The 144,179-nt window shown below is 41.8% G+C and overlaps 3 protein-coding genes across 11 annotated transcripts in view; 1 reads left to right on the forward strand and 2 right to left on the reverse strand.

Annotated features, from left to right (window-relative positions):
- Positions 1 to 664: 664 nt before the first annotated feature.
- Positions 665 to 25,195, reverse strand: RAB7B (RAB7B, member RAS oncogene family). Of its 5 annotated transcripts, XM_060178738.1 has the most exons (7): positions 25,024 to 25,195; positions 17,097 to 17,165; positions 16,525 to 16,646; positions 16,021 to 16,206; positions 15,591 to 15,806; positions 7,483 to 7,632; positions 665 to 3,009 (listed from the first exon to the last, which is right to left on the reverse strand). In XM_060178738.1, the coding sequence occupies exons 4-7, from the start codon at positions 16,105 to 16,107 to the stop codon at positions 2,929 to 2,931; spliced, it is 534 nt and encodes a 177-aa protein (XP_060034721.1). In that variant the 5' UTR covers positions 16,108 to 16,206; positions 16,525 to 16,646; positions 17,097 to 17,165; positions 25,024 to 25,195; the 3' UTR covers positions 665 to 2,928. The 5 variants fall into 5 exon arrangements, with proteins under 5 accessions (XP_060034721.1, XP_060034722.1, XP_060034720.1 ...); XM_060178739.1 differs by lacking the exon at positions 17,097 to 17,165 and having other exon boundaries at positions 16,525 to 16,651; XM_060178737.1 differs by lacking the exon at positions 16,021 to 16,206 and having other exon boundaries at positions 16,525 to 16,651; positions 17,097 to 17,194; positions 25,024 to 25,191.
- A 23,256-nt stretch (positions 25,196 to 48,451) lies between these two features.
- Positions 48,452 to 65,183, reverse strand: CTSE (cathepsin E). 2 transcript variants are annotated; one of them, XM_007523117.2, is made up of 9 exons: positions 65,058 to 65,183; positions 64,063 to 64,219; positions 63,476 to 63,593; positions 62,594 to 62,712; positions 57,815 to 58,014; positions 54,320 to 54,442; positions 52,027 to 52,168; positions 51,819 to 51,917; positions 48,452 to 49,950 (listed from the first exon to the last, which is right to left on the reverse strand). In XM_007523117.2, the coding sequence occupies exons 1-9, from the start codon at positions 65,123 to 65,125 to the stop codon at positions 49,786 to 49,788; spliced, it is 1,191 nt and encodes a 396-aa protein (XP_007523179.1). In that variant the 5' UTR covers positions 65,126 to 65,183; the 3' UTR covers positions 48,452 to 49,785. The 2 variants fall into 2 exon arrangements, with proteins under 2 accessions (XP_007523179.1, XP_007523180.1); XM_007523118.2 differs by lacking the exon at positions 52,027 to 52,168.
- A 62,777-nt stretch (positions 65,184 to 127,960) lies between these two features.
- Positions 127,961 to 144,179, forward strand: part of RHEX (regulator of hemoglobinization and erythroid cell expansion) — an 18,683-nt gene continuing 2,464 nt past the window's right edge. Inside the window, exons 1-6 of one of the 4 annotated variants that reach the window (XM_060178740.1) lie at positions 127,965 to 128,327; positions 130,686 to 130,776; positions 139,500 to 139,657; positions 141,857 to 142,108; positions 142,333 to 142,433; positions 143,529 to 143,669. In XM_060178740.1, coding sequence (XP_060034723.1) covers positions 142,098 to 142,108; positions 142,333 to 142,433; positions 143,529 to 143,669 — 253 coding nt within the window. In that variant the 5' untranslated portion in view covers positions 127,965 to 128,327; positions 130,686 to 130,776; positions 139,500 to 139,657; positions 141,857 to 142,097. Of the gene's footprint in view, positions 128,328 to 130,685; positions 130,777 to 139,499; positions 139,658 to 141,856; positions 142,109 to 142,332; positions 142,434 to 143,528; positions 143,670 to 144,179 lie in introns of all 4 variants that reach the window. The other 3 variants (XM_060178742.1, XM_060178741.1, XM_007523160.2) reach the window with 3 other exon arrangements.

Here is a 144,179-nt window from a genome sequence, read left to right on the forward strand (position 1 = left end):
AATTACAGAAGCCAGACCTTCCACCTTCTGCATCCCACAATGACCCTGGGTCCATACTCCTAGAGGGTTAAAGAATAGGAAAGTTATCAAGGGAGGGGATGAGATACAGAGATCTGGTGGTGGAAATTGTGTGGAGTTGTACCCCTCTTATGGTTGTGTCAGTATTTCCTTTTTATAAATAAAATAAAAAAATATAAAAATAAAGAAAATATGCAACACAAACCTACACTGTAGGTTACCAATGAAATGATTGTCCCCCAACCCCAAGTCAGAATAGAGGGGTGCTCCCATCACTGTTCAGGCACCCCCAGAAGGTGTATTTGATAAGATTTGATCTCCCCATCCCAACCCCCACCAAGTTCCAAGGGCATGTAACACCAGAACCCTGACATAAATGTTGGACCACAGTGACTCAGGGCCCCAGAACAGGCCAGGATAAAGGAAGGGGTCCCAGGAAGCACTGACCTTCTGGGCCCTGAGTCACAGTCTTCACAGCTGCCAATCCTGGTCCTTGTTGGGTGAATAGTGAGGGCTGGTCTCAGAAACTCTGCTCATTCAATGATGGCTTCACAGGTGTGTGGCATGAGCATGGGAGGATCTGCCCTTGGTTTAAGGATTTGCTGCCACCACCTTGGAAGTATGAAGAATACCTGAACCCAGGAACTCAATATTTTATTTATTTATTTATTTATTTGCCACCAGGGTTACCTCAGGGGCTCAGTGCCTACAGGACTCCACTGCTTCTGGCAGCCATTTTGTTTAATTTTATTTCTGATAGAGAGCTAGAGGCAGAGAGAGTTAGAGAGGGAGTGAGGCAGGGAGATACAGAAGGAAGGAAAAATAGCTACAGCACTGCTTCATTGCTTGTGAAGCTTCCCCCACTGCAGGTAGGGATTGAAGGCTTGAACCTGGGTCTGCATGCATGGCAATATGTGTGCTCTAGCAGTTAACCACTGCTGAGTCTGAGTTCAGCCTTTTCATTTTTCACTGGGCCCTGCCCATTATACAGCTTGTGTCTTTAGCTTTCTTTTGGTATGTTTTGAATTGTGAACTATGGAGATGTGCTTTGTTTTGTTTGTCTAATGACTAAGTACTGCAGGGGAAACAAAGGATATGCTTATTATTTCTTGTATGCATTTGGAAATGGTCCACCTGGCTGTCACAATGCATGAGCGGCTGTAGGCACAGCACATGTCCAAGCTGCAGTCCAGTGGATCCCCTAAAAGAGCTCCATGGCATGCCAGAGGCCACCCCATGGAGGCCACAGAGACAGAGGTGTGCCAGCTCCACAGCTGAGGGACAGGCAGAAGGGGCTCCCCAAACTCCCTGGCTGCCCTGCTTCCCCTCCCCAGGGCACATCTTCATAGTCAGGTGATCCTGGAAACCATGGGCTGGCACTCCCATTCTGCTTTGTGCTCAGGTTAGAGATTGCTATGGGCCAGGCTACAGCCAAGGAACATCCTGAGACGCCATGATGTGTGACTTCTTCTGACCAGGCTCTGTCTGCTGTGTATCACCAGCATACATGTGACTTTCCATACATGTGACTTTGCAGCATGTTGGGTCACGGTCCAGGCATGCTCAGGGAGCATTTTCGTGCTTGTCATTTATGTTGCGGTTTTTGCCCATTTGTTGCAAGATCTAAGAAATTCTCCCACCCCCGGGAATCTCAAATGGCTGAAGACATCCAGAGTCAGAACAAGCTCTGAACATCACACAAAGGAAATGGCAGCCCAGCAAGTGTGAATTCATCCAGCCTGCCGGGAAGGAGTACTGCTGCCCTCTGCCGGCCAGTCAGCAGAAGAGCCAGGCACCACCCCAGGGGCGGTCCCCTCTGTGCCCAGGTCAGCTGCTTTGAGTTCTCATTCAAGTAAGTGGATGTCCTTTCTCTGTTCCTGGAAACCAGCAAACTTGGTCTTGCCTCGGGACTTTGGCCCTTGCTGCTCCTTCTCTCTGGAATTCTCTTCTTCCAGACCTCACGTGGCCCTCAGGCCAAATGCCACCTCCTCAGGTAATTCCTCCTAGATCACTTTGTCTGAACCAGCATTCAACCTGTCCCCTGTCCCTTTCTAGTCTGTTGCCCTGCATTGCCTTTTCCAGGCATTACCTGCTATTGGAAACTATCTACGTGAATTCTATGCCCATTGTCTCCCTCTCTCACCAGGAGGTGGGGGCCAGCAGCATCTTTGTGTCATTTGTCATAAGACCTCCATGCATCATATGGAATGGATACTCAGAACACTAGCTGAAGGGCTGGTAGGTGTGTATCATCAAGAGCAACTGAACCATGAGCAGGGCTTCTGGGCATCAGGTCACACTGATGGGGTGGGACACACACACACACACACACACACACACACACACACACACACACCGCCAGCATCTGCCAGATGAGCCAGGGCTCAGAGAGGTTTATGGGAGTTTCCTAAGCACTCAGCAAGGAAGATTGAGCCCAGCTTTGCTGGATTTTCCTGGGATCCCTCGGTCCTCTGCTGGGGGGATGTGGTGCCCTAAGTCAGGTGTAGGCATCAGTGTGGGCCTTGGTTGCTAAGTGAGTCTGAACTCTGGCTTCAGGGCTGTGTGATGGGTGTTGAGAAGACCAGTCCCAGGAGAATGTGGGTCCCCCAATCAGACTGGGCTGTCTTCTGGGGAGATAAGCCTCTGGGGGCAGGAGTGAGCTTGGGGTGGTGGGAGACATGTGTGTGTGTGTGTGTGTGTGTGTGTGTGTGTGTGTGTATGTGTTTGGGTGGGCAGTCAGGACCTGTGACTCCCTAAGGCCCTGACCTGGATGTGACATTTTAGGTCCCAAGTGGCCCCCAAAGAAGGGCTATGAAGGGCCCACTGGTTTGCTTCTGGGCCCAGTTTCAGCACCGAATAGTCAGGGCCACACAAGAGGAATTTGAGGTTGCCGTGGGGGTTTCTGGACCATCAGCAGCATCTTCTCCGGGATTGCTCTTCTGGCGTGAGCTTGATGGAGTCTGTGAGGAAGTTCTCCAGGACGCTTTGGTACTGGTGGGGGAGAAGGGAGTCAGCATTGTTGTGGGAGGCAGATGGAACCTCCTGCCCAACTTCTGGGTGCCTATAGTGGGCCACGGGGTGGTTCTCCCCACCTTTCTCCTCTCCTGCCTTTTTCTCAGCCTCTTTCAGAGCAGCTCCCTAACCAGGACCCCTAACTCTATTCTCCAAAGGGGACAACTGAGTTGATGTCTGCCTACAGCAGCCTGGGCTCATTACTGTGGAGACCTCTCATCCATATGCCTGAGTGCCCCCCTCTGCCTTCACTGTACCCATCTACCACCACCCTGGTACCTGGAGAAGCCCTTTAGAAGGACTATTTTATTTTACAATTTTCCTGCTCCCTCTCTCACCATGGACATCAGAGAACCCACAGCCCAGATCAAGATCGTTCCTAACTGGTTTGGGACTTAGGAACTCAGCCTGTTGGCCTGGTGTATTGCACACATACATCTCACTGGCACTCCAGAGCCCCTGGGAACAGACTGGCACCATTTTGCATGACATGATCTTGAGGTTCTGGGAGCTGTATGAGCCCCTGAGCCATGCTCTAGGAATAGGTTGCCTCCTGAAAGGTATAAGAAACTACCTTAATGAAGGCATTGTTTGAACTGAGGCTTTCACACCAGCTCTCCTCATCTAACAGCCCTTCCCACTCCCCCAATCACCCCACCCCCATCCTCACACCAATGCTTCCTGTGTCTGACATTATTCCCAGTGATAAATGCCTGCTCACTTCCTCGTATTTCCTGTAAGATTTTCAAGTAACTTGAAGGTCGTAACGGTTTCCTCTATGATTCTTTTTCTAGATGTCTGGCCTCTTGGTAACGTGTGCATCTAACTGTGACACTGTGCTTTGCTCAGGGTAATGTTGCTTCAGAGGTTACCCCAGAGTCTTCTTTGCCTTTAGACCCTGCATCTATAGGACCTCACCAGCCCCCTATGGTCCCTCCAAACTTGCCTGCTAGCCAGCTTCCTCCCACTATCCTCTCAGATAAACCCCAAAGGAGCAGTGCTCCCATATTTCAACTTGTGTTTCTGGAGCTGGGCCTGGCCAACCCAGCCTGGATGGACTCTCCAACTTGTTAAGAGCAAAACTCCATCATCCCACCCCTCGAAAACAGGTCCCTTCCTTAATTATAAAGGCATTTTTTCTTCCCCCACCAGGTGTACTGCTGGGGCTGTAGAACAAATTTGCTGTTCACAGTGGCCCTTTCTTCCTTCCTCCCTCCCTCCCTCCTCTCTCTTTATCTTCCTTTCTATTTTTTTTTTTATTTGATAGGACAGAGAAATTGATGGGGATGTGTAGAGAGGGAGAAAGAGAGACACCTGCAGAACTGCTTCACTGCTTGTGAAACTTCCTCTTTACAGGTGGGAAGCAGGAGTTGGAACCCAAGTTTGTGCTCAAGCAGGTACACTACTGCCTGCTCCACACAAAGATGTTCTCATCCATGGTTTTTAATAACTCAAAACCGTAGTCCTTGATTGCAGGATGCTAGTAACTACCTATCTCCTTTCCTTTCAGCATACTGACTGAGTAGCTGCCCCAGTTCTCCCTGTTTCTCTGTCCAGTCCACTGCACACTATAGAAGAATCTCCAACACCAGTCACCCCTCTTCCAGCCATACTCCTTCCTTCCTCACTCTTCTATGTTTCAGTGCAGAGTACCACAGACCAAACACCTCTATTCACCAAGCTAGAACGTGGGCACCAGCCTCAGTGCCCCCTGCTTCCTTCTCTCCCACCATCTTCCACCCCCACTGGCACTACATCTGAAGCCTCTTCATTCCACCTACCATTGCTACCTCCAGCTTCTCACACCTTTCAGTGTCACCCTGTGACTGCCAGTGAGCTTAACCTACTGTGGTGAAATATTCCCTACACATGATTCAAAGCACCTACTTTTTAAAAATGCCTTCAACTGTGCTTCGGTATTATTTTGTTTAGCCCTTGCAACAAGCTCAAGAGGAAGGCACTATGTGTACTTTAGAAGGCTTGGAGGGGATACATGATTAGCCCGAGGACGCAGCAAGAAAGAGGCCAAGCCAGGACTTAAAATCCGGGTCTCTTCACTATCAGAGAGCCAGCCTCCTTTACCCCTAAGTGGTTTGGTGCTCCCCTCCATAGGACAAGGAACACATGGTCGCTGGGGGGAAGGAATGGAAAGGTCCTTCTAGGTCTTTGAAAACTTGTGTCTGTCTTTAAACTGTGGATCTATAAACTCTGAACATTAAAGATCTGCTTGGGTTTTACATTCTTCCAAACTCCCAAGTAAGCCAGATGTCAGTGATTAGTCAGATAGACATGGTTGCTGCTGCTGGGTTCTAACACCCAGATGGTGTGTGAGGTCTGGTGTGCATGGAAGGAGGTCTGGAACATACAAGTCCATGGCAGGAAGTTCTGGTGGGGCTCATGATACCTCCAAGGCCTGGCCTCATTAACCTGTAGGCAGCGCGACCTGTTGTGACACACACCCCTGCTCTCTGCATCCCTACTTCCTCCTCTACTGGCAGAACCTTCAGTGGCCGAGATCACAAATCTGGGGATCCATGATTGGGCCTCTGGCCATGCCGTCCTCTCTTCTTTTACCCAAAATACCTCCATATCCTCCACAAACTAGAAATCATCTTTCAACACCCAACTCACATGCTTCCTTTCTGGGTAGGCATTTCAACTCTGAGTCTCAACCTTCCCTCCTCACTCACCTCTCTAGAACAGTCTATGGTTATATATATTTGATAGGATAGAGAGATATTGACAGGGTAAGGGGACATAGAGAGGGAGAAAGAGAGACACCTACAGTACTGCTTCATTACTCTTAAAGCTTTCCTCCTGCAGGTGGACGCCTGGGGTTTCAACCTGGGTCCTTAGATGGGGACACATCATAACATGTGTGCTTAACCAGGTGCACCACTGCCTGACCTGGAATGTCCTACCCTTTTGCCTGACCATAGGGCCACCAAGATCCCCCACTGACCTTAGCCTGAAAACCCTAGGAACATTGAAGATCTAAACTGTACAGGTAGGGAAACAGAGGCTCAGAGGCCACAAGTCTTGCCCAAAAAACCACCTGAAAATACCAGGGCAGGATTCATAGCCAGGGGAGTGTGACTGTGGGTTCATACCTGGGACTTGCTAGTTTCCAATCACTATCCTTCTCTTACACTCTGAGGGGTTGACATGGGGCTGCCAAGCCACTATTTTGCTAACTGTGGATCTTAAAAAATTCAGAGTGAGCAAAAAAGCTGCTATATATAAATACCACCACATCATAAAAGTGACACAGCAAATGGAGGAAACTTTGAGAACAAAGGACACTTCCCCTCCACAAAGGGCAGGTGCTGACCACACAGATGTTGGCTGATGGAGTGTCTCTGTGGCTGTGTGTTTGGCAACCAAGAGCTGTGTGTGAAATTGTTGATCACTTATCAGTCTGCAAAGTCAAACAGGGCTCCTCAGCCTTTGGGGCACAGCTGTGTCAGGAGCCAGCTTGGCCCAGTGTAACAAGATCACAATTCTTGACCTTGAGCTAGAGAAGGACTCCCCCCTGCTTCCCTTTAATATGAGACAGTGAGGTTGGGGACTAAGAATAGCCCATGGGGGCAAGTTCAGATCAAGGCCCAGGTGAAGGGTTGTAAGCTGGGCCTGTCCCACTGGAGGTGGCTGTGCTTTTCTGTGGAGACAGTCCCAGGCTGGGCAGCTGGTAAAGTGGGCACCTCTACTTCTTCCATGGTCTTTCACTCATTTTCTCCATTCAAAGTCACTGTTGACTTCTCCTCTCCTGTAAGAAGCCCACCTTGATTGAATGTGGCAGAAGGATGAGACAAGCCTCACTGCGCCCCATGCTTATGTCTCCTGAGCCCTCCCTTGAGTTTCCAAACTCCATATCTGAACAGCATTTATACCTACTTCTACTCCCAGGTAGCTTTACCTGCTCTTTCTCTTATCTTCTTCCCCTGTCACACCCAAGGGGTTTCATACCCCTTCTCTGGAGCCCTCTCATCGCATAGCACAGTGCAGGCCCTGCAAGCTCCTCCATGCCTGACACTCTTCCAGCCCTGCAAGTCTGACACACTCACCAAGTGTGTCAGCAGTCACACCAAGGGTCCACATTGACTCATCCTTTTCCCTGGAGGATGCCAACCATTCCTGAAGGCTTGACGCTGCACTTGGAGAAATGCTGGACACTATGGGGCTTCACTGCCACCAGTGTGGTCTGAACGAGGAGATCATAGGGAGGAGAGAGAGGACTGTATTTTCCAGAAACTTCACAAATGCTAGTCAGCTGGATGGAGGAGCCACCAGTTCTATTCCCCTGAGTTTTGTGGTTCCAGAATTGGGGGAAGGTTGAGCCTACTCAGTAGCAGAGGCAGTGAATAATTCTGTCCCTACCTGTGCCCATGCTGCTCTATTCTGGAGACTCCTGGGGTCTCCCAGCCTTGAAGGGCAGTCCTGGAGGACACTCACCCTTGACAGAGCCCTACTGGCCAGTATCTCGAAGGCTTGTACCACGTTGATGTCATTCTTGGCACTGACTTCAAAGTAGGGGATATCTTTCTCTTTACACCAGCCTTGCGCCAGCTCCTGGGGCACCTGCAAGAGAGGGAGAAGTGACCACTGCCACCAAGTCAACATTCCACCTTCCAATCCCCTACATGACAACACCCCACACCCCTATATCATTCCATCCCCATCCCCATCCCCACCACCTCTACATGACAACACCACTTTTCCATTTACTGAGAACCTTCTATGTGTCTGTAGCTTTACAGATGTCTTTATCTCTCTTCTTTCCTCTTTCTCTTTCTTTCTCTTTGTTTCTTCCTTTCTTTCCTGAGATAAAAAGAGGAGGAAGGGCACCACTACACTGAAGCTTCCACCAATGTGGTGGGGGCCATGGGCAAACACATATTATTTCTTAACATAGATGGGGGGGGCACTCTTGTTATTTCTATTTTACAGATGAGGAAACCAAGGACTGGAGAAAGAAAAAACATGGATGTTCTCTTAAGCATGAATCCAAATATCATGAAAACACTAATTTGAAAGACCATATGCATCCCTATGTTCATATCTGCATTATTCACAACAGCCAAAGTACACAAGCAGTCTACATGCCCACTGACAAATGATTGGATGAAAAGTGTTCTTGGCTATATATTCAGTGGAATACTATTGTATTATTTGGCCACCCTCACAAGGCCTACACTTAGAGCTCTTTCTAGCCCTTGGTCACTCCTCTGGCCTCTTCAAAGGGGGATAGACCAGACAGACATAGCCTGGGAGGAATAGTCCCCCTCTTCCATGCCTGGGAGGCTCATTGTTGGGCTGACTCAGGTCTGCTAAATTGTCTTCCCCAGAGTCAATCCCTAGAGCAGTTGATGAGCTCCCAACACTTGCTTAGATGCCCCATTATCTATGAACCCACTTCACTATCACCCTGGGAGATGAGTTTGATTGCCTTTTCTTTATAGAATGAGAACACTGAGGTTCAGAGTGGTGCAGTAGTTTGCCTCATATCACACAGCTGAGCACGTAGAGCCTAGGGATAGCCCAGCTGGACATCTGAGCTGTCCTACCTTGGGCTCTACACAAGAACAATGCTTCCTTTCTGCCTCTCCTTCTGGGCTGCAATGTCCTTCAGTTCAGAGTCAGAAGCTTTATAGTTTATGACCTGTGCACACTGCATGGGCTGAAAGAAGGCTCCACTTCCCACACGCAAACATGAGTCCCGGTTAAAGGAGGTTTTGTTGGCAAATGTGCTGGCAGCCTGAGGGTTGCTCCCAAGGATAATTAGTATCACTGGGTTTAGTGTATAGACAGTTATTTGGGGGAGAATTAAATGTTCATGTTTAAAACTTTGTTATTGGGGGATTAATGGTTTAGTCAACAGCAAATACAATTGTTGGTACATATATAAAATTTCTCAGTTTTCTGCAAAATAGCCTAGGTCCTCCTCCACCATTGTGCACCAAGACTTGTGCATCCCCGCCCCCCAGGACTCCTTTACTTTGGTGCAATACCCAAACCCAGTCCAAGTTCTGCTTTGTGTTTCCCTTTCTGTTCTTATTTCTCAATTTCTGTCTATGAGTGAGATCATCCCATAGTCATCCTTCTCTTTCTGGTTGATCTCACTTAACATGACTTCTTCAAGTTCCATCCAAGAGAAGGTGAAGAAGGTGAATTAATCATTGAATAGCTGAGATATATATATATATATATATACATATATATATATATATATATATATATATATATATATATATATCACAACTTTCTCAGCCACTCATCTGTTGTTGGGCACCTAGGTTGCTTCCAGGTTTTGGCTATTACAAATTGTGCTGCTATGAACATGGGTATACACATTCAAAAATTTTTTATTATCTTTATTTATTGGATAGAGACAGTCAGAAATCGAGAGGGAAGGGGGTGATAGAGAGGGAGAGAAGCAGAGAGACACCTGCAGCCCTGCTTCAGCATTCACAAAGCTTTCCTCCTGCAGATGAGGACCAGTGTCTTGAATCTGGGTCCTTGTGCATTCTAACATGTGCACTTAACCAGGTGTGCCACCACCTGGCCCCAATATACACAGATCTTTTTGGACGGGTGTGTTAGTTGGGTTCCTTAGGATATACCCCCAGGAAAGGAATTGCAGGGTCATAGGGTAGATCTACTTCTAGCCTTCTGAGAGTTCTCCAGACTGCTCTCTACAGGGCTTGGACCAACTGACATTCCCACCAGCAGTGCAGGAGGGTTCTTTGCCCCCAAAACAACTCCAGCATTTGTTGTTAACTATCATTTCTGATGCATGGGAAATATCCATATGTTAACATTTGCTGTGCCTGCTACTATGTAAATGTTCTTTCTTTTTTATTTTTGGAATGAAATAAAATATTTTTTTCTACTTTAAAGGAGGATTAATTGTTGACACATAGGCAGAAACTCTCTTCTCCCCATAATAGGTGTCTGCAAGACACTCTCTCCTTCAAACCAGGTGCTTTTCTGCCACCCAGCACCAGTACCCCAGAGTCCCTCTATCTCATCCTTTTCTCTCCTTCCCTAGAGTCCTTTGCTTTGGTGCAATACAGCATACTCAGTCAGTGTTTCAACTTATGTTTTCCCTTATTGTTCTTGTTTCTTAGGGTTTACCTATGAGTGAGATAATTCAGTGTTTGTCCTTCTCTTTCTGGCTTATCTCACTCAACATGATACTTTAAGTTCTGTACAAGATATGGTAAAGGAGATGACTTCATCATTTTTAATATCCAAATAGTATTCCATTGTGTATATATAACAACTTTCTTAGCCACTCATCTGCTGTTGGGTGTCTGGGTTACTTCCAAGTTTGGGCTATTCCAAATTGTGCTGCTATGAACATAGATGTGAATAGGTCTCTTTAATGGGTGTCTTTGTTTCCTTTGGCTATATCTCCAGGAGAGTAATTGCTGGGTCATAGTGTAGGTCCATTGCTAGCTTTCTGATGAGTCTCCAGACTATTTTTCACAGGGGCTGGACCAATGTATATCCCCACTAGCAATGTAGTAACTACGATTTCATTTTGTTTAAGAGAGCCATGGCTTTTATTTCCTCTCTCTCAAGCACAGTGTCCTCACAAGAAGATCAGAGATTATCTTTATCATATTGTCCCTCTCACACCTGCAAGTTCTGAGAATATCTACTGTATTGTGGATAAAGACATTATCATTGTTCTGTCTCTGGTTCCAGTGTTTCTATTGATAATAGCGGCTGCAGGTGCTAGGAGCTCATGATTCTCTCCCACAGCACCTTTGTTGCCTGCCAGCTCTATTCTGGCATTGTGAGACCTATCACCTAAGACTAGAGGGCGGTGTTGAGGGTGGGAAGCCAAGTAGCTACCTTTTGGGAAGCTCAGATGACACCTCCACTTCCCAAGCCTGGGCCCTGTCTAGTCAATCTTCCAGGAGCCACTGAACTTGAGCAGAGTGAGGAGAAACCCCAAGACTTGACCTTGGTCCTTGATTAAATTTATTAATGAAAGAGAACCAAAGCATCACTCTGGCACATGTGATGCTGGGGATCAAACTCAAGACCTCAAGCCTGTGGGTCCAGTGCTTTATTTACTGCACCACCTCCCAAGCCACAGCCCATGATGTCTAAGACCCTCCTGTCCTTGGGAAGAAGGGCCCCCTGAATCAGCCAGGATTGTCCCAAGTCCTGTTGAGAAACCAACGACCCTCGTAGCTTCAGGAAAGTTCTGAGAGAACATTAATGAGAGAACATTAAAGCCAGCCAAACTTCTGGTCATCATCCTCATCATAAATCAGCACCCTATATCTTTATGGCATCTCAACAAAGAGCTTTGCTTGTTTTCTTTTTTTTTTTTTTTTTCTTGTCTCCCAAGTTATTGCTGGGGCTCGGTGCCTGCACTTTGAATCCACTGCTACTGGTGAACATCTTTTTTCCATTGTTGTTGCTGTTATTTTTGTCGTTGCTGCTGTTGTTGTTCCATAGGACAGAGAGAAATTAAGAGAGGGGGGAAGAAAGATAGACACCTGCAGACCTGCTTCACCACTTGTGAGGTGACACCCCTGTAGGTGGGGAGCTGGAGGCTCAAACCGAGATCCTTGCACTTTGCATTATGTGTACTTAACCAGGTGTGCTACTGTCCAGCACCAAGAGCTTTGTATTTTTATAAGTGCTTAGTGTGAAGGTGAAATGTTCTTCCCTTCTTTCTCTTCTGCCCCTGCCCAGTTCCCCACCTGGGCCAACTGCAAAGCATTTTACTGGGCAAAAGTAGCCGGAAAAATGGAAATGAAGTGAAGTGCTTCAGTTTCTCCAGCAGGGAGATTATTTATACTTCAAAATAGGCAAGCCTGGAGAGGTGCCCTGGCTCATCCAGAGACAGAGCTGAGGAGACAGGCTCACAACTGCAGCCTGTTTGTCTTTCCCCAGCAGTGACTGGCCCTGCTTGGTGCCTGGTTATAAAACTGTTCTATCTTGCTCTCCAGAACCCTTCTGTCTAGTTGACATCAGCCCACCCTTAATATAGGGGTGCATGCTCAGGCCTCAGAGGATACCTGAGATCATGGATAGTACTGAATCTGATCTATGTTATGCTTTCCCTTTTACACACATTTGTGATAAAGTCTACTTTCTCAGTTAGGCAAAGGATGAGATCAACAGCAATAACTAATATTAAAATTGAACCACAGTTATAACAACATGCTATAATGTAAAAAGCAGTGAATGTGAGCCTTCTCCCTCTCAGGCTTCTTGCTGTAAGTGCTACCCTCAGGCTGTAGTTGACACTGTGAAAAGTAAAGACCTCTCGTCAGGAGGAGATTGTGGAGTGCCTCAGTGCAGGCTTCAGAATACAGGCTGAGACTAGTTTTAGACTAAAAGGACAGTTAGTTATAACTTGAACTCAGACTGGAGAAATGAACTCAAGGTTTGGCACTACTTGGGAAAGAGAGACACATAATGGGAAGGTGCTTTGGTCTCTCTGTCTTCTTTCTTCTTTTCCTCCATATTTAAAAATAGAGAATAAAAAATTGGGTCAAGGAGGCAACTGAGCAGCATCATGAATGCTGAAGGCCCTGAGTTCATTCCTTAGCACTACACACACACCTCCACGCAAATAAAACAAAGACATTAAATTCCGTCCCCCGTTCCTTTTGTGTCAACTCTCTCATGCTCTCAGCCCTGTTCTGCTCTCATCCTCTAACTCCATAACCCCTGACCCTTCAACTCTCTCCTGTATTTTTCTTTCCTGTTTTCTCAGTGACCTTACAACTCAGCTTCTCTTATTTGGAAAAAAAATCAAAGTCTTTAGACCCTTTGTTCCTGGCTCTCACCACGCAGATACAACTATTAAGGAGAAACACAGTGGGAATTTCACTTCAGCTTCTACCTCCTTCAGCTGAGTTTTCAGTTCCTCTCATATGCCCTTATCTTAACCTTTAGCCATTTCTATCCAGAGCAACTGACAAGGCTTCACTATGATTCTGGAAACTCTTGCTTAGTTTTCTCTTTCCTCCTCTTAACAGAGATGGTGTTGCTCTACTGAGAAGTCTAACTCTTGTCATGAGCATTCTCAACTACCTTAGAACCTACAGATGAATGAAGTGCAATGTGAAAATGAAAATTTTGGCAGAGAAGATAAAATTTGTTGAATTCAGAGATAAAGGGTGTTGGGAGACCCCCAGGGAACTTCACATTTTGAGTTTCATGGATAAGAATCTGTTAGATAAAATGCATGGTCTGGATATAAAAGGATTGGAAAGGAGGACAAGAAAGTACTTCTTTAGAGACAATTGTGTTGTGGGCACCTCTGTACACACAACACACACACACAACACACACACACACACACACACACACACGAGAATGTTTCCAGGTCTTTTGGCAAGCCTATGTAACCTCTGGACTTGATGGTTTCAGTGAATTGGTGTCTGACATGCACCTGAGGGGTCTAAAGCAAAAGGCAACAGGGCAGAATGAGAACAGATAGTCTTGAGAACTGACTGGCATGTCTCCCCATTGGAGCTGGAATGCATCCTGTGCCCTGTGCAGGAGATGTGGGCTCAGAGAAGCAGCCAGCCTAGGACAATGGTAAATTCCATCAGGCATAGTGCCTGCAGGAGAAGGTGCCCTTAGAGGGTAGGGGGTGTCTGAAACACTGGGAATTGAGAAGAGAGAATAAAATAATCAACACCCTTGTCATCTGAGATACAGTTAACTGTCTCCAGAGGAAGCTTTTTAAGGACCCAAGGGCTTCACAGCTTGAAGCACCTACTTAGATTGAGTTCTATGAACTATCTGATGGCAAAACCAATCAAATACTAGTGTTCCTGCACTCCTGAACTTTGGCTCTTCTTCTGATTTCACTTCTTACAAAAGTGGAGCCAGAATTATTCAGAAATGGGAGGAAGTTTGGAAACTAGGTTGTTTGGTCCTGAGATTCAAGAGATCACACTCTCCTCCTTGGCCTCAGAGTTCTCAGCTGCAAGTGGTTCCAGAAGAGAAAGTCAAGGGATACATCTTGCCTTTGCATGAACTTAGGACTTTGATTGTTTTCTGAGAGTGGGTATTTGTAACTGGAGCATAAACACTGAATTCACTACCTGAAGTGACCACAGAATCAATGACTTCAGATTTCTGCTTTCAGCACAGACTTCTCCTTTGAATTTTCATTCTTACTCTTCTAAAGCCTATTGGCCATCTCCATTTAGGCTTTCTACAAACTCCTCAAATTCAGTTTGTCCAAACCAAGGTCTTCTTTAAATAGGTATTGGCCCAGGTGGGAGTACCATCATCCACCCACCCAACCCACCTATCCCAATTAATCATTCCATGTATCCATGCAGCCATCTCTTCATCCACCCATCATTCCAAAAGTATCTCAGTTCTCCTATCACTTGTTTCTATTTGAGCCATTATGAAAGTGTAGTACAAATATAATGGCTCACTTCCCTATTTCTTTTCTCTGAAGCACTTAGAAAATAGCATCCACACACCTCTTTCTTGTTTTCCCCTGGATCTGGAGCCTCATGAATGTACAATTTCACCAGATAAAATGACTTTTCCATGAATATAGAAAAACATAGTGAGAAAGATACACTGAGAGAAGAGATATTATGACACTGGAGCTTCCTCTGGTGCCATAGCACTTTCCATGTGGTTCCAGGACTTAAACTTGGGCTGCTTTCCCTGGTGAGCTATCTGTCTGGCTTTCAAACATCTCTTGGTATCATGTTGGCATGATTTAGCACAAAGGCACCATTTACAAGTTAAGTCTAACTTTATTTTATATGTTATTATGATAGATACAAAGAAATAGGGTATGAGAGGGAAGAGAGAAAGAGAGACACCTGCAGCCTGCTTCACTGCTTGTGAAGCTTCTTCCCATCCTCCAAAGGTGGGGACCAAAGACTCGAACCTGAGTTCTTGCATGGTAACATGTGTGCTTTACCAGTAGTGCCACTGCCTGCCCCCACTTTTTTTATTAGCTTATGATGATGAAAAGAACTCCACCTGGTGTCAGTGAAATGGTCAACACTCCCACAAGTACAGTCACTGTAACCATGGAGCAGAGTGGTTAGCAAGTGGTAAGCTAGGTGATTCAAAATAAGCTTAAGCTAATGAATAGAGGCACTCTATTCCTCACCCTGGGCAAATATACAGCTCTACAGGTTAATTCAAATGTTATCTGCCTACATCTGAGGATGTAACTCTTCTACTCTCCAATATGGACAAAACTGCTGTCAGTTCTCAGCTCATGTCTTGTCTTTGACTTTGGTGTTTCTTCAACCTGGAATCTACTTACTCTAGAAAGGTCTTTCTATATTCTGACTTGGAATGTAGATTCCCTTTCACTATGGTGCCCAAACCCAAGGCACATCTCTACCTACCACTGCATGCACCATATTGCCTCCTACTGATCTTGTAATGTGTCAGTACCCACTGCTAGACCTTTGACACTCATTTAATAAGAGCTTGTCTGATTCAGTTCATTGTATGTGGTCTCTGATACACTTCCTGGCATACAGTTGTTGTTTACATACATTTTGACAAATGAATGAATGAATAAGTGGTACCTGCCGGTCTGCCAAATCAATCTTGTTCCCCAGCACTACAATGGGGTAGGACTGCTCCATGGGGATGGTTTTGGCCAGAACATCACCTCGCCAAGTGTCCAGGGCTTCAAAGGACTCCAGGTCAGTAACATCAAAAGCCAGGATGCAGCCATCAGAGCCTTTATAGAATGTGGAGACCATGGAGCGGAATCGCTCCTGTCCACCTGTGTCCCAGATCTGGAGGAGAAGAGCAATCACCCCATGGGGCCATTATGAGTAACTGGAGGGAGGCTTCACTGGGTCATGTCATATCAAAGTCTCTTCTTCTGGGCAGGAAGCAGACCGTGTTGGCATGGTGCACATGGTTCACACATGGTCTCACTAACCTCCTCCACATGCATATTACAATATTTTTGCAATAACATGTAGTATCTCAAGAGTATTTTCATACCTGTGCTCCTATTTTCATTGTGGGCCACCAGGACAGGTTTGTAGCTGACAGGTTTAGAAACCTGAACTTTTGGGGTGACTTGCCCATGATGTTTTTCAGGAAATTATAGAGTATAGGAATGGGAGTCCCAACTCCAGGGTTAGTGTACTTTCTTCTAGATCAGGAATGAGCTAAACAACTTCTTTTCTATAAAGAATAAAATTGTAACTATCTTATGCATTTCAGGCAATTTTGTATCTATGTAACCACTCAATGCTGGTATCATAGTGGGAATATGCTCCCTGCCCCCTTAAATTGGCAAACAGGTGTGGCTGTGTTCTAATAAAACTTTGACACAACTGATGGTGGAGTGATCTGATACTTGAGTTTGATACTGATACTTGCTGATCTCTGTTCTAGATTATTCTACCCCTTGGTGCAAATTCCACTGTGAGTGGGAATCCAAGGGATGCAGAGTGATTTTCAACGGAGGCTTATTGACAAGGAAGGGGGAGGTCTGCTCACCTGTAGCTTCAAAGTTGTGTCATTCAGTATGATAACCTTGGAGAGGATGCTGGCCCCCAGAGTGGTCTGGTAGTCTTCGTAGAATGTCTTGTGCACATACTGGTGGAGGAGAGAGGTCTTTCCTACACTGAAGAAGAGCCCCAGACACATGTGAGTGCACACAAACCAACATTCATACCATCCTAAAGATTTTACTATGACCACCTCTTAATGTCTAACATTTGAGATTCGAGGACCACACTTTGAGTAGGCTAGGGACTGGTGAAAGGCTTCTAGAATAAGGACCAAAGTGAACAGAGGGGTTTACAGAGAGCTATGTACCTGAAGAAAGGCCAGAGCTTTCATGAGTAAGGCTGTGGGTAGGGGGTGGTGGGGAACAAAGGACCTCTGATGCCTAGGAAAGCTGAGGCCAGGAGACAGGAAGCCAGGCTCCCAGCCTCTTCCTCCCTATTTCAATCCCATGTTGATGCCCCCTGCATCAGAAAGAGCCTCATGGTGGTGGGGTTGCCTCTGGGAATGCTCTCTTCCTTAGCTAGGAGGCTGCTGCCCAGCTTAAGCTGATCTTGGCTTACCCCAGGGCTCCGATGATGATGAGCTTCAGATCCACCTTCTTCCGAGGACTCATGAAGTAGATTCAGGTCCTGGATGGGGGATAGAAGTCAGCCACATGCTGGCCAGGGGACCATGGTCACTGGAGATGGCCTTGACCTCTCCCTCTCACTGTGTAGTCACTGTCCTAAGCCCATAATAGATGGGCCTATTCCAGAAAAATATTGAGACTCAGCAACCCTTATACATTTTTTTTCACTTCTCCTAGGGGCTTCCCTGTGGCTAGATGTGTGTGGCGGTGGTGGTGGGGGTGTGGGCAATGATCCCAGAGGACAGACCTGGCTCTCTCCCCTTTGCTCTCTCTCCCCACCCTATTGGTGGAGGTAAGCCTGGAGCACCAAGAGTGCCAGGCAGGACTGAACAGAGGCCTCAGGGTGCAGACAGGCTAGCCTGGAGTCAGAGGTGCAGCTGGGGAAGAGGGGGTGAGGGCAGGACAAGGGGGGCATTGTCAGGGCTGCCTGCAGGCTCTGGATGGAAGAGGCTCCTCCTCCAGCCTGAGGTGTTGCTGCAATCTCATAATCAAAGGGCTCTTCTCTAATGCAGCTGCTGGGAGTATAATTGCTACATGTTTCTGGAAAGCTACTTGGGAGCAAGACCAGACCGCATTAACATGCTCCTGCTCCCCACTTCTTGGAATTTGTCCTAAGGAAGTAATTTGAAACATGGGTAAAAATTCTTGTCCAAGAAATGTCCTTCATAATATTATTTACAAACATCTAACTGCAAGGAAGTGGTTAAATAAATCATGCTACACAACAGTCATCAAGGAGTTTTTGAGCGTTGTATATTAATGTAGACAAATACTAATGCCACATACATGCAACATTCCCCTAAATATTGAAATGAATCTCTGCTTACATAGAAAAATCTCTGGAAATAAATAAATAAATAATTCAAAGGGCCAGGGAGATAGCATAATACTTATATAAATAACCTTCATGCCTGAGGCTCAGAGGTCCCAGGTTCAATACTGTACCACCTTAAGCCAGAGTTAAGCAGTACTCTGGTGAAAAAAATCAAGTTGCTAATTCTAAGTGGTAGCAAATTACATAATTTTAATTTTGTTCTGTATGCTTTATTTACTTATTCTTATAAATGTTAATCCTATATGAAAAATATTATAATCCTTATAAATATTAATCCTATATGAAAAATATGTGATCTTTATTTATATATAAAGATAATAATTTGAAATGTATTATATTTTAAACAAGTGAAGCAAGTGTAGGAGATTTCACTTAAATCTCCTGGGCTGGGTGGTGGCACACCTGATTAAGTGCACATAGTACTATGAAGAAGGACCCACACAACAACCCAGGTTTGAGCCCTAGCTCCTCACCTGCAGTGAAGATGCAGGTATACAGGTGTTTATCTATTTCTATCTCCTTCTCTACCTCATCCTACCCTCTCAATTTCTTTCCATCCTATTGCACAAGAAAAAACAAAAAGCTCCAGGAATCAGTGGATTCATAGTGCTGGCACTGAGCCCCAGTGATAATCCTGGAGGCAAAAAAGATAGCACTTAATAGCCCTTTGGTTCTCCTCTTACTCAACTAGAGAAGGAGCCAGCTGACACAAAGTAATCAAGGTCCTTTCTGGTGAAAAATGCTGTATCTACGGGAGCTGGATATCTCTGGGTATCATGTCTTGCCTGGAGGTGGCTAGTGAGTTATACAGAATCCCCTTCAAGGCCTAGTTAGTCTCCCTACCTTAATCACTGCCATGGTGCAAAGGGGTTTGAGGCTCTGCTCAGAGTTTTCTGTTCTGAGAGCTAAAGCAGGGATGTCAAACCTTCTTCTAGGTTGGCACAGTGGGCAACAGACTCTCTTGTCATTCAATAAATGTCTGCATGGGAATGCAGACCAGTTATTGGAGGCTTACAGGAGCATGTAGAGGGGGCAGGCCAGAAGCCATGGCAGGGGTTTCCAGGGGAGAACACTCAGGGGCTGGGAGTAAGTGCATATATCCAACAGGGTCACAAAGAAAGCACTGTGTGGTTGCAGAGTAGTTGGGGGAAGACACTGATGAATCCCCTGAGGGCATGGGACAAGTAGTCAGGGGGGTGACATTACAGAGGAAGAAAATGAAAGAAAGCCCTGGGAAGCATGAGAAGTGGATGAGTTGCTTCTGGGAAGCAAAGGTAAAGGGTGAAGAGGGAGGAAACTTGGAGAAGAAGCAAGAAGAAGAAGGATTGTGAATATAAGACCAAAGATGGTGTTATTCTTTCATCCATTCACTCATTTAAAAATTATTTATTATCTTTATTTATAGGATAGAGACAACCAGAAATTGAGAGGGTAGGGGGAGATAGAGAGGGAGAGACAGAGAGACACCTACAGCCCTGGTTCACCACTTGTGAAGCTTTTCCCCTGCAGGTAGGGACTTGGGGCTCAAGCCCAGGTCCTTGTGCATTGTAACATGTGCGCTCAACTAGCTGTGCAGCCACGTGGACCCTTCATTCACTCATTTACTCACTCACTTACTCACTCACTCACTCACTCACTCACTCACTCACTAAGTATCTCCAGACATGCAGTAGAAGAAAACTTGGGTTGTGAATGGAGCTGGTATTATGCAATCGATGTCACTGCCTACAAGGGAAGCCAGTTAAAGGGGAAATAACTCAGAAGCTCCTGAAAGGCTTGGGGCTCTAAGTATTTGCTATCATCCTGGCAAAGGTGTGGAGCATTGGTAAGTGCTTTCCAGAGGCTTTGATCTAATATGCTGACTTGGCTTTGGATGACACAGTGTTTTAGGAAAGGAATCAGAATGAAAGAGGGGCAAGGAGAAGTGGGAGAGGAACTAGCTTTGAGCACACCTGTGGGCCCTGCTTTGCTTCCTCCTCAGAGCTCAGAGTGTGCCCCCACGGGATTATGAGATGACTACAACCAAGGCTCAGAGAAGCCCAGGCACTCCTAACTCACTGAGTAAACTACAGACAAGTAAACCCCCCACCTCATGTTCCCCCTCCCATAAATAGTAAATGGTGGAGATAGTTTTGGACTTTGAACTCAAAGGTCAACCTGCCTCTTCATTTCCTGTATTTGAACTTAGAGAATTCATATGCACAGGAATTAGGACACTGTACCCAGTGGGCAGAATTGGAGGAGATCTGGAGAAAGGACCAAAGTGACAAAAGGCCTCACAGAAACAAACATGCACTCAAACACACATTTCTACAAATAGAAAACTGGAGTTGTGCTATGCTGAATGGAGGGGTCAGTGATATGTCCCATTGTGTGGCTTCATGTTAAGTAGACTCAGCTTACACTAGAAACCAACATTTTTTGGGGGTGGTGGTGGGGCTGGCTCCATTCCCAGGGCTTGACAGATATGTGAATAAACAGTATGCATACCATTATGAGGTTGGATGAATGAATGCATTATTATAATGCGTTTACTACATATAATCCATTATTACGACACATTCACAGGCACAAATTAAGGGCACAGGAAATGTTAGCAATTTTATGACTATTATTAGTACACAGAAATAGCCTGTAGGATTGACATGATTATTATTTCCATTTTACCACTGAAGAAACAGATGCTCAGAGAAGTTAAGTGGCTCCTTTAGAAGGGATATCCATGGATTCAAGCCTGAAAGAGCTGCCATTTGAATCCAGGCCTAGCTCCAGAGGTTAATCTCTTCTTTTTTCTCTTTCTTTCTTTCCTTCTTCTTTTTAATCAGAGCACTGTTAAACTCTGGTTTATGGTGGTGAGAGGGATTGAACCTGGGACTCTGGAGCCTCAGGCATGATGAGAGTCTTTTTTCATAACCATTATGCTATCTACTCCTGCCTGAGATTAATCTCTTTACTGCTATTTCCTTCTGCAAAAGTGGAATGAGAATCTTATACCTTGTAAGTTGGTGCCCCATCTGAGAGGCCCAGGGGCTAGATAGTGAGGGCTTGACATGGTGCAGCAGTGTTGGTGTGCCGGGGAAGCTAGGGTGGAGGGGAGATAGGGATGGGAGATGACTTTGTAACAGAGGACCAGCAACCACAGTGTGCAAAACACTCCACAGATAGACAAAGAAAACACACAACACAGATGTGGGCAAAGTATATGACATATAACCAGAAGAAGTCTAATAAATAATTAGTAAGCTTTAAAAAACTCTCAGCTCTGTTAATCATTAAGGACATGCAAAGCAAAATATTCCATTTTCAAAGAACTCATCAGAGTGGTAAAAAAAATCAGTTGGCTCAATGCTTATATTTAATTGGCAACTACATAGGAGAAACATTCTTACATATTGTTGGTAGAGCATGAATTAGAGGATAATTTCGCAAGTCAAAACTTACAGGCATATTCAAAGTTCTAATCCTAGAAACACACATACACTCAAACATACATTTGTCTAAAGATTGCTGGAGATCACTGGTGTAACCTCCATGTCTTCCAGCTAGAGACTACCCACCTGACCCATCCATTCTCTGAACTCCTGGGGAGGCTGGGAGTGAGGGAGATGGGGATGGGTGGTTTTATTTATTCATTTATTTGTTTATTTCTTTGGAAAATGATTATATTGATTACTTAACACTGATTTGCAAAATTATAAGCATTCAGAGGTATAGTTTCACACACACATACATTTGTGTGAGTGGCTGACCACACTCTTGCCAGGTAACTTTAAAGAGAGTGGACTAATGAAGAGGAAATTAAGAGGGGGGAAAAATGAACTTCACCTGGGTTGGCAACATAGTTCACTTGGGTAGTGCTCTGCTTTGCCATGTTCATGAAGCCTAGGTTAGATCCTAGCTCCCCTACCCCCTCACCAAGGAAGCTTTGGTGCTGTGGTCTCTCTCTGCATCTCTATCTCAATCTTTAAAAAAAGAAAGAACAGTATCAGTGGACATATGGTCCCAATTGTAGAAAAATAAGCAGCAATTTTGTGTGAATGACTATATGCTTAATAATATATATATATGCACATTTCTCCATTTCCTATGATATATACATAATGAGTGAGTAGTAGGAGGCAGAGAAAGATAGATTAGAGACTAGGAGTTATTTATTTGCTTATTTTTTTATATGGCTTGTGTTAAAATTTGTCCCAAAAGTTTAAGTTGTGATTTAAAAATGAAAAACTAGAGGGCTAGAAGGGATCTCATCTGGTAGAAATCCTCGATGCTTCACTATGAGCAAGGATCCAGGTTCAAGTATCTAGCCACAACATGAGAACACTTGCAGAGAAGCTGCAGGGTGTGCTGCACCATCTTCTTATGACTTAATAGGCACCCTCATGTTGGGGCAGACCCAGATAAATGGGGTAGGCACTCTTCTCCCTTACCACACGTGCTTGGTTTGGAGTGGGGGGGGTGAACTCTTACTCCCCCTGTGTCTGGTTGGCTTCAGACACAGCTGCCCCAGCACACTAAGGTCATTTAATCTTACCTCCACCAACTCTTGAGTGTCTCCCCTATAATTAAGGAGAGATGGAGCCAGATGCTTCCAGAAAGCCTCCCCACCCCGAGCTGGGTTTCCTCTGGAAGCCACTCAAAAACTGTTCACTTTCCATGCCACAGGCCAGTCCTTGAGGTACAATATTTCCTCTATGGGTTTCAGGAGTCTTTTCTTTTCTTGGTCCTCATCACCCTCCTTATGCTGACCCTGAGCTCCTCTCACTACCCTATATCCCTCCCCCAGACGTGCCCTCAAATTTGCAGGAGCAAAGCCCCTCTTATGCCCAGAAGGTGGTGCTGAGTCTACTTCTCCTCCGCCCAGCATTACTGGCACCAGCAGGAGTGTGACCAGGGATAGAGCAGGGGTCAGACACTGGTTGGCTCACCTTGAGGATGTGTGCAGATTGCAGGTGGAGCTGGCACCCATGACCTGAGCTCTGTGACCCATTCTTGGCAGGGTTTTGGCTATGGCTGACTTTAACACTCCTCTGCCCACTGGGTTGACTCAGAAACTGCAAACCAGGGCACCCTCCCAGCAGCCAGAATGAGTCACAGCTCTCCCTTTTTAAGTCACAATGAAAAGCAGGAAGGCAGGACTCTGCCTTGTGGGCCCAGGTCTGCAGAGAGCAGAAACTGCTGGCTCTCACTGCATTTGATTAACTCTTCTCCCTCCTGCCTGGCAGCATTTCTAAGCTCAAAGCCCTGCACACCCGCCAAAAGGACAGAAGAGCAAGTGGGGGTGGGGGGGTGGAAGGGATGAGAACATAGAGAAAGAGAGCACACTACTGCCAAGTCTTACAGTAACTTTGGGACCTCTTGTTTCCAGTTGCCCACTTTCCTTCTCTCCCTCCCCTAAGGATCCCTGCCAGGGCCCAGATGCACTCTTCTTTCTGTGCTGGGAGTGGTTTCATCTCTGCTGACAAGGGAACATGGGCAGCAGAATTCCTAAGCAGGCAGTCTCCACCCCTCCATGCTCTCCGCTTTCTTATCTGACTTCCTACTCTGCTCTTTTAGTGCCTGCACTTTCCTACCCCCATGCTTTGAAAAAAGACAAAATATATCCAAATCAAATACATAAATAAATAAGTAAATTAATTAAAGAGGTTTGTAGTCCTAGGAGTAAAATTTGTTTTTGAGTAAAGGTTCTCCAGGGAGCAGAAGGAAAGCTCTGAGTCTGTCTCAGTGCTAGTGGGTCTAGTCCTGTTGCTTCCATCATTGCACCCACAGCCCTGGTTTCAGAAGGCTCAGAACTAGTGTTCTTTTAGTTCTCTGGGGCATGGGGGCAGATCCTAATCTCCCCAAGTCAGTGCTTAGAGGACAGTGTAGTGTTTCACATTTCTGTATCCCTGCAAAGAGTCTCACCTGTGCAGGGAATAGTGAGTTTTCAATAAACAGTCATCCATCCATCTATCCATCCATCCACCTATCCCTCCCTCCCTCCTTCCCTCCCTCCCTCCCTCCCTCCGTCCCTCCCTCCCTCCCTCCATCCATCTATCCTATCTTTCACCCACTCATCTCTACATCTGTCTGTCCATCCACCTATTCCTCTACCCACCCATCTCCCTTTCACTTTCTTCTGCCCACAACATGGATTGTGTACCTGTTGTGTATCAGCACTGTATCAGTCTGAGGAATCAGACATATTACTATTTCCTGGGGGCTTAGGTGGTAGGGGATTGTTTGGCAAACCCAAAGAAATTTTTTTTATTAATGCACAACACCATGGGGCTGGGTGGTGGTGCACTGGGTTGAGTACACATGTAAGCAAGCCCCAGGCCCCCACCTGCAGGGGGGGAAGTTTCACGAGCAATGAAGCAATGCTGCAGGTATCGCTCTTTGTCTCTTCCTGTCTCTCTACTCCTTCTAAATTTCTCTCTGTTTCTACACAAATTTTGTTAAAAGAATTCACAACACCCACAATTACAGAGCACTTTTCAGTTTAAAGAAGGCTTTCTACAGCCTAGCTCAATGGATTCCTATGTTATAGGAACAATAGTCAGTGACAAACTGAGACTTAACCCCAGATTTCTGTCATGTTTGTGTGACATGGCAACACTGTGCCAAGAGACCTACTTATAAATTAGAATTAAAGGGGCACTTCCTACTGCCGGGGTTTCCTAGAGCATGTTGATACATGGTTCCATCCCAGAAGATTGCCATGGGGCAAGGGGGCTATGTATGTCAGAGGCTGATGCTTCTCTGACAGAGCAGCCCTGCTGTCCTGTGTGACAACCACTGGCAGTCCACAGAGATCCCCAAGCTGGGCCCCAGCTTCTGAGCTGGGCGGGAAAATCCTTGCTGCCTGGCTTACTGCCACAGCATGGGGGTGTCTTCCATGAGGGGGTCTTTGGGCTGAATCTAACCCCACAGAGGCCAGATTCTACGCCTCATCCTTGCACTTCTCTCCTCAAGTCCCAAGTAGCTTAGGGAAAGGTTTGGGTTGTTGAGACAGACAGAACAAGAGCAACTTTTAGGCACTTACAGTTGTGGCTGTGGAAGATTCAGCTTTGGAAGGTGTGCAGGCACTCTCCCTGAGTATGGGGGGTTTCTTCTTAGAGCAGCGATCTGGGCCCAGCCAGAGGAAACTGACTTTGGGAGCAGAAAGCGTTTGTGGAGCCCACACCACTTCCTCCTGTGTTTTCCTCCTCTCCCTCCTATGCACAGACTTGGGAAAGTTGCAAAAGAGACAGCCCAAGTGACTTCAGCTGTGTGGGTGGAGGAGGTGGGGTGGAGTAAAAGAGTGAGCCTTCAGAGCTGACTGGATTTTGCCCATGGATGCAGTTTCCAGGGACTCTGACTCCTGGGGGAAGAATGGAAGGCTAGAGGGTAAGAGCTTGGGGTTTAGAAGGCCTGCAAACTAACAGACCAGGTTTGTTTACTACAGAAAGCCCCTAGCTGGTTTTGGAGCTTCTGCTTCTGCTGCTGGGAGGTATTTTTGAAGTGTCAGGCTCATCTGTGGTGGATGTGGCCTCTTATGGCCTGGTGGGGAAAGGTTTGGTCTTTACACCTTGTCCTCATTCTTTTTTCTTTCATTGTCCTCATTCTAATGCTCCATGCACATCACACACCATTCCAATGCGTGCGCGCGCGCGCGCGCGCACACACACACACACACACACACACACACACACACACGAAGATCGGAGCAAGTTCTGACATATCCCTGGCTCCTTGGATGAGGACTAAGACTACAGCAATTTAAAGAGCTATTAACAAGAGGCTAATTTGGGTTTCTCTGAGCTGCCTGGCACCAGACATTAAGTAACTGTGGTTGGCAGATAAAAGAAGATCCGGTGAGTTTAGACATGCCCAAATTAAGTGGGCCACCAGAGCCCATGGGATTCCCTTAATGCTGGTCATGCATTTGAAACACCTCTCTGTTCCCACCATCCTTCTGAACTGAATCTTTCCTTCTTGGCAGGCTACTCTTATGTCCAGCAATCCCCACTGTCAGAAAGTTCCTTCGTGTCCAGCCTGAGTGTCTGCTACTGCCCTGCTGCTGCCCATGTCTGTCTGGTTCATTAGCTCACACATTCCTTTACAGCAGCTTTGCAACCTTGAACTCTTCACTCAGGACCCATAGTGCCTGGCACAGGTGTTGATAAGAAGTTTTGACAGAACAAAAACCTCCATTAGAAACCAACTTAAAAAAAAAATTTATTTATTTTCATGAGACAGGAACAGTTAGGGAGAGAGAGAGGGACTGAGGGGGAGGACACCAGCTCTGGCAAATGGTAGAACTGGGGACTGAACTTGGGATCTCTGGGATCTCAGACATGTAAGCCTGGTGCATTACTGCTGTACTGTCTCTCAGGCTCTAAAGCTGGTTTTCTTGCTTAAGTTAGCAAACATGGCTATAAGGAGGGTGCAGTGATTTCCATGAAATGTAATAATGAAGTTGGAAAAAGTCAAAGGCATGTTTACTCAAAACATTCTATTTTGTTTACTGGGAAAGTATGAGTCAGCCCACCCTCAGGGCAATCACTAATTTTTTCCTGTCATGGTTATCATTGGGCCTCAGTATTTGCATGATGACTCTACCATTCCCAGCAACCATTCCCTCTCTCTGTCTCTGTTTCTCTCTCTTCTGACAGAGATAGAAATGGAGGTGGTGGGAGAATTGCTTTACCACTTGTGAAGCCTATCCTCTGCAGGTATGGACTAGGGACTGAAGCCCAGGTCCTTGAACCTGATAACCTGTGTATTCAACCAAGTGTATTATCACCTAGCCTCCAGTTACTGATTTAATTATTGTCCCTTAGAATTTCTCCCACACTGTACTTTTCTGAGATGGGCCTTTATCATATATATATTTTTAAAGAAGTGGCTGTTTTATTTATTTTAAATTTTTAATCTTTATTTATTAGATAGAAACAGTGAGAAATAGAGAGGGAAGGGGGTGACAGAGCGGGAGAGAGACAGAGAGACACCTGCAGCCCTGTGAAGCTTTCCCCCTGAAGCTTTCCCCCAGCAGGTGGGGACCAGGAGCTTGAATCTGTGTCCTTGCGCACACCAGGTGCTCCACCACCCAGCCTATTTATTTATTTATTTATTTATTTATTGTGTGTATTTATTTTTGCCACCAGGATTATGACAGGAGCTCAGTGCCTTCATGGCTCCCCCACACTCACTGACCACTTATTCTTTTCTCTAGATAACCACTTTCAGAGCTTCTCCCTGCAGGTACTCCCATGTGGTGATCAGGACTCAAAGCCAGGTCTTTGTGCATGATAGTGTGTGTGCGCCACCAGCCAGCCCCAAGACAGGTTTAAATTAATTTGTATGGGGCCATGTGGTTGTACATCTGGTAGAGCACATATGTTACAAGGACCCATGTTTAAGTTCCTGGTCCTCACCTGCAAGGGTGTGTGTGGGGGGCAGTTTTATAAGAGGTGAAGCAGTGCTACAGGTGTCTTTCCTTCCCTCTCTACCTCTCCCTCCCCTTTCAATTCCTATATCTGTAATAAATAAATAAATATATTTTTTAAATACTATATTTTATTATGAGGGCAGTAGCAATGGAGACTCAGTGTTGCACTTGGTGAGTTTCCGGGGAGTCCTCTCCTCCCCTCAGCTGTCCCCTTGTTGGTGGAACAGACTGGAGGTGGTGTCTCAACTGATAAACCGCCAGACTGTTACCAGCCACTTAGTCTCTCCGTAGGCTCCTCTTTGTCACCAGCCACACGTGTTTGCACTCACCAGTGATTTGGTGGGTTGCTGTAGGTGTTCTAGTCCTGTCTTGTTTCAGTCCCAGGTGGTCTCCTTTGGTATTCCTAGTTGATCCGGGAGAGGAGAGGAGAGGATAGGAGAGAAACAGATCTGCTACTGCTTGTAGCCCCACCTCCGGAAGTCTCCAAATACTATATTTTATTTAATGAAAAAGAGAGAGATAGAACACAGAGAGATAGAAATACCAGAGCACTGCTCAGTTCTGGGTTATGGTGGTGCTAGAGATTGAATTTGGGAGCTTGGAGCCTTGGGAATGAAAGTCTTTTGCAGAACCATTATGCTGTTTTACCTGCCCTAGAGATTTATAAAAAAAATGTGTGAGTGTATGTGTGTGTTTCTATAAGAGAGAGAGAGAGGGATTGAGCACTGTGGATCTGCCACCGTAGGTAACTTTAGGTGGGTCCTTACAGCCCCTGAACAAGGGGCTGAAATCTAGGCTCTCAGGGAATATTTGCATGACTGCCCTTAAAACCATTAGCAGCCAAATCCCTGACTACCCTTTTCTAGGACTAGAGTCCCCACTTCCCTGTCCATAGCATCCTGAGTCAGCACTTCCCCTCCTACTCTGCCACGTGCTCCAGTGGAGTGACAGCAACCCTTGGTTTTTGGGGGAGGCCTGATGCTGTGTCCCACACATCTGCTTCCTCTCCCCCTCCTATATATCCACTCAACAATCCGAGCATGTCAGCTCTGTACAGGGGCACAGATGGATGCTTGCAGAAATTAGACAATGAACACTGTAAGAAAGGCAGCCACAGGCTGTGGGGATTTAGAAGAGGAAGAGATGGTCTAGAAACAGTGCATCAAAGAAGGCTTTCTGGAAAGGAGGGATTTGAATTGGAACACGAAGGATGGGGGAGGGAATCTGTTTTGAACCAAAGGGAAGGGAGAGGCAGGCTAGGTGGTATGTGTGTGTGCATGGGTGGGGAGTGGAGATGCTGAGTCTGTTTTGGCAGAAGAGAATGTGCCCACAGAAGGCTCTGAGTCAGTGCCCAGCATCCTAGCAGTGCCCAGACTGTGTTTTAACAGCACTGTACCTAACACCTCCTCACTGTGAACATAGCTACTGTTGGAGGCGTCCTTTGAGGAAGCTTGCTGCTCTAGTGAATGAGGTAGAGAGAACTCCAGTGGCAAAAGTATATAAGAGAGAAAGTGAGGGCTGGGTGGTGGCACACCTGGTTGAGTGCACATGTTACAATGCACAAGGACCCAAGTTCAAGCCTCTGGTCCCCACCTATAGGCAGAAAGCTTTGCAAATGGTGAAGCAGTGTTGCAGCTGTCTTTCTGTCTCTCTTACTCTCTATCTCCCAATTCTCTCTCAATTTCTGGCTGTCTCTATCAAATAAATAAATAAAGATAGTTAAAAATTAAAAAAGAGCAAGTGGAGACCTGGCTGAGTCCATATGTTGCAATGTGCAAGGACCTGGGTTCGAGCCCCTGGTCCCCACCTGCAGGGGGAAAGCTTTGCAAGTGGTGAGGCAGGGCTGCAGGTATCTCTCTGTCTCTCCCTCTCTGTAACCCCCTTCCCTTTCAATTTCTGGCTGTTTCTATCCAATAAATAAATAAAAATAACAAAAAAATAAATAAAAAAAGAGAGAAAATGGGGCTGAGGGTGGATCTGAACAGAGAACTGGGGGTCAGACTGAAGCAAGGCCTGACAGAGTCCCATATTAAATCATGGATGGCATGAATTTCCTGTGGAGCATAGTGGGGGTCACTCAGAAGTTTGAAGCAGGGCTAAGATGCCACTAAGGCCAGGCTTCAGAAAGGTGACCAGAAGGACCAGAATCAGAACATCAGAAAGTGCTTGAATGATCTCTGGTGAAAGGTAATGACTAGGGACTTGGGGACATGAGAACAAGTCATGGAAGCAATTTTGTGACAGCTGACAGGGAGGGCCACTGTGAAAATGAAGCTACTAATTTGTAAGATCAACCAGTAGAAGTTGTAGGGGACATACTGTATATCAGACACTGACCCTGAAGACATGTCAGGAGAGTGGAAGGAATGAAAGATCATCAGAGAGACACCAGCCTCTAGATGCTTCACTTTCACAGATGGAGCTGGAAAGATGGATGGGATAGTGAAATCACTAACCAAGAGGGGAACATGGTGCCATTAGAAGGAGAGATGAGTAGACATTGAAAAATACTACCATGATGCCAACCTGTTTTCCCTGGGCAGACGACCTCACCAATGTGTCCTGGAACCCCACCTCCCCAGAACCCTGGCCAACTAGGGAACAATACAAACAGGGAGTATGGATTGACCTGTCAATGCCCATGTCCAGTGGAGAAGCAATTACAAAATCCAGACCTTGCACCTTCTGCTCCCCATAAGGATCTCTGGTTCATACTCCCAGATGGATAAAGATTAGGGGACCTTCCAATGGAGGGGATGGGATATGGCACTCTGGTGGTGGGAATTGTATGGAATTGTACCTCTCTTATCCCACAACCTTGTTGATCATTATTAAATCGCTAATAAAAAAGCTGAACAGTAAGAAAACACAAAGCAGAATTTGGACTGGGCTTGGTTTATTGCACCAAAGTAAAAGACTCTGGGGTAGCGGGGAGTGTTAAGGTCTTGAACCATGATGACAGAGGAAGACCTAGAGGGGGCTGAATTGTTATGTGGGAAACAGAGAAATGTTACACATGTACAAAATATTTATCTCACTGTTGACTGTAAACCATTAAAGAAAAAAAAAGAAAAAAAGTGGGGGATATGGGGCTCTTGATCTGTACAATGTTGGATGTCAGTGGGACACTGCTGTGACATCACTGCCTAACTTGTTCAGGATTCTGTACCCTGAGTATGCCGGGTGCTGGGTCCAGGTTTCTTTCCCTTGCTTCCAGCCTGAGCAATCCCCACAATGGTTCCTAATGTCAGACCCATGAGCACTGTCATCACCACCCACCACAAGTCCAGAAGCCTGTAACAGAGTACAGGCTGAAAACAAGAGAAGGGTGCTGGGTCTGCACTACAGCTGCTGGGGTTGGGGTCACAGAGACCAAGGCTTTGCTGCAGCTTGTGGGGAGACCAGCAACACATCCCAGAACTTCAGGGGCTGAATGCCCACAGACAAAACTTCAGTCAACTGAGAAAATAGAACAACAAAACTGGTAGATGAGGTTCAGATTCACCTCAACCCTCTTTACCATCAGTTGGCACTGACCCTTCTGAGCTGTTCTTGAACCCACAGCATTGCTGGAGATGTCCTCTCAGCTGTGTTTGTCACAAACAGATAGTCAACTTGGAAACTCACCTCCATATTCCCTTTCTCAGTCCCTCACTTCCCTTTTCCATTCTCTTTCTCTTTTTGAATTGAAGAACATGTTTCTCTTTCTCCCTTTAAATTACCAACATCATGTTAAATATAAGCATCTGACTCAGGCATTAAAATAAGTTTCCCCTGGAGGGAGCTGGACCAAATATAGGGCTCCATAAATATTTGAACTGTAGGACCAGTGCTTGGATCAGATCATGCAAGAAGAGAAACAAAGGATGCACTCTGAAAACATCATGGGCTTATAAATCATCCATTTAGAAATGCCAGCATGGGGAGATTCCGGAAGATGGTGGAATGAGAAGCTGCTAGTGGCTTGAGATCCAAATACATCTACTGGAAACAGTAGGATTTTTTGCCTTTAGTAGGACAGTCAATAAGGGGTCCTAGCGGTGACACCAAGGATGTGACTATAACTCAGTTTGGGTTAGAAAATAGAGTAAAAAGAAAGGAAAAAAAATTTTTTTTAAATTATTATTCCTGAAGTGCACCCCCCCCATAACCAGTCCCTGGGGGCCAGAGATCTGCTCCTAGAAGGCTCCCCTGCTGAGCTTCTTTCTTTACCAAGATTCCTGTCCCACCAGGGGGTGTCATTCATTCTAATTCTATTCCTTTATGAAACCTTTGGCCTTTTCTCTTTCTAAGTAGCCAATTCCAGATACAGATATTCCACCAAGCAGAGTATTACTCAGACAGGGAAAGACCATCAGAGGTTTTTGTTTGTTTGTTTGTTTGTTTTTGTTTTTTTGCTTTATTTTCTCAATGATCAGCTGCCTCTGCTCAGGGGGCCTGAGGCAATCTGGAGCCATCCAAGCTGAAGACAGAACAGGATATTTAATCTGTTTTATTTTATTATCAATACAAGATAAAAGCGTATCCCTTTCCCCCTCTCCTTCAGGTTGACCAGAATTAACTCTTAGTGTATTCTCCATTGCTAGGGGACTAGGTGTCTTATTCACTGTTAAAGTAACTTGTATCACTCTGCCTACCACCCCTACCCATTCTCCCCCCCCCACATAGCTAATTAAATAATAAATAAATAAATAAATAAATAAAAACTCTTTCCTTTCACTGCTCTTTTATTACTGTTCTTTTTCTTATCTCTTTCTTTTCTCTCTCTCTTTTTTCTTCTTTTTCTCATTCTTGTCATCCTTTCTTCCTTCCTCCTTCAGCTTTCTGAATTCACTGATACACATTTGGGAATTATTTTGGGGAAGAAATCTGACCCAGAGTGGACTCTCTCTGAGTGTATCTCTGCTTTACTTCCCTTTCTCCTCTAGCTACCCCTAGAATATACAGTGGATAGTAGATTTGCATACCTGTATATTCCTGCTATTCTTGTCTAGTCCTGAGGGTTTTTTTTTTTGTTTTATTTATTTTTTATTTTTTTACTTTCTTAACAATCAGCTGCCTCTGCTCAGGAGGCTTGAGGCAATCTGGGACAGGTTTTTTACCCTGCTTTGTTTTATTATTAATATTATATAAAGGTGTATCCCTTTCCCCCCCTTCTTTAGGTTGACCAGAATTAACTATTAGGGTATCTTTCATTGCTAGGGGACTGGGCATCCTATCCATTGTAAGAGGAACTTGTTTTACTAATCCTACCTCCTCTACAGATTCTCCCCTTCTCCCTCCTCCTAGCTAATTAAAAAAATAAAATAAAAAATAAATTAATCAATTAAAAAACTTCCCTTTCACTGCTCTTTTATTACAGATCTTTTTCTTATTTTTTTTCTTTTCTCTCTCGTTTCTCTTTTTTTATCTTGTCTTCCTTTCTTCCGTCGTTCTTCTTCGGCTTTCTGAATTCACTGATATTCATTTGTGAATTATTTTGGGGAAGAAATCTGACTCAAAGTGGACTCTCTATGTGTGTATCTCTGCTCTACTTCCCGTTCTCCTCTTGCTACCCCTAGAATATACAGTGGATAGAAGATTTGCGTAATTGTCTATTCTTGCTATCCCTTCTTTCTTTTCTCTTTCTTATTCACTTGGACTTGGTTGCTATTTTTTCCAAGGACTGGAGACATTGTTTGGCTAGCTGGTAGTGATTAAACTGCTTCAATCCTTGCTTCAGTTGCTATTGTAATTTCTGAGGTTGATGATTGCATTTGTCATGAAGGTATTTAGTACAGTGTTGCTTGTACTCAAAACACAACAACTGAGGAACAACAGAACATAAAAATAAGAAACACATAAATCAAAAAAATGGGTAGATCAAAAACAAATAAAACTGCTACTACAATGAATGAAGACAAGAGCCCAGAAGAAACTACAAATCAGCCAGAAGTAACCATAGATAAGAAAAGTATGCAAGCAATAATAAACTTATTAATCACAGAAATGAAAACAACATTGGAGGAAAGGAATGGCAGTATTAGGGAAACCACAGTTGAGACCCCCCAAGGAAAATACTGATAATCTTGAGGCAATTAGAGAACTGAAAGCTGAAATAGCTGTAATGAAGAAAGAAGCTGAGGCAAGGGAAAGCAGACTAACAGAAGCAGAAAAAAGAATTAGTCAGACAGAGAATGAGTTAGAGAAAACTAAGAAAGAGGAGAAAGAGCTCAAAAAGAGATTGAGAGACACTGAAAACAACAACAGAGACATATGGGATGATCTCAAAAGAAGTAACATTCGTATAATTGGCCTGCCAGAGGAAGAAAGAGAGGAAGGGGAAGCAAACATTATAGAGGAAACTATAGAAGAAAACTTCCCAGACTTGAATAACAGAAAGGACATCAAGATTCAAGATGACCAGAGAGTACCAAACAGAATCAACCCAGACCTGAAGACACCAAGACACATCATAGTCACAATGAGAAGAAGTAAGGATAAAGAAAGGATCCTAAAGGCTGCAAGAGAGAAACAAAAAGTCACATACAGGGGAAAACCCATAAGACTATCAGCACACTTCTCCACTCAAACTCTAAAAGCCAGAAGAGAATGGCAAGAGATCTATCGAGCCCTGAATGAAAAAGGGTTTCAACCAAGCAGAAAGCTACTGGAAGTTATTAGGCAATATAGTAAGGTGTCAGGCTACAAAATCAATGTACAAAAATCAGTGGCATTTCTTTATGCAAACACTAAATCTGAAGAAGACGACATCTAGAAATCACTCCCATTTACTGTTTCAGCAAAATCAATCAAATACCTAGGAATAAAGTTGACCAAAGAAGTGAAAGACTTGTATACTGAAAACTATGAGTCGCTACTCAAGGAAATAGAAACTGATACCAAGAAATGGAAAGACATCCCAAGCTCATGGTTTGGAAGAATAAATATCATCAAAATGAATATTCTCCCCAGAGTCATATACAAATTTAATGCAATACCCATCATAGTTCCACCAAGCTTCTTTAAGAGAATAGAACAAACACTACAGTCATTTATCTGGAACCTGAAAACATCTAGAATTGTGAAAACCATCTTGAGGAAAAGAAACAGAAATGGAGGCATCACACTTCCAGATATCAAACTATATTATAAAGCCATCATCATCAAAACATCATGGTACTGGAACGAGAATAGGCACACAGACTAGTGGAACAGAATTGAAAGCCCAGAACTAAACCCCCACACCTGTGGACATCTAATCTTTGATAAGGGGGCCCAAAGCATTAAATGGAAGAAGGAGGCTGTCTTCAATGAATGGTGCTGGGAAAACTGGGTTGTAACATGCAGAAGAATGAAATTGAACCACTTTATCTCGTCAGAAACAAAAATCAACTCCAAATGGATCAAAGACCTGGATATTATACCATAAACAATCAAATACTTAGAGGAAAACATTGGTAAAACACTTTCCCACCTAAACCTCAAGGACATCTTTGATGAAATAAACCCGATTGCAAGAAAGACTAAAGCAGAAACAAACCAATGGGACTACGTCAAATTGAAAAGCTTCTGCACATCCAAATAAACTATTAAACAAACAAAGAGACCCCTCACAGAATGGGAGGAGATCTTCACATGCCATACATCAGACAAGAAACTAATCACCAAAATATATAAAGAGCTCAGCAAACTTAGCACCAAGAAAGCAAATGACCCCATCCAAAAATGGGCAGAGGATATGAACAAAACATTCATCTCAGAGGAGATCCAAAAGGCTAACCCACATATGAAAAACTGCTCTAGGTCACTGATTGTCAGAGAAATGCAAATTAAGACAACACTAAGATACCACCTCACTCCTTTAAGAATGGCATACATCAAAAAGGACAGCAGCAACAAATGCTGGAGAGGCTGTGGGGACAGAGGAACCCTTCTGCATTGCTGATGGGAATGTAAATTGGTCCAGCCTCTGTGGAGAGCAGTCTGGAAAACTCTCACAAGGCTAGACATGGACCTTTCATATGATCCAGTAATTCCTCTCCTGGGGTTATACCCCAAGGACTCCGTAACACCCAATCAAAAAGAGGTGTGTACTCCTATGGCAGCACAATTCATAATAATTAAAACCTGGAAGCAATCCAGGTGCCCAACAACAGATGAGTGGCTGAGAAAAGCTGTGGTACATATACACAACGGAATACTATACAGCTATCAAGAACAATGAACCCACCTTTTCTGACCCATCTTGGACAGAGCTAGAAGGAATTATGTTAAGTGAGCTAAGTCAGAAAGATAAAGATGAGTATGGGATGATCCCACTCATCAACAGAAGTTGAGAAAGAAGATCTGAAAGGGAAAGTAAAAGCAAGGTCTGACTAAATTGAAAGTAGGGCACCAAAGTAAAAACCCTGTGGTGAGGGGTAGACATGAGGCTTCCTAGGCCGGTAGGTGGTGGGGGTGGGTGGGTGGGAAGGGACACAGTCTTTTGGTGGTGGGAATGGTGTTTATGTACACTCCTAGTAAAGTGTAGTCATATAAATCACTAGTTAATTAATATGAGAGGGGGAAAAGTAATTGTATGTCTCAAAGTTTTTAAAACACAGACTGAGTCTTCTTAATATATAGGCTGTGTATTTGATATGGGGACTCTCTCAAAAGCCTAGACCAAGTAGATCAGAGGCAACCAGTGGCACAGCTATTTACAAGATACTGGATACTATACAGCAAACCCTAACAAAAGGACTTTTCAAAGTTAACCCAATTACCAAATAATGTGATGATAACATTAACTCCTTTTAACTTCAATGCTACCCATTTCAGTAGCATACTCTGCTACTCGAGTAACAGAGTATGTTGACCCAGCATCCCTTTGGAAAGTGGGTCTATTTCTACCACTGTTGCTCTACATTGAGGGCAAGTTCCTGTAGAGGTCCACAAGAGTGTTTGTGATGTTGTTTATGATCCGTGATGGTGGAGAGAGGGATCTGTTAGATATCTAGGCCCATCATATCTATATGGGAATCCCAGGATTCTCTGTCTAGGACCTCAGTTGATGGGGTGGCCTGGTAGTCACCAAAAAGACCACCATTAAAATATACCAATCTCTTGCCCTTACCCAGCTTTTGTAGTCCTTAAAAATAATGATTAGACTTAGAGTGAAACTGAAAATAGATGAGGAGTGTATCTAGGTCTAAGTAGAAAATATTTGATTAATTACTCTATGGTGTCCTTTTTTTTAGGTCTTTCTATTTGCTTGCTGCACTTATTGAGTCTTTGCAGACTATTGTGTACTTTTACTTTAAGGTATATCTTTTCCTAACTTATGGATACATGTGCACATGTGCCCTATCTCATGGGCCCTGATCTATACCTAGGTTCTGTGACTTTGTTAGATGTGCCACCCAAAATGGAACTAAGGAGTCCTATGAGCTAGGACAGGTTTCACCAGAGTATTGAAGTTGTAGGGTTGACATCCCACTCCTGGCATCTCTGGACACAGTCTGAAGTGAAACATGTTGAGGTGGCCCAGGTTGCATTGATTTATTGAGATCAGCAGATGCAGTATCAAATGGTATGGATCAAAAGAAGTATGAAAGAAAATGAGCAAAGACCCAGTGGTTCCAGGACTGGGAAAAATATAGTTTAAAAAAAAATTATAAAAAGGAAACACTGACAAAAACCATAGAATAAGAGGGGTACAACCCCACACAGTTCCCACCACCAGAACTCCATATCCCATTCCCTCCTCTGATAGCCCTCCTATTTTTTATCCCTCTGGGAATATGGATCCAGGGTCATTATGGGGTGCAGAAGGTGGAAGGTCTGGCTTCTGTAATTGCTTCCCTGCTGAATATGGTTGTTGGCAGGTTGATCCATACTCCCAGCCTCTCTCTCTCTCTTTTCCTAGTGGGGCAGGGATCTGGGGAGGGAAAGCTCCAGGACACATTGGTGAGGTTGTCTGCCCAGGGAAGTCCGGTTGGCATCACAGTAGCATCTGGAGCCTGGTGGCTGAAAAAGGAGTGAACATTTAGAGCCAAAAAATTGTTAACAAATCATGAACCTAAAGGCTGGAAAAGTTCATATGAAGAGTTTGGGGGTCTCCATTTTGTAGATTTTAAAATTTTAATTGTATTTTTTTGTATTTTAATTATATTTCAAAGAGCATGACTATACTAGTTCTTTTTCCCCCTGAGCCTGATATCTGATATGCAGGTGGAGACTGAGGAAAGTTCCTTGCTGTCTTAGAGTTTAAGAATGCAATAGATAATTATTATTATAAACAAGTTATTTGAGAATTTTATTTACTTTGATAATTATGTGTTTAGGATTTGCTATATCATACAAGACCTTACCATGATTTATGTTATTTAATACTATTTACAAATAATTATATCTTATATACTGACAAGACTGGTTGCTTTTGGTCTCCCTGATCTAAGACTATAGTTGATTAAATATTTCAGAAACAAAGTTATTATTAGAAATGCATTAACAATTTAAGCCCAGTATTAAAATTCAATCAGTTTACTACTTTGAAACCTTAAGTGCTTAGATTGAAGGAATGCATACTCAGCACTAAAATCTAAGTATTGAAAAGCTTGAGACATTCTATTTTCCATTTGTATTGATTAGATAGTGATTTATAAGACTATAAATCAATAAGAGCATATATTACACCATTCCCATCACCCAAGTCTATGTCCCTAAACACCCCCCAATAGTAGAGCTGAAAATCTACCTCCCCACCCAGAGGTTTTTTACTTTGGTGAAATTTACTCCAAACTCAGTCAAATTCTGAGTTGCATTTCCCTTTCTTTTCTTCTTTCTCAGCTTCTGTTTATGAGTGAGATCATCCTATACTCCTCTTTCTCTTTTTGGCTTATCTCATGTAACATAATTCCTTCTAGCTCTATCCAAGATGGGTCAAGGAAGGTCAATTTATCATTCTTCATAGCTGAGTAGTATTCCATTGTATATATATATACCACAACTTTCTTAACCACCCATATATTGTTGGACACCTGGGATGTTTCCTGGTTTTGGCTGTGCTGCTACAAACATAGGTGTGCACATATTCTTTGGATGGGTGTGTGTGAATCCTTAGGATATATTCCTAGGAGAGTAATTACTGGGTCATAAAGAAGGTTCATTTCTAGGCTTGTGAAGGTTCTCCAGACTGCTCTTTACAGGGGCTGGACCAATTTATATTCAACCCAATTTTCCCAGCATTGTTTATTGAAGAGACCCTCCTTTAAGATGGGAATTCTAATTTCACCTCTGTTCTTACTAATTGTCTTGCTATTTCATATCAGTTTTCCTTTCTAGAAAATAAAACCTATTCTGCCCAATTCCCATATTTGTAATGAAGGAGAAAAGAAAAAGGGAAGACAAAATACTAAATTTTCTTGAAAGGACTTTAAGATGTTAAGAAAATTGGGAGCTGAAAGATAGTTCGTCTAGTAGAACCCACACTTTCTTTTTATTTATGTATTTATTTATTTATAAAAAAGAAACATTGACAAAACCATAGGATAAAGGGGTACAACTCCACACAATTCCCACCACCAGAACTCAGTATCCCATTCCCTCTCCTGATAGCTTTCTATTCTTTAACCCTCTGGGAGTATGGACCCAGGGTCACTGTGGGTTGCAGAAGGTGGAAGGTCTGGCTTCTGTAATTTCTTCCCTGTTGAACATGGGCATTGACAGTTTGATCTATACTCCCAGCTTGTCTCTCTCTTTCCCTAGTAGGGTGGGACTCTGGGGAAGCGGAGCTCCAGGACACTTTCTATGGGGACCTAGGTTTGAGCCTCCAGCAGTATATGGAATTATAATGAATGCTACCAGGGTAAGTTCCAATGGAGAAATAGTGCTGTGATGTCTTTCATCCTCTCTGTCTCTATCCAGAATTGAAAGGGGGTAAAAATGAGTCAGCCAGGAGTGATGGAATCCTGCCTGTGTGGACACTCAGAGCTAAAAATAAAAAGCTAAAAAATAAAATATAGGGGCCCAGCAGCGGCACACTGAATTGAGTACATATGTTACCATGCACAAGAACTAGGATTCAAGTCCCTCAGTCCCCACTTGCATGCGGGATGGGGGAAACTTCATGATTGTTGGAGCAGTGTTGCAGATATTTGTGGGAAAATATCTAAATAGGGTATCTGGTAACCTCAGGCTTTATGTTTAATTGGTACCAAAAGAAGTCTGTGCTCAATACATTGTCTGCAACTCCTCAAACAATGATAGGGCCATGGGGCAAAATTCTGGGTTCTGATGTGGGAGAGAACATGACTTGCTGAATCTTAAATACTGAGATTAGATCTGGAGCGTATAGAGGTTCCGTCCCCCACCCCACAGTTGCATGTGGGAGTCCTAACCCCCAGCTTAATTAGGTATAATTAGTTGTGTTGAATGAAATCATACCAGCATAGGGTGGGCCATTAATCCACTGCAACTGGTATCTTTACATGAGAGAAGAGACACAGACATACAGGGAACATGTGGTAATGGTGACAGACAGTGGACCCAAGCAAGGGTCATAGCCACTAGTAGAATCTGAAGAGGCAAGGAGGGACACTTTCCTGCTAGTGTCAAAGAGCACATGGTCCTGATGCCACCTTGACTTTGGACTCCAGACTGTGGGACCATAAGTGCCTTCTATGTTAGTCCACTCAGTGTGTGGCAGTTGGCTACAGCTGGCCAGGCATACAGCACCCTCTCACAAGTCAGGGCACCATGAAGCTTGGCTCTGAGAGGCTGTGACCCAGAACCAGTTGTGGAATATGGATTTAAAGAGTGACTCCCCTTCAGTGAAGGTCACAAAGAACCAAGGCCATCATCTGAAACCCTGCATCAGATAGGAGGGACAGGCAGGTTTTCATAGCCCATGGAATTGAGTCCAGGTTAGATGAAAGCTTCACTTCTGTCTGAGGGACAATGTTCAGAGCAGAAGTGGGCTAGGGTGGCCAGCACTAAGCCTGTTCCCACTTCCTGCAGGTGCCAGTGAACACCTGTTCCAGAGTCCAGGCTCCTGCCACTGAGGTCCCTGGTCACCAACACCCGGCCACACACACAACAATACATCACAGTAGCCTGCCTGCACAGAAATGCCCCTGAAGGACACAACTTTCTGGGATGCTGTCCAACTCTGGACTTCCAGCTAGCTTACTGAGAGCTTTATTTTAGAGAAAAAAATAATAAAATTTGTTTATTTATTTATTTATTTTTGGACAAATCAGGAAATACATATGTGCAATTTCACTATTACTGGGCTGCTTTTTCCATTTGGAGAAATAGATGCTAGATAGATAGACAGACAGATAGGTAGATAGAGAATAGATAGACATAGATAGATAGATAGATAGACATAGATAGATAGATGGATAGATAGATAGATAGATAGATAGATGATACATAGACAGAAGAAACCATGGAACTATGGTTACCCTTGGTTCCAGTGACACACCCATGTAGAGTCAGGATTTGTACTGAGGCTTTGTGCATGGCAAAGCAAATGCCCTACCTAATGAGCTATTTCACTGACCCCTCACAAAGCCTTTCACTCTAAGGCCTTCTGCCTTTTATGAGGCCTAGAAGTGCCAAGAGAAGGTCTGTTCTCTTGGGGATTACGGGCAAGGAAACAAGTTAAGTGCTCCCCTGTGTGTGCTCTGTTCCTGACACCTGAGAAGAGCACTGTAAGATTGTCATGTCCATCTCGCAGATGAACAGGCTGAGCTACAGGGGCACCACACACAGCTGGTGCCAGGGGCCATCTCTGGGTTGGCCTCAATTCAGAGGGTCACAGGGGTGGGGCTGAGCTCAACCTGGAATGAGAACCCCTGGAAAGCTGGTGCATTTCCCACAACCCCTGCTGCTGAAAGAAATAGCCAGGGCCTGACCACAGCTCTGGGAGTGTGTTGCTTAGCACCTGGCACAAAACAAACATTTATTGAATTGGGTTGAATGAAACCTCAACAAACCTCTTAAGAGGACATTGATAAATTAATGAACACAGGTGTTGGAAGTAATGAGCTGTCTAAACTGATGTGAAATCTATCATTTGAAAAGAATGGTTTAGGGATCAGTCTAAGTAGAATATTCCAATTTTCTAGGAAGTCAAGTGTTGTTTTTGTTTTTGTTGTTGATGTTGTTTTTTTCATTCTTTCTGCCACCAGGGTTATTACTGAAGTTCAGTGCTGGCACTACAAATCCACCATTCCTAGTGACCTTTTTTTTTAAATTTTTTTCTTTCTATTTTTTTTTTTATGGGATAGGACAGAGATAAATTGAGAAAGGAGGGGAAGATAGAGAAGGAGAGAGGTGGTGAAGTGGTGGGGCTTCTGGCTGAGCACATGTGTTAAAATGTGCAAGGGCCAAGATGTATTTCTCTCCTCTCCTCTCCCAGATCAACTAGGAATACCAAAGGAGAATACCTAGGAATGAAACAGGACAGGACTAGAATGACTTCAGGAACCCACCAAATCACTGGTGAGTGCAAACACGTGTGGCTGGTGGACAGAGAGGAGCCTAGAGAGAGATTGGGTGACTGGTAAGAGTCCAGCAGTTTATCAGCTGTGGCACCACCTCCAGTCTGTTTCACAAACAAAGGGAAGGCTAAGGGGAGGAGAGAACTCCCCTGGGACTCACCAAGTGCAACGCTGAGTCTCCATTTCTACTGCCCTCAGAATCTGGAGCAGCAGCAGGGAGGCCCTGTGCTGACACCAGGGGACAGAGAACTAACCAGGAAACTCAGGAGAAGATCTATACCTCAGTGGCATAGTGGTGGGGCTGTGAAAGTCTCTTTGCATAACCATGGGATTATCTCTGCCACACCCTGCTTTATCTCTTGGTCAGGAGTCAGTGATTAAGCTAAGAAGCCACTTATACATTAAAAGCATTCAGGCACCCATAGCCTACAGGGAAGAAAAAGTACAAAAGAGGCTTTTAAGCCACTGAGCTCCAAATCAGGGATTAAAATAATATTGAAACAAATGTTAACTTCCACTACTGTGAACCCTTTAATTACCTTACTTAGACGCAAGTCAATCCAGGCAATAGTGATCAGTAATTGGAAAAGTACTGAGAGAGGGTCCTCATAGCATAATATATAAAATGGTTAAACCAACAAGAAGAAATACTGGAGAAATGAACCAGAACAAAAGTCCAGCTAAAAGCCCCCCAAAGAGTGAAACACAAAATAATGAGGTCAACACCCAAACACTAGTTAATGAAATAATCACAGGAGCGAGTAAAGAGTTTGAAAGAATTGTCATCAGAAATGCAGAAACAACAAATGAGACTCTGGAAGAAAACACTAATTATTTCAAGGTTATTAGAGAACTGAAAGCTGAAATAGCTGAGCTAAGAACACAACTAGCTGAACAAGCTAAAACAGTATCAGAACAGGGTAAAAAAATAGATGAACTCTAGAAAGCAGTAGAGGGGAGAGAGAATAGAATCAATGAGGCTGAAGACAGAATTAGCAAGATTGAGGATGAATTAGAGACAACTAAAAAAGAAGTAAGAGATCTCAAAAAGAGATTAATAGATGCTGAAAACAACAACAGAGACCTATGGGATAAATTCAAAAGAAACAATATATGCATTATTGTCATACCAGAGGAAGAAAGAGAAGGAGAGGAAGAAAGCATTTTTCAGGCATTAATAGCAGAAAACTCCTCTAGTCTAGACAACATCAAAGACATCAAGGTTCAAGAAGTCCAGAGGCTCCCAAACAGAATTAACCCAGACTTAAAGACACCAAGACACATCATATTTAGAATGGAAAGGAATAAGGATAAAGAAAGGATCCTGAAGGCTGGAGGAGAAAAAGCAAAGAGTCACTTACAAAGGAAAGCCCATAAGATTAGCAGCAGACTTCTCCACACAAACACTACAGGCCAGAAGAGATATCTATCAAGTACTCAATGAGAAAAGCTTTCAACCAAGAATACTGTATCCTGCTAGACTGTCATTCAGGCTAGATGGAGGCATAAAAACCTTCTCAGACAAGCAACAGTTGAAAGAATCAACTATCACCAAGCCTTCCCTCAAAGAAGTTCTGAAAGGTTTCCAATAAACAGTCAGACCACCACAAATAGGACATATATTAGAACTTTCTAAAACTCTGCAAGAATGTGGTTAAAATATCTTCAGTCCTTGATATCAGTATATGTCAATGACCTGAATTCACCTATTAAAAGACACAGAGTAGGAAGATGGATCAGAAAATACAACCCAACAATATGCTGTCTACAGGAAACCCACCTAACTCAACAAGACAAACACAGACTCAAAGTGCAAGGACAGAAAACTATCATACAGGGCCAATGGCCCACAAAAAAGGGCAAGAACAGCTATTCTCATATCTGACACGCTAGACTTTAAAATAGATAAAATTTAAAAAGATAGGAATGGACACTACTTAATGCTCAGAGGATCAGTCAATCAAGAGGCCTTAATAATTATTAACATCTATGCACCCAATGAGAAGTCATCTAAATACATCAAACATCTACTGAAAGAGCTACAGCAATATACAGCAATATACTGACAGCAACGCAGTTATAGTAGGGGACTTCAGCACCCCACTCTCTCAACTTGACAAATCATCCAGGCAGAAAATCAATAAAGACATAAGGGAGCTAAATGAGGAGACAGATAAACTACAACTATTGGACATTTTCAGAGTCATTCATCCCAAGAAACTGGAATACACATTTTATTCAAGTCCACATGGGTCATTCTCAAGGATAGACTGACTATATGTTAGGCCACAAAGACAGCACCAGCAAATTCAAGAGCATTGAAATCATCCCAAGCATCCTCTCAGACCACAGTGGAATTAAACTAACACTTCACAATCAACAAAAGATTAGTAATAGTCCCAAAATGTGGAAGCTCAACAGTACACTCCTTAACAACTACTGGGTCAAAGACGAAATAAAGGAAGAAATCAAAATGTTTCGAGAGTTCAATAAAAATGAAGACACAGCTATCAAAATAATTGGGACACAGGTAAGACAGTACTGAGAGGTAAGTTCAAGCCATACAACCACACATTAGGAAATAAGAAAAAGCACAAATAAACAACCTGATTACACATCTTAAAGACCTAGAAGAAGAAGAACAAAGAAACCCTAACGCAACCAGAAGGACAGAAATCACTAAAGTTAGGGCAGAAATCAATAACACTGAAAACAAGAAAACCATATAAAAGATCAACAAAAGTAAGTGTCGATTCTTTGAAAGAGTGAATAAAATTGACAAACCTTTAGCCAGACTCACAAAACAAAAAAGGGAGAAGACCCAAATAAATTGGATAGTAAATGAAAGAGGAGATATCACAACAGACACTGCAGAAAATCAACATATCGTGCGAGGCTTCTATGAACAACTATATGCCACCAAGCTAGAGAACCTGGAAGAAATGGATGATTTCCTAGATACCTACCAGCTTCCAAAACTAAGTAAAGAGGAAGTGGATAACATGAACAGGCCCATCACAGCTAATGAAATTAAACAGTTATCAAAAATCTCCCCAAAATTAAAAGTTCTGGACTAGATGGTTTTACAAATGAATTCTACAAAACCTTCAAAGAAGAACTAATACCTCTACTTTTAAAAGTCTTCCAGAAGATTGAAGACACTGGAATACTCCCTGCCAGCTTCTATGAAGCCAACATCACCCTGATACCAAAAGCAGACAGGGACACAACCAAAAAAGAAAACTACAGACCAATATCTCTGATGAACACAGATGCTCAAATATTGATCAAAATTATATCCAACCAGATACAGCAGTATATTAAAAGATTGTTCATCATGACCAAGTGGGGTTTATCCTAGGGATGCAAAGTTGGTTTAATATACATAAATCAATCAACTTGATCCACCACATCGGTAAAAGCAAGACCAAAACCACATGGTCATATCAATAGATGCAGAGAAAGCCTTTGACAAAATATAACATCCCTTTATGATCAAACCACTACAAAAATGGGAATAGATGGAAAATTCCTGAAGATAGTGGAGTCTATATATAGCAAACCTACAGCCAACATCATACTCAATGGTGAAAAACTGGAAGCATTTCCCCTCAGATCAGGTACTAGACACGGCTGCCCACTATCACCATTACTCTTCAGCATAGTGTTGGAATTTCTTGCCATAGCAATCAGGCAGGAGCAAGGAATTCAAGGCATACAGGTTGGAAGAGAAGAAGACAAACTCTCCCTATTTGCAGATGACATGATAGTATACATAGAAAAACCTAAGGAATCCAGAAAGAAGCTTTTGGATATCATCAGGTAATACAGTAAGGTGTTGGGCTATAAAATTAGCATTCAAAAGTCAGTGGCATTCCTCTATGCAAACAACAAGTTAGAAGAAATAGAAATCCACAAATAAATTCCTTTTACTATTGCAACAAAAACAATAAAATATCTAGGAATAAACCTAACCAAAGAAGTGAAAAGCTTGTACACTGAAAATTATGAGTCATTACTCAAGGAAACTGAAAAAGACACAAAGAAGTGGAAAGATATTCCATGTTCATGGGTTGGAAGAATTAACATCATCAAAATGAATATACTACCCAGAGTCATATACAAATTTAATGCTATCCCTAACAAGATCCCAACCACATTTTTAGGAGAATAGAACAAATGCTACAAATTTTTATCTGGAACCAGATAAGACCTTGAATTGCTAAAACAATCTTGAGATGAAAGAACAGAACTGGAGGCATCACACTCCCAGATCTCAAATTGTATTATAGGGCATTGTCTTCAAAACTGCTTGGTACTGGAACATGAATAGACACACTGACCAGTGGAATAGAATTGAGAGCCCAGAAGTAAGCCCCCACACCTATGGGGAAAAATGGGCTGAAACATGTAGAAGAATGAAACTGAACCACTGTATTTCACCAAATACAAAAGTAAATTCCAAGTGGATAAATGACTTGGATGTTAGACTACAAACTATCAGATACTTTGAGGAAACTCTTTTCTGCATCAATTTTTAAAGACATCTTCAATGAAACCAATCCAATTACAAAGAAGACTAAGGCAAGTATAAACCTATGGGACTACATCAAATTAAAAAGCTTCTGCACAGCAAAAAAAAATCCACTACCCAAACCAAGAGACCCCTCACAGAATGGGAGAAGATCTTTACAGGCCATACAACAGACAAGAGGCTAATAGCCAGACTATATAGAGAACTTGCAAATTTCAATAACAAGAAAATAAATAACCCCATCCTAAAATGGGAGGAGGATATGGACAGAATATTCACCACAGAGGAGATCCAAAAGGCCGAGAAAATGCTCCAAGTCTCTGATTGTCAGAGAAATGCAAATAAAGACAACAATGAGATACCACTTCACTCCTGTGAGAGTGTCATACATCAGGAAAGGTAACAGCAGCAAATGCTGGAGAGGTTGTGGGGTCAAAGGAACCCTCTTGCATTGCTGGTGGGAATGTAAATGGGTCCAACCTCTGTGGAGAACAGTCTAGAGAACTCTTGGAAGGCTAGAAATGGACCTACCTTATGATCCTGCAATTCCTCTCCTAGGGATATATCCTAAGGAACCCAACACATCCATCCAAAAAGATCTGTGTACACATATGTTCTTGGCAGCACAATTTGTAATAGCCGAAACCTGAAAGCAATCCTGGTGTCCAACAACAGATGAGTGGCTGAGCAAGTTGTGGTATATATACACAATGGAATACTACTCAGCTGTAAAAAAGGTGACTTCACTGTTTTCAGCTGATCTTAGATGTATCTTGAAAAATTCATGTTAAGTGAAATAAGTCAGAAGGATGAATATGGGATGATCTCACTCTCAGGAAGAATTTGAAAAACAAGATCAGAAAAGAAAACACAAGTAGAACCTGAACTGGAATTGGCGTATTGCATCAAAGTAAAAGACTCTGGGGTGGGTGGATGGGGAGGATACAGATCCAAGAAGGTTGACAGAGGACCTAGTGGGGGTTGTATTGTTATATGGAAAACTGGGAAATGTTATGCATGTTCAAACTATTGTATTTACTGTTGAATATAAAACATTAATTCCCCAATAAAGAAATTAAAAAAACAAACAAACAACAACAAAACAATGTGCAAGGGCTCAGGTTCAAGTCCCTGGTCCCCACCTGCAGGGGGAAAGCCTTTTGAGTGGTTGAGCAGGGCTGCAGATGTTTTTCTCCCTCTTTGTCTTCCCCTTCTATCTTGATTTCTGGCTCTCTATTCAATAAATAAATAAATAAAGATAATAAATTTTTTTTAATGGAGAGACACCTGCAGACCTACCTCACCACTTGTGAAGCATCCCCCCCCCCGCAGGTGGGGAGCAGGGCTCGAATTAGGTCATTGTACACTGAAATAAATGTGCATAACCAGACGTGCCAATGCCTAACCTTCAGTTAAGTGTTTCTTTACCAGTAGTTATCTTGGGTGTTTATGAGTGAAAAGACTACATCAAACAGCTTCAAATGGATAATAATGTTTTTCTTGACTCTAAAGATACTTCGTTTGAAAAAGAGCAAAAATGAAAAGGAGGAAAAGGAAAACAAGTTGTTTCTAGTGGTAAGAGTTGCCCCAGGATGAGGATGCTCTTTAGAGGAGGACTCCCCACATAAGTCCCTCAATATGAACCCAGGGGACCCAAATGTTTCCTTGGGAAAACAGGCTGGCATCTTTAATTAAAAAAAAAAAAGGAATTCACTCTAAATACTGAGCCACCCCTAGGGCCACTGAAAATGGGCGATTTGAGTTTTTAGAACTTTAGTAAGTGACCTGGATTGTGCACAGATTTTTCATGAACCAGAGGCCCTGGGTTCAACCCTTGGAACCACCATGAACACTACTCTGATATAATAATAAAAACAGTAGTAAGTCAAAATATAGTCATTAGTCTCAAAATAAAGTGGGGAAACTCCAGCCTTTGCTGTATGAGTGGTCCTTTATAATGAATGAGCAAATATTTGATAAGGAAAGATGATTTGAAAGGTCTTTAAAAGTAAGTTTTATTATTAGTGATACAACAGTAGCTTTCAAGATTTGAAGATTTTAGGGATATATTTTCACCTGCACATAAGTGTGTATGTAGTTGGCCATATCCACCACCAAAATCCTGTGCCCCCTCTTCCTTCAGACAATCAGTGTAGTTCTCATAAAGTCCAAGAGACTGTGTTTATTATTGATTTTGCAGGTTCATTTGCTTTAGTTGTCTGTATTCTACATATAAATAAAAACATCTGATAGTTGTCTTTCACCTGTACTTACTTCACTTAGCATAACCACCCCCAGTTCCATTATTTTTTTCCAAAATAATATAATATCATTATTTATTTGTCCTTTGAATATATATTCCAAGCTTTATCTAGTCATCTAAGTTTTGGCTATTGTGAATAGAGAAGCTATGAAAACAGTGGCTCACATAACCTTCTGAATGAGTATTCTTTTTATAACCTTTGGATATATGCCTGGGAGTGGCATTGCTAGATCACACTGTGTTTCTATTTTCATTTGTTTAAAGGATCTCAGAAGAATTCCAACTAACAAAGGCAGAAGGAAGAAAAGAAGTAGGAAAACCACTGCTTTACCCCAGTCATTACAGGCACCAAGTGTCACTTGCCTCCAGATGGCACCAAGCACCATCTAAGAAGTGCTTTACACTACTTCTTACTACAAAATCAGGCCTTATATCTAAAAAACTAGGCTCAGAGAATCTCATTACATGGTGTCTTTGTATTCAGAACATGGTGAACCAATCCTATAGATGAAAAGAAACATTATAAATAAATGCAATTGTGTACTTTGAAGCCTGGTATAAATAAGCCAACTGTAAAAAAGAACTATTAGAAAAGAACATTAGAGAGACTTACATGATGCAATAGGTGATGAGATACTAAGAGTTTGTATGAAACTAATCCAAGGCTGTAGGGCTGGAGAGAGGGCTGGAGTGAGGACCAGATAATGGTGTAGATTAAAATAGGTCTGCCTCAGTGTGGGTGGGTTAAGGTTTGAGTCTGGTGCACAGTGTCTGCCCAGAGTTTGAATCTGATTGAACTATAATCTTTGTATACCTATTTGAAGATTTTCATTCAAGAAGTTGTCAATAAGCAATAAAAACTATGAGCATACAACTTAATTCTTCCATTTTGATGGTGGTGGTGATATGCTGGTGGTGTGTGTCGTGTTTTTGTGTATCTTTGTTCTCAAGCTGTTTGATCCTAACTCAAGTTGCATCTCTAGCACAACTGCATTCTGTCTATTGGAAATGACTTTTTGACAAGTGTGAAGTATGGCCAGATCAAAGTGGCCCAGATGGATTCTCAAGGGGTGCTAGGCAGGCAGGTCCAGCCACAAAGCTCCTACTTAGGGGACTGCTGGGGCCAAGCCCACTTGATTATTTCCACGGTCAAAGACTGAGTAAAATTGTCTAATGAAGACATCGCCCAGAATCCAGAGGGGTCCAGCTGGAGGCTGGATGTCCAGACCTTGAAAGCCACTGCTGCAGAACTCCATTCCATCCACGAAGTCCTAGGATTGGGCAAGAGTGTGTAAGTGACATACTGGAGAAGAGGGAAGTTTTACTGCCTGAGTCTGTCTTGTGTGGTGTCAGAGGCTGCTCTGAATGGCGTAGGACAGCTGCTTGCTTCATAATTTTGGTGGCTGGTTCTCCTTTCTACTTTACAAATTTCTATCCCAGCTTAGTCAGTACAACATTTACAAACACATATATATGTGGGTCTGCTATTCCAACCTCTATAATTTTGAGAACTAGTCATCTACTGCATACCACTACATTTCACCATCATTTTATGACTGGGCAAACTTAAACCTGAATGTATGACTGGAGAGCGAAGACTTAGCACAAGCTTTTAGTCAAAATTCTGGGGTCTGGGGCTGGACACTGGGGCACTCCACTGAGTAGATTGTTATCAAGTGCAAGGACAGAGGTTTAAGCTACCAGTTCCTACCTGCAGAGGTAGGAACAAGCTTCACAAGCTTCAGCTCACAGTGCTGCAGCTCTCTCTCTCCCCCACCCTCTCTCTTTCTCTCCCCTTCCCAATTTCTTTCTGCCCTGCCCCCCAAAATTCTGGTATTTCTTGTTTTTAGTGAAGCACAGCTTCACTAAAAGAAAGAAAGAGAGAACTTTCGCTTTTAGTGGGTAGCCACTGCCATTTTCTAGTTGTTGTTCTGAGAATGCTTGGGGCTTCTTTGAGGTGTAAGGTGGTTGCATTGCTGTATGAGGAGAGAATAACCTCCTCCAACATTATCTCTTAGTTTCACGTTGGGCTCTAACACACTAGTGTTGTCTTTGCAATAACTGGTTAGAATGTGAGGTTTTTGTTGAAGGCATAAGGAAATTCACAGAGCCTAGAGAGCTTTCTTGAGAAGGAAGTAGAAGACATCAGTGTCATTACAGCATCCTCTGTCTGAGAGGGCTCTGATGGGTATCTGTTGGCCAAAAGGAACAATGACTTCATGTTGGGCAGAGGAAAGGGCAATGGGTGAGAAGGATCAATGGGGTGAAGGTGGGTAAATAGGGGAGTGTGAGCTTAGTTAAAGGGCTGACAACTGCACAGACTGATGGGACTTGGCATCTTCCAGATGCCTGGCTTGTCCTCAGTGTGGTGTTCACAGTGGCAGCTTCAGGATTCCTTTTGGTGGGGGAGCTTTGGTGACTTGACATGACATTGTGCTTTAAAGCTAAACATTTGTTTTCCTGGCTTCTATCTGGTGGTTTGGGGAAGGAGTTGATCAGCATGGAGATGTGGGGTGCAGGAAAGGTGCTTCATACCTTAATGGCTTCTTTCTGGCCCACCCACTCTGATGCCAAGGGGACTTTAAGTAAAGCCAGCCAGTGCATGAAGGATTTAGTATTGAAAATATAGGCCAACTGTGTTGTGAAAGTCACCAGAGGTGTTCAAAGCACCCAAGACTCCCCTTCCCTCCTCATTCTCCACAATGAGAAATACTTCTTCAGAAGTGATTGACTTGTTTGAGAGAGAATGTTAACTTGAATGGAACTTGTGTCTTGGCTCAGGCAGCCCCTGTGTTGAACTGATAACTCACGGAGTCTCAGGATCCTCAGAGGTAATAGCTATGTGCCCTGTCTGAGACTCAGTGGAGCAGGGTGACACTGCCTTCTTAATGGCCAGTCTGAATCTTTCTATTAATCCATGGGAGTGCAGGAAGCAAGGGAGAACTAGCCTAGTGATCTTTCCATCAGTGGAATCTGGCATCCCTCCCTGAGGGAATGCCACTGCTATGGAGAATGGGGTGGGTGTGAGGTTTTAGGGGGGGGGGTAAATGCAGCCTGAGAAGGCCCATACTGGGAAAGGAGAAGTGGCAGGCACATGGGGAAGGCCCTGTGATTTGTGGAATAGGGAAATACTAGTTACCAGCAGGATGTAGGCATTTGCTTGAAGGGAGTAGGGGACTCCATTGATGATGAAGGTGACATCTGGCATGACATTGCGATTGACACATTCCACAGCATACTGAAACATGAAAAAGAGGACTTATTTAGAGGTTCTCCAGCTCCTAAATGAAGGTCTAGTGCTCTAGTCCTGATGTATACCCCCAACCCCACACACAATAAGCACTCACTTCTCCATCCACAGGCTGGGCTCCTATGGCCTTTTGCAGCTGCTTGATCTTGTCTGAGGGGCCTGTGATGAGGGAGGTCCCTGTGTCCACAATGGCCTGGCAGCCCTCAGAACAGAACATGACTGTGCCTCCCACCTGGATTCTAAGGGCAAAGGAAGCATGATCAGTCTCCTGCCTTCCCCCACCACCCCCAGCCCTACTCCTTGTCCCAACATTTATCCTGGCTTCCCACAGTTCTCACTCTCTGCTGGCCTCTCCATATACTGAAGCAAATGGCTTTCTTGACTGATCTCCACACCAATGGTGTTCACCACATGTGTACATCCTCTGTCTCTCTCTCTCTCTCTCTCTCTCTCTCTCTCTCTGTGCTCCACTTTACGGTGGTACTGGGAAGTCTATTTCTTGACACAATATATAAACTTTCATGAATCTATGAAATAAGATCTCATGAAACATGTTTAACCTAAATATATGACAGACATTTTGATACTTTTATTTTTTTCTTGAAACATGTAAGTCATGATCCCCTGAAATTATGACATGACTCATCACTGGGTAAAGCCCTCAGTAGGCAGTTGCCAGTGAGAAGTTCTACTTCTGCATTCATACTGACCAACACATAACTGGCACTTTTCAGAAACTTGTTCTTGACTAAATTCAACTTAGATTTTATTCCTTTGGATTACTCCTTGGCCTAGGACAGTGTTAAGTATGTGGAAGTCACTTCAGCCAACTTCCCCATTGCCCCATGGCTGAAATATGTATATTCCACTGTATATATTCAGCCACCCCTTTCAGCCAAACCTTTCAGGAGGTGTCTTGCCCCATCTACTGGGTCTCTTGGACCATCTTCCACTCTCCACTTTACATGATAGCAATTTGTGTGTATGTCTTTTCCCTTTTCTTTTTTTCCTATTTTATTTGATAGGACAGAGAGAACTTGAGATGGGGTGGAGATAGGGAAGGAAAGAGACACCTGCAGCCCTGCTTTACTGCTTGTGAAGCTTCCACTCAGCAGATAGGGACAGGGGGCTTGAACTCAGATCCCTGTGCGTGGTAACCTGTGCACTCAACCCAGTGTGCCACTGCCACACTTCTTGTTTTATTGGGACATAACTGGAACACAACATGGCAGGCATTTAAAGTGTCAAACACAACGATTTTACATAACTACATATATTTTGAGATGATCACCACAAAGAGTTTTACTAACATTCATCTACTCATATAGTAATGAAAGGTCTTTCTTATGATGAAAACACTTGGGATTTACTCTTAGAAATTTTCTGTTATGGGAGTTGGGCAGTAGTGCAGTGGGTTAAGTGCATGTGGCACAAAGCACAAGGACCAACATAAGGATCCCAGTTCGAGCCCCCGGCTCCCCACCTGCAGGGAAGTTGCTTCACAGGTGGTGAAGCAGGTCTGCAGGTGTCTTTCTCTCCCCTTCTCTGTCTTCCCCTCTTCTCTCCATTTCTCTCTATCCTATCCAGCAACAACAACATTAATAACAACAATAATAACTACAACAACAATGAAAAACAACAAGGGCAACAAAAGGGAAAATAAATATAAAAAATTAAAAAAGAAGTTTTCTGTTATATGATACAGCAGTGTTGACTATAACCTTCATGTGATCCATTATACCTTAACACTTATTAATCTTACAACTTAAAGTCTGTACAGTTTGATCAGCTTTACCTAATTCCCCCACTCCTCACCCTCACTCTGTTCAGCCACAAATCTGATTGCTTTTTCTATGAGTTTTTGAGTTCTTTATTTTTTAAAAATATTTTTTTTATTTATTTAGGATAGAGATAGAACTTCAGAGGGAAGGGAGAGGGAGAGAGAGACACCTGCAGCATTGCTTGACCATTCATAAATTTCCCTCTCCTGTAAGTGGGGAGTGGGGGCTTGAACTCTGTCCTTGCACATGGTAGAATACATTCTACCAGGTGCACCACTGACCAGCCCCTTGAGTTCTTCCTGTAGATCCCACATGCAGATGAGATACAGAGTACTTGTATTTATCTGACATTTCAGTTAGCATAATGTGGTCCATCTATGTTGTCACAAATGGCAGAATTTCTTTGCTTTTTATGGCTGAGTAGTGTGTGTGTGTGTGTGTGTGTGTGTGTGTGTGTGTGTACCTCTGCTCAGCTTCTCAGCATCACCATACCTCTCATCTCACACACACATTCTCTGTGTCGTCCCATTGGTGCCATTCAGGCCAGGTCAATGCATTCAATTTTTATCATGTCACCCTCACCACATCTAATTCCCAGAGGGTACTCACGAGTCAAGTGCAATCTGCCAGTAGCCTTGCTTGGTGACTGGGACCCAATTCAGACTCCCAGAGAAATGGGAGTGGTCATAGCCTCCGAAAATCAGCTCACTCCCCAAGCCACCTTCTGGGTCACTACAGGGAGAAAAAAGCAGATTGTCCAGAAAGGCCTCTGGGAAATCCTAGGAGAGAACTTCATCTACTACTCTTCCTCCTGCTTCTTTTTTTTTTTTTTTTTTTTAATGATGTGTTTATTATGTGTGAAAGAGAATAGAAGAGGTAGGGAGAAAGCAGGGACCAGAACACTGTGTAGCTCTGGCATAAGGTGATGCTAGGGACTAAACCTTTGGCCTCTGGGGCCTCCATCCTGCAAGCTGGTGCTCTAACAGGCTGAGATATCTCCCTGGCCCAGGGGTCTTGCTTCTTGCCTGATTACTCACACCGAGTACCTAGTAGGCAGAAATGCCAACTATGGCTTTGAGCCAGGACTTCCATTTACAAGATGGTTAGTCTCAGTCTTTTGGGAACAGGAACAGAAACACCCTGCTCAGTGACTTGTGGATATGAGAAGGTAAGGGGATAACCAGACTGCTCAGGCAGAATCTATGCTGGAACCACCTGGGGGAATGCTCACATTTCCTTGGAGTTAGTAACACCCAAGACACCGTTCCCCCCAATACCCAATAAAGGTTGTAATGGTGCCTGAAATTTCCACATTACAAGGCAGAGAAGCTAACTTGAGCACAACACAACTCATTAGGTTTATTTTCACTGGGATTGATCTCTTAGATTATGTTCAGGTGGTAGAATTCTGGGGGAAATAGGACACAAAGCAGATTCATTTTCAGGGCAGAAAAGATAATAGAAATATAAAAATCAAGAGAGAGGAGGACAAAGCAAAGAGATTAAGACAGAGAAGCTAAGACCAGGCTCCTTCAGGAAAGGGAAGGCAGAAAGGGAAGACATTGCCCCCCCAGTGCAGGGAGGAAGATGAGCTGCCTGCCTCCAATGTGCCCAAAGGCACATAAGACCCTGACTTTTCCCAAACACAACATGAAAAAATTGGTGAAATATAACTAAGACTTAACTGCTTGTAATTATATTCATATAGTAAGTATATTCACACCTTTGTGCCATCTTTTCATCCTACAAAACCTAAATTCTAGACCCATCAAACAATGCCAACCATTTCCTGCTCTTTCTCCACCACCACGGCTCCTGGCATTCACCACTCCCATGTTTCTATGAACTTCATTAAGGAACTCACATAAATGACATCAGACAGAATTTTCTTTTCTGTAAATAGCTTCTTTTTTATTTTTATTTATTTTTGCTTCGAGGGTTATTGCTGGAGCTTGGTGCCTGCACTACAAATCCACTGTTCCTGGAGGCTATTTTTTTCCCTTTTGTTGCCCTTGTTGTTTATTGTTGTTGTTGCTGTCATTGTTGTTGGATAGGACAGTGAGAAATCGAGAGAGGACAGGAAGACAGAGAGGGGGAGAGAAAGATAGACAACTGCAGACCTGCTTCACCACCTGTGAAGAGAGAAACCCCTCCTCCCCCACAGGTGGGGAGCCGGGGCTTGAACTGGGATCCTTATGTTGGTCCTTGTGCTTTGTGCCACGTGTGCTTAACCCGCTGCGCTACCACCCGACCCCCTAGTTTTTAATTTTTTATAATTAGTGATTTAATAATGATAGATACGATTGTGAGTTAAGAGGGATACAATTCCATGCAATACCCACTAGCAGGGTTCCACATCCCACCCCTCCATTGGAAGCTTCCCTACTCTTTATGCCTCTAGGAGTATGAACCGAAGATCTCTATGGGGTGCAAAAGATGGGAGGTCTGTCTGGCTTCTGTAATTGCTTCTCTGCTGGACATGGGCATTGACAGGTTGCTCTTTCCCTAGTGGGGTAAGGCTCTGGAGAGATTGGGTTCCAGAATTCATCAGTGAAGTTGTCTGCCTACGGAACAGCTTCTATTATTAGATTCTCTGTATAATGTTTGCAAGATTTGTTGATTAACTTTGTAGTGTGTTAAAATATCTTTCCTTTTTCAAATGAGTAATATTCTATTGTGTTTATATACTATACTTTGCTATTCCATCCATTATTGTGCACTTCTATTATTGACATATTCTTTTCTTTTCTTTTTCCTTCCTTCCTTCCTTCCTTCCTTCCTTCCTTCCTTCCTTCCTTTCTCTTTCTCTCTCTCTCTCCCTCTCTCTCTCTCCCTTTCTTTCTTTCTTTCTTTCTTTCTTTCTTTCTTTCTTTCTTTCTTTCTTTCTTTCTTTCTTTCTATTGCTGTCAAGGTTGTTGCTAGGGCTTGGACCTGGCACTAAGAATCCACCATTCCTGGGACTATTTTTTCTTTTCTTTCTAATTTTATTAGGTAGGATAGAACGAAATTGAGAGAAGACAGAGAGATAGGGAGAGATAAGTAAAGACGACTTGTGAAGCAGGCCCTCTGCAGGTGGGGAGCGGGGGTTTGAACCTGGGTCCTTGCACTTGGCAATACGTGGGCTTAACTGCATGTGCCACTGCCCAGACCCTTGTCATCTTATTTTTGAATTAGTTTTTCCCCTGCCTTTACCTACTGGAATTAAGTGTATTAAGGGTAAGGTCAGGCCTTTTAGTTTCAGTGTCTTCCCAGTGCCTAACAATATGGCCAGTGCATGATAGCAATTTGAAAAATATCTAAACCCTACTAGGGAAAGATAGAAGCAGGCTGGGAGTATAGATTGACCTGTCAGTGCCCATGTCCAGCAGAAAAGCAATTAAAGAAGCCAGACCTCCCACCTTTTGCACCCCATAAAAATATTTGGTCCATAATCCCAGAGGGATAAAGAATAAGGAAGCTTTCAATGGAGAGATAGGATATGGGAATTATTCCCTGGTAGTGGGAATTATGTGGAATTGTACCCCTCTTATCCCACAGTCTTGTCAATCATTATTAAATCACTAATAAATATAAAAATAAAGAAAGAAAGGAAGAAAAAAAGGAAGGAAGGAAGGAAGGAAGGAAGGAAGAAAGAAAGAAAGAAAGAAAGAAAGAAAGAAAGAAAGAAAGAAAGAGAGAGAGAAAGAGAAATATATATTGGGCTGGTGACGTAGTTCATTGCTTTGCCATGTACAGGACTCTGGTTTGAGCCTAGCACCCACCACATTGAAGAAAGCTTGGATGCTGTGGTCTCTTTCATTCTCTCTCTCTCTGGCTTTATCTAAAAATAAGCAAAGGAAAATATTAATTCACTACATAATAATTATCTAGTCCCAGCGATTCCTTAAACTATTCCAGTGAAGTACAGTTTATAAAGTGACTTTATGAGCAAAACTATTTCTTCAATATTCAGAGAGGTTATGTGTTTTGCCCAACTGGTAATAGCCAAACAAGAAATTCACCCAAGAGTTGTGAGTACTGGCTTCTAGTGTTTTCTCAGCGACACCATGTTATCCCTTTTGTAGTCATAGTTAATGTTAACCTGATGTACACGGTGGACCGTACCTGCTCATGTACACAGAAAACATGGGTAGATCCACCAAGTTCTGGGACATCATGTTGTCAAACACTGGGGTGACCCCTCCAACAGCCAAGGAAGGGTACCCCAGGCCCAGAATTCCATCAAATTCTGCATTTACGAAGGTCTGGCCTGGTTCACTGACACTCTCTCCAAACTGCTGGCCAGCCACTGTCAGTCCTTCCACCTGATGGGAGAAAGGTCAAAGGAAAAATGATGCAGATGACCACTGACAGATTCCTTCATTCTCTCACTTTCTGCCCTGAAGCTAATTCTTCCTCTGATCAGTTTTCCTTGATTAAATGGACACAGAGATTTTTTTACTTTGTCCCACTCATATATTTTTAATGTAAACAGAAAAAACAGTGAATCATAACATGATACAGAATTTACAGTACATAATTCCGTGAATTTGTATCCACACCTACTCTACACACCTATGTATAAACAAGTTCCCAAACCAAGAAAAAGGACACCCCAAAAGCTCAGAAGCCCTTACCCCCTCTACCAAAAACTGCATTCCTCCATAAAACTAACCAGCTTTCTAAAAGCATGTGCTGATTTTTCTTATGGATTCTTTTACATCTGATTTCTACCACTCAACATTATGTTTACTGTATTCTCTTAGAAATTATCCATTTTCACTAGTATTTCCTGGTGTGATAATAACATCACTATTTATTCATCTTACAAGACAAACATTTTTTTTTATTTGTTGAGTAGAGACAGAGAGAAATTGACATGGAGGAGAGTGATAGAGAGGAAAGAGAAAGGGAAACATCTGCCCAGTTTTGCCATTTATGAAGCTTCCCTCCTGTAGGTGAGGACCAGGGGCTTGAACAGAGTCCTTGCACATTGTAATATGTGCACTCTACAGGTCAACACAAAATGGCCCCCTTGATGGGTATTTGAATTGATTCATACATGACTTTTTGTGAATAGTGTTTTATGTTTGATGCAAATTAGAGGTAAATTGTTTTTTGAATATTTTATTTATTTACTTTCAATGAGAGAGAGGTACAGAGGGAAAGAGTGAGAGATAGAGAGAAACAGAGAAACCAGAGTATTGCTCAGCTCTGGCTTTTGGTGGTGCTAGGGATTGAACCTGGGGCCTTGGAGTCTCAGGCATGAAAGTTGTTAACATAACCATTATGCTACCTCCCCAGCCCTTTTAAAAACATTTTATTTAACCTAGAAGTAAATACAGACAGAGTCTTAGTGCCAGGTTTTAAGAGTTTGAGCTGCTTCATGTCTTCACCAAGACTGGGTGTTATCTACCTTTTCAAATTTAGTCTTCTTGTGGACATGCAGAGGGGCATATTGTGTTTACCTGGTAACATTTGGTGGACTTCTTTGTAATTATTCTTTGTCAGATTAAGGCAGTTACTTTATATTTCTAGTTTTCTTTTAAGTGAGGAGTTGATGTTAAGTTTTTCAGTAGAGATGATTATATTATTTTTCTCTTTTTATTGTCTTAGATGATTAATTCCTGGGGAAAAATAACTCTTGTTTGGGGCATTCCCCCTTTTATATATCATTAGATTTTATTGCTAATATTATGTTTGGAACTTTTGCATCTACGTTCATGAAAATAAACTGGTCTATAATTTTCATCTATAAGTCTTGTTATTAAATCTATTAAACTTCATAAATTGAAATAGGAAGCACTAATTTTTAAAAGTCAATTATATAGTAGTTTTTGTAATATTGGTGCTATTTATTCCTTAAATATTTGAAAAAAAATCAGTTAATTTACCTGGGTCTGTAGAGTTCTTCCTTTTAAAATTTTATTTAAAAAATTTTATGCTACTTTTTTCTTTTTCTTTTTTATTAGTGATTCAGTATTGAGTTACAAAAGTATGAGGTAATGGTATAATTCCACACTGTTCCCACCACCGGAGTTCCCTCATTTGAAAACTGCAGTAGTTCTCGCAAGGTCATAGTTTAAATTTTATTTTAATGAGAAAAATACAGACAATGATACACACACAGAAAGATACCAGAGCATTGCTCAGCTGTGAAGTATGGTGGTGCTGGGGATTTAACCTGGGACCTCAGAACCTCAGACATGAAAACATTTTGCATAATCATTATGCTATCTCCCCAACCCCACAGATTTCTTTGTGAATTTTTTTTTCTTCTGCTACCAGGGTTATTGTTGGGGCTGGATGCTGGCACTATAGATCTACAGCTCCCTTTGGTACTTTCTTTCTTTCTTTTTTACTCTTTTATTCCTTTATTTCTTTCTTTTTTGATAGGATATAGAAAAATTGAGAGAGAGAAACATCTGCTGACCTACTTCATCCCTTGTGAAAAGTTTCCCCTTCAGTTGGGGGTCATGGAATAGAACCAGGTCCTCGCATATGGTGAAGTGTGCACTTAATCTGGTGTGCCACCATCTAGCCCCCCTCAAAAAAAGATTTTAAATAACAGATTCAACAGATATTGAAATATTTTTGCTTTCCAACTATTTTTCTTTTTTAAATATTTTATTTTTCTATATTGGTTTTGGCATGCATTTTTTTCTCAAGTCACTAGTCAGTTTTTAAAAATTGTCAAATTTATGAATATAAAATTCTTGGCATCTGTTAGTAGTTTGATGTCTGTTGGATCCTTAGTTATGTATTATTTTTTTGTTTGTTTGTTTTTGCTTCCAGTGTTATTGCTGGGACTTGGTGCCGGCACTACACACTATGAATCCACTGTTCCTGGAGGCCATTTTTCCCTTTTGTTGCCCATTGTTGTTATTGCTGTCATTGTTGTTGGATAGGACAGAGAGAAATGGAGAGAGGAGGGCAAGACAGAGAGGGGGGAGAGAAAGATAGACACTTGCAGACCTGCTTCACTGCTTGTGAAGCGACCCCCCTACAGGTGGGGAGCCAGGGGCTCGAACCGGGATTCTCATGCTGGTCCTTGTGCTTTGTGCCATGTGCCCTTAACCCACTGTGCTACCACCTGGCTGCCAATGCATTGTTTTTTTATTTCTAGTATTGTTAAATTATATTTTCTTTAAATCATTTTGTTAGAGTTTTTTTAAAAACCAATTTTATTAATCATTACAGTTTCTGACTTGTTGATTTTACTGGTGATGTACTGATCTACTCTTTATTATTTCCTTCCACATTTCTTGGTTTCATTTACTATTGTTTATTTGTGTTTTGCTAGTTTTTAAAATGGAAAGTCAGATTTTCAATTTTCAAATATGCGAACTTCAGGCTATAATTGTGCATTAATTATATTTACAAAATTTGCCATGCCATATCTCCATGATTTGAATGAGTCAGAGCTTGATAAGAGAAGCAGAGTACTGGGAGTCATCTCTAGAAGTACTGCATTCTAGAATTATCTATATGCAGTTGTAGGTGCTGCTGCTAGTGTTTCTGTCCTGGTGCTATAGCTTCACATCTACAGTGCTGGCCATCAGCAAACATAGCTGTCAAGTAGAAGAAAGTTGAATTGGGGCTTTAAGGGCGAGACTAGACTGGAACTCACATCCTTCTTTCAATACCTCTAAGTCTCAGTGTTGGGGGCATCATATAGCACAAGATGGTCCTATATGTCATAGATGTAAATATGCACCTGACATAGGAGCCAGGAAAAGGTTCTACCTGGTTGCTACCTGAAAGCTGATTGCTGCAGGCTTGGCCAGTGCCCCACACCAACTAGCCATTCAGCTGCAGAGCACCAGTTGATGGTTTAAATTCCCTTTTCATGCTAACCTCGTCTGTTTTCTGCTTCCCAGAGCAATTAGAGTAGTAAGTTTGGGATATAGTGTCTCAGTTATTTGTCCTTTTATGTATATATTTCAATAAAAATAGTATATCATTTTTATCAGTGTGTGATACTTTTTACAAAGACAGTGTGTCTTTTGCTCCTGATATTTTTGACTCAATTATACATTCTGCTCCTATCCACTTTAAAGGGATACTGATAAGGCTGGGTCGTCTCAGACTTGAGGTCCCCAGAGGTGAACAATATCAATCACCAAAGAGTCAGTCTCTATTTTCTCAAAACCCAGGGTATACACTGCTATAAACAAACACAGAAAAAAATCTCAGGCAGGTTCCTCCCAGATTAAATGGCACTGTCTATTCCTACAATTCTGGGGCCTGTAGGATTTTGAACAGATGAAGTTTTAAAAGCACGGAGCTTAGGCAGGAGAGAAAGCATAATGGCTATGCAAACAAACTTTCATGCCAGAGGCTCCAAGTTCCCAGGTTTAATCCCCTGCACCACCATATGCCAGAGCTGAGCAGTGCTCTCATAAAAACAGACAAATAAATACAGGGTTCTTTAAAGCACGTAGCTCATAATCTGGGTACTGAGATCAGTGTTGATCTTGTGCTTTTGTTCTGACAACTGGGGTTCTGTCTTATCTCTGTGACAGAACTCTCACCTCCTACTGTCACCTTATTCCAGAAACTGAATTCCTACTTTCACCACTAACTTGGACTTCTTTAAGTTGGGGGACTGGCTTTATCTTTTCTGGGATCATGGGGCTGAGGGGGTCAGCAATGAACCTTGCCTCCAGGCTTTCAGACCTGTGCACTGTTTCTCTGTGGGTAGGAGCCACCCTTCTTGCTGCTTCTCTAGAACCTAGCACGTTGAATAGAGTAAGCTACTGTCACCATCTCAGGATGGGTGTGTAACCCTGACACCTTTTCTGGAAGCTAGCTCCTATGTACATATATTCCCAAAACAGATTGAAATTGCTCCTCTAAATGCTCTGTCTACCAAGTAAGAAAAGATGAAGGAGTTTCACTTACAGAGACTTGGTCAGCTCCAATGATTCCAGACAAGCTTCCAGTCCCGTACTGAATGGAGAATTGATTCCCCAGGGCACTGTATGTGTTAGACTGGGAGGGGAAGAACCGGGCATGCGTCTCTGGAAGGCAAGGATACTGTGAGCTTGCTGAGCACTCCCTGCCCTCATACCCCAGAATTTCACTCCCAATATTGATGGGGTCTGAGGAGTTGACAGTGCTTTTATCCCTCTCAGCCACCTAAGTGGTTGCCTAATCAGGAACCAAATAGTTCTCATTGGGCAAGTGTGATTAATTACAGTAGCCCCATGGCACACTTCAAGATAAAGCAGACTGGCCTTCAAAAGGAGCTCAGGGGTAAGTTATCACTATTCTAGGAAATTAATCCCAACTCCTTGCCCAACCCTTGAACACAATTCTTGGGGTTTCTAGAACTTGTCTTGCATAGACAAACATTTTTCCTTAGCACTCCCTTTTCAGGTCTTCATAAAGACCCTTGAGTTACCTGTGATCAAATGTACCCACTCTTACATTTTGCCTGCACCCCCAGTTTCTGCTGTACTTGAACTTCTTTGAAGCAGGTACACAGTCTGCCTTAGAACCCTACCCCCTGCCTATTCAGAAACAGACCTGAGAATAAATCCCCCCCCCCCCAGTCTTTTGGGTATGAATTCCATATGTACTCAAAGACTTGTATTTTTTGGTGGTTGACTTTTCCTTACTAATTCTCTTATTAATCACAATTGCTAAGTTTAATAACCATCATATTTTAGCTTTCTCCCTGGGCTCAGTCAGCCCTGTTACACTGTAAGCATTCTCAGAGTAGACTCAGTGGAGAAAGGAAGCCCCTAATCATTCCCTGTTGGAGTTTCTGACACCACTTACTGCAGGCTGGACTGGTGCAGTACATAGAGGGGACCCAGAGGTTGGAGGAACCAGTATCGAAGATGACGGTGAAGTTCTGTTGGGGGGAGCCTATGGAGATGGTGCCAAAGTATTCCATCTATGGGATGAGAGGGAGCAGGCATTGTTTCTGGAGAAGGGCAAAGGTACTCACTAGGGGGTCCAGTGTGAGCTCCCTAAGGTAGATTCTGGGCTCAAGATTTGGCAAGAAAAGACAGAAGGAGGTGACAGACAGACCACAAAGCAGGAAATCCAATCAAGTACTCAATATTTCACTTACATTATCCCCACTCACAAAGTCTCAGAAGTTTGTGAGCAAGAAGAGGGAGTGACAAAACCTCTGTTCTGCAGTCAGGAATGAGGATGCCTGCCCTCCTAACCCTCTTTCCTCACAGAGCACATTGTATACAGAGACAGTTTTCTTGCTTAGCCAAGCCCAGAGAGACCCAGGGGATCAGTTCACATGGGTTATCTCAGAGGAGGTGTCTTTGCTTGCATGCCACTGGCTATGCCTTAAGCCAAGCCTCCCCCAGCCCCTGCCTGATGCTGGCCCCTCCCAGATGCCTCACGTCCAGGTAGTTGATGAGAGGCTCATTGGCACTCTGGTCCATTGTGCAGGACTCTGTGTATTGGATCATGTCCAGATTCTGGGACTTCCAGAATTCAGAGAGCTTGCCCTGTGCTCGCAGCTTCTTCCGCAAAGACTGATGCCTCTTGAGGGGCACTCTGAGGACAAAGCCATGTAAGGTTTAGGTAACAAAGGAAAAGGTTGAAGTGCAATGCAATGTACTTTGTCAGTGTCAATACCCTCTCTGCACCTAGCTCTTAGACTTATAGTAGTCTCCTGTTAGGAAATGGTCTCCTTGATATACACTTGGAAAATGGGACATGTGAGTGGGCTGCCAGGTTCCAGGAGTCTCCTGAACGAGAAAGGGCAACACTAGGGAAGGGATGGGAAAACATTTTTTTTTCCTGTCAAATGCCATTTGGACATTTCCAACATCATTTGAAGGTTATATCAAATAATCAACTTAAAAAATTAGGCCTTAACTTCTCATGATAAAACTGAATTTTGTGTCCCACCTATGGTTGTCTTGGCAGGACCAGGCCAAATAATTTCAAGGGCTAGATGCTCCCCACCTCTGCACTAGGAGGTGACAAGGGGTCAATATCTTGGTCAAGTACATGGGCCCTTGAACTGTCACAGCTGCCTGCTGTTGCTCTTTCCAACATTAGAAGCGCTGTCAGCTGTGCAAGTAGAAAAGTGAGGGATGACTTGCCTTGGAATAGAGAGTAGGACTATTAGATGATACCTTCATAGACCTTTCCAGACCCTCAGTCTCTCCTATCCTTTTCCCCATGAGCCTTGATGATACCTTCATGAACCTTTCCAGACCCTCAGTCTCTCCTATCCTTTTCCCCATGAGCCTTGATGATACCTTCATGAACCTTTCCAGACCCTCAGTCTCTCCTATCCTTTTCCCCATGAGCCTTTATTCCCCAGGCTGCTGCAGCTTGAGGGCACAGCCTGCCCCAACTGACAATGAGTAGGGCCCAGCCTCACCTGTGGAGTGATCCTTGGGCCTGTTCTAGGTACAGGAATACAAGCAGCAGAAGAAAGGACGTTTTCATTGTGAACCTGCTAGTGGTGTCTTCCTTGACTTCCCAGACTTTTCTTGTCCCCTTGTCTTTCTTCTGACCCATGTGGTAGTGGGAATGGAATTGCCCTAACTTTCAGGGCTGCCCTGCCCAGCCCAGTCTGAGGACTCAGTGATAAGGCCTCAGAGTCAATCAGTAGCCAGGCCTAGAGCAAACAGTGGGTGTTCCCCTTCCACCCAGGGTAGTGACCAAGACTCAGGATCCACAGTCAGTCTTTTGAGCCCCCGGCTCCCCACCTATGGGGGAGGGGGTCTCTCCCCCTGTCTTCTCCTCCTCTCTCAATTTCTCTCTGTCCTATCCAACAATAATGACAGCAATAAAAACAACAATAATAACAACAATGATAAACAACAAGGGCAACAAAACAGCAAAAATAGCCTCCAGGAGCAGTGAATTCATAGTGCAGGCACTGAGCCCCATTGATAACCCTGGAGGCAAAAAAAAAGAGAAGTGGAATTCAGGTCAGGGTTAGAATTTAGACATCCTAGCAAGTGAGACCCCCCATTTGTCCTTAATCCCACTTCCTACACTGAGGGTGGGATTTATTTCCTTATATGACTCTGACCTGAGCTGACAAAACCTGTTACTATGACAGAAAGAGTGAAGGAGACCACAGCACCAAAGCTTCCTTTAACGTGGTGGGGGCAGGACTTGAACCTGGATCTTGTAAATGGCAAAGTAGCTACTATCAAAGTGAGTTATTTCATTGGTGCTATGGAAACCCTTTAGGCCCAAACACTGAGGCCACCACCATAGTCACAGGTACCAACATTTCCTGGCTCCAGAACAGGAGGGAAGGGATCTGGGTTTAGGCTAACTGTGCTCTGACCAGCCAGCTGTCTGGAAAGTTAACGCTGCTGTGGCTTTGCTTTCCATGTCTGAAGTCCAAGAAGCAGATAAAGTTGGGGTTTGGAACTAAGTTGAGCTCTATTTGGGGTTCCTAACATGTTTAAAAGGACATTCAAAGGATTTGGGGGACAGCCTAGGCCCTTGACTCCTAGCCCCTAGGGAACAAAGCCCCTATAAGATTTGTCCACATTCCAGAGTGCCTTCCCTTCTACTTAGTTGGGGATAAAATTCTGCTTCCAGGAGGGCAGTGCAAGAGGAAGGGACTGGAACTGAGATACTTCCTTGTAGCAAGAAACTCAACTGGCTTGCCATAACTGTCCAGCTAATCAGTATCTTCGTGTTTTCTTTCTTTTTCTTCCTTTTTTCCTTTTTTTTACGTGATTAGAACTTTGTATCTGCCATTTCTTTTTTTTTTTTTTAATTTTTTATTTATCAAAAGGAAACACTGACAAAACCATAGGATAAGAGGGGTACAACTTCACACAATTCCCACCACCAGAACTCTGTATCCCATCCCCCCTGATAGCTTTCCTATTCTTTAACCCTCTGGGAGTATGGACACAAGGTCATTATGGGATGCAGAAGGTTGAAGGTCTGGCTTCCGTAATTGTTTCCCTGCTGAACATGGGCATTGACAGGTCAATCCATATTCCATGCCTGTCTCTCTCTGTGGTGGGGAAGGGCTCTGGGGAAGCAGAGCTCCAGGACACATTGTTGGGGTTGTCTGTCCAGGGAAGTCTGGTCTGCATCATGCTAGCATCTGGAACCCTATCCAGAGAATCCCCAGTCACAAGCTGCTGCTTGTTGGAGCTCACGCTAGCTGCTGCTTCCCACTTTAGTGTTTTCACCTACCAACTATTTTATCTGCTTCACTGAGTATTAAGGAAGAATTAGATACATAAAATAAAATAAGGTATGTGGTAGTACTTGAAAACCCATAATGTAGTCAGTCATTAGGACTGAAGGCTGTTGCAGCAGAAACCTGGCCCTGGAAGACTTCCCCAGACCATCAAATCAAGTCCACTTACATATAAGCTAGAGCTCAAAGGTACAGAGAGGCAAAATGACTCTCTGAGAACATGTAATTCAGTTAGACCAGGGCTGGGGAATGTCTAGTTATTATACCTGTGAAATTATTTGGTCTGGCCTTGCCAAGGCAACCTCAGGTGAAATTTGAAATTCAATAAATTTAGAAACTTTTTAAGTTGATAATTTTTTTGACCTATAAATAATGTTATCAATAACCAAACGGCCTTTGATAGAATAAAGGTTCCCTATGCCCAATTTAGAGTCAGAGTCAGCATTAGGACCCAGGCCTAACTTCCAGTCCAGTTATCTTCCTGCTGCTGAAGTGACATCATCTCACTAAGCTGTTGAATGAGCAAAACTGTTACCTCTCACTCTTCCCACCTTTGCTGCCCCTCTCCTTTGCATATGTTTACTTCAAATGGAGGGCTGAGTTTGCCTCAGGTTGAAAATCAGCTGCACACCACCTGTTCTTTGACTGCAGCAGAGAAAGCCTGGCCCCTCTGTTAAGAGCTCCAGGATTGGAATAGATATTGGACACTTTGACAGGCCAAGGGCAGGGGTTTGGGGACACATGTCAGAACTAAAGGACCTGTTCTCTTTGGAAGCACATGAAACTGCGCTGGCCTGGCTGTGAATTATTGGTTCTTCCACACTGGAATCAAATATTGCTGTGGACGATACTTGCCCTTGGGAACAAAACTCTGTGCGTGCGTGTGTGTGTGTGTGTGTGTGTGTGTGTGTGTGTGTGTGTGTGTCTTTTACACATAAGGAAAAAGAAAGGGAGGAGCATTTAGGGTGAGATGGCACCAGTTGAGGAAAGGGGGTGGGCCTAATCTAGGCAATGATTCATCAACCTCAGCTCTGGGAGAGATGTTTAGAAAATGAAAGACGCTGGAGGATGTGGGTTAGAGGTTGGCTGAAGGCAGAAGTTTTGTCTGTTTCCAGGACATCTGAAAGCTGGTGGTGAAACTACACAACTTCTTCTTCCTGGAGCTTTAGCTTCCAGAAGGTGAATTGCTAATAAGATTTCTCAGTGCTCTGTAGAATACTGAGACTTGACGGTTGGAGAGGCAGTGTGTCTACACAACATACAAGCACCAGCTTCTTCTAACTCAGTTGGCTCTGGCTCACATCACTAGTTCCCCATGAATATGGTCAAGTAGAAAATAACCCATTTCTTTTTGCTTGGAGTAGGTGATTGGAGGAAAGTCTGATGAAATATAGAAATAGCCTGGAACCTCATCTCTCAAGAGCCCTGTCCCACTAGGGAAAGATAGAAAAAGGCTTGGAGTATGGATGGACCTGCCAATGCCCATGTCCAGTAGAGAAGCAATTACAGAAGCCAGACCTTCCACCTTCTGTACCCCATAATGACCCTGGGTCCACACTCCCAGAGGGATAAAAAGTAGGAAAGCTTACAGTGGAGGGAATGGGATATGGTGGTGGGAAATATGTGGAATTTTATCCCTTATACTATGGTTTTGTTGATATTATCTATTTTTATTCTATACATAAATAAAGAAAAAATGGGCTGAGATGCCTGCATCTAGTCTTGACTCTGGAGCTAACTGGCTATATGAATGTAAATAAATCAATTTTCTCTGAACCAGGTTTCTTGTGTGTAAAATGGAGAGGCTGGAGTGGGTGCTAAGAACAAGGAACATCTTGGGGGCATATTCTATGTGGTAGTCACCAGTGAGGCGTTTTATAAACATGATAAGCATGAGCTCATTTACCCTTCACACCAGTCTTATCAAATTAATACTCATTTAAGGCCATTTTACAGAAGAAATAGCTGAGGTTTAAATAAGCAAAAGCATCATAACCAAGATTTTGCCACTGGCTTGTGTAAATTTAAAGCTGAAACTCTGAACTAAGAACTGGAAGGTCTTTAGGGTTTCGTATTAAGATTTTATTGTTGGAGGAGAAAGACAGTGTGAGAAGCTAAGATAGAGAGGGTGGGAGAGAAGAGAGACAAAAACATAATTCCTTGTAGTGGAAAACTTGGAGATCATTTTATTTTAAGAAGAGAGAAGGGTGTGGGGGGTGTAGTGTGGTGGTAAGAAATCACATGGTGAGAAATCTTGTTATTGTTTGTTTTTTGTAATTATTTTCTATTTTTCCTTCAAGGACCCTCTCAGCAAAGATGACTGTAACCACTTATAGGTGCAAAAACCACTCCAAGTAGCCCTCTGCAAGGTATCTTTTTCCTAGACACTGAACTATGAAAAATACAAGTTTAAGGAGGAATTGAACCATTTGTTTATTGCTAAAAGAGAGCACCTCAAATGCTTACATTCTTCTGTGGCTTGGTCTGATTTGGTTTGGCAAAGCCTCTTATTTTCATGCAACTAGAAATAAGAAGGATCCAATGTCTCTAGCAGTTTGCCATTTCAAATACTAAGTTTGAGTCAATTCCAAACCACTGTCAACTCTGTTCTGGGAAAGTGTCAGATCAGTAATTGTTATAGTATAAACATCAGACCCACAAGGATTAAGGGAGCTTCGTGTGTGTGTGTGTGTGTGTGTGTGTGTGTGTGTGTGTATACACACATGTCAATGCCTGTAAACAAGAACAGTTTATGCCTGGGCATGCAGGACAAACAGGACTGCATGCTAAAAACACACTAACAATGCCAGCTTCTGTACACGTTCTTGAACTCAGATTTGGAAAGCAGGTTAATCAAGATTTCTGTTACAATCATGCTACTTAGATGGTTGTGTGACTTGCTCCTCCATAGTATGAAGAAAGAATAGTTTCCTTTCTGGATGCTGTGAGACCTTCTTCAGGATAAATGCTTTCCATGTGTCACTTAGTTTAGTACTTGACAGAGAAAGCAGTCAGTTCTTGTACCCTGACTAAACCATGTGAGTCAGGACAGATATCAGATACTGAGTGATTGCTTTGCCATGCCCTATTCAAGAGTTTTTAACTGTCCTCAGACATGTACTTCTTTTAATAACTCCATCAGATAAATAGTCCCTGAGAGTAAAGGAATTTGCCCCAACGTCACACTGCTGGAATGGTGGAGCCAATCTGAACCCAGAAAGTGTCTTTATAGAGTCTGTGATGTTATAGAATGAGGTACTGTAGTCTTAGCTCATGTGTGTGATACTTAACCATATATATTCAGTGATTAAAATATATAAGGGAGACCATCTAATGTGAATTTTATGTGAATTTTAGTTGCTCAGGAATGTTACCAAGATTTTGACCTGCCCAGTTTTTGAGGTGTGATCACAGGCACAACTAGAAAAAAAAAGTTTATTTTGAGGTACTATTGCTTTATAAGATTATATATGTTTTGGGATCAACTAGGAATACCAAAGGAGACCACCCGGGACCAAAACAAGACAGGACTAGAATGATCACAGGAACCCAGTAAATCACCAGTGAGTACAAACACGTGTGGCTGGTGACAGAGAGGAGAGAGGAGCCTAAGGAGAGATTAAGTGACTGCTAACAGTTCAGCAGTTTATCAGTTGAGACACCACCTCCAGTCTGCTACGCCAACAAGGGGAAAGCTTAAGGGAGGAGAGGACTCCCCAGAGACTCACCAAGTGCAACTCTGAGTCTCCATTGCTACTACCCTCAGAATCTGGAGCAGCAACAGGGAGGGACAGCAAGGGACAGAGATCTAACCAGGAAACTCAGGAGAAGACCTATACCTCCATGGCATAGCTGAGGGGCTGTGAAAGTCTCTTTGCATAACCACTAGATTATCTCTGCCACACCCTGCTTTATCTCTTAGTCAGGAGTCAGTGATTAAGTTAAGAAGCCTACTGATAGTTTAAAATTCCTTGGGTTCCCATAGCCTACAGGGAAGAAAAAAAAAAAGAGGCTTTTAAACCACTGAGCTCCAACTCAGGGATTGAAACAACAGTTAAATTCCACCACTGTGAACCCTTTAATTAATTTACTTAGACACAAGTCAATCCAGGCAATAGTGATCAATAATTTGAAAAGTACTGATAAAGGGAACTCATAACATAATATATAAAATGGTTAAAACAACAAGAAAAAATATTGGAGAATCGAACCAGGACAAGAGTCCACCTAAAAGTCCTCCAGAGGGTGAAGCACAAAATAACGAGTTCAACATCCAAACATTAGCTAAGGAAATAATAACAGGAGTGAGTAAAGAATTTGAAAAAAATGTAATCAGAAATACAGGAACAACAAATGAGAATATGGAAGAAAATACTAATTATCTCATGGTTATTAGAGAGCTGAAAGCTGAAATCGCTGACCTAAGAATGCAACTAGCTGAACAAGCTAAAACACTATCAGAACAGGGCAACAAAATAGATGAATTCCAGAAAACAGTAGAGGGCAGAGAGAATAGAATCTATGAGGCTTAAGACAGAATTAGCAAGGTTGAGGATGAATTAGAGACAAATAAAAAAGAAGTAAGAGATCTCAAAAAGAGATTAATAGATGCTGAAAACAACAACAGAGTCCTATGGGATGACTTCAAAAGAAACAATATATGCATTATTGTCATACCAGAGGAAGAAAGAGAAGGAGAGGAAGAAAGCATTTTCCAGGCCATAATAGCTGAAAACTTCTCTAGTCTAGACAACATCAAAGACATAAAGATTCAAGAAGCCCAGAGGGTCCCAAACAGAATTAACCCAGACCTAAAGACATCAAGACATATCATACTTAGAATGGAAAGGAATAAGGATAAAGAAAGGATCCTGAAGGCTGAAAGAGAAAAACAAAGAGTCACCTACAAAGGAAAACCCATAAGATTAGACTTCTCCATACAAACACTACAGGCCAGAAGAGAATGGCAAGATATCTATCGAGTGCTCTGTGAGAAAGGCTTTCAGCCAAGAATACTATATCCTACTAGACTGTCATTCAGACTAAATGGAGGCATCAAAACCTTCTCAGACAAGCAACAGTTGAAGAAAGCAACCATCACCAAGCCTGCCCTGAAAGAAGTTCTGAAAGGTCTCCTATAAACAATTAGACCACCACAAATAGGACATATATCAAAACACTCTAAAACTCTACAAGAATGGCATTAAAATATCTTCAATCTTTGATATCAATAAATGTCAGTGGCCTGAATTCACCTATTAAAAGACACAGAGTAGGAAGATGGATCAGAAAACACAACCCAACAATATGCTGTCTACGGGAAACCCACAGACAAACAAACAAGACAAGACAAACACAGACTTAAAGTGAAAGAATGGAAAACTATCATACAAGCCAATGGCCCACAAAAAGGGGCAAGAACAGCTATTCTCATATCTGACATGATAGACTTTAAAATAGATAAGATTGGGAGTCGGGCTGTAGCGCAGCGGGTTAAGCGCAGGTGGCGCAAAGCACAAGGACTGGCATAAGGATCCCGGTTCGAACCCCAGCTCCCCACCTGCAGGGGAGTTGCTTCACAGGTGGTGAAGCAGGTCTGCAGGTGTCTATCTTTCTCTCCTCCTCTCTGTCTTCCTCTCCTCTCTCCATTTCTCTCTGTCCTATCCAACAACGACAATAATAACTACAACAATAAAACAACAAGGGCAACAAAAGGGAATAAATAAATAAAATAAAATATTTTTAAAAAATAGATAAGATTAAAAAAGATAGGAATGGACACTACTTATTGCTCAGAGGATCAGTCAATCAAGATGACTTAACAATTATTAACATCTATGCACCCAATGAGAAGCTATATCAATACATCAAACTTCTACTGAGAGAGCTACAGCAATATATTAAGAGTAACACAATCATAGTAGGGGACTTCAATACCCCACTCTCTCAACTTGACAGATCATCCAGGCAGAAAATCAATAAAGACATAAGGGAGCTAAATGAAGAGATAGAACTATTGAACATTTTCAGAGTCATTCATCCCAAGAAACTTGAATACACATTTTACTCAAATCCACATGGGTCATTCTAAAGGATAGACTATATGTTAGGCCACAAAGACAGCACCAGCAAATTCAAGAGCATTGAAATCATCCCAAGCATCCTCTCAGACCACAGTGGAATTAAACTAACACTTCACAATCAACAAAAGATTAGTAATAGTCCCAAAATGTGGAAGCTCAACAGTACACTCCTTAACAACTACTGGGTCAAAGACGAAATAAAGGAAGAAATCAAAATGTTTCGAGAGTTCAATAAAAATGAAGACACAGCTATCAAAATAATTGGGGCACAGCTAAGACAGTAATGAGAGGTAAGTTTAAGCCATACAACCACACATTAGGAAATAAGAAAAAACACAAATAAACAACCTGATTACACATCTTAAAGACCTAGAAGAAGAACAAAGAAACCCTAACGCAACCAGAAGGACAGAAATAACTAAAGTTAGGGCAGAAATCAATAACATTGAAAACGAAAACCATATAAAAGATCAACAAAAGTAAATGTCAATTCTTTGAAAGAGTGAATAAAATTGACAAACCTTTAGCCAGACTCACAAAACAAAAAAGGGAGAAGACCCAAATAAATCAGATAGTAAATGAAAGAGGAGATATCACAACAGACACCACAGAAATTCAACATATCATGTGAAGATTCTATGAACAACTATATGCCACCAAGCTAGAGAACCTGGAAGAAATGGATGATTTCCTAGATACCTACCAACTTCCAAAACTAAGTAAAGAGGAAGTGGATAACATGAACAGGCCCATCACAGCTAATGAAATTAAAACAGTTATCAAAAATCTCCCCAAAAATAAAAGTCCTGGACCAGATGGTTTTACAAATGAATTCTACAAAACCTTCAAAGAAGAACTAATACTTCTACTTTTAAAAGTCTTCCAGAAGATTGAAGACACTGGAATACTCCCTGCCAGCTTCTATGAAGCCAACATCACCCTGATACCAAAAGCAGACAGGGACACAACCAAAAAAGAAAACTACTGACCAATATCTCTGATGAACACAGATGCAAAAATATTGAACAAAATTCTAGCCAACCGGATACAGCAGTATATCAAAAAGATTGTTCATTATGATCAAGTGGGGTTTATCCCAGGCATGCAAGGTTGGTTTAATATATGTAAATCAATGAATGTGATCCACCACATCAACAAAAGCAAGACCAAAACCACATGGTCATATCAATAGATGCAGAGAAAGCCTTTGACAAAATACAACATCCCTTTATGATCAAAACACTACAAAAAATGGGAATAGATGGGAAATTCCTGAAGATAGTGGAGTATATATATAGCAAACCTACAGCCAACATCATACTCAATGGTGAAAAGCTGGAAACATTTCCACTCAGATCAGGTACTAGACAGGGCTGCCCTCTATCACCATTACTGTTCAACATAGTGTTGGAAGCTCTTGCCATAGCAATCAAGCAAGAGCAAGAAATTAAAGGTATACAGATTGGAAGAGAAGAAGTCAAACTCTCCTTATTTGCAGATGACATGATAGTATACATGGAAAAACCTAAGGAATCTAGAAAGAAGCTTTTGGAAATCATCAGGCAATACAGTAAGGTGTCGGGCTATAAAGTTAACATTCAAAAGTCAGTGGCATTCCTCTATGCAAACACTAAGTTAGAAGAAATTGAAATCCAGAAATCAATTCCTTTACTATAGCAACAAAAACAATAAAATATCTAGGAGTAAATCTAACCAAGGAAGTGAAAGACTTGTATACTGAAAATTATGAGTCACTACTCAAAGAAATTGAAAAAGACACAAAGAAGTGGAAAGATATTCCATGTTCATGGGTTGGAAGAATTAACATCATCAAAATGATGTTAATATATTAACATATATTAATATATTACCCAGAGCCATCTACAAATTTAATGCTATCCCCATCAAGATCCCATGCACATTTTTTAGGAGAATAGAACAAATGCTACAAATGTTTATCTGGAACCAGAAAATACCTCAAATTGCCAAAACAATCTTGAGAAAAAAGAACAGAACTGGAGGCATCAGACTCCCAGATCTCAAACTGTATTATAGGGCCATTGTCATCAAAACTGCTTGGTACTGGAACATGAATAGACACTCTGACCAGTGGAATAGAATTGAGAGCCCAGAAATGAGGCCCCACACCTACGGACATCTAATCTTTGACAAAGGTGCCCAGACTATTACATGGGGAAAGCAGAGTCTCTTCAACAAATGGTGTTGGAAACAATGGGTTGAAATATGCAGAAGAATGAAACTGAATGACTGTATTTCACCAAATACAAAAGTAAATTCCAAGTGGATCAAGGACTTGGATGTTAGACCACAAACTATCAAATACTTAGAGGAAAATATTGGCAGAACTCTTTTCCGCATAAATTTTAAAGACATTTTCAATGAAACGAATCCAATTACAAAGAAGACTAAGGCAAGTATAAACCTATGGGACTACATCAAATTAAAAAGCTTCTTCACAGTAAAAGAAACCACTACCCAAACCAAGAGATCCCTCACAGAATGGGAGAAGATCTTTACATGCCATACATCAGATAAGAGGCTAATAACCAACATATATAAAGAGCTTGCCAAACTCAACAACAAGACAACAAATAACCCCATCCAAAAATGGGGGGAGGACTTGGACAGAATATTCTCCACAGAAGAGATCCAAAAGGCCGAGAAACACATGAGAAAATGCTCCAAGTCTCTGACTGTCAGAGAAATGCAAATAAAGACAACAATGAGATATCACTTCACTCCTGTGAGAATGTCATACATCAGAATAGGTAACAGCAGCAAATGCTGGAGAGGGTGTGGGGTCAAAGGAACCCTCCTGCACTGCTGGTGGGAATGTCAGTTGGTCCAACCTCTGTGGAGAACAGTCTGGAGAACTCTCAGAAGGCTAGAAATGGACCTACCCTATGACCCTGCAATTCCTCTCCTGGGGATATATCCTAAGGAACCCAACGCATCCATCCAAAAAGATCTGTGTACACATATGTTCTTGGCAGCACAATTTGTAATGGCCAAAACTTGGAAGCAACCCAGGTGTCCAACAACAGATGAGTGGCTGAGCAAGTTGTGGTATATATACACAATGGAATACTACTCAGCTGTAAAAAATGGTGACTTCACCGCTTTCGGCCGATCTTGGATGGACCTTGAAAAAATCATGTTGAGTGAAATAAGTCAGAAACAGAAGGATGAATACGGGATGATCTTACTCTCAGGCAGAAGTTGAAAAACAAGATCAGAAAAGAAAACACAAGTAGAACCTGAAATGGAATTGACGTATTTCACCAAAGTAAAAGACTCTGGAGTGGATGGGTGGGGAGAATCATCCATGAAGGATGATAAATTACATAGTGGGGGTTATATTGTTAAATGGGAAACTGGGGAATGTTATGCATGTACAAACTATTGTATTTACTGTTGAATGTAAAACATTAATTCCCCAATAAAGAAATAAATTTAAAAAATAAATAAATAAAAAGATTATATATGTTTTAAAAATACAGCTTCGGGAATCAGGCGGTGGCACAGCGGGTTAAGCGTACGTGGTATAAAGCACAAGGACCAGCTTAAGGATCCCGGTTCAAGTCCCTGGCTCCCCACCTGCAGGGGAGTCACTTTACAGGTGGTGAAGCAGGTCTGCAGGTGTCTATCTTTCTCTCCCCCTCTCTGTCTTCCTCTCCTCTCTTCATTTCTCTCTGTCCTATCTAACAATGATGACATCAACAACAACAATACTCATAACTACAACAACAAAAACAACAGGCAACAAAAGGGAAAATAAATAATAAAAAAATAAATAAAAATACAAATTCACACCTATTCAAAGTATGTTACTATACCTTACCCATTAGTAAACTATCAAAAGCCTCCCATTAAAGTCCATTGCACCTTCTCCACTCTTGCAACCCACTAACCCTTGCCCAGTTCCCTTTGATAATATCTATTTTGCAGTCTAAGTCAAAGAACTTGACTTTGCTTGTTCTCTGGCTTCATTTCTTTATTTACCCCAATATAATAGAGATGTACTATTCTATACATTTCTTCAGCACTTCTTATAGGGCTAGTTTGTCGCTAATGATTTCCTTTAACTGTTGTTTATCTGAAATACTCTTTTTAAGTTCTTCAAATATGAGTAATAATTTAGCTGAGCAGAGCATTCATGGTTGAAGCCTTTTATTTCTTTTCTTTTTTTTTTTTTTTTTTACCAGAGCACTGCTCAGCTCTGGCTTATGGTGGTTCAGGGGATTGAACCTGGGATTTTGAAGCCTCAGGCATGACAGTCTCTTTGCATAACCATTGTGCTATCTATCCCTGCCCTTATGCTATCTACCCCTGCCCAGGTTGAAGCCTTTTCCATGCAATACTTCAAATACATTAGACCAATATTTCTGCCACCTGCGTTTAACCTGCTGCACTACAGTCGACTCCCTAGACCAATATTTCTAGGCCTTTAGAGTTTCTGTTGAGAAATCAGCAAATATTCTTATAAGGGCTCCCTTATATGTGACTCTTTGCTTTTTTCTCATGCCGCTGTTAGTATTATCTCTTTATCAGGAAACTAAAGGTAAGAATATAGCAGATGAGGTTTGGAGTCTTCAAGTTGGAAGAAGCTAGGAAGTCTATTTTAGGTATATTTCAAGGTGCCCATGATTTTACTCATTTTGCCAGAGCTCAACAGCTAACATGGAGGTGGGCTGAAAATATGTCTGGGAAGATGGTGTCAGAGTGGGGAATAAGATTAGAAAGGTGTATCAGGGCAGAGAGCAGCTCCAAAATATATAGAGAGCATATAAATACCATTAACTGTAAAGCTCGTCGATCTGACCTAGGACCCATGTCTACTCATATTTAGCACAGGAGCCTGTGTAACCTCTGCATTCCTGTAGGTCTGAACTCACGTTCTGTGGTCATAGCTAGGAATATACTAGGATGCACTCATTTCAGGACCAGTCTTCCTTGAGTGGCAGAGTGCCTCTCAGAGAGTGGGCAGTTTCTACCACTGTTGTTCTACATTCAGGGCAAGGTCCTATAGAGGCCCACAAGAGGGTTTATGATGTTATTCCTGTTGGAGATGACCGGTGATGGTGGAGAGGGAAATCTGTTAGAAATCTAGTCTCATTTTATCTTTGTGGGAATCGCAGGATTCCCTGTCAAGGGCCCCAGACGATGTTCACCCAATTCTAAGTGAATAACTATGGTGGCAAACAAGACACTATGGGAGAGACAAGCAGGTGTCCCCCCCCCAGACAGGACCATGGCACCACAACTCTCTACTCTAATAAGATTTGAAGAAGTCAGAATTTTCTATTTCTTTTTTTTCTTCTTTTACTTTCCTTTCTTTTCTCTTCTTTTTTCTTTCCCTCTTCTTTTCTTCCATTCTTCCTTTCATTGCCACCAGCGATATTGCTGGGTCTCAGTATCTGCATGATGAATCAACAGCTCCTGGTAACCAATTTATCCATTTTTCTTTTTATTTTGATAAGACAGAGAGAAACTGAGAGGGTAATGGGAATAAGGGAGGGAGAGGGAAGGAGGAAGGAAGAGAGAGAGAGGGAGATAGGTAGAGAGAGAGAGAGAGAGACTCAAACTCTCAGCTCTGTTCCATTGCTCCTGAAGTTTCTTCCCCTGCAGGTAGGGGCCAAGGGCTTGAACCCAAATCCTTGCACACAGTAGTGTGCTCTACTGGGTGTACCACTCCCTGGCCCCAGGTGTGAAAAATTTTCAAACAACAGCTAAAAGGAATTCATTGCCACTAAACTATCCCTACAAGGAAGGCTAAAGGAACTTACGTAAAAGGAAAAAACTGAATGATCTCACTCATGTGAGGTAAATAAATAAACAAACCCAGGGAATAAGCAAAGCCAAATGAAAACAAACTCTTCAAATTTGTGGACTGTAAAATGTTGATCATTAATGGATGTTGAGGAGGATTAAGTTGCAAGGGTGTGGGGAGTTCAGTAGACTCTGGTAAAAGGACATTGATACTTTGATGGTGGGTGTGGCATAAAGACATACTTTGAATAGGTATGAAATAATATAGAGTATTTTAAGCCAACATTATCTCCAATACAAATAATTCTGGAGTAAAAAAAATACAATGGAGAGGAGGGGGCTTGGGCGGTAGAGCAGCGAAGCGCAAAGACAGGCATAAGGATCCTGATTCGAGCACCCGGCACCCCACCTGCAGGGGGGTTGCTTCACAAGCAGTAAAGGAGGTCTGCAGGTGTCTATCTTTCTCTTCCCCTTTCTGTCTTCTCCTCCTCTCTCCATTTCTCTCTGTCCTATCCAACAACAACAATAGCAGCAGCAATAATAATAACCATAACAACAATAAAACAACAAGTGCAACAAAAGGGAGGAAAGAAAAAAGTCTCCAGGAGCAGGATAATCCTGGAGGCAAAAAAAAGCAACTATTCCTAGGAATGCTGCCTCACCAAGTTATTAACTCTTAAATATTTATCTGTTAATCTATAAATCTATAGACCTAATTAAGGAAGGGCCTTACGGTAGCAGAAAGTGAGACAGTTTCCAAAAAATGCTAAGGAATGTAGACTAAGTATCAATTTGTGGTTTTGTTGAGGCCCAGTTCTGCACAGCAAGCAGCAGTAGAGGTTAGCTTTTCATCTGGGACACTGAGTGTCTCCTGTGTCCAGTCAGACAGTGAAGGAAATGAAGAGGCTCTCAAAGGAGGGGCAAGGGAAAGACAGTGGGCTGAGTGGAGAACTGTTGACACTAAAAACAGATGTCTCTTTACTGTAATTTTGTTGTTGTTTTGTTACTGCTGCTGCTGCTAGTCCAGGAAACATGTAGAATTCCTTCTTTATGTCTAGAATTTGCTTTTAGTTCCTTTCTTGTTTGTAATCTGTGCTCTGCTGGTATATAGTGGGATGTAACCTAAAGAGACAGAAAATAATGGGCCAGGTAATGGTGTACCCAGTTGAGTGCACACATTAGCAAGCACAAGGATCCAGATTCAAGCTCCTGTTGCTCACCTGTGGGGGAGGGCGATGACGTTTATGATTGGTGAAGTAGGTCTGCAGGTATCTACCTGTCTCTCTCCCTCTCTATCTTCCCCTCCCTTCTCAATTTATGTATGTCCTGTCAAATAAAATAAAATAGAAATGCAAAAAGGAAAATTGGCCACCAGGAACAATGGATTCATAGTGCTGGCACTGAGCCCCAGTGATAACTCTGGTAGAGAGAGAAAGAGAAAGAGGGAGAGAGAGAGAGAGAGAGAAGGAACTTTTCTATATCCCCATCTCTTATACCACTCCCTGGTTTCTATATATCCCAAAACTCCTAATAATGCACAATTTGACAACTATTTCTGTGGATAATGGAGAAATGGAGGTAAATATTATTCTGTGTGCAAGGCTTATAGGAAAAAGCACTGAACTGAAGTTTTAGTGACTTGTAATCAGGAGAATATAAAATTCCCCCTATCTGCTCCAGATCCCAAGCCAGGAAAAGTCCCTTGAGCACAGAAACTGTGCTTCAGTCTAGACTTCTTGTACCCCTATCACTCACCACAGTGGTTGGCATGGTGGGGACCTGTGTACTTTAACATGGTCCAGGAACATCACTGGCCTGAATCAGGATGAGCTGTAGGTATAAAATGTATGCTGATCTCGAAGACTTAATGTATATATATTATATATACAATATATATACTTGTATATTTATATATACATAAATGCATCTTAGTTTTTCATTTCAGTATCAATTGAAGTATATTTGAACTATAATGGCTTAGATTAATGCCTGGTTTGGGAAATGGCACTCAGGACCTCTATGCCTGAGGCCCCAGAGGTCCCAGGTTTAATCCCCTGTGCCATTGTATGCCGGAGCTGAGCATATAGTTCTCATTTTCATAAGAATAAATACATCTTTTAAATAAAGTGTTGTTTTACCATTTAAAAAGTTTTTATATATAAAATGGAAACACTGACAAGACCATAATAGAATAAGAGGGGTACACTTCCACACAATTCCTACCACCAGAACTCCATATCTCTTTCCTATTTTTTAACCCTCTGGGAGTATGCACCCAGGGTCATTATGGGGTGCAGAAGGTAGAAGGTCTGACTTCTGTAATTGCTTCCCCACCGAGCATGGGCATTGACAGGCTGATCCACACTCCCAGCCTGTCTCTCTCTTTCCCTAGTGGGGCAGAGCTCTGGTGAAGCAGGGCTCCAGGTCACATTGGTGGGGTCATCTGCCCTGGGAAGTCCAGCTGGCATCATGGTAGCATCTGGAACCTGGTGGCCCAAAAAGAGCTAAGATAGAAAGCAGAGGGGTAGGTGGGCGGGGGGGGGGGGGGCAGAGGACCTAGTGGGGGTTGTATTGTTATATGGAAAACTGGGAAATGTTATACATGTACAAACTATTGTATTTACTGTTGAATGTAAAACATCAATTCCCCAAAAAAAGAAATTTTAAAAAGGAAAAACAAACAAAAGATAGAAAGCAGAGCAAATTGTTGGCTAATCATCAATCTAAAGTCTGGAATATTGCAGATGAAGATTTGAGGTCTGCACTTTGGAAAAAGCTAGTAGGTCTAGTTTAGATATATTCCAAGGGGCCCATGACTTTACTAGTTTTTGCCTGTGCCTGACAGCTAATATACAGGTGACCTAAGTTATTGTCTAGGGGGATGGTGTTATAGTTGGAAAATGGACCAGAAATATTTTTATACTTTTTTCCATATTTGGGAGCTACTCTATTCCCTAATCCAGATTTCTGTATTACCATTTTGAAATAAGATTGATGCCAACTTGTTTTCTTTCCTTAACATGATTGCTAGTGTATTTTCAGTTGCATATGTGGCCATCTCTGGTGCCCACTGCCTTGGTCTTTTCTTCCCTCCACTCTTCATTCCATCCCCTTCTCCTTGGGCATCCAAAGCCCTCAGGGTTTTTTCTTGATCTGGGTAGGAGCTCCTGTGCATATTATGTTTGTTGAGTCATTGATTACACTTCAGCTAATGCATTGCTCATATCCTGTAATCTAGACTCACACCCTTGTTCTAGGATAAATGGGTTCAGATGGAAACAAAACAGGGAGGTACCAACCTTTATTGAGCCTCAGGGCTACTGGCTTCACAAATGTTATCGCCTTACACTTATTTTCATGATAGCTCTGTGAGGTAGGCATTATTTGCCTTTTCAGATAAAGAAACTGACACTCCCAAGGGTCTCCATAACTTTGCAGAGATACTCACCTACTGCAAGGTGCTGGAAATCCCTGTCAGCCTGACTCAAAGGGCAAGTTACCCCCAAGTCATTGCACATGATTTCACATTGGCACCAGCTGACGTGAGTGTGCAGCACCCCCCAACACACACACACACACACACACACACACACACACACACTCACTGATGTGTAGGTCTTCTTATACCTAGATGTGCAACTGGAACATGAAGAAGACCCTGGGTGACTTTATTCTTTTTTCACAGTTTCCTAGATCTGGGGTCAAGTCTGGGTGAGAACTCAGAACACATGGACATATGTAAGCCTTGATGTGGCCCAGCACACATTTTGTTTATGAGAGAAAGAGAGAGAGAGAGACCACTACTATGGTTGTGAATCCATGACCATTCACTGGTTAACTAGCCTGCCCTTATAACTTGATCTCTACCTGCTAGGTTGCACTTGGAATCTGAGAATAATTTTCTAGATAAGAAAAAACAAAACAAGCAAATAAACAACAGCAACAAAACTACTCAGAGAACCTTTTATTTCCTCATATCCAATTCTGGACACGGGGGTGGTGATGGTGGTGGTTGTGTTGTGTGGGTGGGCAGAGAACCCCAGGTCTACTTTCCAAGGTTAGGGGCTTTTGATGACTGCCTGGGTAGCAGGCTTTGTCCAGAGCAGTTTTCATCCTGGTACCCATCTTGAGAAAATCAATCTGGTACCATTGCTCTAATGATTAGAAACCTTCATGGTGTGTTTAGCAGATCAGAGAGGAATGCCAGACCTCTTCTGCCTGCTTATTAGTCTTCCCTGAAGAGCTCTTATAAGAGCAAAAGAATCAAAGCTAGGCCACCCATAGGAGTCCTCTCTTTAGAAGTCTGACAGCTTCTCCCATGTCACTGGCTTGTAAAGAGAAATCAAGCTCAGCCTGGGGGCTCTAGCAGCTGCAGCCCCTTTAGTCTAAAGGCAGTTAAGCTCCCAGAGCCTTACCTGCACCCAGCTCCACCCCCTTTTACCTCTTTATTTAGAGCCCACTGCTCTCTGCTTCTCGAATGGCCTGCGAAGACTAATCTTCCAAGTGAGTTGCCATTTCTTATTCCCAGTCCATGGAGGATAATTAATTAATTAATTAATTAATAATTAATTAATTAATTAACATAATTAATTTGTTGTTGGTCTTGGGGCCTTGGTGCTTAAAATGCAGGAAGGGTTCATAGAATATAGTCTTTCTCTACCTCCCATTGAAATTTCGTTCTTGGGTTTGAAGGTGAGGAGGGGGCAGGGGAGGGAAAGAACTTTGGGGATTTAAAAGCTTCTTCTTTCTCAGTGAAGTGTTCTCTGGCTCCTCTAGCACTAACCAGTCAGGGCACCTATGGAGCACTGCCAGCTTTGCGGAAGAAGAGGGAGACTTTTCATGTGAACAAAAGGTCTGTTGACTTGCTTCTGGAAAACAAACACTCCCCTTCATTTTTTTTTCAGATAAGGAGAGAGAGAGAGAGAGAGAGAGAGAGAGAGAGAGAGAGAGAGAGAGAGAGAGAGAGACCACAATACCAATGCTTCCTTCAATGTGGTGGGAGCCAGGCTCAAATCAGGATAACGCACACGGCAAAGCAGAGCACTATCCAAGTGCCAGTCCAGCAAACATTGTATTAAAGGTCTTCCAACACATAGACAATAGAGATAGTGAAAACACAGGCATTACCTTCAAGTTCATTTCTTTGGTGGAAATGTAAGGAAAGACACCAAGAGGATAGCCTGACATTAAAGGCTACAGCTTTGATGGAAGAACAAGAGAAAGTTATTTCCTATCTTGCTAAAGTGTGTTCTTCATATGTTCTAAAGGACCACAGCCTTCAGAACAAGGGATGAAGCTGAAGAAATAAAAACAGACATGGCCTTCACCCTAACAAGGCTGTAAGGACTGTGTGCCATAGTCCCAGGGAACAATGTGGTGTCCTCTCTCTCCCTTTCTCTCCCTTTCTCCCTCTCTCCCTCTTTCCTCAATTTCTCTATCTTCTGAGGAAACTTAAATGAGCTTCTCACTGCACCCAAGGTCTATCAGGACAGGGTGCACACAGTAGACGCTCAGTTAATGCTAAATAAACCAGATATGGTGAAGTGTCAGGACTTTTATGACCCTGCTGGGCTTATAAATCTTCTGGAAGGAGGAGAACACCCAAGTTTCCTCCCTTGGTTACAGAAAAAGCCCAGTGCACAGTGAAGCCCAGGTCACAGTAAAGGCTTAAAAGCCTGTGGAAACAAGCTTGGCAGTGTTTGGTGGGGAATAAAGGGCAGGGAGGGAGTGGAGAAGGGAATGGAGAGAGGAGAGCTCCTGTGAGGGCTCTGCTTTATGTCAGGTGCTGTGAGGGCTCAGGCTGGGCAGAGGATTGGGGTGTGAGTAGATGCACATGTCACCACAAGCCAGCACAGCCTTCCCAAAGGTGGCACAGATAGAAAGCTGCCTGGAGTATATGGTAGGTGGTGGAGGGGCAGGTCAGATGGGAATGTGGAACACAGGAGTTTTGTTAGCAGAACTGAGACCCCAAAAAGGATCTTTCTGGCTCCTTCTCAGCAGTCTGCATTTCACAATGAATGTTTCTTTGTATCTATCTACCTTGTATGTGGCCTTGACTTTCAGAATAAGTTCAGTATTAAGTAGTGCTAAAGCAGCCCAGGTACTAAGTGCATAGATTAAGGTGACAGCTACTGAGATGTATTTTAAAACAGATCCTAAGAGAGTGGCTATTGTCTCACACTTGCTCATGATTTATCAAAATAGATTCAAGACAAGAAACAAACCAAAAAAAGAGGGTTTGTTGCAAAGCTGCTTCACTGACCTACATAAAAAGTAGCAGACATTACTAGACAGAGGCCAGAGTTGTGAGATAAATGATAGGCTATGAGAGATACAAGAAGGAGATATTCTCTATAAAAAGATGTGAAAGTTTAGAGTTGTTAAAAAAAAACAAAAAACATTCCAGTTATGAGAATTTCTTCCAGGCACTGGACTTGTAGACACCTTCACTTATGCCCATATAATTACCTTCTGACAATTCCATTCATCCCACAACAATTCTTTTTAAAAATCCTCTTCACTGGGGGCTGGGCGGTAGTGCAGCAGGTTAAGTGCACATGGTACAAAGTGCAAGGACCAGTGTTAGGATCCTGGTTCAATCCCCCAGCTCCCCACCTACGGTGGGGGGGGTCACTTCACAAGTGGCGAAGCAGGTCTGCAGGTGTCTATCTTTCTCTCCCCATCTCTGTCTTCCCCTCCTCTCTCTATTTCTTTCTGTCCTATGCAAGAACAAGGACAGCAATAATAATGATAAACAACAAGGGCAACAAAAAGGGAAAAAAAACCCTCCAGGAGCAATGGATTCATGGTGCAGGCACCAAGTCCCAGTGATAACTCTGGAGACAAAAAAAAAAATCTTCTTCTCTTTCTCAAGTCTTTGTTATTTCAGAACTGCAGCTCAGTACTGAGCCTGCTCCTCTATCTTCTTTCTCCTTTTTTCTGCTAATGGCATAAAAATTAGAAAACAAGAAAAAGTTGGAAGAATATAAAAATCACCAGAGATAATTATATGGGCATGGAAATATGGGCATAATATTGTACCAACTTGGAGAAAAGAATATACAAGGAACAACACAAATTTATTTATTTATTTATTTATTTATTTATTTATTTATCTTTGCGGAGTGCTGAGGGTTGAATCCATAGTCTCATTCATGTACTGTACTATGGGGCTACTTTCCCAGACCATTTTCTTATTCTAGATTAAGAGAGAGAGAGACAGAGAGAGACAGAGAGCACGCAATGAGAGAGCAAAGAGTAGAGGAGGAAGCAAAAAGCACTTTTCCACTACTTAGAGAGTTCTTCTTGCCACTTTCAAGAGGTGCCAGTGATTGAATCCATGTCTTCATGCATTTAAGATGGATATTTTGCCACTGAGCAAATTCCTTGGCTCCCAGTGTATTCATTTAAATGGAGCGTACTTACTGTTCTGTTGGTTATTTGCCTTCTATAAACTCAAAAAATGGTGTGAACATCATTCTTGTTAATAAAATATTTTCCATAAATCACTAAAATTGATGTCTTATTCCACTGTATGACTGCTCCAAAGGGGATACAAAAACTCTACCACTTCTGGGCGCTAAGGATATTTCTTCTTGTTCTCCTTCCTCATCTCTCCCCTCCTTCACCTTAATATCTTCTTCCTCCTTTTTATTCTTTTTTTAATTTAGTGGCAGAGAGAGAGAGAGAGAGAGAGAGAGAGAGATGGAGAGAGAAAACGCAGCGCCAAAGCTTTCTTCAGTGCAGTGAAGTCTGGACTGGAACCTGGGCCACACACAGCAAAGTAATTCAGTATTGAAGTGAACTGTTTTTCAGGACCTGGGTCTCTCTCTCTCTTGAGATTTTATTTTTAATATTTTATTTATTATTCATTGGATAGAGACAGAGAACTAGAGGGGAAGGGTAGCATAGAAATGGAGAGAAAAAAGACACCTTCCACTCTACTGCATTGTTTCATCACTTGTGAAACTCACCCCCCTATCCCCACCTGTAGGTGGGGACCAAAGGTTTGAGCCTGGGTCCTGTGCCCCCAACCAGGTGCTCCACTGCCTGCCCCCTGGGGATGTTTCTTACCTGCTGCTGTTGTAAATGACTTGGCAGTCCCTCATCTTACAACTGAATCTTTGCAATGCTTTTCTAACTATTGCCCACAATAAATTTCTCTGAGTGGACTTGCTAGGTCAAAGAAGTATACATGATTTCAGTTTTTTTTTCTTATATAGACTTCATCTTATTACCCTTCATCAAGATTCTGATTGTTTTGCTTTCCTTTCCTTCCAATGTGACCATACCCAGAATACCTACCAAAAAAGAAAAAAGAAAGAAAACACCCCCAAACCATATATTAATGAGAGAGAGAGAGGGAGAGAGAGGGGAGAGAGAGAGAATCCTAGACTCACTCTGGTATTTGCAATGCCCCTGCCCCTCCAACTTTGACCCTCACTCTGAAGTCCTACACTCTGCCACCTGGTACCAGAACAAGGACCAAGCATTTTAATTTATTTTTTTAAATAAACTAGTTTTTAAAAAATATTTATTTATTCACTTTTGTTGCCCTTGTTGTTTTCCATTATTGTTGTACCTATTATTGTTGTTACTGATGTCTTCGTTGTTAGACAGGACAGAGAGAAATGGAGAGAGAAGGGGAAGACAGAGAGAGGGAGAGAAAGATAGACATCTGCAGACCTGCTTCACCACCTGTGAAGTCCCTGCAGGTGGAGAGCTGAGGACTCGAAACAGGATCCTTATGCCAGTCCTTGCACTTTGCACCACGTGCGCTCAACCCTCTGAGTTACTGCCCAACTCCCTAAAAATAAACTAGTTTTAAATTCTTTGACTATTAGTAAGATGGAACCTACTTTATAGATGCAGGTCATATATATTTGGTGACTTGTGTGTCTTTGTGCAAACATGTCTGTGTGCCAGAGACTAGAACTATAGCTACAGGCAAGGACTAATCAGCATAACCTCTTTCTGGGGATCACAGTCAAGTGGGGAAGCAGGCACAGTGATAGAAGGTGTGATGAGTACTATGGCCCATGGTGCTGTGTGGAAGGCACACCAGCCCATCAATAGTAAGCTTTATAGACAGGGATTGGAGAAGTATGGCAACCTGGAGGACAGGACATTTCAGCTGATACCTGATGGGAGATTAGGAGGTAGGTCTCCTGGGGCCTGGTCAAGGCCAAGTGCAGGATTTTTGGAAGATCTAAGTTTGATTTGATTGTGGCATAACTTATAGAAGAACTGCTGTGAGATGAGGCTGGAGAATTAGACATGCTTGTGGAGTCTCCCCTGTGCATGGATAGGAGACCTTGACCTCTTGCTGGATGGGTTATACACAACAGTAACATGCAAAACACTGTTCTCACTGATCTCCACCCCACTCACTTTCCCGCAAGACAACAAAATGTGCCTGGCCTTCACCCTGCCTTTGTGAAATGGAAAAAAAGTATCCTTCTCTCAAGCTGAATCCTAGAAATCACAAAGCAGACATAAACTGACTCTCCATAAATTAGGTATGGAAATTATTTAATACAAAATATAAATTTCATGCTTTTAGTCACAATCACTAGGAATGCAGAACCTCTCAAACTAACAATTTGTGATAAGATGCAACCACAGAATAATTTTCTTGTAAACAAAATTTTCTAGTAATCTCAATGTTTGCTTATTCCTATGCCTTATTTTCATTTTTTTTTTCCTGCTTTTACTTTTTTGGTCATCTCTGAGGCTTTATTACTCTGAGTAGACTTTTTGTTTTGTTTTGTTTTGCCTTATTTCAGATAAAAATCCCAGAGGGCTAGAGAATGGGAAGGCTATCATGGGAGAGGGTGGGTTATGGGGATTGGGTGGTGGGAATTGTGTGGAGTTGTACCCCTCCTACCTTATGCCTTTGTTCACTAATCCTTTCTTAAATAAAAAATTAAAAAAAAAAAAAAGGGAAATGGAAGAGAGGAAGGGAAAAGGGAGAGAGACATCACAGCACTAAAATTTCCTCCAGTACTTCCAAGTGGTATGCCAGGGACTCAAACTTGGGTCGTGCATGTCAAAGGAGGTCCCCTCCCAATAGCTATCTCACTATTCTCTCCACAGTATCTTATTTTCTACAGAACTGGTTTCTAAATTGGTTTGACAGGATTTCTGGTGACATTGTGAATAAATAGTTTTTTAAAAATAAATAAATTTAGGGAGTCGGGCAGTAGTGCAGCAGGTTAAGTGCATGTAGCGCAAAGCATAAGGACCAGCGTAGGACCCTGGTTTGAGACCCCGGCTCTCCACCTGCAGGGGAGTCCCTTCACAGGCTGTGAAGCAGGTCTCTCTCCCTCTCTGTCTTCCCCTCCTCTCTCCATTTCTCTCTGCCCTATCTAACAATGACAACATCAGTAACAACAACAATAATAACTACAACAACAATAAAAAGACAACAAGGGCAACAAAATGGAAAATAAATAAAATTTAAAAAAAATAAAAGAGAAAAAAAATTTAAATTTGAAAGTCTACTTTCCCCACTGGTAGCAGATTCTGCCTGGGTCAGTACAGCTGGTTCTCACTCAGTGACCTACTTGCTAATTGACTGCTTGGAGTTAGAACCAGGTCTCTGACAAGTTGCTATTGTAGCTATGTACATAGAATTTAATTATGTTGTTACAGTGGCTCAGTTGCAAGCATCTTGTGTCTCAGTTTCAGTCTCAATCCTGGAGTCAGTTTGTGTATGCTATACTAACATTTTTCACCTTTGTGCTATTTGTGCTTTATTGTGTATCCTATAGTAAAATTTATTTCCTCTATTTTTCATTATAGTATGCTACTGAATAAACATTTAAAAATATATTTAAATGTTTAAAATACATTTAAAATGTTGTATATGGTGCACTCTTTGAGCCCACACATTACTATGCACAAGTACCAGAATTCCAGCCCCTGCTCTTCACCTGCAGAGGGGAAGCTTCCTAAGTGGTAAAGGAAGTCTGCAGGGATCTATCACCTCTCTGTCTCTGTCTCTGTCTCTCTCTCTCTCTCGATTTTCCCCTCCCCTCTTAATTTCTTTCTGTCCTATCAAATTAAATAGAAAGAAAAAAATGCAAACCCACTGTCAGTATGATACTGAATATACTGTGCCCAGAGTATTGGTAAGTGGCAGCTCTTCATTTATTGACCGGGGTTTAGGAATAGAGAGCCTGGTTCTAAGTGAAGATTACACTGTGTATCCTGGAGCCTCAAGCATGTAAGTTTCTGGCTCTCATAGGCTGAGCTATTTCCCTGGCCTCTAAGGCTCATATATCAAAAAAACTACAATGACTTTAGTGAAATATGTCCAACATATTATTGTTGCATATATATTGAGGCACCTCATGTGAGTCAGATCCATTTCATTTTTTGAGAGCTTGTTTGGAGGTTCTAGCAGGGGAGCGCAGCTACTCCTATACCCTCGACCAAAGACCAGTCCATCTCTATTCAGGGAAGGCCTTCCTCTTCAACCGAGCATGCAGCTTTGGGAGGGATGCAAATAGAGCGGTGAGGAAGGAAGGGGACAGCCACCTAGCCAGCCAGATCAGCTGAGTCAACCCTGGCAATCAATAGGGTGACAGATGTTGCAGCTAGACATTTTGCATATCCGCTATGTATACTGTTTCCCCAGACCTGAACAAATAAAATTTGAAAAAAAAAATCCTTTTTTAAAAATGTAGATTTGAGGGGCTGGGAGAGACAGCATAATGGTTATGCAAAAGTCTTTCAAGCCTGAGGCTCTTAGGTCCCAGGTTCAGTCCCCAGCTCCATTGTAAGCCAGAAATGAGCAGTGTTCTCTCTCTCTCTCTCTCAGTATCTTCCCCTCTGTATGTACTCTTTCTTATTAAAATAACTAAATAAAATGTTTTAAATATATATGTTTGATGTCTGTTCTAGAATCTACATATTTTAGTGATGTCAATGGAAAAATGTTTCTTCATGCCTTTAATTGAGGTTTTCGGGTCATGATGGTTTGAGATACTTTTCTTTGGTACACTTGACCATAGTCCTAAATTTATGTTTTATCTCTCTTCTATTTTTTAAATAATCTCTAATGTTTCATTGAAGTCAAAGAGTTCTTGGATGATTTAACAGAATTTGGTGGTGAATTCCCTTTTTGTTATATTATTCATTAAAGTAAAAAGTTTTCCACAGTAAATGATAGAGAAGGATTATACAAAATGAGCAGCCTGAGACTCTCTGATGGACTTTTGTGTTAAACCCCATTATCATTAAGTTTTTATGCCCCAACAAATGTTTATAGCCTACATTCAGTATTTTTTTTTGTATAATCCTTCTCTATCGTTTACTGTGGAAAACTTTTTACTTTAATGATTCTGTGGAGATATATTTTCACTTTACATATATTTCCCATGAATTTCATCAGAATAGCTACCTTAATAATTTAATTGTGTAAGAGTTAACATTTCATACAGCCTTCAAAATTATTTCAATTGGGAGTGGGTGGTGGCAAACTCAGTTAAGCTTGCGTAGTACCATGGACAAGGATCCAGTTTTGAGACCCCACTTCGCACCTACGGGGGGGGGGGTGCACTTCAAAAGTGGTGAAGTAGATCTGCAGGTATCTTTCTTTGTCTCTCCCTCTCCATCTCCTCCTCTTCTCTCAATTTCTGTCTGCCTTATAAAACAAAAAAAAATATAAAGAAAAAGAGAAAGAAAGGAAGAAATGGCCACCTGAAGTGGTGGATTCATAGTGCCACCACTAAGTCCCAGAGATAACCCTGGTATCAGTAAAAAATAATTAAAAAACAAAAACATTTCAGTCTTCTATTAATTATTTGATTTTTGTTTTCATTAGCTAAATAATGCACAATCTCTACTTGTATTTCAGATAAATGTTATGACATAATGATCATACATTTCCTTGAGTGCTCCACTGAGTCATAAGTAATAACTTGCTAAAGTCATAATTGTGTTTAAATAATGTTCATAATAGCATGCCAGTATTTCTTGAGCAAATATAACCCATTTTGCTAAATTACATATTTTTAATCAGATTTTTTTTCAGTCTTTATAAAAATGTTACATGTTCCTAGTATTTGTGCCCTGTTTAGTAGTTTTTCTTAGACATGTAGCAAAATACAGACTACCTCAAATTGTAATAAAGAACCACTCTACTGATTTTTTTCATCATTTAGACAAATTCATGCCTATTATAAACTTACAGGCTTGTTGTATCTGTCATAGAGTAAAATTTTGTGCTTCAAGTGAATAAAATTTTTTTTAATTTTTATTTTAAAAAGGAAACACTGACAAAAACCATAGGATAAGAGGGGTACAACTCCACAAAATTCCCACTGCCAGAACTCCGTATCCCATCCCCTTCCCTAATAGCTTTCCCATTTTCTATCCCTCTGGGATTATGGACCCAGGGCCATTATGGTGGAAGGTGGAAGGTCTGGCTTCTGTAATTGTTTCCCCACGGAATATGGGCATTTACAGGTAGATCCATACTCTTAGCCTGTCTCTATCTTTGAGCTCAATTTCTGTCTGCTGACAGTGGGGCAAGGCTCCAGGGAAGCAGGGCTCAAGACACATTGGTGGGGTCGTCTGCCCAGGGAAGTCCGATTGGCATCATGGTAGCATCTGGGACCTGGTGACTGAAAAAAGACTTAACATATAAATCCAAACAAATTGTTGACTAATCATGAACCTAAAGGCTGGAATAGTGCAGGTGAAGATTTGGGATCTCTGTTTAGAAGCTAGCTAGTAGGCCTATTTTAGGTATATTCCAAAGGGACCATGACTATACTAGTTTTTTTTTTTCTGAGCCTGACATCTGATATGCAGGTGGACCCAAGTTATTGTCTGGGGAGATGATGTTATGGCTGGAAAAAGGACCAGAAAGCTGAATCAGGGAAGAGAGTAGCTCCCAAATATGGGAAAAGTGTATAAATATTGTTGACTGTAAACCCCATCGATTTGATCTGATCTGGGGCCCATATTCATCTTAGGAGCCTATGTGACCTGTAGATCTGAGGTCGCATTCTCTGGTCATGAGTAGGAACATTCAAAATTGCCCCATATTTTATAAGGCAACAGGATAAGGACAGGAATTTTCCCCTGGTAATAGAAGAGTTGAAGCAGAAAGCTAGTGAATATGAATCAAAAGTCAAGCATCTTTAAGACCTTCTCATGGAGAGTGTAAAATTTCCCCCACCAATCTCTAGCACTGGTTCCAGCTTTCTGAGTGTTTTGGTCAACAGTGCAGACACGTGTCCGGCTGCCACTGCTGCTTCTGCAGCCCCTTCGCCTGCCACCACGCTGCTGTCAGACACAGAATATCTTTGCCAACTTTGTGACAGAGCTTTTCCTCTGGAGCAAGTCCACACATTCCCGATAAACGTTACCCCCAATAGACAAAGACCTCCGGCGTGGTACCTGCATTCCACCACAGATCTTAAACAACTTTGCCAGGCAATTAAGGAGAATAAAGTTCATGCTCCGTGGACCAGATCCATTTTACAAGGCCTTCTCCAGAACCTTAATACCCCCCAAGACTGGAAGGATGTAGCTCACACTAAACTCCCAGGCCTGCTATTCCTTCAGTGGGAAGCATTTTTCAGGGACGAATGCCTGCAGCAATCCTGCAGGAACAGTCAGAACCAGCCTAACTGGGATTTTGAGGTCCCTTTTGGGGTGGGATGCTGGGAGACAGGACTTCAGCAAGAGACGGGAATTTTCCCTGGGCTATTTTGATCAGGTACACCTCTGTGCATTACAAGTGTGGGAGCAGTTAACACACCCCCCCACAGGAGCGGCCTCAGCTCCCATTCTCTCCCTTCACCAAGAACCTGATGAATCCCTAGCTAAATTCATTACCAGGGACCAATCAGATTTGGAGAGAAATATTCATGATCCTGACACCCATTTTCTCCTCCTGCATTTTATTGTCTGGGATGGCATACTTCCTGACATCCATCAGCCATGCCTCAGTCTTAAAAATAAACACCCAGATTGGGTGGAGCCAAGATGACGACTTGGAAGAAGCTGCTTGCATGAGCTCTGACAACAAATGCTGGAAAGGGTAAGACCCTGGCCTTCAGCAGAAGAGGGAACAAAGCTTTTTAAGTGTGGTACCAAGGAGGTGACTATAGCTCAATTTGGGTTAGAAAATAGAGCAAAAAGGATTTTTAAAAATTATTTCTCTCCCGCCAGCCCCCATAACCAGACCCCAGGGACAGGGAGCCACTGCTAGCAGGCTCCCCACTGACCTTTTTTCATTACCAAGATTCCTGGCTCACCAGGGATGCCATTCCAATCCTGTTCCTTTCTAAATCCCTTAGCTATTTTTTTTTCTCTGAGTAAGTGACTTAGGCCCAATTGGAGTGACAAATATATTATGACCAAGCAAAGCCTCACCCCACCTTGAAAAGACTGCCTGGAAGTTTCTCTCTCTCTCTCTCTATTTCTCCCTCTCTCTCCCTCTCTCTCTCTCTCTCTTTCTCTCTCTCTCGGTTGTCTAGGATCACTGTGCCTGAGCTAACCAGGAGCCATCCAAGCTGAAGACCCACTGCTGGGGCTTTTTACTCTGTTCTATTTTATTATGCCCCCTCCCTCAGGTTAAACAAAATTGACTCTAAGTATATTTTTCATTGCTAGTTGACTGGGTGTCTTATCCATTGTGAGAGGAACTTGTTTCACTCTTCATACCTCCTCTATCCACTCCTCCCATCTCCCTCCTCCTAGCTAATTAAAAATAAATAAATTAATAAATAAAAACTCTCCTTTCACTGCTCTTTTTTTTTCTTTTTCCCCTGTCTTCCTTTCTTCCTTCCTCCTTCCTCTGCTTTCTGAATTCACTGATACTCATTTGTGAATTATTTTGGGGAAGAAATCTGACTCAGAGTGGACTTTTATTGTGTGTGTCTCTGCACTACTTCCCTTTCTTTTCTTGCTACCCCTAGAATTTACAGTAGACAGTAGATTTGCATAACTGTCTACTCCTGCTATCCTTTTTTCCTTTCTCTTTCTTTTTCATTTGGATTTGGTTGCTTTTTTTTTTTTTCTGGGACTGGAGACGTAGTTGGGCTAACTGGTATTGGTTCAACTGCTTCAACCCTTGCTTCAGTCACTATTGTGATTTATGAGGGTGGTGATTGCATGGTATTTCTTATAGCATGGATTGTACTCAAAACACAACAACTGAGGAACAACAGAACATAAAAAAATAAAAACCACATTAATAAAAAAATCATTCAATCAAGAGCAAATAAATCTGCTACTACAATGAATGAAGACAAGAGCCTAGAAGAAACTACAAATCAGCCAGAAGAAACCATAGATAAGAAAATCATGCAAGCAATGATAAACTTATTAATCACAGAAATGAAAACAACTTTGGGGGAAAGGGTTAGCAGTATTAGGGAAACAACAGATGAGACCCTCAAGGAAAATACTGATTATCTTGAGGCAATTAGAGAACTGAAAGCTGAAATACCTGAAGAAAGAAGCTGAGGGAAGGGAAAGCAGACTAACAGAAGCAGAAAACAGAATTAGCCAGACAGAGGCTGAGCTAGAGAAAACTAAGAAATAGGTAAAAGATCTCAAAAAGAGATTGAGAGACACTGAAACAACAACAGAGACATATGGGATGATCTCAAAAGGAGTAACACTGGTATAATTGGCCTGCCAGAGGAAGAGAGGAAGGGAAGTAAACATTCTAGAGGAAATTATAGAAGAAAACTTTCCAGACCTGAACAACAGAAAGGACATTAAGATTCAAGAGGCCCAGAGAGTCCCAAACAGAATCAACCCAGACCTGAAGACACCAAGACACATCATAGTTACAATGAAAAGAAGCAAGGATAAAGAAAGGATACTAAAGGCTTCAAGAGAGAAACAAAAAGTCACATACAGGGGAAAACCCATAAGACTATCAGCAGACTTCTCCTCCACTCAAACTCTAAAAGCCAGAAGAGAATGCTAGGATATCTATTGAGCCCTGAATGAAAAAGGGTTTCAAAAAAGGATAGACTTTCATTCAAACTAGATGGAGGGATCAAAACCTTCTTAGACAGACAACAGTTAAAGGAGGCAACCATCACCAAGCCTGCCCAGAAAGAGGTTCTAAAAGACCTCTTATAAACAAGAGCATCACTATCATACTTGCAATATATCAGAACAAACAAAAATTGTTGAATAATGGCACTACAATACATTAAATCCATAATATCAGTAAATGTCAATGGCTTAAACTCACAAATCAAAAGGCACAGAGTGGGAGCATGGATCAGAAAACACAACCCGACCATATGCTGCTTGCAAGAATCCCACTTGACCCAACAAGATAAACACAGACTTAAAATGAAAGGATGAAAAATTATCATACAGGCTAATGGACCACAAAAAAGGCAGGAACAGCTATTCTCGTCTCTGACACAATAGATTTTAAATTAAATAAAGTAATAAAAGATAGGCAAGGTCATTACATCATGATTAGAGGATCAATCAGCCAAGAAGACTTAACAATTATTAACATCTATGCACCCAATGAGGGACCATCTAAATACATCAAGCACCTACTGAAAAAACTTCAAAAATACATCAGTAGTAATACAATAATAGTGGGAGACTTTAATACCCTACTCTCACACTTAGACAGATCAACAAAGCAGAGAATCAACAAAGATACAAGAGAATTAAATGAAGAGATTGACAGACTAGACCTCCTGGAAATTTTCAGAGTTCTTCACCCCCCCAAAAAAACTGGAATACACATTCTTTTCAAATCCACACAACACATACTTAAGGATAGACCACATGTTAGGCCACAAAGACACCATCAACAAATTCAAGAGCATTGAAATCATCCCAAATATCTTCTCAGACCACAGTGGAGTAAAGCTAACATTTAACAACAAACAGAAAATTATTAAAAGACACAGAATTTGGAAATTAAACAACATACTACTTAAGAACCACTGAGTCAGAGAGATACTCAAGCAAGAAATTCAAATGTTCCTGGAAACAAATAAAAATGAAGACAAAAGCTATCAAAATATTTAGGAAACAGCTAAAGCAGTATTGAGAGGGAAACTCATAGCCATACAATCACATATTAAACACCAAGAAAAGGCTCAAATAAATGACCTTACTGCACACCTTAAGGACTTACAGAGGAACAAAGGAACCCTAAAGCAACCAGAAGGACAGAAATCACTAAAATTAGAGCAGAAATAAACAACATCGAAAATAAGAGAACCATACAAAAGATCAATGAAGCCAAATGTTGGTTCTTTGAAAAATTAAACAAGATTGACAAACCCCTAGCCAGACTCACTAAACAAAAAAGGGAGAATATTCAAATCAATAGAAATGTAAACGATAGAGGAGATATTGCAACTGACACCACAGAAATATGGAAAATCATGCAAAACTTCTATTAAGAACCATATGCCATCAAGCTAGAAAATCTGGAAGAAATGGAAGAATTCCTAGAAACATATGCCCTTCCAAAACTGAACCAAGAAGAACTACAAAACCTAAATGCACCAATCCCAGGCAAAGAAATCGAAACCGTTATTAAGAATCTCCCCAACAACAAAAGTCCTGGACCAGATGGCTTCACAAACGAATTCTACAAAACCTTCAGGAAACATACCCATACTTAATACCCATACTTCTAAAGCTTTTCCATGAGATCAAAGAAAAAGGAACACTCCCTTCCATCTTCTATGAAGCCAATATCACCCTGATACCAAAAACAGATAGGGACACAACAAAAAAGGAAAACTACAGACCAATATCTCTGATGAACATAGATGCCAAAACATTAAACAACCCAACCAGATACAGCAGTATATCAAAAAGATTGCTCATCACGACCAAGTGGGATTTATCCCAGGAATGCAAGGCTGGTTCAAAATACATAAGTCAATCAATGTCATTCACCACATCAATAAAAGCAAAACCAAAAACCACATGATTATCTCAATAGATGCAAAGAAAGCCTTTGACAAAATCCAACACCTATTCATGCTCAAAACTCTACAAAAAATGGGAGTAGATAGGAAATTCCTCAAGATAGTGGAATCCGTATATAGCAAACCTACAGCCAACATCATACTCAATGGACAGAAGCTGAAATCATTCCCCCTCAGGTTGAGGACTAGACAGGGCTGTCCGCTGTCACCATTACTCTTCAACATAGTATTGGAAGTTCTTGCCATAGCAATCAGGCAAAAGAAAGACATCAAAGGAATACAGATTGGAAGGGAAGAAGTCAAGCTCTCACTATTTGCAGATGATATGATAGTATACATAGAAAGACCTAAAGAATCCAGTAGAAAGCTACTGGAAGTTATGAGGCAATATAGCAAGGTACAAAAATCAATGTACAAAAATCAGTGATATTTCTTTATGCAAACAGTAAATCCAAAGAAGAGGATATCCAGAAATCACTCCCATTCACTGTTGCAGCAAAATCTATAAAATATCTAGGAATAAAGCTGACCAAAGAAGTGAAAGACTTGTATACTGAAAACTATGAGTCGCTACTCAAGGAAATAGAAACTGATACCAAGAAATGGAAATACATCCCATGCTCATGGATTGGAAGAATAAATATAATCAAAATGAATATTCTCCCCAGAGCCACATACAAATTTAATGCAATACCCATCAAAGTTCCACCAAGCTTCTTTAAGAGAATAGAACAAACACTACAATCATTTATCTGGAACCTGAAAACACCTAGAATTGCCAAAACCATCTTGAGGAAAAGAAACAGAAATGGAGGCATCACACTCCCAGATAACAAACTATTACTATAAGGCTATCATTATCAAAACAGCCTGGTACTGGAACAAAAATAGGCACACAGACCAGTGGACCAGAATTGAAAGCCCAGAACTAAATCCCCACACCTATGAACATCTAATCTTTGATAAGGGGGCCCAAAGTATTAAATGGAAGAAGGAGGCTGTCTTCAATAAATGGTGCTGTAAAAACTGAGTTGAAACATGCAGATGAATGAAGTTGAACCACCTTATATCACCAGAAAGAAAAGTCAACTCCAAGTGGATCAAGGACCTGGATGTTAGACCAGAAACTATCAAATACTTAGAGGAAAACATCGGTGGAACACTTTCCCACCTAAACCTCAAAGACATCTTTGATTAAACAAATCCAATTGCAAGGAAGACTAAAGCAGAAACAAACCAATGGGACTATTTCAAATGGAAAAGCTTCTGCACAGCCAAAGAAACTATCACACAAACCAAGAGACCCCTCACAGAATGAGAGAAGATCTTCACATGCCATACATTAGACAAGAAACTAGTAACCAAAATATACAAAGAGTTCAGCAAACTTAGCACCAAAAAAGCAAATGACCCCATCCAAAAATGGGCAGAGGATATGAACAAAACCTTCACTACAGAGGAAATTCAAAAGGCTAACAAACACATGAAAACTGTTCCAGTTCGCTGATTGTCAGAGAAATGCAAATAAAGACAACATTGAGATACCACCTCACTTGTGTGAGAATGGCATACTTCAAAAAGGACAGCAGCAACAAATGCTGGAGAGGCTGTGGGGACAAAGGAACCCTTCTACACTGCTGGTGGGAATGTAAATTGGTCCAGCCTCTCTGGAGAGCAGTCTGGAGAACTATCACAAGGCTAGACATGGACTTTCCATATGACCCAGTCATTCCTCTCCTGGGGATATACCCAAAAAATTCCATAATGCCCAATCAAAAAGATATGTGTACTCTTATGTTCATATCAGCACAATTAATAATAGCTAAAACCTGGAAGCAACCCAGGTGTCCAACAACAGATGAGTGGCTGCGAAAGCTGTGGTATATATACACAATGGAATACTATGCAGCTATTAAGAACGTTGAACCCACCTTCTCTGGCCCATCTTGGATGGAGCTAGAAGGAATTATGTTAAGTGAGCTAAGTCAGAAAGATAAAGATGAGTATGGGATGATCCCACTCATCAACAGAAGTTGAGAAAGAAGAACAGAAATGGAAACTAAAAGCAGGATACGACTAAATTGAGAGTAGGACACCAAAGTAAAAACTCTGTGGTTTGGGGGAGGGTGGACATTCAGTTCCCAGGGCGGTGGGGGGTGGGGGGTGGGGGTGAGTGGGTGGGATGGGACATAGTCTTTTGGTGGTGGGAATGGTGTTTATATACACTCCTATTAAAGTATAGTCATATAAATCACTATTTAATTAATATGAGAGGGGAAAAATTGATTGTATATCTCGAACTTTTTTTTAAATTTTAAGTATCTTTATTTATTTGATAGAGACAGCCAGAAATTGAGAGGAAGGGGGAGATATGGAGGAAGAGAGACAGACACCTGCTTCACCACTCACAAAGCTTTCCTCTTGCAGGTGGGGATGTCTCAAACTTTTTAAAACACAGACTGAGTCTTTTTAATACATAGGCTCAGTCTTTGATATGTGGACTCTCTCAAAAGCCTAAACCAGGTAGAACAGAAGCAACTGGTGCCACAGCTATATACAAGATGCTGGGTATTATACAACAAACCCTAACAAGGGGAATTTTCAAAGTTAACCTAATTACCAAATACTAAGACAGCAGGAACCTCACATTTCCACTATAGAGCCTATATTCCCCCTAGTCTTGCAACCTTAGGGTGGGGCCTACTTTCCCGTATGCTTCTCTCAATTCATATCAAATAATATTGCACCCGCCGATCGCAACCTAATCAACGCAACCTGTGCCACTCCAGCATGCTTCACTTCAGACTGTGTCCAGAGACTTCAGGTGTGGAATGACAACCCTTCAGCTTCATTACTCGGGTGAGACCTTTCATAGTATTCTCTAATCCCATTCCAGGTGGTTCACTTCCTAAAAAAGTCTCAAAACCTAGATATAGTCCAGGTACCCTGAGATAGAGCATATGTTCACATGTATCCATAAACTAGGGCATAATATATACCTGAAAGCAGAAGTACCCAGGAGTCTACAGTGAGTACCCCCAACACTTCATCTGCACTATTCTAGCCTTTAGGTCCATAATTGTTCAACAATTTGTTTGGCTTTGTATGTTAACTCTCTTTTCAGCCACCAGGTTTTCCAGAGGCCATCAGGATGCTGACCAAACTTTCCTGGACTGATGACCCTAGCAATGTGTCCTGGAGCTCCGCTTCCCCAGAGCCCTTCCCCACTAGGGAAAGAGAGAGACAGGCTGAGAGTATGGATCGACTTCTCAACGCCCATGTTCAGCGGGGAAGAAATTACAGAAGCCAGACCTTCCATCTTCTGCATCCCACAATGACCTTGGGTCCATGCTCTCAGAGGGTTAAAGAATAGGAAAGCTATCAGGGGAGGGGATGGGATACAGAGTTCTGGTGGTGGGAATTGTGTGGAGTTGTAGCCCTCCTATCCTACGGTTTTGTTAATGTCTCCTTTCTTAATTAAATAATTAAATAAAAAAATTAAAACTAGGGAGTCAGGCGGTAGTGCAGCAGGTTAAGCGCACATGGTGCAAAGCGCAAGGACTGGTTTAAGGATCCCAGTTTGAGCCACTGGCTCCTCACCTGCAGGGGAGTTGCTTCACAGGTGATGAAGTAGATCTGCAGGTGTCTGTCTTTCTCTCCCCCTCTTTGTCTTCCCCTCCTCTGTCCATTTGTCTCTATCCTATCCAACAATGACAACATCAGTAACAGCAACAATAATAACTACAACAATAAAACAACAAGGGCAACAAAAGGGAATAAGTAAATAAAATAAAATATTAAAAAATTAAAACTAAACAATTTGACATGTTAATAGATGTAACATATTTTTATGGAAAGTAACTTTTTTTTTCACAATGTGAGAAAGCAGGCACATTTCATGGTCTTCAAATCTTGGAATTAATCATTATTGGTATCTAAGCTGATAAAAGGCAGCTGGCTTTCAGATCTGCTTCTCTCATTAGCCTGCTGTCACAGTTGTGTCATGGAGCTGTTCAAAAACTCCTTTATGCCCTGAGAAAGACTGTGAAGAAAGACATCTAGCTTCTTAGTCCTGTTATTAAAATAGATCTCTGACCCTCTGAAAAGATCTCTGGAACCCTCAAGTCCTACTCTGAAATTGGCCTGTCTCCTAATGTTCGCCCTTATATCCCAGTATTAAAAGAGGTAGTGGTTTGGATGCAGTACATCTTATTTGAAATTCTTGCAAACTCCGGTGCCATCCAGGGCTAGTCTCCCCATCATAGTGTCTGGGGAAGCATTCCACTTACTATAGTGATACTGCTGAGGTAGCAGTGTTTAGACCCTTAGGGAGAACTGCTTTTGGAAGTCTTTTTTGCTTGTTCGTTTGTTTGAAAGGAAAAAACTTTATTTTGTAATATTGCACAATTGTTGAGTATGCAGATCTTGGACTGGGGAGACCGCATAATGGTTATGTTAAAAGAACACTTCTGTTGAATATCCTTAGTGGCCTCAGATCTTTACTCTCTGAAGAGCATTTTGCATTTTGGAAACAGCCAAGGGCTATTTAATGTGAAACCTGGCTAGTAATGTGGTTGACTAGATCATGCTGCCTTGTAGGCTTTTAAAAAGTAAAACTGGGAGTCGGGCAGTAGCTCAGCAGGTTATGTGCAGGTGGCACAAAGCACAAGGATCTGTGTAAGGATTCTGGTTAGAGACCCCAGCTCCCCACCTGCAGGGGAGTCACTTCACAGGCGGTGAAACCAGTCTACAGGTATCTATCTTTCTCTCCCCCTCTCTGTCTTCCCCTCCTCTCTCCATTTCTCTCTGTCCTATCCAACAACAATGACATCAATAACAACAGCAATAATAATAACAATAATCAATAACGACAGCAATAATTACAACAATAAAACAAGGTCAACAAAAAGGAATAAATAAATATTTTTAAAAAACGAAAAAAAGTAAAAACAACTCCCCCAAACCCTCACTATATATATGTACATATTCACACATGTGTAAAATGATGTTTGCACATATTGATTTACTTATGTATTCAAATATTTATTTATTGAATAGAGACAGAAATCAAGAGGGAAGGAGGAGGTAAAGAGAGAGACACACATCTGCACCACTGGTTCTCCATTTATGAAGCTTCCCTTCTTCAGGTAGGGACCAGGGGCTTGAGCATTTTAACATGTGAGCTCAGCCAGGTGTGCCACTGCACCATTCTAGTTTGCACACATTTAATAATAGCCCCATCATGGCCAGGAGATAGCTTGCCAAGTAGTGTGTGTACCTTAACATGAATGAGATGCTAGGCTCAAGCCTTGAACACAGATGAAAATCCATAGCCTCAAACGAAGTTTCATGAATGGTAGAGCAGTGTTGTGATATCTCTCCCTTTCATTATTTATTTATTTATTTATTTATTTATTTTAAATATTTTATTTGTTAATTAACAAGAGTCATAGGAGGAGAGAAAGAAAAAGAAATAACCAGATATAACTCTGGTACATATGCTGCTGGGTATCAAACTCAGGACTTCATGCTTGAAAGTTCAATGCTTTATCTACTGTGCCACCTCCCAGATCACATACCTCTCCCTTTCTGTTTCTTTCTCTTGTTGTCTTTCATTCTATAATGAAAAAAAATGGGAACAGCAGTAGGATCACATATATGTGATATCATAGTGACACATATACACAATAAATTATCCCATCATTTGAAGTCTTTGATACTTCTGTTGAAAATTTTTTAATAGTCTTAGATCTCCTACATTATTTATTTAGCCACCAAGATTAGTGCTGGGGTTCAGTGCCTACACAATGACTCCACTGCTCCCAGTAGCCATTTTTTCTTTCCTTTTCTTTCTTTTTAAAATTTTTTAAATTTGCTTTCCCCCATTTTGTTGCCCTTGTTGTTTTAGTGTTGTAGTTATTATTGTTGTTGTTACTGATGTCATCGTTGTTGGATAGGACCGAGAGAAATCGAGAGAGGAGGGGAAGACGGGGGGGGAGAGGAAGATAGACACCTGCAGATCTGCTTCACTGCCTCTGAACTGACTCCTCTGCAGGTGGAGAGTCAGGGGCTTGAACCAGGATCCTTACACTTGTCCTTGTGCTTCGGGCCATGTGTGCTTAAGCCACCACACTACTGCCCAACCCCCCCTTTCCTTTTCCTAGATAAAGGAATAGAGACGGAGAAATAGGGAGAAATATTCCTATAACACTTCTATATGAACCTATGAAACTTCCATTTCCTGCAGGTGAGAACTGGGAGCTTGAATTTGGGTTCTTGTGCATGATAACATGTGCTTATCATGTGGCCCTTAGTCTCAGATCTTTGAAGAACATTTTGATTTACCACTGGGGTTCAGATAAAGTATGAACACCCATAAAGAAGTACACTCAACAGCTAAAAGAAAGAATGAAAAAAATCTTTATTGATAATAGATTAACCTGGAAATATATTATGTGAAAAAGAAAGAGGCATAGCACATATATGTATATGATACTACCATTTGGAATAAATAGAAACCCAAGACCTTCATTATGTATGTGTGTGGTGTGCATACATGTGTCTATGTATCTATGTGTTTGTTTGTGTTATACCATACAATAAAACAATTGACTCTACAGAAGGGAACTAGCTGGTGAGGGTGGAGGATGAGTTAGTAGTTTTTCAAGGACTATCCTTTTGTACCTTTTAAATTCTGACCTTATGAATACTAATAAAATTTAAACTTTTAGAAACCCCAAACTGAAATTATTATGAGACTGGACATATATGATAATTGAAAAGAATAAGCATACTGTTCCTTCTAAATCTAAAAGTAAAACCAATCCCCATTACTTAATAATCTTGGTTTCCCATAGAGAACTCCAGTCTTCTTTGAGAAATAGTATGGTTATTAGATAAGATGTGTGAGGTATAAGATAACATGTGAGAAGGTGATGAAAAGTGAACGAGAGATTGCTGCTTTTGTATTTATGTCTTGCTCTTCTTACTCTTACTTCATTTTTATTAAATATTTATTTATTCCATTTTTTTGTCCTTGCTTTATTGTTGTAGTTATTATTGTTATTGATATCATTGATGTTGGACAGGACAGAGAGAAACAGAGAAAGGGAAGACAGAGGGGGGGGGGAGAAAGAGTCACCTGCAGACCTGCTTCACTGCCTGTGAAGCGACTCCCCTGCAGGTGGGAAGCCAGGGGCTCGAACCGGGATCCTTACGCAGGTCCTTGAGCTTTGCTCCACCTGCGCTTAACCCGCTATGCTACTGCCTGACTCCCACTTTTCTTGTTCAGTTTCACAAATAGGAAGACTGAGTCTAGGTAGGTTAAGCAACTAATCCATGTCACCTGGGCTTTTGGTTCCACTCTCTTCCTGTTAGAAGAACTTCTCACAGCTCCTGCAGATCTCTGGGGAGTGGTAGTAGGTGGGGAGACAGAGGATGACAGATACTCTTTTGTTTGATTTTAAATATTCTTCTCTCCTCACCTTCCATCCAAAGCAAAGACTAATGCTGAGCTGGGTCTAAGGGTCTGTGATGGTGGCATCTTCTCCACATTGCTCCCCTGTGCCATCCACACACCCAGATGACAACATCGTCCAGCCTCCTTCAGGATACAACTCTTGAAACCTGGTTGAAATAACTTCTCTTTTTCAAGCTTGTATTACCTGGTTGAGTAATTCAGCTGTATTTCTTCCAAATAACTATGGAATATTTGAAATCAACTTCTTTTTTTAAATTTTATTTAAGAAAGGATTAATTAACAAAACCATAGGGTAGGAGGGGTGCAGCTCCACACAATTCTCACCACCCAATCTCCATATACCACCCTCTCCCCTGAAAGCTTTCCCATTCTCTATCCCTCTGGGAGCATAGACCCAGGGTCATTGTGGGTTGCAGAAGGTAGAAGGTCTGGCTTCTGTAATTGCTTCCCCGCTGAACATGGGCGTTGACTAGTCAGTCCATACTCCCAGTCTGCCTCTCTCTTTCCCTAGTAGGGTGTGTCTCTGGGGAAGCTGAGCTCAAGGACACATTGGTGGGGTCTTCAATCCAGGGAAGCCTGGCCAGCATCCTGATGGCATCTGGAACCTGGTGACTGAAAAGAGAGTTAACATACGAAGCCAAACAAATTGTTGAGCAATCATGGACCCAAAGCTTGGAATAGTGGAGAGGAAGTGTTAGGGAGGTACTCACTGCAAACTCTAGTGTACTTCTGCTTTCAGGTATATATTTTGCAGTAATTTATAGATACGTGTGAAGATATGCTCTCTCTCACAGAAACTGGTGTATATCTAGGTTTTGGGACTTTGTTAGAAAGGGAACCACCTGAGATGAAATTAGAGTATACTATGAAAGGAAAGGTCTCACCCGAGTAATGAAGCTGAAGGGTTGTCATTCCACACGTGAAGTCTCTGGACACAGTCTGAAGTGAAGCATGTTGAGGTGGCAATCGTTGCTTTGGTTAGGTTGTGATCGGCAGATGCAATATTATTTGATATGGATTGGGAGAGGCATACGGGAAAGTGGGCCCTATCCAAGGGTTCCAGGACTGGGGGAAGTAGGGGCTCTATAGTGGAGATGTGAGGTTCCTGCTGTCTTAGGGTTCAAAAAGACACTCGATAGTTAATGTTATCACATTATTTGGTAATTGGGTTAACTTTGAAAAGTCCTTTTATGGTTTGCTGTACAGTACCCAGTATCTTGTATATAGCTGTGCTATTGGATGCTTCTGATCTACTTGGTCTAGGCTTTTGAGAGAGTCTGCATATCAATTACACAGCCTATATATTAAAAAGATTCAGTTTGTGTTTTGAAAAACTTTGAGACATACAATTGATTTTCCCCCTCTCAAATTAATTAACTAGTGATTTATATGTCTACATTTTGCTAGGAGTGTACATAAACACCATTCCCACCACCAAAAGACTGTGACCCATCACTCCCACCCACTCCCACCCCCCACTGGCCCAGGAAGCTGCATGTCTACCCCTCACCACAGGGTTTTTACTTTGGTGCCCTACTTACAATTTGGTCAGGTCCTACTTTTAGTTTCCCTTTCAGATCTTCTAAGTCAGCTTCTGTTGATGAGTGGGATCATCCCATACTCATCTTTATCTTTCTGACTTAGCTCACTTAACATAATTCCTTCTAGCTCTGTCCAAGATGGGTCAGAGAAGGTGGGTTCATTGTTCTTGATAGCTGCATAGTATTCCATTGTGTATATATACCACAGCTTTCCCAGCCACTCATCTGTTGTTGGGCACCTGGGTTGCTTCCAGGTTTTAGCTATCATGAATTATACTGCTATGAATATAGGCGTACACACCTCTTTTTGGTTGGGTGTTATGGAGTCCTTGGGGTATAACCCCAGGAAAGGAATTACTGGATCAGAAATCAACTTCTATCTTGTAGGATTAAGATTTGCCAAAGACTGTGGTAGAGGCTGAATTCCAATAGAGGTTGAATGACCCTAATAAAGATATTGTAGAGGAATATTATGCATTTATCTATTAATTTGTTAAACAAATATACATTAATGTTATCCATTATGTGAAGCACTGTTCTAGGTGCTGGCATACAGTGATGGCCAAAGCAATGAAGGCTTCTATTTTTGTGAAGCTCACCATCTAATGATGAGAGATCAGCAATTATTAAACAATCAGATGACTGAGTAAAAAGTATATACCAACAATTAAGAGGGTGATGGAGAGGCTGGCGAGCTATCTGTGGAAAAAAAAACTTATCTACAGGTGCCTTCCTTCAGAGAGAAATGCCACTTCAGTGCCCTTGGAGACTCTGCCCTCCAGTGGTGAAATCCTAACATTCTTCCCATTCACAAGGTTCCCGGGGGAATGAATAACACAGAAAGAAGGTGCCAGCTCTCTGGGGTCTTGTGTCTACCAGCTACTGTTAAATACCTCTGAGAAGCTTTGCTTCCAGCTAAATGGGACCCTATGCCCAGAGAATGTCAGTGCCTGGAACAAGATCCCCCCTGAGTAGATTCCTTGTTGAAATTAATTGGACCAGCTGTAGATTCCAAGATAGCCATGACATCCTGAACAGTTCGACCTGATTGCTCTGCTTGGGTAAGACCAGTTAAAAACAAGCACTAAGCTAAGTGACTTACTCACTGACAGATAAAATCTGATCACTTATTTCTTAAACAACCTATGTTATGCCCATTTCATAGCTGAAAAAAATGGGACACAAAAACAGTAAGAGTCTGTCCTAAGAGCTCCCAGTTAGAGAGTGCCGAGGCTCACATCACTGGACTCTCAATGTCTTTTATGATATCATTTATCATGCCTGTTCTGCTCACCTTATCTGGTCCTTCTCTGTCATCTCAGGATGTCATCTAATCAGATAAGATACCACATGTCTGATCTCTGACCGTTCTGTGTATCTCAGCTATAAACAGGTTTATCCTACCCCTCTAGTTTTCACTGCTGGCACCCCAGTCTCCCTGCCAATAGGGTTATTTTTTCATCACATTTCAAACTTTCTTGCACACTTCAAGCCCTGTTACTTGGTGTCTCATCTTGGATGATTCCCCACTGTTGCCAAGGGCTCTGGAAAAAAAAAAAAATCTCCTTTCTAACTTCCTTCCGTGTCAGAAGGTGGGCAGGATCTTAACAAAGGCAACAGGAAAAGGGCAAAGAGGAAGTGAGCCATTAAGAAGACAGTTACAACTTCATCTGGCTTTAGTGCCACAAGAGGCTATAATTCTAGTGCCTCATATGCTATTTGGTGTCCTTGGGTAGTAGATCACATTAGTGAACCAATATGGCCACGCCACCCCACAGTGACAGTGGTCTGCATTTGGGTGTCTTAGGAGCCATATCTCCAAGGTGTATGTCAGGAGACATGCTACCTGCTAGGTGGAATAAATCATGTACATCCACTCTGTGGAGGGAGAAACAGAGGGCTCTTTGGAGCAAGAACAGTGGTATAGTGGTTACAGCATATGCCTACCTGGCACCACATATAACCGAGCAATGCTCTGGTCTCTGTCTCTCTTTTATAAATGCCTTTTAAAGGGCCCTCAGTGCAGGAACATAAAACTTTAAGCTTAGAGCTGAAAATGTGAACTCAAGTACTGCCAGGCTGAGCTTCACTGACGGGAGACAGAGGACCAGGGACTCATGGCTGAGCTGTATGCAGTATCTCTTTATTCATGCAGAACACAGCACAATCTAAGCCAAGCTAAGCTAAACTAACTAAAACTAAAACTCTAATCACAATCCTGTCCTTATATATATACTTGCCAAGTAGGGTGTAAACAGGATGTGATGTAGAGAGGGTGGAGTGAAAAGTGACTGGTGCAAATCAGGGTGTACTATGAGAGGGGGTGGAGCAAAAAGACATCATGAACCAATGGGGATTAAACCAATGCCCTGCAGGCAGAGCAGTGCTTCGTTAACAGTGGTTATATAAATAGAATACAGTGTTAAGCAGGGGGGATTAAACCAATGAAACAGAAGGGGTCTTAGAAGCATACCAACAAAGTACTTTACAGTGAGAAAGTAGCGTAGCCTGAGTTCCCTCAATTATGCAGTGAGAGGGTTTGGCTATATGTACTAGCAGAGTTCTCTGAAAATCTAGAGATAGACTGTGTCCAGAGAGGACATGGGTTTGGTGTCTCCATCCCTTGATGCAATAAAAAAAAATGGCCACAGTATGAATAATGGCACTTTCCCTCTTTTTGTCCTAACCCAACTAGTTGGTGTCTTTAATCTTCCAACTCCCCCACCTCTACCTGAACTACTCTCCCTAGGACTTATTATCAGCATCACCCTGGTTGTTATTGTTGTTTATGGACATTCAGTTATATTTGACAAGCCTTATTCCTTTGTAAATATGGTATAACTCAATAGTGAAGTGATTGCACAAAGGCAGTAAACTGTGATATTTGTAAACACAGTGTCAGAGAGATGTGGCTTCAAATTCAAACTCTGTTACTTGCTAGTTCAATGACCCTGTACAAGTTTGGTCTCTGTGAGCTTGCCTCTTTACTATAAGCTGAGAACAATAATTGTTCCTACTTCACTGCTTGGTTATAAAGATTAAATGACATAATGTGCCCTGATAAATTAAATCTCTAATTAACGGTAGCTAACTAATACAATTTAGATCCAGTGGAGTTCATATGCATGTGTATTGTCTTAGTGTGGCTAGCTTAACAAATTACCTACATTGAGTGACTTATAAGCAAAATAAATTTATTTCTCATCATTCCAGAGGTCCAAGAATGCTCACTGGCATACTGAGTACTTAGTGAGAATCTACTTTTTAGCTCAGAGAAAACAATTTTCTTTTTATTTTTTTTCAATCATTTCTATTTTTGGCTAACTGTGAGTTACAAGATTGTATAGATCTACATCACACCTACCATCAAAATTCTGTGTCTCTCCCCTCCCAAAGATAGCCACCATAGTTCTTACAAAGTCTTAGAAACAGTTTGTTGTGTGTGTATATGTGTGTGCATTTTCATGTGTATCATCAGTTCTCTAGATTCCATTCTAGAATGAAACTATCTGGTAGTTGTCCTTCATTTTTCTTTTTTAAATTTTTTTATATTTATTTATTTATTTTCCCTTTTTGTTGTCCTTGCTGTTTTAACATTGTTGTGGTTATTGATGTCATTGCTGTTGGATAGGACAGAGAGAAATGGAAAGAGGAGGGGAAGACAGAGAGGGGGAGAGAAAGACAGACACCTGCAGACCTGCTTCACTGCTTGTGAAGCGACTCCCCTGCAGGTGGGGAACCGGGGCTCGAACTGAAATCCTTAGGCTAGTCCTCGCGCTTTGCACCACGTGCGCTTAACCTGCTGTGCCACTGCCTGACTCCCATCCTTAAATTTTCTAAGCACAGTCACCTCCAGTTCCATCCATTTTGTCCCAATGGATACAATATCATCTTTTTTGATTGCAGAGTAGTATTCCATGGAACAGTATCCCATAACTTCTTTAGCCAATCATCTGTTGGTAGGCATTTAGGCTGCTTCCACTAACTGGCTGTTACAAATAATGCAGCTATGAACATAGGGGTGCATATGGGTTGAAGTAGTGCTTGAATGTACTTTGGATAAATACATAAAGGTAGTATTGATGAATAATAATGTAATCCCATTTTTATTGGTCTAAGGACTCTCCATATAGTCTTCCAAAGGGGTTGTATCTGTTTGCATTTATACCAGAAGTGCAACAGACTCCTCTTTTCTTCACAACCTCATCAACATTTGTAATTTTATATTTTGTTGATGTAGGCCATTCTCATAGGTGTGAGATGGAATCTCAGTGTAGTTTTATTTAATCTAATGATAAATGAAGTAGAACATTTCTTATTAACTTTTTTTTACTATTTTTATTGGATAGAGACAGCCAGAAATTGAGAGAGGGAAAGAGACATAGAGACACCTGCAGCTCTGCTTCACCACTCACAAAGCTTTGCCCCTACAGGTGGGGACCAGAGGTTGAACCTGGGTCCTTGAACATGGTAATATGTGCTCAACCACGTGTGCCACCACCTAGCCCTCAAGTGTTTCTTCATAAGCCTGTGGACCATCACAGATGGAGTAAAGGGGACTTTCTGGGGTCTTTTTGCTAAGGGTACCAATCCTACCCATATGGGTGCCCACACTCATGTCCTAGTTACTTCCCAGAAGTTTCGCCTCCATATACATTGGAGGTAAGTGGGATCAAACATACAAATTTCAACAGGATGTATTTAGTCAATATATATATATATATGAATTACCCTCAAACATCCTGTCTTTCCCCTCCCTATCTCTTTTTGTAGAGAATCTCTGTGCAGCTAGAAGGCAAGTGCAGGTAGGCACAGACCTCTGAGCAGAGTTGCATGATGAACATATGTCCTGACTGGAAGGGAATATCCTGGTATTCATCTGTTGTCCAGGAAGAACTATTGTTATACATGTCAAAGTTTGGGCACCAGGAGATAGTTCACTGGTCTAGCACACACTTTGCCATGCATGAAGACCCTATCACCACATGGAAGCACCAGCATGGAGACGATTCACATGTGGTGGAGCAGTGCATTATGTCTCTTTTTCTCTGTCTCTCTCCCTTCTCCCCCTGACTCTCTGTCTTTCACCTTCTAGCTGAAAAGAAAAGAGGGAGAGAGAATGGAGTTCAGATTCAGTGGAATTTTGCAGACTCAGAACCCCAGCCATAGGTAACCCTGGTGGCAAAAAATAATAATAACTGAAAAAACTTTTTTTTTTTCAAAAATGTCACAGTTTAGAAAGATAAATTTTGTGGTCACCTGTAAACAGGTCTTTTAAGTACAAATGTAAGTCAACTGAGGCAGATAATTTGAAGATTTTTTTTTACCGTAAAGTGAGGAGAATGGAGTAATGGAGTAAAGAAGGCTGAAAGAATAGTGAGTCAGGGGGCTGATGGGAAATTTTAGAGCAGGGAAAGACTAAAATTCTGTAAAAAAGCCTCTGCCTCAACCAGACTTGGTAAAGACAGCTGAGCACACACAGCCTTCTGCAGGCTCTTAGTGGAAGAGAAAGTCACAGTAAGAACACTGGAATCCACATCTTGGTCAGCACAGAGCAAAAATAAGGGGGATGTGGTAAAAGGCGCATGAATGAATGGCAGACAATTCAGAGGAGGCTGAACACAGAGCCAGACATGACCACAAGACAGCAAACAAATTTTCTGAGACACCTCAGCAAAGGTTAGTTTCCAAAGAACCTACCCCCTAGGAGACTGAGCCCACTGGATTTCAATGTTCATGGTGAGGCTGGTCTCAGCAAAGCATCTGGATTGTGAAATTTGAATGGGTTCCTCTATTGCAAGGCTTCTCCAACCTATAAGAGTATAACGCTTTTTATAACTGGTCATTGTATTCTTTTTTTAATCATCAAACTTTTTTTAAATAAATCCTTATGAGAGAGAAAAGCAAAACAAACAAACAAAAAACAAGAGGAGAATGAGAAAGGACCAGAACACTGTTCAGCTCCCAGGGATCAAACCTATAACCTCTGGGGCCTCAGGCATGCCACCTGGCTCTCTGATAGGCTAAACTATCTCCTGGTCAGCCATTATACTCTTTAGACTTGCTTTTATTTCTCCAGGGAGTTAGGAATTCTTTTTTTTTTTTACAGGAATTACCCCTGGAATACCCTGGAGGAAAAGTAGGAGGTAGGAGCTGCCCAGATATCACTGTCATAGTGGGGTGCCAGTGACCAGGCTAATTCTTCTTTGCAATGCCCTAAGAAAAACCTATGAGTCAAAAGGGGGGCTTGCTTGTTCCCCCCAGCCTCTTCGTGTCCAGCAAGAAGGAGAATTTCTTTTTCTTTTTTTTCCTTTTTTAAATCTTATTTATAAAAAGGAAACATTGATAAAACCATAGGATAACAGGGATACAACTCCACGTAATTCCCACTATCCCCTCCCTTGATAGCTTTCCTATTCTTTGATCCTCTGGGAGTATGGACCCAAGGTCATTGTGGACGCAGAAGGTTCTATAATTGCTTCCCCGCTGAACATGAGTGTTGACAGGTCAGTCCATACTCCCAGTCTGCCTCTCTCTTTCCCTAGTGGAAAAGTTCTGGAAAATAGGAGCTCCAGGACACATTGGTGGGGTTGCCAGCTCAGAGTGATAATAAAAAGCAGACTGACTTTAGTTGTCACTGTTATTTCTAAAGATAATGCACCCCCTTTAATTTCTATTTCTAAGATGAGCAGCTCCCACCTCCTCCTCACTTCTGCACCCCCAGCTCCTGCCCACTCAGTCTAGGTTCTGCATTTGCCCTGCACAGCCTTTGGTAAGTTAATTTCTCAGAGTCCATGTCTTATTTGTAAAGTGGAAATAACAAATCCACAGCTTACTGAAATAAATTGTGGCCATGCAGATATTGTCTGATAATGTTACATATGTGAAAAAATTGATGAATGACTATATATATATATATATACATATATATATGTGTGTGTATGTATGTATGTATATATATACAATTACCAGCAGGTTTATCTCTTGGGTTTGAATCCACCATCACTATGCTCCTGACAGTGGCCATTTTTATCTTTTTATTTTTTATTTGATGGAACAGTGAGAGATTGAGAGGGGAGAGGAAGATAGAGAGGGAGAAAGATAGATTCCTGGTGAGTGAAGTGTCCCCTCTAGTGGGGGAACAGGGTTCCTCCTTAATCATGGCTATGTGTGTGCTCAACTTGTGAACCACCACTTGACCCCCAACTTATTATATTTTAAGGAGTCACTTCTCACTAATTAGTAGAATGAATTGGATTAGTGGACTATTTTGCTATCCTTAGAAAAGAGTGGTCATTTCTCAGTTAACACTTTAAAAATCTGAGGATATAACTCAAGCATCATTCAGCAGTAGCTCCTTGTAAACAGGAACTCAAAACATAAGCTACATGGCCCTGATTTTTTCACTTCCTTCAGTGCCAATAATTTAAGTGGTGAGTTGAAAGAGAACAAAAATAGTGGAATAAAATTTGTGTGCAAGTTAGGCTATCTTAAGAAAAAGTATGCATTCTACATTCATTATGCAAATGTTCAAATTTATGAAACTGATGAGTTTAAAGGAATGCCTTCATTCCAAAATGTTTCTTATTTTTATGAGAGGATGTATCTGAGAAATATCAGTGTATTTCTCTAACTACTCTGAAAATAGTTTCTGAGTATAAGATTTTTTTTTTAAGCCTAATTTACTGAGCTCACTGATATTCCCCTCAAACACCCCAACTGGGGCAATCTTGACCACACAAAGCAAGTGGGAGGTCCTCGAGAGGCCCCAACATTCTAGGTGGATGTTCCTCAAAGCTTGGTGTCCATGAATCTCCCCATTCCTTCTGTGTCCTCCAGGCCTGTGGAGCCTCCCTCGTCTGCTCCGGAAGGCTTCATCTGCTTACTGGTCTCCATCTGCTTGCTGATGCCACTGAGCTCTACATTACTTACAACTACTTACTGGATATAGAATAACAATAATAATGATTATACTCATGTGTGAAATCTTCGTGACATGTAAACACTTAGTTTTTATAGCACACCAAAATTCCCAACTGTTGGCTCAAATAATCCTTGCAGCACCACTAGATGAAGCTAGCATTACTTTCTAAGACATTGGGTGGTGCACCTGGTTGAATACACATGGTACCCAAGCACAAGGATCCAGGTTTGAGCCCCTGCTCCCCACCTACAGAAGGGACACTTCATGAGTGGTGAAGGAGATCTGCAGGTGTCTGTCTTCCTCTCCTCTTCTCTAACTCTCCCTAACCCCAATTTATTTCTGTCTTATCAAAATAAAATAGAAATAAAGAAAAAAATATGAAGGACCAGGTGTTGCACCCCTGGTTGAATGCACATGTTACCATGTGCAAGAACCCAGGTTTGAGCCCCCTGTCCCCACCTGCAGAGAGAAAACTTCACAAGTGGTGAAGTAGGGCTGCAGGGTGTCTCTTTCTCTTTCCCTATCACCCCTTCCCTCTCAATTTCTGGCTGTCTTTATCCAATAAATAAGCAAAGGTAAAAAATTTTTTTAAAAGAATAAGAAAAAAATTAGTAGTGCTGGCACTGAGCCAAACTGAAAATCCTGATGGCAGTTTAAAAAAAAATTACAAAAAGAAAAAGTAACTGAGTGGCCGAGTTTAGGTAACAGCAGTAAGATGGCAGAACCCATCTGATTCCGAGTCTGGGCCCTTAATCACTTTTCATACTGGCCTCCCACATACTCAGACTCAACACATCACAAACAAAGCAGCCACAGAAATAAGCAATAGATGTGGGGCTGGGGAGATAGCATAATGGTTATGCAAAAGACTTAAAACACTTTCATGGCTGAGGCTCTGAGTCCCAGGTTCAATCGCCAGCACTGCCATAAGCCAGAGCTGAGCAGTGTTCTGTAGGAAATCAAAACAAACAAAAAATATTTATTTTATTAATTCATCCATCATAGTATTGTCTCCATTGGTAAAAGCACCAAAATAGCTGAATGACCCTGTGGAATGAGTTGGATTTGGGGGGTTGTTTTTTAAAAGATTCATTTATTAATAAGAGAGAGGGATAGGATAGACAACAAGAGCGTCACTCTGGTACATGCAATGCCAGGGCTCAAAGTTAGCACTGGATACTCGTGAGTCCAAAGCTTTACTTACTGGACCACTTTCCAGGCCACAGAATTTGGTGTTTTATTAACAAGGTGGAATTTTGAACAGCTATGAAACACCATAAAGACCATTTGGGCATAGAGAGACCAGTGTGTGCAGACACTCTGAGGTGGTAGGAAGGCTGAAAGAGTATGCAGAGAGAAAAACAAGCAAAGTGGCTGAGATGCAGCTAAAAGAAACTAGACAGTGGAGCCTTATAGACTTTGTTCAGCTGTATTTCATTCTACCTACAATGGGAAGCCCTCAGAATGTTGTTTTTTAATTTTTATTTATAAAATATAAACACTGACAAGACTATAGGATAAGAGGGGTACAATTCCCACCACCAGAACTCCATATCCCATCACCTCCCCTGGTAGATTTCCTATTCTTTAGCCCTCTGGGAGTATGGACCCAGAGTCATTATGGAGTGCAGAAGATGGAGTGTAGAAGATGGAAGGTCTGGCTTCTGTAATTGCTTCCCCACTGAACAGGTCCATCCATACTCCCAGCCTGTCTCTCTCTTTCCCTAGTGGGGCAGGGCTCTGGGGAAGTGGGGCTCCGGCACACATTGGTGGGGTCGTCGGCCCAGGGAAGTTTGGTTGGCATCATGGTAGCATCTGGAACCTGGTGACTTGGTTTTTATATGTTTATAAATCCATACAAAGTTTTGATTAATCATGAAGACTGGAATATTGCAGATGAAGTTTGGGGTCTCCATTTTGGAAATAGCTAGTAGGTCTAATTAGGTATATTCCAAAGGGCCCATGACTTCATTAGTTTTTGCCTGAGCCTGACATCTGATATTTAGGTGGACCCAAGTTATTGTCTGGGGAGATGATGTCATGGCTGGAAAAAGGGCTAGAAGGCTGGGTCAGGGAAGAGAGTAGCTCCAAAATATGGGAAAACTGTATAAATATAGTTGACTGTAAATTCCATCGATTTGATCTGGGGCCCATATTCAGCATAGAAGCCTATGTAACCTCTGCATCCCTGTAGGTCTGAGCTCACATTCTGTGGTTATGAGTAGGAGCATTCTAAGTTGCACAAATTTCAGGGCTTATCTTCCTCAGGTGGTATAGTATGTTATCCTACACCCTTTAGAGGATGGAACATTCTCTACCATTATTGATCCACACTGAGGGTAAGGTCCTATGAAGACCCCCAACGAGGTCCATTATGTTGTTCCAGCATCAGAATGTTTTAAGCAGAGAGGGACACAACCTAAATTGTGGACTTTTAAAAGTTTAATTGTTGGGACTGAGTAGTGGCACACACACAGTTGAGCATCCATATCACCATGCACTAGGACTTGGGTTCAAGATCCCAGCCCCCCCTCCACAAAGAGTGGAGCAGTGCTGCGGGTGTCTCTCTGTTTCCCCCCCTCTCTTTCTCTCTCTCTCTTTCTGTGTATATGTGTGTGTGTATGTGTCTTATCCTCTACTAAAATAAATACGAATAAAATAAAATCAATCAATCAATCAGACACAACCTAAATTGTGGACTTTTAAAAGTTTAATTGTTGGGACTGAGTAGTGGCACACACACAGTTGAGCATCCATATCACCATGCACTAGGACTTGGGTTCAAGATCCCAGCCCCCCCTCCACAAAGAGTGGAGCAGTGCTGCAGGTGTCTCTCTGTTTCCCCCCCTCTTTCTCTCTCTCTCTTTCTGTGTATATGTGTGTGTGTATGTGTCTTATCCTCTACTAAAATAAATACGAATAAAATAAAATCAATCACCAGGAGAGATGAAGTCATCATGCTGGCACAGAACTTCAATAAACCCTAGATGCAAAAAAAAAAATTATTCCATGATATTTCCATTATATGAAGCTGAATACTTCTAACTTTTCTATGGAAGAATAATGATATAGCTCACCTGGATTGTGTTCTCCTTTGTCATGTGCAAATCCAGTTTGAGTCCAGTCCTCACCACATTCAAGGAATCTTAGGTGCTGAGATTTCCTTTCACTCTTTCTGCTTCTCTGTCTCTCTGCCTTTATATAAAGTAACAACAACAGCAACAACAATAATGATTATGATTTTTTAAAACTCAATGCAACACAGAAGGCAATTTTAAAAAACACAAAACCATGTAAAGGAAGTATTGTGCCAAAGTATATTAGGGCTTTTTCCACTTTCAAATACTCCCTTATGCTGCTCATACCATTTTCCTTGCTTAGAAATTGAGAGAGAGGGCCAGCAAGATAGCTCACTTGTACAGTGAAACTGCTTTACCATGTGCACAACCTAGATCTGAGCCTTAGTTCCGCCCCACTAGAGGAAGCTTTGGCAATGTGATATCTTTTCCCTTCCTTCCTTATCGGGGTTGCATCGTGGAAGAGAGAGAGAGACCAGGAAATCATGGCGGAGCGGGAACGCAAATCTTTATTCATGCAGATGTCCCTGAGTTGGGTGTGAGCACAGCGGGTTTAGGCAACATGGAGCTAGTAAAATGGCCACCTCCCGCTATGCACACCAGCCCTTCTCCAGGTCTTCTCTAGGTCGGAACATGGAAGAGAAAGAGAGCGAAACCAGGAACAGTGGTGGCTTTATAGGGTAAAAACAGAAATGGCAAGACAGGAAAGGGATTGGCGAGGAAAGGGGGTGGAGAAAACAAGGCACTCTGAGAAGGTAGAAAGCTGGCAGGATTAATGTGCCCTGCAGGCATGGGTGGGATCTTTCAGGCAAAACAATGATTCTGTAAATAGGCCATAGTAACAAGCAATGCAGAAGAGCTGGCGTAATGCCCAACACTTCTTCCTTCCTTCCTTCCTTCCTTCCTTCCTTCCTTCCTTCCTTCCTTCCTTTCTTTCTTTCTTTCCTTCCTTCCTTCCTTCCTTCCTTCCTTCTTCCCCTCCTTTCTTTCTTTCTTTCTTTTTCTTTCATTCTTTCTTTCTTTCCTTCCTTCACTCTCTCTTTCTTCTAATATGAAATGTATGGTCTCTTTCCTTGCTTTCCTTTTCATTTCTTATTTTATTATTTTAATTGATAGGACAGAGAGAAATTGAGAGGAGATGAGGGGAGAGAGAGAGAGAGACCTACAAACCTTCACCATTTGTGAAGAATTCCCCACTGCAGGTGGGGAGCAGGGGCTTGGAACAGGGGCTTTAACCTGGGTCTTTGCACATGGTAACCAGGTAACCATTCTGCCAGCTGCCGCCCATCCTCCCCAACAACCTAGTCTTTATTTATTTTTTTTCTTTTTTATTTAAGAGAGGTTTAATTTAAAAAACCATAGGGTAGGAGGGGTACAGCTCCACACAATTCCCAACACCCAATATCCATATCCCAGCCCCTCCACTGATAGCTTTCCCACTCTCTATCCTCCGGGAGCATGGACCCTGGGTCATTGTGGGTTGTAGAAGGTGGAAGGTCTGGCTTCTGTAATTGCTTCCCCGCTGAACATGGACGTTGACTGGTTGGTCCATACTCCTAGTCTGCCTCTCTCTTTCCCTAGTAGGCTGGGTCTCTGGGGAAGCGGAGCTCCAGGACACACTGGTGGCGTCTTCAGTCCAGGGAAGCCTGGCCAGCATCCTGATGACATCTGGAACCCGGTGACTGAAAAGATAGTTAACATACAAAGCCAAACAAATTGTTGAGCAATCATGGACCCAAAGCTTGGAATAGTGGAGAGGAAGTGTTAGGGAGGTACTCACTGCAAACTCTAGTGTACTTCTGCTTTCAGGTATATATTTTGCAGTAGTTTATGGATACATGTGAACATAAGCTCTCTCTCACAGAAACTGGTGTATATCTAGGTTTTGATACTTTGTTAGAAAGTGAACCACCTGAGATGGAATTAGAGTATACTATGAAAGGAAAGGTCTCACCTGAGTAATGAAGCTGAAGGGTTGTCATTCCACACGTGAAGTCTCTGGACACAGTCTGAGCTGAAGCATGTTAAGGTGGCAATCATTGCGTTGATTAGGTTGTGATTGGCAGATGCAATATTATTTGATATGGATTGGGAGAGGCATACGGGAAAGTGGGCCCTATCCAAGGGTTCCAGGACTGGGGGAAGTAGAGGCTCTTTAGTGGAGATGTGAAGTTCCTGCTGTCTTAGGCTTCAAAAAGACAATCAATAGTTAATGTTATCATCACATTATTTGGTAATTGGGTCAACTTTGAAAAGTCCTTTTGTTAGGGTTTGCTGTACAGTACCCAATATCTTGTATATAGCTGTGCTATTGGTTGCTTCTGATATACTTGGTCTAGGCTTTTGAGAGAGTCTGCATATCAATTACACAGCCTGTATATTAAAAAGATTCAGTTTGTGTTTTAAAAAACTTCGAGACATACAATTAATTTTTCCCCTCTCATATTAATTAACTAGTGATTTATATGACTACATTTTACTAGGAGTGTACATAAACACCATTCCCACCACCAAAGGACTGTGACCCATCACTCCCACCCACTCCCACCCCCCACTGGCCCAGGAAGCTGCATGTCTACCCCTCACCACAGGGTTTTTACTTTGGTGCCTTACTTACAATTTGGTCAGGTCGTGCTTTTAGTTTCCCTTTCAGATCTTCTAAGTCAGCTTCTGTTGATGAGTGGGATCATCCCATACTCATCTTTATCCTTCTGACTTAGCTCACTTAACATAATTCCTTCTAGCTCTGTCCAAGATGGGTCAGAGAAGGTGGGTTCATTGTTCTTGATAGCTGCATAGTATTCCATTGTGTATATATACCACAGCTTTCTCAGCCACTCATCTGTTGTTGGACACCGGGTTGCTTCCATGTTTTAGCTATTATGAGTTGTGCTGCTATGAACATAGGAGTACACACCTCTTTTTGGTTGGGTGTTATGGAGTCCTTGGGGTATAAGCCCAGGAGAGGAATTACTGGATCATATGGAAGGTCCATGTCTAGCTTTGTGAGAGTTTTCCAGACTGCTCTCCACAGAGGCTGTACCAATTTACTTTCCCACCAGCAATGTAAAAGGGTTCCTCTGTCCCCACATCCTCTCCAGCATTTGTTGATGCTGTCCTTTTTGATGTATGCCATTCTTACAGGAGTGAGGTGGTATCTTAGTGTTGTCTTAATTTGCTTTTCTCTGACAATCAGTGACCTAGAGCAGTTTTTCATATGTTTGTTAGCCTTTTGGATCTCCTCTGAGGTGAATGTTTTGTTCATATCCTCTGCCCATTTTTGGATGGGGTCATTTGCTTTTTTGGTGCTAAGTTTGCTGAGCTCTTTATATATTTTGGTCATTAGTTTCTTGTCTGATGTATGGCATGTGAAGATCTCCTCCCATTCTGTGAGGGGTCTCTTTGTTTGTTTAATAGTTTCTTTGGCTGTGCAGAAGCTTTTCAATTTGATGTAGTCCCATTGGTTTGTTTCTGCTTTAGTCTTCCTTGCAATTGGGTTTGATTCATCAAAGATGTCCTTGAGGTGTATGTGGGAAAGTGTTTTACTAATGTTTTCCTCTAAGTATTTGATTGTTTCTGGTCTGACATCTAGGTCTTTGATCCATTTGGAGTTGATTTTTGTTTCTGGTGAGATAAAGTGGTTCAATATCATTCTTCTGCATGTTACAACCCAGTTTTCTTAGCACCATTTATTGAAGAGAGCCTCCTTTTTCCATTTAATGCTTTGGGCCCTCTTATCAGAGATTAGATGTCCATAGGTGTGGGGATTTATTTCTGGGCTTTCAATTCTGTTCCACTGGTCTGTGTGCCTATTTTTGTTCCAGTACCATGCTGATTTGATGATGATGGCTTTATAATATAGTTAAAGGTCTGTGAGTGTGATGCCTCTATTTCTGTTTATTTTCCTCAAGATGGTTTTGGCAATTCTAGGTGTTTTCATGTTCCTGATAAATGATTGTAGTGTTTGTTCTATTCTCTTAAAGAATCTTGGGGGAGTCGGGTGGTAGTGCAGCGGGTTAAGTGCAGGTGGCGCCAAACTCAAGGACTGGCAAAAGGATCCAGGTTTGAGCCCCCGGCTCCCCACCTGCAGGGAAGTCGCTTCACAGGCGGTGAAGCAGGTCTGCAGGTGTCTGTCTTTCTCTCCTCTTCTCTGTCTTCCCCTCCTCTCTCCATTTCTCTCTGTCCTATCCAACAACAATGACATCGATAATAACTACAACAATAAAACAACAAGGGCAACAAAAGGGGAATAAATAAATAAATAAAAAGAATCTTGGTGGAACTTTGATGGATATTGCATTAAATTTGTATATGGCTCTGGCGAGAATATTCATTTTGATGATATTTATTCTTCCAATCCATGAGCATGGGATATCTTTCCATTTCTTGGTATCAGTTTCTATTTCCTTGAGTAGCGACTCATAGTTTTCAGTATACAAGTCTTTCACTTCTTTGGTCAACTTTATTCCTAGGTATTTGATTGATTTTGCTGAAACAGTAAATAGGAGTGATTTCTGGATGTCATCTTCTTCAGATTTAGTGCTTGCATAAAGAAATGCCACTGATTTTTGTACATTGATTTTGTAGCCTGACACCTTGCTATATTGTCTAATAACTTCCAGTAGCTTTCTGCTGGATTCTTTAGGTTTTTCTGTGTATACTATCATATCATCTGCAAATAGTGAGAGCTTGACTTCTTCCCTTCCAATCTGTATTCCTTTGATTTATTTCTCTTGCCTAATTGCTATGGCAAGAACTTCCAATACTATGTTGAAGAGTAACGGTGACAGTGGACAACCCTGTCTAGTCCCCGATCTGAGGGGAAATGCTTTCAGCTTCTGTCCATTGAGTATGATGTTGGCTGTAGGTTTGCTATATATAGACTCCACTATCTTGAGGAATTTCCCATCTATTCCCATTTTTTGTAGAGTTTTGAGCATGAATGGGTGTTGGATTTTGTCAAAGGCTTTCTCTGCATCTATTGAGATAATCATGTGGTTTTTAGCTTTGCTTTTATTGATGTGGTGAATGACGTTGATTGACTTACGGATGTTGAACCAGCCTTGCATTCCTGGGATGAATCCCACTTGGTTTTGATGAACAATCTTTTTGATATGTTGCTGTATCTGGTTGGCCGAGATCTTGTTTAATATTTTGGCATCTGTGTTCATCAGAGATATTGGTCAGTAGTTTTCCTTTTTTGTTCTGTCCCTATCAGCTTTTGGTATCAGGGTGATGTTGGCTTCATAGAAGGTGAAAGGGAGTATTCCTGTTTCTTCAATCTTATGGAAAAACTTAAGAAGTATGGGTACAAACTGTTTCCTGAAAGTTTTGTAGAATTCGTTTGTGAAGCCATCTGGTCCAGGACTTTTGTTGTTGGGGAGATTCTTAATAATGGTCTCAATTTCTTTGTCTGTGATTGGTGCATTTAGATTTTGTAGTTCTTCTTGGTTCAGTTGTGGAAGGACATATGCTTCTAGGAATTGTTCCATTTCTTCCAGATTCTCTAGCTTGGTGGTGTATAGTTCTTTATAGAAGTTTCGCAGGATTCTCTGGATTTCTGTGGTGTCAGTTGTGATATCTCCTCCATCGTTTACAATTCTATTAATTTGAGTCTTCTCTCTTCTTGGTGTTTAATATGTGATTGTATGGCTATAAGTTTCCCTCTCATTACTGCTTTAGCTGTGCCCCAAATATTTTGATAGGTTGTGTCTTCATTTTCATTTGTTTCCAGGAACATTTGAATTTCCTGCTTGAGTGACTCTCTGACTCAGTGGTTCTTAAGTAGTATGTTGTTTAGTTTCCAAATTCTGTGACTTTTAATAATTTTCTGTTTGTTGTTGGGATGATTTCAATGTTCTTGAATTTATTGATGTTTTCTTTGTGGCCTAACATATGGTCTATCCTTGTGTATGTGTTATGTGGATTTGAAAAGAAGGTGTATTCCAGTTTTGGGGGGTGAAGGACTCTGAAAATGTCCAAGAGGTCTAGTCTGTCAATCTCTTCATTCAATTCTCTTGTATCTTTGTTGGTCTCTGCTTTGTTGATCTGTCTAAGTGTGAGAGTGGGGTATTGAAGTCTCCCATTATTATTGTATTACTATTGATGTATTTTTGAAATTCTTTCAGTAAGTTCTTGATGTATTTAGATGGTCCCTCATTGGGTGCATAGATGTTAATAATTGTTAAGTCTTCTTGGCTGATTGATCCTCTAATCATTATGTAATGTCCTTGCCTATCTTTTATTACTTTATTTAATTTAAAATCTATTGTGTCTGAGATGAGAATGGCTGTTCCTGCCCTTTTTTGTGGTCCATTAGCCTGTATGATAGTTTTCTATCCTTTCACTTTAAGTCTGTGTTTATCTTGTTGTGACAGATGGGATTCCTGCAAGCAGCATATGGTTGGGTTATGTTTTCTGATCCATCCCCCCTCTCTGTGCCTTTTGATGGGTGAGTTTAAGCCATTGACGTTTATTGATATTATGGATTTAATGTATTGTAGTGCCATTGTTCAAAAGAAATTTTTTGTTTGCTCTAATATATTGCAGGTATTATAGTGATGTTCTGGTTTATAAGAGGTCTTTATAACCTCTTTCAGGGCCAGTTTGGTGATGGTTGCCTCCTTTAACTGTTGTTTATCTAAGAAGGTTTTGATCACTCCATATAGTTTGAATGAAAGTCTAGCAGGATATATTATCCTTGGTTGAAACCCTTTTTCATTCAGGGATTGATAGATCTCTTGCCATTCTCTTCTGGCTTTTAGAGTTTGAGTGGAGAAGTGTGCTGATAGTCTTATGGGTTTTCCCCTGTATGTGACTTTTTGTTTCTCTCTTGCAACCTTTAGGATCCTTTCTTTATCCTTACTTCTTCTCATTGTGACTATGATGTGTCTTGGTGTCTTCAGGTCTGGGTTGATTCTGTTTGGAACTCTCTGGGCCTCTTGAATCTTGATGTCCTTTCTGTTATTCAGGTCTGAGAAGTTTTCTTCTATAGTTTCCTCTAGAATGTTTGCTTCCCCTTCCTCTCTTTCTTCCTCTGGCAGGCCAATTATACGAATGTTACTTCTTTTGAGATCATCCCATATGTCTCTGTTGTTGTTTTCAGTGTCTCTCAATCTCTTTTTAAGCTCTTTCACCTCTTTCTTAGTTTTCTCTAACTCATCCTCTGTCTGACTAATTCTGTTTTCTGCTTCTGTTAGTCTGCTTTCCCTTGCCTCAGCTTCTTTCTTTATTATAGCTATTTCAGCTTTCAGTTCTCTAATTGCCTCAAGATAATCAGTATTTTCCTTGGGGGTCTCAACTGTGGTTTCCCTAATACTGCCATTCCTTTCCTCCAATGTTGTTTTCATTTCTGTGATTAATAAGTTTATTATTGCTTGCATACTTTTCTTATCTATGGTTACTTCTGGCTGATTTGTAGTTTTTTCTGGGCTCTTGTCTTCATTCATTGGAGTAGCAGTTTTATTTGTTTTTGATCTACCCATTTTTTTGATTTATGTGTTTCTTATTTTTATGCTCTGTTGTTCCTCAGTTGTTGTGTCTCGAGTACAAGCAACACTGTACTAAATACCTTTATGACAATTGCACTCACCAACCTCAGGAATTACAGTAGCAACTGAAGCAAGTATTGAAGCAGTTTAATCACTACCAGTTAGCCAAACAATGTCTCCAGTCCGTGAAAAAATAGTAACCAAATCCCAGTGAAGAAGAAAGAGAAAAGAAAGAAGGGAAAGCAAGAATAGACAGTTATGCAAATCTACTATCCACTGTATATTCTAGGGGTAGCTAAAGGAGGAAGGGGAGTTGAGCAGAGATACTCGCAGTGAGAGTCCACTCTGAGTAAGAATTCTTCCCCAAACAATTCCCAAATGTGTATCAGTGAATTCAAAAAAGCACACTGTTTGGTGGTGTGGGGGATGGGTCCTGTGGCTTTGGAAGCTGTAGGATTAAGGAAGAAAGGATGACAAGAATGAGAAAAAGAAAAAAAAAGAGAGAGAAAAAAGAAAAAGATAAGAAAAAGAACAGTAATAAAAGAGTGGTGAAAGGAAAGAGTTTTTTATTTATTTATCTTTAATTATTTAATTAGCTTTGCAGGGTTGGGGGGGGTTGGCTACTTAGAAAGAAAAAAGGCCAGAGGTTTCAGAAAGGAATAGACTTAGAATGAATGATATTCCCTGGTGGGACAGGAATCCTGGTAAAGAAAGAAGCTCAGCAGGGGAGCCTGCTAGGAGCTGGTCCCCAGGGACTGGTTATGGGGGGTGGAGGGGGAGGAGGTGTGCTTTGGGATTAATAATTTAAAAGAAAAAATTTTTACCCTTTTTTTCTACTCTATTTTTTAACCCAAATTAAGTTATAGTCACCTCCTTGGTGTCACTGCTAGGACCCCTTATTGACTGGCCTACTAAAGGCAGAAAATCCTACTGTTTCCAGAAGATGTGGTCAGAGCTCAAGCCACTAGCAGCTTCTCAGTCCGCCATCTTCTGGGAACCCCCCTAGTCTTTATTTCTATCTGGAAAAGTCAGACCACTGCAAATCCTTGCAGTGACAAAAAAAAAAGAAAAGAAAAGAAAGAAAAAGAAAAGAGATAAAGAAAAGAAGAAAGCATGGAAAGCATGGAAGGAAGGAAGAAAAGAAAGGAAAACAAGACTAATTTTCCTTTAAAAAGTAGCTGTTCTCTGACCAATACAGTGTCACATAAATGGTGAGGAAAAAAGGCTTGGCAGGGAAGCTGTCTTATGTAGCATGGGTGGGGGTAGGGGTGGGAGGTGAAAGCATGTTTTCAACCTCCATCAGCACCTCCTTCTCCACCAGATGATAAACTATCAAAAATAGTTTCCTGTTGATGTTACAGATGGTACAATTTCATTTATCACTGTTCTCATCTCTTGCTCTTGGGGCCAAAGTCTGTCAGCTCAGAGCAGAAAGGAAGGTTGTATTCTGATGCAGATGGAGGCTGGAGTATGTGCCTTGGTGAGAAGCATTCCACTGGATTCCATGGTTCATTCTCAGGAGTTTCTGCGCAGGAGCAGATTAATGTCTTTGTACACTAATCAACATCTTATTTTTGGCAAGTGTTTGCACATAGTCTTCACATATGTGAGATGCATGCATACCACATGCAAGTATAACAGCATGTTAATTCACTCAATTATTCATGCCACAAGCATATGTTGAGCACCTGTAAGTTGTAGGTAGAGTTTTAACAACAGGAAATGCAGAGAAGAAGCTTTTGGTGATTTTCACTTTGCTATTTAGGAACAATATAATGAATTTGTTTGTTTTTATTACCAGGATTATTGCCCAGTACCTGCATGGCTTCATTATTTCCAGTGTTTTTATTTTTGTTTTTATTTTTCTCTTTTCATTTTGATATGGGTGAGAGATAGAGATATAGAGGGAGAGATCGAACTGTAGCACTTCTCCACTGGACTGGTCTTGAACCTGGATCCTCAGGCATGGTAATGTCCTGAGCAGGGGGACAGGGAATATCACAGAGGTCTTTAAAATTCTGTTCTTTTTAAGTAAAAGACAAGAGAAGTACCCTTTTAAATAAGTAAGGAGGTTAAAGACAGCTATTGTTGGGTTTTGCTCATATATGGAATATAGAGAATTGAAACATCAATTTAAAAAGTAGGACAAGTAGCCAAATTGTCTCTAAGACTTAGTAAGAACTGTGATGTTTATTACTGGAAAAGGGAGTGCCAGCAGAGAGCATTGGTAGTGGGGGTGGTATGGAACTATACCCCTATAAAGTTATAATCTTGTTAACTATCATTAAATCACTAATAAAATTATAAAACAGAAAATATCTGTTCATTTTTATATCAGTGTCTTATTATCCTCCTCTCACCTTCATCATTCCAAAGTTTAGATCTTGAGGTTTTAGCCAGACACTTCCACCACCACCCCTCCATGCACCCCCCCCCCCAGCATGCAATCAACCTTCTTTCTCTTTCTCAAACTTTTACACAAGCTGTAACACCCATTTTAGGTTGACCTTGTCAATTTTTGGTGAAAAAGAAGATGCCCTTGAAAAAGTACTCTCACCTGCATCATAAGTCCCACATGTAGTCTCTTAAAGTACAGAAGCACAGTGCATCGATTCAGAAAGGAGCCAAGCTGAAAGGGATCTTTACAAATATCTAAAGACTCACTTCTCCATTTTTTAGAGGAAGAGCAGGAGAGCCCTGGTGGCAGAGTGACTTGTCTGAACTGATGCAGCAAATTAGTGGCAGAGCTGGAACTTGAGCCCAGGTCTCCTGCCTACTCTTCCAGTGCCTTTTCCAATCTCTTGGGCTGCATAGCACTAGGCGTGTGTGTGCTGAGAGGAAGAGAATATGCACTGGAGATCCCATAGACAAAGGAGCAGAGAGGGTGGGTGACAGAGATAGAAGTGTTATCTGTCACTTCACTCTGCTCTACTCAACTGAGCTAGATTATTATCTCCCCTAAGAGGCATATCCCCGCCCTTATGGAAATGATGAAATATTTGTGACAGACCTCCAGTGACAGAGAAGCTTCCTGGTCTGGTTGGGGGGTAGAGGGCAGTGGGAGAGATGTTTCCATAAGGACTCTGCTGAAACAGGCTGAAATCTGACCTTGCTTGTGGTCCAGGGGTAAGTACCACTGGGTAGGTTGGATTTTAAATTCATCTGTGAGTGCAGGTTTGCTTGTAAAAAGATATGTGCATTTCTCACATTGTGGGCTTATAGCCCAGGGTGTGGAGTTCATTATGCTTGACTTGGAGTGAGTTTACAGTGGGTACTTGACACTTTATGGTCATTGTTCTTGCTCCTAGACATCAGGTCTCTTGCAGTGGCAGCAATGGCCATCAGGCCTCTAGATGGAAGCTGCCTAGACTTTGGATCTGGACTGAACTGGCCCCAAAAAACTCAGCTACATTTTTTATAAGCTTCAATTTTCTCATCTATGAAATAGATACAAAGTTTAGACTCTTACTATGTGACACATATATTTGAAGTATAGTGTGGTGCTCCATCAATAGTAATTATTAATTAATCTTTTCAAGTCAACTGGGAATTCAAGGAAAACTTGGTTGTTGGCCAAGTCTGCTTCTTGTTCTGTGTTTGAAACTTATGCAAACTGTGGCAACTCTTCTCAAGATAATGTCTTGAATAAGATTGTCTATGTTATTGGCAGGGCCTAATGCAGGTAAAAATCTGGGGGTACTTGCTAAAAATAATTAAGAGTTTAAGATGGCAACAACAGAGACTGGGTGGTGGCACATCTGCACAAGGGCCAGGATTCAAACCCCCACTCCCCAAATGGAAGGAGGAAGGCTTTATGAGTGGTCACCATGGTCCACTTCAAGCAGATCTGCAGGTATCTATCTCTTCCTCTCACTCTCCCCCTCTATTTCCACCCCCTCTCAATTTCTCTCTGTCCTATCAAATAAAAAATCAGAAGGAAAAAAACAGGCCTTTGGGAGAGGTGGATTCATAGTGCTGCACTGAGCTCCAGAGATAACCCTGGTGGAAAAAGAAGAGGGCAGCAACTGAACACTAAACCAAGCATAAGGCCCTCCCAGACCACCTAGTAGACAGAACAAGTGGTGTCAGCCTGAGGCTGACCTTGACCTAAGACTGACAGTAAGGCAGGAAAATGCTGGAAGTTCCCACAGAGTCACTAGCCCTCCACAAATTCTATAAGGGACACATCTGCCTTTTAATTAATACAGAAAGAAACAGACTGGGGAGAGTAAGCGACTCTCCCAAGGTTAAACAGCATTTATTATGTGCAAGTTGATTTAATTTAATAAACACAAAATGTTGCAAAATGCTTTTCCCTATACACTGCCAGTTTTGTGTCAGTAACTGCAGCATATAAAACAACAAACAAGACATAGTTCCAGCCCCCAAAGCACTCACAAGCATAATATATAGAAGGTACTTAGTTTTTCTGAAATTTAGTTGGTCAATTTATGAATCAAAGAACAATTTTTCAGAAAAAATATTTATTTTTTAAAAGTGTTATTTCTTTTGTTATTTCTAGAGCTTCATGCTCCAGGATGACTTTTTTCAAGTAGAGGGAGACAGACAGAGGAAGAGAGGGAATATTATCACAGGCAGCAGCAAGGTTTCCTCCTCCAGTATAATGGCGTCAGGGCTGGATCCTAGACTGTACGCCTGACAAAACAGGCACCCTCCCAGGAGTGCTATCTTGCTGCTAGCCCTAATTTTGTTTTTAATGAGTGAGACAGACAGACACACAGAGAGATAAGAGCACTGCTCAGATCTGATGTATGATAGTGAGTAGGACTGAATCCAGAACCACTGGCCTCAGGCACAAAAGTCTGGCACACAACCATCACACTTTCTCCCTGGCAATGAACCAGTTTGGTCATTCTAATTTTTTGTGATTTAAAATTAAAGGACTTGGCTGTGGCGTGGCTGGGAGTGGATTTAAACAATCAAAGCTTTATTATATCTCTACAGTGTTATGGGATGTTATACTTTGTGAGAACTAGAAAAATGAAGATTTGCTTATAATTTTGTTGTATTGTTGATTTAGGTTGAGAATCAAATTGCACTCAAACTGCTTCCATCTCAAGTAAATTCTTGCAAAAAATACTTCCCCATGTTATTGCATTGCCTTCATATCTAGTATTTTTTTTGAAAACAATCAAAAAATTCTCCATGAAATTATTGATTAGAAAATGCAGATGACTTGTTTTCATCCTAAAAAAATAGCAGTGTCTGCACTTTTAAGTGTGACCAGAGATACAGCTTCTAGAGGTGAAACTCAAAGTTGTTATTTCTGGTTCATTTGAGTCTCACTCCATTTTGCTCATGGGATTCTAGAAGAGCAAAATGTCAAAACTAGATCTATTTAATATAATCCCCTCAGTTTATAAATGGGGAAAACTGGGGCTTAAAAAAGAAAGTGATGTGCCTAAGGTAGCTAAAAAGTTGCTGAGCTGGAATGCTGATTGAGGCTCTCATTTCACACCCCAGATGTGTCTGAACCACCTGGGGTGAGACCCCTACCATGCTGATCAGAGATGAAGGGAATCTGGAGATGACTTTGCCAAAACCCAGGACAAAGGTGACACCTTAACCCTCTGTACTGGGCAGTTCCCCCTCCTACTTTTTCATGATTGCATATTTTTACCTTCTCTGTTCCTCAGTGCCCAGGCACGGTGACCATTAGAATCAGGAAACATTTAGAACCAGGCACGTTCTAGGACCATGTGGCTTTGTATAGTGGGTCAGTTAGATTTTCCATCTGAAAATCACGAGTGAGTCCAGTTTCCTTGAAGTCCATGAAAATAGGTGTGTTTGCATTATGAAGCTAATTTTCAATTGAATCCTCTGGTCTGGCTCACCCCCTGTTGTGTAACTTCATATACTACAATATGTTTAAGTACCATGTGTGGTCCTTATTCCCAGGGTTCTAAATCCAAACAACCATGGTTTGAGTTCTTTCTTCACAAGGGACTAGAGATTGGTTTCCTCTATAAAATGGGGATAACAATTGTATCAACCTCATAATTTGTTACTTTGGGGATTAAATAAAATAATCTATGCAAAAGGTCTTCATGATGCTATAGAAAACAAATGACATGTGAGCTTAAAGGGCGGGACAGTGAGGCAGCCAGGGAAGTGGTTCAATGAGCAGAATGTGGGACATGCCTGTGTGAGGTCCTGGGTTTGATCTCCAGCATCACCACATATGCTGGGGTGATGGTGCTCTGATCTCTTTCTCCCATAAAATAAATAATTTTTTAAAGGAAGAAACAGGTGTCACCCCTATTTTACAGAGAAGACACTGAACTCTGATGAGAGTAAATAATTCAAAACTGGGAAGGCCAGAAATAAATGTAAGATTCTGTCACTAGGTCCTATTCCTCACCATTTTCCTACATTTACCAATGAGGTTGCTTTGTAGTATGCTCAGCTTTCTCCTGAGTTATCCGATTTATATGTGATCAGATTTGGGCAAACTTTAGTGAAGACAATCAGTCCCTTTAAAGCCATGCCCTGCAGCCAGGGCAAGTCACATTTTGCCATATTGCTACTCCAGTCAGCCGTTTGTTGTTCTTCAAATCATTCCTTCTCAGTGACTCTTCCCTGGATTTTATAGGATCTTTTTTTCCCCTTGCAATATGAATCACACTCTTAACAATTTATCATACTTTGTTGTGACATCTTGTCTATCTTTTGGTTTTTCACACATTAATATCATGGTTTTCCAAAGTACAGCATATTAAGGTTGAGATAACATTCCTACTTTCAGCATTTCACACAGAATTGTGCACTCTATGTGTACTAAATAGATGGAAATTTAACCAGTTATCTTAATGTCCTCTTAGGTCATGAGATACGATTTATGTAGATAAATTTGGCATTATGCTAATTTGAGCCATTCAGAGTTTCTGGGCTTGTTGCAGTACTCAAAATATATTTTCCAGATAATAAAAAGGATAACATGTTATTTTAGAAAACCTTGATAAAGATAGAATGTATAAAGAATTCAAACTTCCCAATTCTAACACCTAATTTTGTGGATACTTAGATGTATTTTCCTCCTTTTGAACAAAGTGTGTTCAAATAGCATCACCAATTCAATGTCCAAACATTTATATTTATGAATATATTGACATACAAAAGTATTGCCAATGAATTAGTCTGTATTTGATGAGCTGAACCAGATTAATTGTGGGTGGCAGGGTTGGGGGGACAAAATTATTACTAAGTTAATGTGATGGGCAAAATATTTAATTAGCCAGAGGCTATATTTATATATGTTATATCTGTTATGAATATATATATATATATCAGAGAACTTTTTGAGATTTACTTACTTTATGAAAAAGAAAGAAATGAAAGTTCCTCTCTGGAGTATGTGGTAATGGGTAGGAATCAAATGTAGAGCTTCTCTCATGAAAGTCCACTAAATCACCTCCACAGCTACCAGAGTTCTCTCTACACATTTTTATTCCTTTTACATTTACTTTACTGAGTTGCAATTGTATTGTATCCAGATACCCATAACTATACTATACTTTTTCTTTATTTTACATAGAGAGAGAGACAGAGAAATTGACGGGGCAGGGCTGAGGGGTGGCAGGGAGACCTACAGCCCTGCTTTACCACTCATGAAGCTCCACCCTGCAGGTGGGAACCAGAGGCTTGAACTGGGATCCTTGGACATTATAGCATGTGTGCTCAACCAGGTACACCACTGCTCAGTCCCAACTACTATACTTATTTTCATAGGTTAAACTCCATTCCCAGATTAATTCTTCTGGAAAAAATTTTTTTTTGTCATCACCTGGCTTCACTACTCCAAATTCACTTTCTTCAGATAGAGAGCAGGTGGTAGGGGTACAGATGTGTGTGTGTGGGATAATATCACAGCGCTGAAGCATCTTCCAGGACATTGGAGATCAGACTGGAACCTGAGTAGTGCACATGACAAAAATACAGTTTTAACTGTATGGATACTCTTCCATTTTAATACTAATTTATTTAATTTCGTTTTGCATTTTTTACTTTTGTAATTAACAGCAGGTTGAGCTACCTTGCAATAAATGTGTTTATGCCATATTATTTGTGAACTGTCTGTCCAATATCTTTTGCCATTTACTATCTAAGGATCCTAGGATATTAATAATTTTTTTCTGTAAAAAACATGCAAAATCTTCACAAATTGTGCTGTCTACTTATTCTAGCATTTCATCTGTTTTCCTTTACATTTTGTTTATTTTATTTTAATGTATGGAGTTTTTAAAATGACATATGAGACTTTTTTTTCCCCTCCAGGGTTACTGCTGCGGCTCAGTGCCTGCACTACAAATCCACTGCTCCTAGAGGCCATTTTTCCCATTTTTGTTGACCTTGTTGTTGTTATTGTTGTTATGTCTATTGTTGTTGTTGGATAGGACAGAGAGAAATTGAGAAAGGAAGGGAAGACAGAGGGGGAGAAAAAGAGAGACACCTCCAGACCTGCTTCACTGCTTGTGAAGTGATCCTTCTGCAGGTGGAGAGCGAGGAGGCTCAAACCCAGATCCTTACATCGGCTCTTGCGCTTCACACTATGTGCGCTTAACCTGCTGCACTACCTACTACCTGGCTGCTGACATATGAGACTTTTAATATTTTGAGCAGTACATTTTCATTGCATATAGGCTTTCTGTCATTTAGGGATTTAATAAATATTATTGAATATGTGAATATCCTTTTTTATTTACTTATTGCCACCAGTATTACTGCTGAGGTTTGGTGCCCTACACCACTACATAGTTCTCAGTGTTTTCTTGTTTTGTTTCTTTTTGATAGAGGTTGACACAGAAAGAGATAGAGAGAAAGGGACAGAGAGAATGGGAGGCACCTGCTCCACTGCTCATGAAGCCCCCACACTACCAGCTGAGCCACCATCCACCCAGTCCCTTAGATCCAAGGTATTTTCTTTTTTCTTTATAGGCATCTAACTCTTTATCCTGTCTACAGCATTTTTAAAATAACCCTCACGTTCCCTCAAACTGCTTGTTGAATCACTTCCATGCATATTTATCACAGAGACTGGGACAGTCACAATTCCTATTCAAATTAAGTTTCAGCTCCTTTTTATTATTGTTACTTTTTCCTGGATAAATCTTAGAATAATTCTGAGTTACTAAAAATTCTCACTGTCACTGTGATTGGAGTTACACTATATCAACAAATTTCCCAGAAAATTTCCATTGATCTTTTCAGCATGGCTCTCTTTCAATTAAGATAATTCTTAGATCTATGTATTGTGATGGCTGCTAAAGCTTATGTCCTCTACACCCCTCCCCCTGCCCCTACCCTCCCCCACACACTCTTCCTTCTGTTTTCTGATTAGCTATTCCTGGTGTAACAGAAGGACTCACTATTGGTTTTGAATATTTATTATGCCTTCAGGACTTTCCTAAGCAATCTCATTAACTTCCTGTGTATTTTTTTTTTTCAAATGAGTCTTCTGGGAGGTTTAGGCATAACAGCACGTATTTCACAAATGAGGATGATTTGACTTCTCACTCAAACTAGACTTTCATTTCTTTCACGTGCCAGCTAATAGCTTAGGTGCCAACATCAGCCTACTTGGGCACAGAGCCTCATTAACTCTTCTTGTCTCTTTGAGCAAGTTATTTAACTCTAGTCTCTCTTAATTTGCTCCATCCAAAATGGAAATAATAGTACCTATAACCTGGAGTGGTTGTGATAATCAGGTGAACTAATGTATGTAAAGGTATCTGTTGTATAGAAATGTACAATATTCAGAAGTTGGGCAGCAGGTTAAATGCATGTGGCACAAAGCACAAGAACTGGTTTAAGGATCCCGGTTCGAGCCCCCGGCTCCCCACTTACGGGGGGGTCAATTCACAGGCGGTGAAGCAGGTCTGCAGGTGCCTATCTTTCTCTCCCCCTCTCTGTCTTCCCCTCCGCTCTCCATTTCTCTCTGTCCTATCCAACAATGACAACAACAAGAATAAATACAACAGTAAAACAAGGGCAACAAAAGGGAATAAATAAATATATTTTTAAAAAATGTACAATATTCAATATCCTTATTCTTATGGATTGGAAGAACATCTAGGAATTAGAATTTTAAGATTTTTAAAAAAATTTTTAAATTTTTTATTGTCTTTATCTTATTTACTGGATAGAGACAGACAGAAATCAAGAAGGAAGGGGGAGCGACAGAGAGACACCTGCAACACTGCTTCAGCACTTGCAAAGCATTCCCCCTGCACGTGGGGACTGAGGGCTCGAACGTGTGTCCTTGTGCACTATAACATGTGCGCTCAACCAGGTGTGCTACCACCCAGCCCCCATATTTTATTTTTAAAGTGGTTTATGTATTTATTTATTAATGCTTTAGGGAAAAATATATACCTGAAAGCAAAAATGCACAATAATCTGCTGTGAATCACTATATGTAGCAAACAAGTAGAAAGACCTACAAAGACACCTTAAAGTTCATAATGAAATAGTGTCTACTTAGACTTAGATACCTTCCTCACCTACTTTCTATTACACTTCCCTCACTGACTCCAAAGCTAACCTTATCAAAGTAAGGACTGCAAAAGCTGAATAGGGGCAAGAAACTGGCATACTTTAATGATGACTCTTTAGTCACTACCAGGCCACCCCATCAAGTGGTGCCCTAGTCAGGGAGTCCTGAGATTCCCAAACAAACATGATGGGCCTAGACCTCGAATAAACCCCTCTCCCCAATATTACCAGTCATCTCTATCAGGAAAACACAATAGACCCCTTTGTGGGCCCCCATAGGAGCTTGCCCTCAACTTGGATCAACAACGGTAGAGAATGTTCCATCCTCTGAAGGGAGGCTGGACAGCATACTCTATCTTCCACCTGAGGAAGATGGATTCTGAAATTGGGGCAGCTTGGAACATTCCTATTTATTTCTTTATTTACATGAGATAGAGAAAGAACAATTAGAGTATTACTCAGTTCTGGCATATGGTGCCAAGGATTAAGCCCAGGGTCTCTGAGGTCTCTGGAGCCTTAGGCCTGAATGCCTACTATACTATCTCTGCACAAAGTCCCAGGTGCCTCACACTAAACTTCTTAATTGCTTAGACTTTCCAGATGAGTTTGACTTGGGTTTGCTTAAGTTTTCTGTGCTTTTGGAAACAATTTTTCTAACTTACTTTTGTTGATATTTTATTTAGAATTCTCTGTAGCCTCAGATTTTTCAATCTCCTCTGTTATTGGTATATTAATTTAAATTATTTGGGTACCTTCCTTCACTTGATTATTCAAAACTACAGATTAAGTTAAAAGCGGAAATTTTAGTAGTATAGAGTAGGTTGAATGATATAAAATGGAAACTTTTTTTTCTCTTAAAACCATCCTTTTCCACTCAGCTTTGCTTCCTTCGCACCAGTCTTTAAGAACAGAATACTTATAACTAGAAAAGATACTGACAATTACTTTCCTGAGCCCTATGATTCCCAGGAGACTGGAAAGGCCTTGTGCTCATCCAAAGACACATAGTTAGCTAGTGAAATTACTGGGCAGGAAGGCAGGCTCTTGTCCTGTACCTAACAGCTGTGTTAGAGCCCTCAAATTATTCATCTACAGAAGACAAATAATGATTATAAAAACCTTTTTTAAACTTTCAAAAACTTTTTAAAGTTACTTAAATATTTTTTTCCATCACTGTTGGAACTTCATGGCCCAGGGACAACTTTTTCAGACAGAGAGAGAGAGAGAGAGAGAACCAGAAAGACACCACAACATTAAAGTTTCCTTCAGTGCTGTAGCACTCCCACATGGTATATAAAAACCTTATACCTGGATTGTATGTATAGCAAAACAGGTGCTATCTCGTCAACCCCTAAAGTTGGTTAGTGTTGAAAAAATTGATGATGTCAACTCAACAGATTGAGATTTTATTTATTTATTGCCAGCAGGATTACTGCTGAGGTTCAGTGCCTGCCAAACAATTCCAACACTTGTAGTGACCACTTTTTTCTTTTTTCTTTCCTTTCTCTTTCTTTATGGAGACAGAGAGAAACAGTGAGAGAGGAGAGAGTAAGAGAGACATTTGTGATATTGTTCCCCCCTAAGGAAGGAACCTACCCCCTGCAGGTAGGTTGCTGAGAACATGAAACTAGGTGCTCACACTCTATTGGGTGCACCACTGTTAAAATCCCTGATTGTGACTCTTTCAGCCCACATGATCTTTATATAAGTCATCTTCCATTGTACTCTACTTTAAGAGGGTCTTTTTAGAATGAAACTGTAAAGACAGACTCTTCAGGCAAGAAAATATTCATCCTCTCTACATGTTCTTTTAAATAGTAGGCTACTGGCAAGAAATTACTACCCAAACCAAGAGACCTCTCACAGAATGGGAAAAGATCTTTACATGCCATACATCAGATAAGAGGCTAATAACCAGAATATATAAAGAACTTGCAAATCTCAACAACAAGACAACAAATAACCCATCCAAAAATGGGGGGAGGACATGGACAGAATATTCACCAGAGAAGAGAACCAAAAGGCCGAGAAACACATGGAAAAATGCTCCAAGTCTCTGATTGTCAGGGAAATGCAAATAAAGACAACAATGAGATACCACTTCACTCCTGTGAGAATGTCACACATCAGAAAAGGTAACAGCAGCAAATGCTGGAGAGGTTGTGGAGTCAAAGGAACCCTCCTGCACTGCAGGTGGGAATGTCAATTGGTCCAACCTCTGTGGAGAACAGTCTGGAGAAGTCTCAGAAGGCTAGAAATGGACCTACCTTATGACCCTACAATTCCTCTCCTGGGGATATATCCTAAGGAACCCAAAACACCCATCCAAAAAGATCTGTGTACACATATGTTCTTGGCAGCACAATTTGTAATAGCCAAAACCTGGAAGCAACCCAGGTGTCAAACAACAGATGAGTGGCTGAGCAAGTTGTGGTATATATATACTATTTAGCTATAAAAAATGGTGACTTCACCATTTTCAGCCGATCTTGGATGGACCTTGAAAAATTCATGTTAAGTCAAATAAGTCAGAAACAGAAGGATAAGTATGGGATGATCTCACTCTCAGGCAGAAGTTGAAAAACAAGATCAGAAAAGAAAACACAAGTAGAACCTGAACTGGAATTGGTGTATTGCACCAAAGTAAAAGACTCTGGGGTGGGTGGGTGGGGAGAATACAGATCCAAGAAGGATGACAGAGGACCTAGTGGGGTTTGTATTATTATATGGAAAACTGGGAAATGTTATGCATGTCCAAACTATTGCGTTTACTGTTGAATGTAAAACATTGATTCCCCAATAAAGAAATTTAAAAAAATAGTAGGCTACTGGTATGTAATGACAATTAAGTGTTGTTGCATGTTCTAGACTTTGACTTCTTTTTGTAGAATTTTTCCTAGGAAATTTGGAGAATTAAAGACTACTAAATTAAATCTACACATCTGAGGCTGTCATATGGTTTTTACAAAAAAGGTAACTTAAAAATCATATACAACTATTGACTTGAGAACTAAACTTAGAATACTATTTTACTTCCCATTTTCTCTCTCCTTGGGGTGTGCACTATAGCTTTATCCTGTCCCCACCCCTTTGAAATGTTTGTAATCAGAACTTACTGCAAGGGTAAAGTTTTGATATAATGTGTTGTAATATGTAATGTTCTATTGAGACTAGCTGAACTGAATATGTAACTGAACTCATTTAAAGCTTCTATATAAACATTTTTTTCATTAAAGTTGCCACCAACACACACACACACACACACATGGAGAAAATATTCATCTTTATCATTCAGCTCAGATGTGATGCCTTCTTAGGAGGGTTGTGAGAGAGCTCTACTGTTAGTAGAAGAAGAAGACCATGCAGTAACAAGATGTACCCCAGGTCTGTGGTGAGCAGAAGAGATCTCTCAGCACTCTGCCGAAGCACGGCATTGAGGCACCTGACAGCATACTACATCAGCATGGCTCTGGATGTCAGACTAGAGCAACATAAAGACAAGAAGATAGTCCCTAACCTGCTACAGCAAGGGTTAGCAAATTCTCACATGATAAAGGTATTTTTCACAACATAATTGCCTTAGATTGCTCATTTCCCTGTGGCACTCGAGCACACGCGTGTGTGTGTGTGTGTGTGTCCACATGAGTGCACACCCATGAACAGATGCTTCTGTCTGATCAGCCTCTGCAGTTAGACTTCAAGGGGCAAGCTGCTCTTTGTGGTTAGAGACCATTAGTCACTTAAATAATTACCTGTCATAATTTTCATATTTTATTCTCTCCACAGTGTACTTAAAGAGAATGCCCACATTTTAAAAAGCTAATATCTCTGCTTTAGTCACCACTTTGGTGACATGCTCTGAACACTTCCCACAAGCCTGGTTTATATAAAGATCTTTATAAATAGCATAATTCATGAGCCTGCACATGAGCTTTGTGGAACAGGTAATATCATTTCCCTTTTTACACTTAGAAATACCATAATTCACATCTATAAAGGGACAGAACTGGGACCCCTGTTTAGTTCTGTTTTCATTTTCATAATGAGAATTGGTGCCTTTTAACTAGTAAAAGGCTCTTAATATATTAAAATAGTGGGAGTGTGGGTAATGTAATTTCTATAAAAATCCAAAATATGGCGGTTATTTTAAGTTAATGGTTGTTTAACACAATGACTTTCAATTGAAGGCAAAAGTATCTATCTTAGGAGGCATTTAGAAGTGAGCGTTATCATTTTTGGTTGCTTTGATTATTACATGAACCTGCTATGCCAGTGGTCTTCTAGAAAATATGCAAGAACAGTTCAGATAAAAAGAGGGTATAATTGCTAAAGAAAGGCTGGTAAAGTAGAATAGTCATAACTTCAAAATATTCAAAAGCTTCCAGCAATCATTCTGGGATTAAAGAATAGGTGTCCTTTCTTAGAATATTCAAATCCAAATATTTTTAAGTAGTATCATTATTTTTGTTTATTGGATAGAGACAGCCAGAAATCAAGATGGAAGGGAGAGATAGAGAGGGTGAGAGACAGAGGGACACCTGCAATACTGCTTCACTACTTGCAAAGCTTTCTCCCTGTAGGTGGGGACTGGGGCTCAAACCTGGGTCCTTGCGCACTGTAACATGTAACATGTGTGCACCACCACCCTGCTCCTAAATCCAAATCTTGAAAGCACATCAACAAACAAAGTTGTCTCTCTTTCTCTCTCCCTTTTCTGCCTCTCCTCCCCTATCAATTTCTCTGCCTTATAAAGTATAATAGAAAGAAAAAAATTGTTGAGGAAATGAATTTGGTTCATGAGACTCCAGATTAGAGCTTTTTAAATAGATGATTTTCTAATCTGGAAACATGTCTATGACATGTTTAAGTAAAAAGGAAAATCTGCTGTTCAGTATGACCCTATGTTTATAAATGTTTGTGTATATATCCAATATAGAGAGGAAAAAGAGAAATTTCTGGAATAAAACTTGGGGTGCCTTTTCAAAAACCTTTTCTTGTTTATATTTTAATTCTGCCACAGATATCTACTATCAACAGTTGTTTGAGTTTCAGTAGGTAAAGGGGAAGAAAAATCTCAAAAATTAAAGCTTTGAGCATGGTACCAGAAGTCAGACCTGGTGGGAATAAACTGATTTTTCTCTTTAATGAAAAAGAGGGGAAAGTTTCTGTAATGAGGGCAAATGAGACCTTTAATATGAAGTAGTCAATATTAAAGCTTCTTTAAAAGACAGGCTTCAAAATAATAAATAAAAATAAAGCCTTGAAAATCTCCCACACACATTGGTCTAGCTTCTTGACACTTTCCTGCCTTTTTCTTATAGTAAACCCCATATTCATCAACATAATGACAGAACTGATAAATTAGTGTTAAATGATTAATGAACCCACAGCATTAAACCTTGTGCATGTGGGATACAACTGACATGAGGAGCCTCCGTTGGTTGTTTTTGTTCCATTCTTTTTAAATTTTAGAGTGGGGGTGGGAGGTGGAGGAGAGACAGACTTAGTGACATCACAGTATAGTTTCACCATCCATGGATCTCCCCCACTGCTACCCATGGTACTTCTATATGGACCCTGGACCAACCCCAGGATCTTTCTATGTATAGCATGACTTTGTTTATTTAAGGGAAAGGGGGTGGGGAAAAAGTGCACACAGGCAGAGCACCACTCTGGTAGATGCAACATCAAAATTCAAATGGCGAACTTCAGGTATGGAAGTCCAATGACATAGCATGGTTTTTAAAATAAACATATTCTTAAGGGAATAACAGCATCCATAAAGGATGAGTAGTCCAAAAGTGCCATACAAGGTGTGTAAGGCTCTGCCCAGTGTCTTGGTCAGGCTGGAGCCTTGGTGCTTGGCCCTGGAGCTTGGTCCAGGATTCCCAGGAGCAGAGACTTAGTGGAGCATGCTGGCTTGCATTTTGAGCTCACAACTATGCCTGGTCACATGCCAAATGTGTGGCATCATATGTGTCCCCTGGATCTCTGGACAATATTCATTATAAAAGGAGGGCAATGAGGTCCAGGTGGTAAGATCATGTTGAATGGGAGGTATGCTGGGAACTCAGCTCTGAGATCGGCACTGAATCAGTGCCTCCTAGCAGTCAGATCCCAGTGCTATTCTTCCTGTTTCATAGATCCCAGGGCTGGCATCCAGGGAGAGAAAAGCCAGGTATCAGAGCTTGTCTGCAGAGAATCCATACTCAAAGTCCAGGGGTCCTGACCAGCTGTCTTGCCTCCTATAGATTCTAGAAGGGCCCTACAGTTGGTGTTTCTAGCCGAGGAGCACCCAGCCTGGTTCCTTTCAGGCCTCTTTCCCTGCTGCTCCTGAGAACCTGAGCCCCACTCACTTCAGCGGCTGTCCTGCAGAAGCTCATCATGCTGTCAGAGTGAGTGAGTGGGCCCAGCAAGAGCTAGAAGGGGCTTCCACTCAGATTCACTGGTGGGACTGGCTGGCTTTCAGGGATTCCCCCACCCCCACCCCACTGTCCAAGAAGCAGAGTCCCATACACACAGTAACAACAGATGGCTGCTTCTGGCTGGGAGCAGAGATGGGGTGCACCTGAGTGAGCTTCTCTGCTCCTCTGAGTTCTGCCCATCTCCTTCCCCACAGAGGTATGAAGCTCTGGCATGGCTTGGTGATTGCAGCTGTGTCTCTCTGCCTGCAGGCCTTCCTCCTTGCTGCCATCAACTACCTGCTCAGCCGCTACATGGGTAACTGGCTTCATGTCCTTGGTCCCCTTAGTCACTCTCAGGGACTTACCAAAACCTGCAGCAAGAAACAAACCCCCTCTCCCCATGCACACACACACTCGCACACGCACACGCACATGCACACGCACACGCACACACACACACACACACACACACACACACTTATAGCTCCTGAAAATCATTATTTGAAGATCCACTGGCCAGATCCTCCTTAACCCCACCAGTCTCTAACTGAGTAAACTCCTGGAGGGGAATGAAGATCAGAGTCTTCCCCCAACCAGAACTTTGGCCTAGGGAGAAGCTTCTGCAGCATTTGGGCTCAGTTCACTTCTTCAATCAGCACCAAGGACTGAACGTAAAGAGGGCTTGGGCTGCAATAGAAGGGACTCTGGTTAGGCTAAGAGATTTTCACTAACTGGTAGACTGATTTACAAGGGAAAGTAGAGATGCTGTGTCCTGGGAAAGCAATACACCTAGGGAAAATAAAAGAAGACTACTTTATGCTAAGGTAGGGAATTGGGTAGGATGGTGTTATGAAGGTCTTTACCATAAAGAAAATCGATATTTCTCTAGTTACTCATTCATTCATTCATTCATTCACTTATTCAGTACAACAGGAAGCAAAAAATATCTCTACTCTGGGGTAACTTACATTTCATAGAGGAGGTAAAGTCAACTAATAAGGTAGACAAATGTATGTGTAAGATTATGGTAATACTAGTAATACAAAAGAATGAAGCCAGTCAAGGAGATTTGAACTGATGGTGGTCAGTATCCCCAAGATGCTAAATTTGAGTATAAACCTGCTGGCAGGGAGGAATGAGCAAGGGTCCCAGGGCAGGAAGGTGTCTGGTACATAAATAGCAAGAACAGAAAAGCCAGGTGGGGAGGGGAAGGGATAGTAAGGAGAAGGACGGTGGGGCCAAGGAAGACTTTTGAAGCTGGGGCTTTGGCATTTACTCTGAATAAGGTGAGTGAGTGATTCTCTAAGGATTTGAGAAAAGCAGGGCTGGGATTTGAAGTGATTCCTATGAGAGACAGGATGTACCAGAATCAGCAAGCTTTCACTTTCAACCACTGTCCTGTCCCCTTTAGCCAACGAGACAGAGCGGATGCTGAAAAAGTTCCAGCCTCAGCCCCAGTCCAGGTCCAGCCTTGCTCACCACCGCCCACCTGCAGCCCAGGAGAGGAAGGAGGCTGAGAGAGGCATCCCTGAGTCTGAGCCTCATGACAGGCGTGAGTGATGGGGTGGGGGAGATGTCACAGCACAGCTTATTAAACCTAAATTGTCCCCAACTTACCCACCCTCCTGGTCCATGTTTTTCAGAAGGGAGTTTATGCTTTCCTCCAAGACCTATTCTGGTGGGTTGGGTGGGTCCAAGTTCTTTTCCAGGCTTGATCACATATGGATGACTGCAGGGACACCCGAGGATTTTCTGCTCCTGTCTCTGTGATTCTATGGCCAAGACTTAGCCTGTCTCTATCTGCCTCCAGTTGCAGTACCAGGATATTCTAGTAAATATGAGTTTTGAGGAGGGATTGGAAGCCAGATCCACCTCTGGCAAGTGGACCCACAGCACTAGACCCAGCAGTCATCATTCACACAGTGGGCACTGTCACACCCCTGAAGACTTTCTCTCTCCCACCAATGATGGCACTTCTTCCACTTCTTTATCTGTTGGTTGATGTGCATTTATTCTATACTTTGAAATTTATGTTTTTTAGTTAAGGAACTCTGTTGTCAGG

This window comes from Erinaceus europaeus, chromosome 19 (genome assembly GCF_950295315.1).
Source record: "Erinaceus europaeus chromosome 19, mEriEur2.1, whole genome shotgun sequence".
NCBI lineage: Eukaryota > Metazoa > Chordata > Mammalia > Eulipotyphla > Erinaceidae > Erinaceus > Erinaceus europaeus.

Bases quoted from the DNA above. Each gene is read 5' to 3' on its own strand.
- RAB7B (XM_060178737.1), bottom strand. From the start codon at position 17,149: ATGAGTCCTCGGAAGAAGGTGGATCTGAAGCTCATCATCATCGGAGCC. The intron at 16,652-17,096 runs GTAAGCCAAGAT...GCTCTTCTTCAG, and splicing joins ATCATCATCGGAGCCCTGGG to TGTAGGAAAGACCTCTCTCC. The intron at 3,010-7,482 runs GTGAGTGTCCTC...CTCCCCCACCAG, and splicing joins CCAGTAGGGCTCTGTCAAGG to TACCAAAGCGTCCTGGAGAA.
- CTSE (XM_007523117.2), bottom strand. From the start codon at position 65,125: ATGAAAACGTCCTTTCTTCTGCTGCTTGTATTCCTGTACCTAGAACAG. The intron at 52,169-54,319 runs GTGAGTACCCTC...CTTTGCCCTTAG, and splicing joins TGGCAGATTGCACTTGACTC to AATCCAGGTGGGAGGCACAG. The intron at 51,918-52,026 runs GTGAGTGCTTAT...TTCATGTTTCAG, and splicing joins CCCAGCCTGTGGATGGAGAA to TATGCTGTGGAATGTGTCAA.